The sequence below is a fragment of the Ciconia boyciana genome, chromosome 4, assembly GCF_034638445.1.
Source record: "Ciconia boyciana chromosome 4, ASM3463844v1, whole genome shotgun sequence".
Lineage (NCBI taxonomy): Eukaryota > Metazoa > Chordata > Aves > Ciconiiformes > Ciconiidae > Ciconia > Ciconia boyciana.
In genome coordinates this window covers 60,932,405-61,053,755 of record NC_132937.1, presented here as the reverse complement: position 1 = coordinate 61,053,755, position 121,351 = coordinate 60,932,405, and the positions used below count along the sequence as shown (strand labels likewise).

The 121,351-nt window shown below is 40.6% G+C and overlaps 4 protein-coding genes and 1 long non-coding RNA gene across 30 annotated transcripts; 3 read left to right on the top strand and 2 right to left on the bottom strand.

The window, feature by feature from the left end:
- Positions 1 to 52,458: 52,458 nt before the first annotated feature.
- On the bottom strand, positions 52,459 to 60,004 carry RMI1 (RecQ mediated genome instability 1). Of its 11 annotated transcripts, XR_012042094.1 has the most exons (5): positions 59,013 to 59,653; positions 58,035 to 58,144; positions 54,143 to 57,395; positions 53,308 to 53,361; positions 52,459 to 52,914 (listed from the first exon to the last, which is right to left on the bottom strand). XR_012042094.1 is itself a non-coding variant. In XM_072859210.1 (3 exons), the coding sequence occupies exon 3, from the start codon at positions 57,365 to 57,367 to the stop codon at positions 55,484 to 55,486; it is 1,884 nt and encodes a 627-aa protein (XP_072715311.1). In that variant the 5' UTR covers positions 57,368 to 57,395; positions 58,035 to 58,144; positions 59,986 to 60,004; the 3' UTR covers positions 52,459 to 55,483. The 11 variants fall into 11 exon arrangements, 8 of the variants coding, with proteins under 8 accessions (XP_072715311.1, XP_072715305.1, XP_072715306.1 ...); XR_012042093.1 differs by having other exon boundaries at positions 53,308 to 57,395; XR_012042092.1 differs by having other exon boundaries at positions 52,459 to 53,361.
- On the top strand, positions 59,679 to 79,554 carry HNRNPK (heterogeneous nuclear ribonucleoprotein K). 9 transcript variants are annotated; one of them, XM_072859214.1, is made up of 16 exons: positions 59,679 to 59,828; positions 62,585 to 62,663; positions 62,768 to 62,847; positions 63,729 to 63,838; positions 65,234 to 65,290; positions 66,783 to 66,826; positions 67,738 to 67,810; positions 68,401 to 68,514; positions 69,545 to 69,673; positions 70,177 to 70,484; positions 70,835 to 70,889; positions 74,565 to 74,615; positions 77,427 to 77,448; positions 77,525 to 77,607; positions 78,070 to 78,239; positions 79,029 to 79,554. In XM_072859214.1, exons 3-16 carry the CDS (start codon positions 62,799 to 62,801, stop codon positions 79,060 to 79,062), a joined length of 1,299 nt encoding a protein of 432 aa, XP_072715315.1. In that variant the 5' UTR covers positions 59,679 to 59,828; positions 62,585 to 62,663; positions 62,768 to 62,798; the 3' UTR covers positions 79,063 to 79,554. The 9 variants fall into 9 exon arrangements, with proteins under 9 accessions (XP_072715315.1, XP_072715320.1, XP_072715316.1 ...); XM_072859222.1 differs by lacking the exon at positions 59,679 to 59,828 and adding an exon at positions 60,025 to 60,098 and having other exon boundaries at positions 63,741 to 63,838; positions 79,090 to 79,554; XM_072859217.1 differs by lacking the exon at positions 59,679 to 59,828 and adding an exon at positions 60,025 to 60,098 and having other exon boundaries at positions 79,090 to 79,554.
- Positions 75,780 to 81,251, bottom strand: LOC140650632 (uncharacterized). Its single transcript, XR_012042095.1, has 2 exons — positions 80,848 to 81,251; positions 75,780 to 77,644 (listed from the first exon to the last, which is right to left on the bottom strand). It is a non-coding gene; the product is annotated as an uncharacterized lncRNA (long non-coding RNA).
- A 51-nt stretch (positions 81,252 to 81,302) lies between these two features.
- Positions 81,303 to 89,332, top strand: QNG1 (Q-nucleotide N-glycosylase 1). 5 transcript variants are annotated; one of them, XM_072859225.1, is made up of 5 exons: positions 81,303 to 81,453; positions 81,587 to 81,877; positions 82,961 to 83,220; positions 87,523 to 87,718; positions 88,960 to 89,332. In XM_072859225.1, exons 2-5 carry the CDS (start codon positions 81,601 to 81,603, stop codon positions 89,190 to 89,192), a joined length of 966 nt encoding a protein of 321 aa, XP_072715326.1. In that variant the 5' UTR covers positions 81,303 to 81,453; positions 81,587 to 81,600; the 3' UTR covers positions 89,193 to 89,332. The 5 variants fall into 5 exon arrangements, with proteins under 5 accessions (XP_072715326.1, XP_072715324.1, XP_072715327.1 ...); XM_072859223.1 differs by having other exon boundaries at positions 81,587 to 81,937; XM_072859226.1 differs by having other exon boundaries at positions 81,332 to 81,453; positions 81,847 to 81,937.
- A 593-nt stretch (positions 89,333 to 89,925) lies between these two features.
- Positions 89,926 to 120,891, top strand: KIF27 (kinesin family member 27). 4 transcript variants are annotated; one of them, XM_072859202.1, is made up of 19 exons: positions 89,926 to 90,059; positions 91,610 to 92,004; positions 94,081 to 94,281; positions 95,617 to 96,575; positions 104,415 to 104,555; positions 106,902 to 107,108; positions 107,662 to 107,837; positions 108,218 to 108,351; positions 108,899 to 109,054; positions 110,113 to 110,318; positions 111,187 to 111,384; positions 112,241 to 112,354; positions 113,406 to 113,582; positions 114,211 to 114,426; positions 115,444 to 115,650; positions 116,475 to 116,673; positions 117,098 to 117,262; positions 118,922 to 119,316; positions 119,962 to 120,891. In XM_072859202.1, exons 2-19 carry the CDS (start codon positions 91,695 to 91,697, stop codon positions 120,049 to 120,051), a joined length of 4,251 nt encoding a protein of 1,416 aa, XP_072715303.1. In that variant the 5' UTR covers positions 89,926 to 90,059; positions 91,610 to 91,694; the 3' UTR covers positions 120,052 to 120,891. The 4 variants fall into 4 exon arrangements, with proteins under 4 accessions (XP_072715303.1, XP_072715301.1, XP_072715304.1 ...); XM_072859200.1 differs by having other exon boundaries at positions 104,412 to 104,555; XM_072859203.1 differs by adding an exon at positions 109,347 to 109,484 and having other exon boundaries at positions 104,412 to 104,555; positions 118,922 to 120,891.
- Positions 120,892 to 121,351: the final 460 nt, after the last annotated feature.

Genomic DNA, 121,351 nt, shown 5'->3' with positions numbered 1-121,351 from the left:
TGGGTGCTGGAGTAATGAATAATAATAGTAATAATAGTTACAGCTCTAGAACTTTTGACTACATACATGTTAAGCAATAGTTTGATTTATGTGTCTGTGTGAGTTAACAGGACATAGATCTGTAAGAGGGTGGCATAATTTTCTATTCAAATTATTGTATTTGTGTACATATGTTGTGTTGAAAGAGGCAGAAGTTAACAAAGGAAAAAAAATATGGCCCAGCTTAAATATTGCTTTCAGATTCAAATAACTCCTGGGCTTCCATTATTTTATCTGACTGCCAGGCAGGTGCTTGGAGGGACTTTTGGGTTTGGTTTCTCTTCTTAATTAGTGAACAAACATGTTAAAGGCAGAAGGGAGAGGATAATTTCAATGTTTCTGTGGATTTAAAAAGTTAGCAGTGGATGACAGGGGGAAAAGGGGAAGTCTGATTTGTTGAGTACATCTAAAAGAACACAAGTCACTTAAAATCAGGCCATCAAATGCCATATAAAGTGCTCATACTTTATACTGATGAACATCATTGGTCATTAGTATGATACAAGTCATGTTTTCTAAGAGCAAGTATTAGGGTAATAAGGGTGTTCAATTTTGCAAAACAAACTGCTAACATTAACCATGCCAAATGTACAAATGGTTTCAGGTGTTGGAAATTACAATGGGATTCGGGGCTTCAAAATGGCAGAGGGATTTAGCCACATAACTTCCATTAATTTCAAAAATAGCCAAATGGCTAGGTGCTTTGATTAACTTTGTAAAACTTTTTGTCTTTTTAAATCAAAGCTTAATACTAACTAGTATTTGATCTCGGCTTAGTTTTTCTTGCAGATGTTCAAGGAATCATCTGCAAGATGAGGGTTCAAGATGTTGCAAATCATCAAGGAAAGACATTAGTGCCTAACCTTCTGTTCAATTACTTTGCTTCTCCCCAGTTGCCTTTTCCTATTTATGCTAATAAGCAAAATACTAATAATAGCTTTTTAAGCATTATTATGTTCCTAAGAACCAAAGCGAGGCCTGTTTGAGTTTACTTACCAAGACTCTTTTTATTTGGGAACACATGTACATGCTGCTTAATTGTGAAACACAGCTACTGAAAGAAAGATCCAGCAACCAAACAAGGAAGGGGCTGAAATGGTCTATAAACTCTGCTTAGTCCAAATTAGCAATGTGGGCAACAATAGTGTGTTGTGTTTTCGTCTTCAATTGCATATATTAACAACTACACATGCAAAACAAATTCCCCTTTGTGGAGAATGAATTATGTAAATGTAATTTATAGCACTAATTTGGACTTGTAAATTTAATCCACTCAAACATAAAAAGGTTTTCGTGTACTGAATATTCCTGAGGTAGTTTAATATGCTTAAAATAAATATTGAGCAGCTGACAGAAAAACATGCCCTCCATATCAAAAAAGCTGTTTTAAAACAATAATTTAAGTGCCTAATTAATATTTACTACCCAGGGATTAAGCTCCTAAGTAAATTTTCTTTCTAAAATATTGATTGTGCAATCTATACAGGCAGCAGGTATTGATGGGAATAGATCGCAAATGGGAAAGGCAAAGGCACATTATAGATGCTGCTATATTCAAAAATACTTGCCATGAAGTAAGAGCAGTTGATACAAAAGACAGTTCAAGTTTCAAGTCTTTGGCATATGAAGTGCATTTTGTACCATCTCCCAAGTTTCCTGAAAGTAAAGATAGTTCCAAAAACCACTTTTGTTTGAAAGGATTTATGTTAGTAATACACCATCAAATGCTTGTTCACCGAAAGAGAAACACAGTGAGGCTCAGCCCCAAACACAACAGTGAGGTTGCCACATTGTAGTTGTTGGGCTGCCCTGTACTTGTGTCTTCAACCATTAGCTACTTCAGCTTTTGAGCTGATCCATACCTCAGAACTTGTTAAACTCTACCAGATAAAACTAGCTTGTCTTTCCTTTTGGTTCTAAAATTTAAAAATGAAATTTGACTGGGTGAAATAAGGTAAATCTCCCAAATGAAAATGGTACCAATTTGTTTCCTTTACTTTTTAGAGCAGAGAGAAGAAAGAAAAACATGTCTGTAAGTGTGAGTTCTCTATGATTTCTCTCTCTGAAGTGCATCAGGGACTATAACATGCTCTTTTACAATCAGTTGTCTTGCCTTGCTTCAGCCAAATCCTCCTTATCCTCAGTAATGGATTAGTTTGCATTTAGACTACAAACAAAAACATTGTGTTATTTTTCTGAGCACTATCTTTATTTAAAAACTGTGTTTTGCAACTTCATCTTCATGCAAAGCTAGTAACTGAATAATATTAAACCTTGCTTTGTGTCCAGCCAACTGGAAGCAAGTCCGAGGAAATCAAACCTCCCACCAGACACATGAGATCCAGGCTTGATGGAATTAAACAAAGCTGCTGGTGGGAGGACTTTTGTAATCTGATGAGGGTTTTTTTAAGGTTGAAGGTGGTGGGTCTGCTCATAAAGGAAATTAATTTATATGAAATCAGGCTTCTATCATGACCACTGAAAACAGAAAAATATAAAGAGCCAGGGTGTTGTAGAGGTAGAAGGTCTGTTAGGTGTTTGATCACTGGGCATTAGTGTATATGGACGGCAGGGCTTGAAGAGGGTGAAGTGATGTTTTGGAAACCCCTTCTGACCAGAAGGAGCGGTGCCCAGGGACAGCGGTGTAGCTGCATTGGTTTGTTTGTATTTACTTACATGTTTGGCATTTCAAGCCAGGCTGTGTGAAAGGAGTGTGGCCTACACTGCCAAAAGACAAGAGCGTTCCCACACTCTCAGGGTATTGATTAGCAGCCTGCCAGTCAATCACTATTAAGTGGAGAAATCTGATTAAGGCAATCAGTGATTTTTATATAAATATCTAAGTAGTTACCTATATACAATAGATTCACCCAAATGTGAATTAATTTAAATTTTATATTACACATTCAAATAAAGGCAGGTGCATGTGATAAGTTCATCTGAAGGTGCAATCATTCATAGGCTCTTAATTTCTCTTCTTTATAAAGAAAGACAAAAATTACGTGCAGATGATAATAGTACATTGGAGGCACCTTTGTGTCATCTGCATGCACTGATGCCAGGAGGCACAAAGTTGCTGTTTCCCTTTTCACTTTTTGACCAGTTTCACTCCATGTTTCACTTTTTTGTAGGCACTGAGGTTTAATAAGTAAACTGTAATGCCAAACTGCCTTATTGCTGTTTGGCTTCTAATACATAAAGATCCAATCCTGGATCTTCTGTGATCTGTGAAAACGAAGGCCACAAAAAAGATTAGTTTTAACTCAAGGCTATACCTCATGGTTCACTGAAATTATTTAAGGCTTACTAAATTACTCTTCTGCTAAAATTAAAGCAGAACTTCATGTTTTCCCAAATCATGTTAAGAATTTGGACAAGACCTATAACAGCTTTTGGAAGAGTCTGTAAGTGCTCCAGCAGCTAATTAATTCAAAAATAATTTTGGAATAGGGATCTGCACCATGATCCTGAATTTTTTTCTGAATCACTGTTGGCCATCTTTTAAGTGGGATCCATACAACCTTGTTGTATAGCTTACTTACTATTTAGGAAAGCTTTGAGAATTCTAGCAAAGAGCATTTTCAAATAATTCAAAGACTTTATAAGTTTAATATCTCTAAACATTTTTTTTTCAACTACTGTTACGTTATGATAGTTGTATACTTCCTCTGTACAATCTGTAGCAGGACTGTAGCATGGGGAAAACAAGGGAAATAATTAATTCTAGCAAAGTAGTTTTGTTTAGAGTATACAGCACATCTTATTACACTGATGCAAAAAGAAATGGTAATAATACAGTGGCAACCAAGTGTATTGAAGCACAACACAGCAAATGTTGCCAGCTGGCTCCTACAAGAGTTTCTAGAATATACATTTCCCCATGTCTTTCCCTGCTGTGACCTCTAAGCCATTTTTTTACAAATAAGGGCATACAGTGTAGCTCAGCAACGTTTGACAGCTCAGCCCCTTTCCTCTCCAAAGAGCCTGTGAAGGCTTTTGGCTGGCAATCAAGAAGACTCTGATATCTCCTTGTGGCTCTTTCAGTTAAACATGGGGATAACAGAGAGTGACCTTAAAGATGCCTGGGACCTATACTTTTAAGATAATTAATAGCTATGAAGAGATGCCATCCATGTGATTCTGCTATGAAAGTGATCCAGGGTGACTTAACAGCCACCACAGAAGGCATTACATGGTGAGAAAGCTGGAGTATTAGCTGTCCTCAGTGACTGACATCTGAACCTGCTGGACTGTTTCTTTTGGTGTGAGACACAGGAGGACGGAAATCACACAAGTCTGTGGCAAGCAGGGATCAGCAGCAGCAGGAGTGCCTGATGGCAGGAGAACAGGATGCAATGGTGGATACCAAATAGCAAGAGCTCATCTCCTAGCTGCAACCTGTCATGGGAGAAGGAGCAGCCGAGGGTCAGACTGAGGATGAAGACCAGCTCAGGCACAGCGACTAACTGGGGACTGGGAGACTTGTCAAGGCTGAGGGTCCACACTATGTGCCAGGGAGAGGGGCATGCTCACAGAAGGAGGTTATGAAGGGAGAAAGAAGGGTTTCTTGTTACATTTCCTTTAGCTGTTGTAAAACTTACAATTTTACTTGTGCAAGAAAGAAACATTCTTCACAGAATGTGACTCCTAAGAATTAAAAGGTGTAATCAAGAAAATATTTGACGCAGCGTTTCTGCCACAGACCTCATATTTCTTGCCAAAAGCCTGGCAGGAAATCTCGTATTATCCCAGTGAACTATCCTAATCCACTCCTCTGTGGCATGAGTGACCTACTGAATTTGCTGTGCCCAGCAGTGAGTGGCATAATGGCACTTTAATGTGTATGCTCCTGTGAAGTTGCTGAAAAATGAGGCCATGCAGTATCTTGCTAGACCAACTCTGCATAACTCACATTTTTCTTCTCCTCCCTACTCTCCACAAGGATCCTTGAGTCTCTTTGGCTATAGAGAGCAACCGGCCTTCTCCATCTCTACCTCCACTTGCAGGACATGCCTACGACGTCCTTGCAAATCATCCTATGCATAGGGACTGTTGGGCCTGGCCATACAATGCAGCAGGGATACAGCTCATCCTCTAAAAAAGAAAAAAAACCAAAACCTTCAGAAGCCCAAAGCTGCAGCACTGTATTGCAGCACTGTATTGAAGCAGACGATTTTGACATTGACTATTCCAAATTACTTTTCTATATAACAGATTGCTTTGGAAGGTGAATAATACAACCACCTCTTTCCTTAAGTAAGGCCTTTAAATGCAGGATTTGTAATTTAATTACAACATTCTCACTTTATTACCACTAGTGTGTCCGCCGGAATTAAAAAGTCTGATATGTCTTTGACCTAATATGTAAGTTGTTCCTGGAACATAATAAGAATTCCATATTACTCTTACAAATTCAAGCACAATATACCCAAGCAGCTTGGTTTTCATTTCTTTTAGTTAACAAAAATATACGTTGACTCTAAGAGAGATGGAAATTTCAAAGTTAACACAGTGGTCTTCCAGCATGAGCCATAATTAGAAATGAATTAGAGTTTTATCTAAAATAAAAAAGCCTCATGTTTATTGCTGACAGTGTTTAGCAGCTTCATTTTTGTTAATTGGAACAGCAACAGAACCCTTTTTTTCTGCTTCAGGATGTGTCTTTGTGTTTCAGAGTGTCTAACAGTGTTGTGGTATAGCTTTGCAATAAAAAATTAAGAATGGTTCTGTCATATCAATAATCATTTACATATCAGGCAAGGCTTGATAACAGCAGGAAAGACAGGATCCACAATGCACTTAAGTAATTTTATTATTATTCCCATAACTTTGAAGTTATAACACTGAAATACAGAAACCACTAACTCTGGTAATTATCTAAACCTGTTTCCAGATAAGTTATATGGATAAATTACCTACTAAAATAAGTGTGCCTTAAAGATCTTATCTAAAAAACACTTAGAGTTGAAGGCAAATCATCTAAATCCCCCTCCACCCCCAAATCTAAACAGCTATTTTTAGGTTTGTTTAAAGCTGAGCTCCTAGGGAGAAGATTTGCCTGGAGAAACAGAAAATGCATTGCTTTTCTGTATCATTATCAGAAGACCTTTCACAGAATAAACTATTTTATTTGTCGTAGACATAGTGCTATGGAAACATGCCAGACTGCCAGATTTCAGGGCCACAAAGGAGGCAGAAAAGGAGCGTGTAACATGCACATCATGAAGCCAGTGCGTCTTTGCAGGGGAGAGTCTATGCTTGTGCTGCTAGCTCTTTTGGCTCTTGCACTGATCCCGACCAGGAGCCTGTTGCACGGGAGCCAGTGCCCCACAGCACATCGAACCCGAGCAAGTGCCGCATGCCCAGCATGTCCCTCAGGCCACGCTGCGCTGCTGCCTTGGCCGCAGGACGGATGCAGCCCACGCCTGGCACTGGAGGAGCCTGCGGGCAGCTCCTGCTCGGCACCGCAATTACACCTCCTGTGTGGCCTTGCGCTTATCTGACAGTAAGGCAAGGAGTTCTCATGGGAACATCTTTTACAAACAGAGTTGTTTTCTTGCAAGGAAATGATACATTACTTCAGATGACCAAAAGGGAGAGTTTCTCCATACAGACTGAATCTGCTCTGCGCACCATGCCATGGGAAAATCCACTAGGGCTCCATCCTGTGCTGCACGAACGTGGGGTGCCCAGCATCTGAGGGGACGTAAAATGCTACTCACTACCTATATTTCTCTTCTTATTCTGTCTTATTAAAGCAGTTACCTTATTAAGTCATTTGTTGTTGGGCCTTTCTCACTGAGATTCAGAAAAATCCCTGCACCAGCTCACTCTCACCTCACCCCACCTCCCACCCTGGTGCAGAACAACTCTTAGCTTAGCCAGAGCCAGCTCTGGAGACTGTGGCTTGTTACTTCTAAAAGGGGTATTGGTCATTAGAAATTGAAATAAAACTGCCTCAGCCTTTCCCATTAGACAGCCACCTACAGCTTCAGCTCCAGACAGCCTGGACCGAATTCAGCGCACTGACACGGAGGTGAATGGTTCTGCATCCCATCACCAAGTGCCTAATCTATCCACTTCTTCCACATGTAAACATTTGTGAGTGTAACAAATTACCTTGTTAACAAAGTTCCCAGATGTGTCGTATCCTCACTCTATTGGATGCTAGCGAAAGGGGGAAAAAATGGCCCAGACAGGAATGTTTGATTTTACTGCAGACAGTTGTATTTGGGGGCAGTCTTTGACTCAGTAAATCAGTACCCTTTCAAATATATGCAGTAATATACCTGCATGTTTAGTAGCATGTTTAAATGTTGAGTATTGTTAATATTGAAAAGAGCACAGCCTCAGAAAAAGGGACCTGAAAGGAATTTTGTCTTCTGCGTTTTCATGGGTTCTCTTACTTTCCTAGCTTTCATTTAGGTAATTTTTGTTTTGGAAGATGCCAGGGGAAGGGGGAAACCAGCTCAGCAGTCATTGCTAGTTCAGGCAGTTCAGACGATTAAGTATCAACTTTTCTTTTCTGAACTGAGCTCTGTTGGTCTGGAATCCCTGAGTGGCAACATTAACAATGTGCTTTTTTTAGAAGATTTTTATTTACATATGCAAGGAATAATGACAAAATTCCTCCCAAAACAGTGGTGAGAAATGCTGTCCTGGCATAGCACCTGATGAGGTGCTATTTTGAAGCTACAAGCCAGAAAGCAGAGTTCAGAGCTATCGTTGTTTTCAGATTCCTCTCCAGCTGGCACCATTTGCGCATGATAGGATGGGAGAAAGCAGTCCAAGACCAAGCTAAATATGGATGTGTTGGATCCTGTCTTCCAAGAAGAGGAGGTTTCCTGTAAGGTAACTACTGCTATCTTTATATCAGATCCTTGGGCCTACAGCAAACTAGTACACTAAGAGCACACCAGTGTTGCAGATGCAACTTCAAAGATTGATGAACGAGTCAGGAAATCTGCTTTCGTTTTAAACTTGAGGGCACAATAGCTGCCTTAGAGAATGCGATTTGCTAATTTTACAGGAACCGAAATCTGCTCATAGAATAGAATAGATTAGAATAGAATAGAATAGAATAGAATAGAATAGAATAGAATAGAATAGAATAGGATATTTCAGTTGGAAGGGACCTACAATTATCATCTAGTCCAACTGCCTGACCACTTCAGGGCTGACCAAAAGTTAAAGCAAGGTATTAAGGGCATTGTCCAAATGCCTCTTAAATACTGACAGGCTTGGGGCATCCACCACCTCTCTAGGAAGCCTGTTCCAGTGTCTGACCACCCTCTCAGTAAAGAAATGCTTCCTAACGTCCAGTCTAAACCTCCCCTGGCGCAGCTTTGAACCATTCCCACGTGTCCTGTCGCTGGATCCCAGGGACAAGAGATCAGCACCTCCCTCTCCACCTCCCCTCCTCAGGAACCTGTACAGAGCAATGAGGTCGCCCCTCAGCCTCCTTCTCTCCAAACTAGACAAAGCCAGGGTCCTCAGCCGCTCCTCACAGGACATGCCTTCCAGCCCTCCCACCAGCTTTGTTGCCCTCCTCTGGATGCATTCAAGGACCTTCACATCCTGCTTAAATGGTGGGGCCTAGAACTGCATACAATATTCAAGGTGAGACCGCACCAAGGCTAAACACAGCGGGATAATCACCTCTTTTGACCAGCTGGTAACGCTGTGTTTCATGCACCCCAGGCTGCGGTTTGCCCTCCTGGCTGCCAGGGCACACTGCTGGCTCACATGGAGCCTGCTGTCAACCACCACCCCCACATCCCTTCCTGCAGGGATGCCTTCCAGCCACTCCTCTCCCAGTTTGTACTTGTGCCCAGCATTACTCCCTCCCAGGTGCTGAATCTGGCATTTGTCCTTGTTAAATTTCATCCCATTAATCATTGCCCAATGCTCCGATCTATCTAGATCCCTCTGCAAGGCCTCTTGTCCCTCGAGAGAGTCAACAGCACCTCCCAGTTTGGTATCATCAGCAGGCTTGCTAATGGTGCATTCCACTTCTGCATCCAGATCATTGATGCATATATTGAACAGAACTGGCCCTAGAATTGAGCCCTGAGGACACCACTGGTGACCGGTCGCCAGCCAGATGTAGCCCCATTCACTACAACCCCTTGAGCCCTGCCACTCAGCCAGTTCTTCACCCAGCGTACCATAAACCCACTCATCCCAGAGTTGAAAAACTTGTCCAGAAGGATGCTGTGAGGGACAGTATCAAAAGCCTTACTAAAATCCAGAAAAACTACATCTACCGCCTTCCCTTCATCCACTAGGTGGGTGACCTTATGGTAGAAGGATATCAAATTTGTTAAACAGGACTTTCCCTTGTGAACCCATGTTGACTGTGTCTCATGATTGCCTTATTCTTTAAATGCCTTTCAATAGTACCCAGTATAACCTTCTCCATAATTTTTTCAGGAACTGAGGTTAGACTAACAGGTTTGTAATTCCCTGGGTCTTCCCTCACGCCCTTTTTGTAGATTGGAACAACATTGGCTAGCTTCCAGTCAGCAGGGACCTCCCCAGGCTCCCAAGACCTCTGGTAGATGATCGAGAGAGGTCCTGCCATAACATTCGCTAGCTCCTTCAGAACTCTGGGATGAATCCCATCAGGCCCCATGGACTTGTGAACATTCAGCTGATGCAGCTGGTCCCTTACAGTTTCAGTGTTCACAAATGGAAAGCCACTGTTCCCACACTCGTGGTCCTCTGACTCAGGGGACCAGGCAGCCCAAAGTCTATCAGTATTGTTAAAGACCGAAGCAAAAAAAGCATTGAATGCCTCCGATTTTTCTTCATCCCTATTAATAAGATGACCATCTTCAACAAGTACCGATCAAATGTTTTCTTTAGACATCCTCTTGCTATTAACAGATTTTTAAAATCCACTTTAGTGGATTCTAAACATCAGATTGGAATATATGCGTTGAAAGAGAAAAAGGAAAATCTTGTTGTATTGAACTGAAACAATCCAGAAGGAATGTATAGTACTGTTAAAACCATAATGATGACCCATAATCCTAACTGGGGAGATGTACAGGCTCTCCTAGAATATTTGTTTACCACTGAGGAGAGGAGAGTGATTTTAGAGAAGGCTAGAGAAGGACCAACTCAACAACAGGGGGTGTGCCTAATTCCAATATGTACCTCCCAAAAGAGGATCTGGAGTGGGATCCAAACACAAGTGAGGGATTGCAGAGAGTAAAAGAATATCAAAAGTTAATTTTGTATGGGATTCAAACATGGAATGCAAAAGCCTAAGAATTTATCTAAACTATATGAAGTAAGGCAGGGAGATAAGGAAACCCCGTCAGCCTTCTATGAGAGATTGGGTGAAATAGCTTGAAAATGGACAGATCTGGATCTGGAAGATGGTAGCAATTCAAAGTTATTTAACATGCTGTTTACCAGTCAAGTAGCAGCAGATATAAGAAAAAAGTCACAAAAGGTAGATGGTGCAGATGGAATGACAATCTCACAGTTACTGTCAATTGCATATAAGGTGTATAGTTTCCCCAGCTGATCCTCTGGTTCCAGTCAAGCTGGGGAATGAAATAATAGATTTTTTAATTGATAATGGAGCCACACATAGTAGTAGCTAGTTGTAGGGAACCCTTAAGTAGAACTAAAATAAGCGTTGTTGGTGCAACATGGAAAAAGACTTCCTTTTTTACAACCTATGGAATGTTCAATTGGAAATATTAAATCAACTCCTGAATTCCTTTAGATTCCAGAATGCCCCTTATGATTGCTTGGACGGGATTTACTTTGTAAACTGAATGCACAACTAACTTTTTTGAAGACTCTGTTCAGTTGCATATTCCTCCAGAGACTGCCTGGAAAGCCCAGATATTTTTGTCAACTGAGAAAGATCCTAATGAAGAAATGAATATTCCAAAGGAAGTACTGAATGTGGTCACACCTCTGGTATGGGCATCAAAGATACCTGGACGAGCGAAGAATGCAACCCCAGTAAAGACTGAACTGAAACCAGGAGCTCAACCGATAAGAAAGAAACAATGCCCCATTAAGCTGGAGGCCCAAAAAGAATTAGAACCTATAATAAGTTCCTTTTTAGAACATGGATTGTTACGGGAGTGTCAGTCAGAATTTAATACTCCCATCCTACCTGTAAAGAAGCCCCATTCTTCTGAATATAGACTGGTACAGGACTTAAGAGAAATTAATGCAAGGACAGTAGATGTCCACCCTGTGGTTCCAAATCTATATACCCTCCTTACTACAATCCCTAGCAGTAATACTTATTTCACAGTATTAGATTTAAGGGATGCCTTCTTCTGTATACCTGTGGATGAGCAGAGCCAGACCATCTTCGCCTTTGAATGGGAGAATCCAACTACAGGATGAAAGACACAACTCTGCTGGACTGCTCTTCCTCAGGGATTCAAGAACAGCCCTACCTTGTTTGGTAAGGTACTAGCCAAAGCATTGGAACTATGGCAAAATGATCATGATGCTGTAACATTGTTGCAATATGTTGATGATTTGCTAATTGGTTCTGACAGTTATGAGGCACATCTGGAAGCCACCATCAGTTTGCTTAACTTTTCTGAGCTTGGCAGAGTATCAGGTTTCTAAGAAAAAGGCTCAGATGTGGGGAAAAAAGGTCCAATATATGGGGTTTGAAATCACCAAAGGACTAAGTACTGAGAGAAAAGAGGCAATTTGTAGAATTGCTGTGCCTACATCAAAGAAGCAATTAAGAGGATTTCTGGGAATCGCTGGATGGTGTTGCTTGTGGATTCCCAATTTTGGACTAATTGCCAAACCAATGTATGCTGCTGTGAAAGGACCTGAGGGATTCTTGAATAGACACCTGAATGTAGAAGGAGTTTTGATGAAATTAAAAGGAAACTCATGGAGGCTCCTGCTTTGGGACTCCCAAATTTGAGGAAACCCTTCCAATTATATGCACATGAACAACAGCAAGTGGCATTAGGAGTTTTGACACAAAAATTGGGGAGCTGGAAAAGACCAGTGGAATATTTTTTAAAGCAATTAGATGAGGTCAGTAAAGGCTGGCATGCTTGTTTGAGGGCAGCAGCAGCTACTGCAACTTTGATTGAAGAATCTTGGAAATTTACGTTAGGCCAACTGATTACTGTATTTGTACCTCATGCTGTGTCTTCTCTCCTTGAAAATAAAGGGCATCATTGGATCTCCCCCAGCAGGTTAGCTAAATATCAAGCGGTACTGATGGAACAAGATGATGCTGTAATCTCCCTGACCTCTGCTCTAAATCCTGCAACTCTGCTCCCGATTTCTGAATCCAGTGAATTGCATCATGACTGCTTAACCACCATCGAACAAGTGTATTCTAATAGGCCTGACCTGCGAGACGAATCCCTACCAAATGCAGAACTGGAGGTATTTCCTGATGGAAGCAGCTTTACATCGGAAAGAAGATGAAAAGCTGAATACGCAGTGGTAACATATACTCAGGCCTTAGAAGCTAAATCTTTGCCTAGTAATACATCTGCTCAAAAGGCAGAATTGGTTGCACTAACATGAGCTTTGGAGCTTAGTCAGGGAAAAAGAGTCAGAGAAAAATATTTACACAGATTCTAAGTATGCATTAAGAGTAGTGCATGCACATGGGGCAATTTGGAAAGAAAGAGGACGGAATTGCCAAGATGTAATCCGTATAAATATTTATTGGTAATGGTAGACACCTTTTCTGGTTGGCCCGAATCTTTCCCTTGTCACACTAACAAGGCTAGGGAAGTGATTAAAATTTTATTGAAAGGAATTATCGCCAGCTTCAGTGTTCCAGAAGGTATATCCTCCGATAACGGACCCCACTTTATTGCAGAAATAGTGCAGGGAGTTTCTGATTTCTAGACATTAAATGGGATTTGCATACCCCTGGGAGACCACAGTCTAGTGGCAAAGTAGAAAGAAAGAATCAAACTCTAAAAAGACAGATTTCTAAAGTGTGTCAGGAAACTCAAATGAAATGGGTAGATATTCTACCCACAGCATTAATGAGAGTACGAATTACACCCAGAGTTAGGGAAGGTGTGAGTCCATTTGAGATCCTGTATGGGAAACCATGTCCAATCAATCATTTAACCACGAAGGGAGACCAAATGCATAACTAGAGCTGTAACTAGGCTGTAACTGAAGAGTATTTGATCTCTTTTTCTCACAGAATTTATCCTCCCTGCGTAGGTACCTAAACCAGAAAACTCCCATTCCCTTGGACACTCCAGTACACCCATTCCAACCAGGAGACACGGTCTATATATGAACTTGGAAAGATGAGCCCTTGAAAGAAAAGTGGAAAGGACCTCATACAGTGCTATTAAAAATTATACAGCGCTAAAGGTGAAGGGGATCAACTCCTGGAGTCATTATACTAGAGTAAAGAAGGCACCAGACCAGGACAAGTGGACCTCTATGCCAACTGGAGAACTGAAACTCTGACTAACCAGGGACTGTCAATGAATTGTATCAAGGTTTTTATTTTAGAAAACTACTATTGAAATTACTCCTAGGACACTCTCAGAAAGTGTTATTAATTTAGCATGGTTACAATGAAAATTGTCTCTCTGACACTGGTTAACCTGGCATTTACTTTTTGCAACAGAAATCTAGTCTTAAAACTTTTGCGATCCTTTGGAAGGATCCATAATGTCAGCAGTATAATGGCCTGTTCACAATTACCTAGATCTGCAGTCAATTCCCTCAAGTGGGAAATTTTAACTTTAGATTTAAACTGAAGCTTTCTTCAGTCTCAAAATTACCTCCTTTCAGATTCAAATGTGGTTGTACAATCTAGCTGGATTACAAGACTCAAAATAATCAGTTACAGGAAACTTCAAAGATGACGTTGCAGAACAGGCTAACCTTAGAGTTAATGTTATTACATAAACACGGGGTATGTAGGTACCTAAAACTGAAAAACAAAGGTTGTTGCATCCATATCCCCAACATAACTGAACATTTAGACCAACAAATAGATGAAATAAAACAAGTGGCAAAATCAAGTAGAAATATTCAGGCCTCTAAACAAAATATTACAAAGTTTTGGATTCTCCCTAACTGGATGGTTGGCAAGTTTAATTCAAATGATAATTGTAATTGTACTCATCATTATAATCATCTGTATTGTTGTTAGTTGTGCCTTAAAATGTATTATATGACTAATTGTACAAGTTATTAATGAGAACTAATAATGAGACATATGAGGACTATGAAGAAAAGTCTCATAATCTCAAAGTGGGGAATTGTAGTCTAACGGTGTAGTCTAACAGGAGCCAGTGGAAGGCCAGGGCTTACGTAAACCTGATAAGGGGGATTCAGATGGGAAAGCGGAACGTCTAAACAAGAATTACTGTCCTTGGAAGTAAAGCACATCCTGGAGAAATATGTAAGCTAATTAATATGTTTAGGGAACCATCTGAAACAACTAGTAGAAGTGTGATAAGAAGCATCCTCACATGAACTAACCTCATTATAATACTAAAAGTCAAGCCCCTCGAGCTGGAGACCCCGGCCCAAGCAGAGACCCCTCACCTTTGAGCATGCACAGAATATTAAAGTAGCACTGTAGCTTTAAGTTGAAATAAGATAAATGTAGACCAATAGAAAACTGCTTTGTGTAATTACTTATGCATATGCATAACTAGACTGTATAAATAGCGTACCTGTATGACCGAACTGTGTGCTAGCTTTGTGGAGCTACCACCTAGCACCCATCTCTGTACAGACATGAAATAAAAATACCTCTGCCCTGTGTGTATATTGGCATCTCGCACACTGGGTAAACGACCTCACACTCGTGAGATAACACTTGGACACAACAACACTGGCCAGTTTCAACTCTAACTGAGCTTTGGCCTTTCGTGTCTTCTCCCTGCGTATATGAACCACAGCTCTGTAATCTTCCTGCAAAGCCTGACCTCACTTCCAGAGATCATACAATCTCCTCTTGAGCTCCATGAGGAGTTCCCTGCTCAGCCAAGCTGGTTTTCTGCCCCGCTTGCTTCACTTACAACACAGTGCAATTGCCTGCTCCTGTGCTTCTAAAAGGTGATTCTTAAAGACTGACCAGCACTCATGGACTCCTAAGCCCTCAAAAGCAGATTCCCAGGGTACTCTGCTAAATAGCTCCCTGAATAGCTTGAAGTTTGCTCTCCTGAAGTCCAGGGTAGTAACTCTGTGTTCCTTTTTCCTCATTACACTGAAAATTTTAAACTGAACCATTTCATCATCACTGTGGCCAAAACAGCCACCTACCATCACATCTCCCACAGGTCCTTCTCTATTCACAAGTAGCAAGTCTAGGAGGGCATCTTTCCTAGTTGGCTCACTGAGTACTTGTGACAAGAAGTTATCTCCTACAAACTTAAAGAATTTCCAAGACCTGCTTGTCACAGCAGGATGATATTCTCAGCTGATGTCTGGGAAGTTGAAGTCTCCCATAAGGACAAGAGCTATTGATCCAGAAATTTTTCCTAATTGCCTATAGAATAACTCACCAGCACTTACATCCTGGCTGGGCGATCAGTAGTAGACACCCACTACAACATCTCCTTTGTTTTCCATCCCCCTAATCTTCACCCAGAAGCTCTCGACCACATCATCACTAATTGTAAGGGCTGTGCAATCAAACCTCTCCCTTACGTATAGTGTGACACCTCCACCTCGCCTGCCCTGCCTATCCCTCCTGAACAGCCTGTAGCCCTCCATCCCAGCACTCCAATTGCGGGACTCATTCCACCAAGTCTCACTAATACCAATGATATTGTAGCTCTGGGAGCTGACCAATGCTTCCAGTTCATCCTGTTTGTTTCTTATACTGTGTGCATTGGTGTACAAGCATTTCAGATATGCTCCTGAGCCCTCTGTGCTCCCAGAAGCAGTGCAAATGTTCCCACTCGCATTGCCACCGTCAGGCAATGCCATGCCAAACCTTGGCTTATCTGCTGCAATGCTGTTGGTATCCTCTTCCCCCATTGATTCTATTTTAAAGCTCTCTCAATCAGTCCCGCCAGCTTAGGCCCAAAGACATGTTTTCCCCATCGAGACAGGTGGATCCCGTCAGGCCCCAGTATACCTTCTCTCTCGAGGGCTCTTCCATGGTTTAAAAACCCAAAGTTTTGGTGGAGGCACCAGTCCTGCAGCCAGATATTGATATCCTGGGCTCTCCTGTTTCTTCTAAAGTCTCCCCCCATCATTGGGAGGATTGAGGAAAACACTACCTGTGCTCCTGAATTTTTTAGCATTCTTCCCAGTGCTCTGAAACCTCTTTTGATTGAGCTCAGACTTTTTGTCGCAACATCATTAGTACCCACATGAGAGAGCAGGAATGGATAGTAGTCTGAAGGTTGTACTAGGCTCTTCAGTCTTGTGGTGATGTCCCTAATTTGGGCCCCACGGAGGCAGCAAAATTCCCTGAAATGAGGGTCCAGTCTGCAAATGGGCGCTTCCGTTCCACACAGGAGGAAATCACCAATGACTACAACTCACTGTTGTTTCTTCTTGGTGCTGGTCTTAATGCAGGTTTTGTTGCAAGTGGTATATAGCTTTAATGGTCACAGAATCACAGCGTAGTTGAGGCTGGCAGGCACCTCTGGAGACTGTCCAGTCCAACCCCCTGCTCAAAGCGTCACCTAGAGCAGGTTGCCCAGGACTTCCGTCCAGTTGGGCTTTGAATGTTGTCAGGAATGCAAATGCTACAACCTTTCTTAGCAACCTGTTCCCGTGTTGACCACCCGTACAGTAAAAAAATGCATTTTCTTTTGTTTAAATGGAACTTTCTACATTTAAATTTGTGCCTATTGTCCTCTTGCTGGAGACTGCGTCTTCACCTTCTTTGCTCCCCCCCTTACCCACTGAGCTAGTAATTTTGGTTTAGAAGGCTATCAGCTTGGTCAGGCATGATTTCCCCTTCACAAATCCATGCTGACTACTCCCAATCACCTTCTTGTCCTTCATACACATAGAAATTATTTCCAGGATTAGTTCCTCCATCACCTTTCCAGGGACTGAGGTGAGGCTGACTGTCCTGTGGTGCCCTGGGTCCTCCTTTCCCAGGGCATTTGGTCTCTTCCAGTCCTCAGGAACCTCTCCCACTTGCTGCCACCTTTCCAAGGTAATCCAGAGTGGCCTCACAATGACATCTGCCAGCTCCTGCAGCACTCGCGGGTGCAACCCATCAGGCCTCATGGGCTTGCATGTGACCGGCTTGTTTAAATACTCCCTAACCTGATCCTCCTCCACCAAGGGTAAGTCTTCCTTGTTCCAGACTTCCTCACAGGTCTCAGGATCCTGGGACTCCTGAAGATGGGTCCTACCAGTAAATACTGAGACAGAGCAGCAGCAGGCCCACATTTTCCCTAGTCTTACTTGTGCTGGTGATATACCCATAGAAATCCTTCTTGTTGCCCTTCGCATCCCACTCCAGATTCAACCCCAAGTGGATTTTGGCTTTCCTAACCCCATTCCTGCACGTTCAGGCAGTGTCTCTCTGTTCATCCTGAGTTACCCGATGCTGCTTTCACCTCTTGAATGCTTCCTTTATGTGTCTGAGTTTTGTTAGGAGCTCTTTGTTCATCTGTGTAGGCCTCCTGCCACCTGTGCTTTAATTCCTGCATGTTCTTGAGCTTGGAGGAGGTGATCCTTGGAAATCAACCATCATCAGTTTTAGTTATACCTCGCAGACTGTTAGTCTTCAGTATGAACCTTAGTGTATTTTTTTTAAAATAAAGAAAACAAGAGAAAATGGTCATGGTATTTGAACACCAGCACAATTACTATCCATATCTCTATTAAAATAATAATGGCTTCAGATTGTAGTTGGAAAATGTATTACAAAGGGAGCATCCTTCATTTTTCTAAAAGCATTAGGAGAACAACTTTGCAGTGAAGGAAAACGGTGACTAGGGTATTTTGTGCACAAAATTGATTACACAGGGATGAGAGGAAAGCTGGATGTCACCCTAAGACAGCGGAAGGAAAGTAACTTGTCTGTGGGCTGAGTTATTTAAGAATCAAGCAAGATTTTTAGAAGTATTAAAGACACTGAGGACCTCCTTCATTTGTTGCTCCCTTTGTACATTGGGAAACTATAACTGTAGCTCTCGTTTTCTAAATCTTTGTATCATCTAGCCCCTAGATTTGTGCTGGCAAGGAATCCTATTTGGTACACAGGGAAAAGTGTCTACAAGCAGTCATTTGCAGAACTGGGGCCTGAAACTATTAGATGCTTAGAAAGACGATCTGTCTCTCTCTTTGTTTAAAAAGTGCCTAACAAAGTAACTCCATGACTCTCTAAATGCTACTAAAATTCAAACATTAAATTCTAATAATGTTATGGTAATTTCAGTGTATAGTCTGTCTGTGTTTCTTTTATTTTTTTTACATGCTGCAGTCCTGATAGTTCTTAGCTTAACATTTTTACACTTTTTAAAATTTAAAGATTGGGAGATTAAACTTTTTAAGTTTGTGCAATATTTTGATATTTGTAAAGTCACCATTTACCAGTAGAATACAGCCATAACTAAATAAATAACTAACTAACGTGTTTCCTTCATAATGCAGTACCAAATAAAAGGACAAGAAATGGAAAGGTACGTCAAGTCTTATGTCACTCTTAAGATAATTGATTTTAAATGCTAGCCGGAGCACTGTGACATTGAAAAATGAGAATCAAGGGAAAATAATATGCAGAGGTTTCAATTTAAATCAATATTTACTGATGTAACTCCATTTTTGGATATGGCTTTAAGTATCAATTTACATTTTAATATGCAGGCCTTAAGTACAAGCTGTCACATTGAATTGATTTTATTGCCTTTGGAAGTGTTATTCTCTGACTATCTGAAGAACAATAACTTCTTTAAGAGGAGCCTATATTTTACATTAAAAAGCTCATTATTTAGCAGTTAAATAACATCAGACCTCACTAACCTCTGTGCTTCCATGAGCTCAGAAATACCATTGCAAAATCTGCTGTTGCATAAGGTTATTACTCATTCTGACCATCTGCTTTTAAGATCCTTTGCCAAACCTCTTCATGATCAGTTTTCATCCCTGAAATGAGCAAGAGTTAGGAAGCCTTACTTCTTCAAAGGGTTTTCATTACAAAGGTGGGGAAAAGAGTGTTTGCTGCCCCATGTCTTGATTTTCTCTGTTTAATAGTGCATAGTACTTGCAGTTCCCTTTCACTTCACTGATACAACACCTGTGCATCCTTGGGACTTCTTAAACCCAGGCGATCTTTACTTAGTTTCTTTAAAAAAACAAAAAGGGATTTAAGCACTCTCCAGACACTCAGGTTTGAAGTCATTGACCACACTAAGTCACTGATTTTAATAGCAGGATTGAAAACCTACCAGTTTAGAAACTTGCAGCACTTATTGTTAAAATTATGTAAAACTGTTTCATGTCATAATGGCAATACCTAGCCTAAATAATTTATTTGCAGTATTTCATCTTCTTGCCAGACAAGAACATAGCTGTGTTTCCTTACACAGGTGGTTATAGATCCAAAAAACTTTGGAAAAGAAAAAAAATGTTTATTTACTCATTTGTGACTAACCCCTGTGTATATGACAGCAAGATAGATCCATTTACAGTGCTTGCATATCACCTTCAGTAAACAGCTTTCTACAGGGTTCTTGCTCTTATGATGAGGACAGAAAGATGATGACAGAGCTACAATCTACTGTTCTGCTCAGCAAAAGAAACTTTAGCGCTACAAGTTTCTCTTTTCATTGAAGTCAATATAATTTTGTCATGAACTGCATTGACAGCAGTATTTTGCCCCTAGCAAATAAAAATGCTGCAAAGCAAGGAAGAAATCTAACCATGGAAGAGAACCAAAGAGGCAATGCATAATGATCAAATCTTCAATTACTTAATCAGCTATACAACATAACCATATAGGGCTTTCCCGGCCCTTTCCAGTAAGGTACATTAATAAACAGCCTCCCTTAAACAAATACAGCTAAGAGGTACTCCAAGACTAACTGGATCTAGTTAATGAAAGAGAATGTAGTATAACATATGCATGAGGAAGTGCTCTTTGCATCTTAACAGTGATTTGAAATTGTCTGGTTCACCTGGACGTGTGTATTTTTAAATGTCATTGGCAAAAGAAAATTGATTAAATGTAATGCTATAGTAAACAGAAGGCTGCTGTGCATGGGTCTGTAGTATAACAACAGATGGCACAGGTTAAATCTATTTATTAGCAATCACTTGGCAGGGAGACTGAAAAAGAGAAAGAAAAGAGACAAACAGATGCCAGGTGTAACATAGCACTTGATATAATAGTGCCACAGCTTAAAACTAAAATACATTTTGTTTTCCTGTCTCTCTCACTCAAATTTCCCTTAGCCTTCCACAAGAAATTTTTAAAATTTACCATTTCCAATTAGGAATTTTTAAAAATCTGCACAACATTTACTCTAGGATATTGCCAGACAGCTGGTTTTCCACTGCTGAAAAACAGGAACTTTAATATTATTCCAGTGGAAAATCAAGGACCAGAAGTAAGGCAAAATCATCAAACAGTGATGGAGAGCTAGTTTGCTATGGCAAAGATGGGTAGCTTAACTGCCCGTCAAGCGCTTTCACACTAAACTCCTTCCTCTCTTTGTTTATTGTACTGCTGCACGGTAGTTCTTTAAGTTAAGGATTAAAAAAAATATTGTTGATGTTTTAACTTTGTTTTTAGCCTCAAAAACCTAGTGGGCAATACAGTGGTCTGTGTGTTCAGAAGATAATTATCCTATTATTGTTCCCTTAGAGCTCATTAAAATGGCAATGCATTTTTTTTTGAGGGGACAAGGCTGTTAACTCTGGTGCTAATAATATGGTGATCATCTCTCTGTTTTTTTCCCCCCTCTGCTTTCAAAGGTTTGGAGTTCATGGGAAAAAGGGTAGCTTGGTCACCATTAAATCAATCTCACCTCATATCCTTTCATAAGTGTGAAATTAATTCTGAGTGATACTGATTATAGCAACTGTATCCTGGCCATGGTCAAACCTAATTACGATTTCATGTGGTGTCGCACTCCATTATTGTTTCCAGGTAATGTGGCCTCCTTTTTGCTCAGCAGCCTTTACAGGCATCTCCTTGTTAGTGAATATTAAGAGCTGAAAAAACCTACAAAAAGTCTCAAATGACCTCTTTTGCATTGTAAAAAGATATGTGGATTGATAAATACACTAGGATGTGTTATTATCCATTATTCAGTTTTATAATTAGTGAACACCTGGCATGGGGAAGGTGAGATGGCTGTTTGCTTCCCATCAGTATTAATGTTGATTTTCAACAGGCACCAGAGAACACACCAATTTCACCCTTTTAGAAGAGATTAAAATGTGAAACAAAAATAATTTTACCTAATATAAAGAGATATAGATTTAAATGTTGACTTTAAAGGTTATGGATTGCATGCCTTTTCTTAAAGTATCATTTGTATGAGGCTTCCTCATGGAGTTGAAATAAGACTAACAAGGATTGTGAAAGGTCAGTCTATTTCAAGTCCACAAAATAACAAGGAGATAGGTCAAGAAGGTGTGACAATGCAGTTGGGTATAGCCAGACAAAGAACATTTTGTTTTGTCTAGCTGATATTATCCAGCAGAGTTGGATCAAGTTGATTTTCAAATATAATTTTAAAAAAACTCTTCTGTAAATTGCAGATATGAAAGCTTGATAATGTTTGTTTGGCCCCTGTTGGCTGTTGATTGGTTCTGTGTCTTTGGTCTCCAGATTTAACATTTTCCATTTTAATGTGTAAGCTACTAACTTTGAAGAAACATATGGATACATCAGGCTTTCCAATCAATGGTATCTTACAAAAAAGAAATGTTGAATGAAATTATGGGGAATAGAATATTTGTTTAAAACAGCCTTTTGAACCTCCAGAAATTCACAGCTAAGACTGCAAGTAAAACAAATGGCAAAGGTGAAAATATTAATTTTAACTTTGACTAGTCTTCATGGAATAAAGGAAGATTTATGCACAAAGGTGTGGATTATTTTTCTTTAATTTGTGCAGGGGTGTGTTTTTCTCAGCACTGAATTAATTTCTTGGTGGTTTATACTAAAAGCAACGTGGCCTTTAGATATCAAGTAGTATATTTATCAAGAGCATAGATCTTTTGATAAATATGTATGTCAGAGTAACCCACAATGCTTTTCCAGAGGCAATGGGCAGAGAAAGAAGAAAAAAGAAAGGCTTATTAAAGACTTACAAGGAAGAAAAAAGAAAGATGTGTTAAGGAATAAAATGTTATAACACAATGTTATAAATACAAAAAAAGACTCACTCATTTATAGTGCCAGACCACATAAAGCCCAAACTGTCCGATGCATTACTAAACACAGAATAGTCAACCACAAAACACTAAGGCACAAAATATTTTGCATAATAACCATCTCTTAAAATGACAGTGTGAGAAGATAGGCTGGAGTTTTTCACTGCAAGACTTTTTCACATCTGAGGATATTTCAGCTGACTTCAGTGGGCTGCTGAGATTTGTTGTTCTGAGTTTGTGATTAAAGCACGCTGGCTGTTAGAAGTGGGACAGAGCGACAGAGGCATTGATGCTGTTCCAGCTCATAAAATATACTGACTAAAGCCCAACAACACAGCACTGCATTTATACCACGATCTCATAGCAGACAGCATGGTTTTTTTCCTTTCCTGTTCCTGCCTCCCACTCTATCCTGTCTATAGGATCTATAGGATACACAGAGCCTGGCAGCCAGACAAAACAATGCCGTAAGGAAGGGCAGGAATCAATGTCAGTGCCTCCGGCTGGCCAGACTGCAGGAGCCCATAACTCAACATAAGCAGGTCTTCCTTTTTTCACCGGGTAAAATGTTTTTTGGACCAGGCTTTGAAAAACCCTATGCTGTCTTTTAAAGAACAAGTAGCCATAGCTGCTGTCTTCAGACATACAGTTGTATTTGACATGTACAGATTATTTTGTCTGCTGTTTTAATGCTAGGATAAAATAACTAATACAAATATGTGAAGTTTTATTAGCCATGAAAGTCACATCTCCCACTGACACCTCAAATGCATATGTATTGTCATCTTTATGGCTTCAGTATCAATGCAAATTCACGAGTCATTAAGTTTTTAATAAACTATTTTTATTAACATCTGTTCTACAGATCAGCTGGAGCTAATATATGTTTAGCAATGCTTCAGTATTTAAATGGTACCAAAAGTCTTACAGACTGATATTCCATGACTGAAATTAGTTCTTTGGCAAGTACTTTCCCAGCTTTTCTTTGCAGATGCTTGTGTCAATGGAAGAAGTGCATTGCTGCATCTCAAACCAGCATTAGAACTGGGGAAAATGCTGCCCCTTTTACAGTGAAAGCATATCTCTAGAGGTGAAAAAAATTACAGGGCACACAAATGAACAGAGTGAGAGGCTGTTCCTATGGCCCAAGGAGGCAAAAGAAGACTAGTGAAGATTCATTCTGTGAAATACCTCTTCAGGATCCAGACACTAAAAATAAATGTAGTCTCCAGACACTTGAAAACTTAATATAGTAATAAATTTGCTATAGATTGAGATGCAAGGTTGCAGGCACTGTTCTCTTAACCCTAAACATGCTTGCTGGGTGCTCAGCCTCAAATTCATCTGAGGAAAGGCATATGAAGACATTTGCTTTGGATTGGCCAATTAATAAGCATAATGCTTTAGATATGGCTAAGCATACCAAATGCTGCCCTTGGATAAATGGGTGTTATTGCCCTGAAAGTCCTCCTGAGCCACAGTCCTGTGCAAGTCAATAGACATCCATTCACTGTGAGTTCTGATGATGCTACAAGTGCCACGAGGCAAAGAGAAACACTTCTTTTCCAGCCTCTGCAACGTTAAATAATGCTGCCTTTTACCTGCTCTTTAAACTCATCACATCTGTTTGTGGTCATCTGTCATTTGTATTACATTAGACTGAACATTTCCTAAACCTGAACGCAGGGCTTTCCAGAGTCCTTGAAAATATCTCACCAGAGCTGCTGTGAAGGTTTACAGTAACATAGTACGTTGAAGTACGTTCCAAAATAAGTTTTCTGTTTTGGGGCAATAAGAAAAATAGTACTCCATCTTTTTAAAGCAGTTACAGAATTCACTTTGACATACTAGTCACTATTTAAAACTTGTCAACCTTATCTTGACTATTACTGCATTAATATGTATATGCATTCTTTGCTTGCTAAACACCATGTCAATGTTTTACAAAGAGCTCTTAATCTTCTAGTGTTATCTAATTGGGTAGAAGTTCTGTGTTAAGATAACATCACATTCCATAACTTTAAAAAAATGGTAAGGCTAGTAAGGCTTTAGATGTTCTCTGGTTAATTATATTTGTCATTAATTCTAGAGCAGATGTCTCCTTCCCTGTTAGTACTGAATATAGGGAACCTCAAGGGATAGGGACTGAGAGAAAAATGTAGTGGCTTCTTTTCTCTTAGTCTTAGTGAAAAGCCATCAGTGTTGGAGGCTAAACATCAGCATCTAAATCAGCGTAGGTGCACATAGAGTCAGCTGGGAGTTTACTGGGGTATACAGATTGCTTAAGCAGAGAAGAAAAGGACTAAAACAGCCTAGAATAGAAGAGAACAGACTATTTCAGTTCGAAGGGACCTACAACGATCACCTAGTCCAACTGCCTAACAGGGTTGAAACTGCCAACAGGAAGGGAACAGCAGGCTACTCAGCACTGGTTTTTACTAAAAGATGGGGAGAATGGTCTGAGCAGACTTGTACGAGTAGGTAACCAGAAATCATATATAACTTGACTTCTGCCAAATAAAATTTCCAAATTTTACTGAATATTTTTATGTGGGAGATTCAGGCCAGGCAAATAGGAGTTTCATTCTTACCGGTTCTACTGATTACAGTCTGGGCAATGGTGAGTTTAAGGGGTCCTAGGAAAAGATGGCTCTTAGCAATAATGTTTACAGGTTGCCTGGCTATTCTTCTAAGGGGAGGGAGGGAGATCCAACACAGTAACTGGCACCATATGGTCCCAAAGTTCTCCATCAGCAACTACAGCAATTCAGTCACCAACTAGGGTGATTTCACAATGTTGTGAGAATACTGTAAAGCCAAAGTATTAACCAGGAAAGTAGATTTTGAAGGTGCTGCTGGTGAAGCTGCACAAGAACAAAATACACCCAGCAGAAAAAACCCAGAGTGGGCTTCTGCTACCTACCAAAGCAAAGAGGAGACCAGCTTCTTCTGCCATGCTGCTAATCACCTATAGATGACTCCTCCACTTTATTGCATACTTATTTTACAAACGGCTTGTCAAAGCAGGTGTTCCCATTTACAGAATTCCTTCCCCTGAGAGGTCTTTACTTTTCCGCTTACGATTAGCATTGCTAACATTGTTTTGCTAGGCTCTTTCATTCTCATTTTCTTTTGGTCCTTATATTATATTGTGACATTTTTCTTTTCTTCTGAGTCTCAGTGCTTTTCACCTTTTCATCTATGATTGAGAACTTCTTTATGATTTGTTGATAACCCTGTCTTGCTTTTTTTCCATCTGAGGTGTGTCCTCTGGGTGCATCCTGTTCTAAGAGAAATCTTACGTTCCCAACATTTTACACAAATGTACTTCCTATTCCATTCTTTTTTTCCAATTCTCCTTCTAATGAGGCTTGAAAGATTGTAATTCTGTTTACTACCAGGCCTGCTGTGTAGTAACCATTGCCTACTTCCATTGAAGCAAGTTAAAGATACTCCACTCATTTAGAACTCTAAATTATATGTGCTCCATAAGACTAGTAATCTGTATTCAAGCAGACAGACTAGATTAATAAAACAAGTATAACGACATGGTAGCACACCTGTCTGTCAGAGTCCAGGGCATTTATACAAAGTACAATTTTAGTTGTACAAATGTTACAGTGCCACAAATAAGGCATGTTTGATTTTCAGTGATTTCTTTTCAATCTGATACTAACATTGACAGAAGAATACAATTTTATAACTGTGTTAGAAAAAGGCTCAAAACTTACAGGAGGAAACTGAAAAGTAGAGTATCACCAAATTAGTGACAAAACTGGGAACAGAACAGAGGTCTTTCTGTTCCCAGTCTCAACCCTTATGCACTTACTCAGGCTATAAGACTGTGAAATAAAAAGTGGGTTTTGGCTATAATAGCATCCCTGGCTTGCCTATATTAGTTGGCAAAAAACAGAGATAAATGGAGCTTATCCACCTCTACATTGAGCAATAAAAATTGTCAAATGTTACTTACAACTTAAAGATGAAGTTGTGTTTTTACCACTAACATAGTGACTTGGCATGATCTGATATGTGACACCTTCAGCAGTGGAAAATCCATACATACAGTTTGGAAAGGCCCTGATATTTACAAACCATTGTCATGAGTCCCACTGGTACCTCTTTGTACTTAAGAAATATTTTAGTCATGGTAAGAAATTTTAGCCACCGATATAGGAAGAGATTAGACTACATAGGCCAACTGCTCTGGAAGATAACACAGACTCTTCATTCTAGTAAGAAGGGTGGGTGGGGGTGTGTTGGGATGGGGTAGTTTGATGCAATTATCCTTAAAATGCATTTTGCTGAAACACTGTTTAGGAAGCATAATTCCTTCTTCTTGCCTATCATACTGTATGAAACAATTAAGAAATGCCTCATTAAAATGTTTGCTATAATTTAAAGCTAGCCCAATTTGGAAAAGATTTGACTCCGTCTTGCATATAATGTTGTGATTCATCTGTTTGCAATTCCTTCTTGTTTGTTTCAGTGTTGCCATAGCAATTCTTCCCTTTCAAGTACCAAGTAAATTGTTGAAAAGTACATCTTTTCTTGATTATGTAAACAGCATGCTCCTATAGAAGGAAATACTTTACTATTATGTGCACTAACATTTCATCTATTGTAGCTACAGTCCCCCTTTTCAATAGAAGTATATCCATTAAGGTCTTATTTTTAAATTCCTTTTTATTGTGACTTCAAAAGACTGTCTCCTCACAATGACATTCAAAAGATTTGCTCCTCAAAATGTGCATGGTAATCAAATTATAAATGTTAATATATTTCCTTTTTCATAACTGTTTTGTAGTATCCTTGTGCAAGCCAAGCACTTAACAACAAAAGCCTGTGACACATATGCCAGAATTCCAGTCTAGTATCTCTCTGTAAATGGAAGTCCTTTCAGGCATCTGAGCAACCACCAAAACAAAAAGAAATGCATTAGAAGATACAAAGCTCACAAATGGTTTGGCATTTTCCTGCATATAAAAGCAATGTCTTGTCAGAACTGCAAATAAATGTAAAGGGAAAATGAGAATGGATATTGCACAGAGTGATGTCATTGGTTCTTTGGGAATGGGGGTTGGCAAGTTTTTGGTTTTTCAAGATCATAGGATAATCTAGGTTGGAAGGCACCAAGGTCTCTAGTCGGACCTCCTGCCCAAAGTGGGGTCAGCTTTGACTTCATACAAGACTGCTCAGGGCTTTAACCAGGAAAACCTTCAAAGCTAGAGAAAGCACGATCTCTTCAGGCTGCTGCTCCACTGCTTGGCGCTCCTCATGTGGAAAATATTTCTCCTGGTATTGAGTCTGAACCTCTCTTGTTCCAATTTATGCTTTTTGAGTTTGTCCCTCAACTTTCTGCCATGGACCACTGTGAGGAACCTGGCTCCATTTTCTCAGTGACCTCCCCATAGGTACTGGAGAGCTGCTGTTAGGTGCCCCCCAAGCCATTCCTCTTTCAGGCTGAACTAACAACAGTCCTGTAGCCTCTCGTCACAGGGTCTGTGCTCCAGCCTCCAACTGTCTTGGTGGCCCTCTACTGAACTCCCTCCAGTTTATCAACATCTTTTCTGTATGGGGGGCCCCAAACTCACTGCAGCATCTAGATATGGCCTAACAAATGCTGAGTAGTGAGGGATAATCACCCACCTCAAACTCCTGGCTGTGCCCCTGTTCACACAGCCCAGAAAGCTGCTGGCCCTTACTAGTGCCCAGGCACATGTCTTGTGACTGCTCAGCTCCCTGCTCATGAGATGCCCCCAGGCCATCTACACAGTGCTTCTCCCCAGCTGGTCCATTCCCAGCCTGTGCTATTGCCAGGGTCTGTGTCATTTCCAGGCTCTTAGCATTGCCTGGACTCAGCACTTGTCCCTGTTGAATTTCATCAAGTTCCTGTCGATGGTTTCCTGCAGCCTACGTAGGTCCCTCTGGATGGCAGCTCTTTCCTCGAGTGTATCAACTGTTTCCCCCCAGTTTGGTGTCATACACCAAATGGACAAAAGTGATGATGGACAAAAGTGTCCCTCATCCCCTCCCCCACGTCACTGATAAAGATGTTAAACAGGAAGGTCCCAGGACAGACCCCTGCTGTACCCCACTTGCTACCAGCCTCCGGGCAGAGTAAGATTCGTTAACTACTACCAATCATTCAACCATTTTTTATCCATCTGATTGTCCACCGTAATGTCCTAATTTGGATACAAGAATATTGTGGGAGACAGTGTTAAGAGGTTTGTTAAAGGTAAGTGACATCCACTGTTGTTCCCCTGCCCACAAATCCAATCATTTTATTATCAAAGGCAGTCAGGTTGGTCAGGCATGACATATCCTTGGAAAACCCATGCTGACTGTTCACGGCTTCCTTCTTCACCTTCATCTGCTCAGAAATGGGCTGTAAGAAGAATCTGTGACTTTTCCAGGGACCAAACTGAGGGTAATAACCTTGTAGTTTCCTGGATTGACTTTTGGCCTTTTTTTAATATGGGCACATGTTTTGCACCATTTACATTTCTTCGTTTGTCAGAAACCTTTCCAAATCTCTGTGACCTTTCAAGGAATTTGGACATGTCCCTCAGCACGCTTGGGTGCAGTCCATTGGGTCTCAGGGACTTGTGTGGGTTGATGTCTCACAAGCACTTCCTTACTCAACCCTCATTCCCAGCTGGTAGCCCCTCTCTTCCTTGAGCCCTGTCACTAAGCACAGGGGTCTGGCAGACCTTGCTGGTGAGACAAAGAAGGCCACAAGTACTTCAGCCTTACCTGTGTACATTGTCAATAAATCACCCCCACCCTATCTGTCAGCAGCAGTCTCACATTTTCCTTGTTCAGTCTTTTACTGCCAATGTCGTGGTAGGAGCTCTTCCTGGTGCCCTTGGCTCCCTTCCAAGTCTCAACTTTAGCTGAGCTTTGGCTTTTCTGACAACATCCCTCCTGCACAGGCAACATTTCTTAATTTCTTCCTTTGTAGCCTTGCCCTCCTCCCCTCTCCTGAATGCTGCCTTTCTGAAACAAGCTGTGCCATGAGCTCCCCACTTATCCAGGCTGATCTCCCAATAGATTTACTTGACATCCTGAGTTTAGGGGTGGTCTGCTCTTGCGTTTCTGAATAAGCCAAGATCGGTTCTCCTTAAGTCCAGGATCTGTGCTCTGCTGCATTCCTTCCTCACTCCTCTCGGGACTGGAAAACCGCTATTTCATGGTCACTGTAGCTGGGGCTGCCACTGATTATCATACGCCCAACCAGCACCTCCTTGTTAGGGAAGGGCAGATCCAGCTGTGCGTCACCCCTGCTTGGTCCAACCCACACCTGTATCAGGAAGTTACCCCTGACACTCTCCAGAAATTTTGATTGCTTGTGTCCTGCCAAACTGTCCTTTTGGAAGATGTCAGGGAGGTTAAAGCCCCCCAGAGGAGCTGGGCTGTGTGACGCAAAGACCTCCTCAATTTGTTTAAAGAAGGCTTCGCCCACTTCCTCAGCCGGACTGGCTGGTCTGTAACTCACTCCCAGTATACTGTCAGCTTTACCGGTCTTTCCTCCGACCCTGGCCCACAAGCTCTCCCTGACCCGCCACCTGTCCCACACATCTGACTGCTCCTTCACACAGAGAGCACCCCCCTCCTCTCTTCCCTGTGTGTGCCTCCTGAAGGGCTTGTGCCTGTCCACCACAGCACTCCAGTCGCGTGAGCCGTCCCACCTCCTCTGAGCGATCCCAGAGATGTCCCAGATGTGTGACTGCACATGGTGCACTGGTCCCTCCTACTTGTCTCTCAGGCTGCGTGCGTGTGTACTTACACACTTCAGATGCCTGTCCCTTCACTCCATTTTACCATTTCTGAGGTTTCTCTTCTTCTTGATCCAACATGTCCTCACTTAACTGTAGGTCACCACCTCCTTTTTCCATCATTCCTAGTTTAAAACTCTCCCTGACAGTTTGGCCAGCCTGTTGACAAAGATGCTCTTGCCCTGTTTTGCTGGGTGGATCCCATCTCTTCATAGCAGTCCTCAATCCACAAACTGGGTCCTGTGAGGATAAAAGCCAAATTCCTGTCCATGGCACCTGCTGTGCGATGATGCGTTGATTGGTGCCGATCTGCAGAATCCATCAGCTCCCCTCCAAGCCCTTCCCCTGAACCAGCAGGGCAGATGAGACCCAACCTGGTCTATCATGCCCTTGACCCTCACCTCCAGAGCCATGCCATCACTCTTGATATGCCTTGGCTATATCACTGGAGCCCACAGCGCTGAGCAGCAAGGAGGAAAAGCCCAAGGGCTGGGTAAGCCACAGATTCCCAAATCTGATCTCCCCACAAGGAGCAAACCTCCCTAGACAGCAAGTCAGGTTAGCAGATGTGGGCCTCTGGAGTCACCCACTATTACTCACTGATTCCTCCCAGTGCTCCTACAGAATTTGGGCCCTTATGCTTCTCCAGACAGGGCTTTCTGCCCCTCGCCAACTATCAGGGCCCTATGCCTACTCTGCAGCTGCAGCTCTGCAGGCGGAGCAGCAGCTGTCCTCCTGCTTCCAGAAGTCACAAGCTTCCAGCATTCCCCCTCGTGAGAGTCTCTACACACCCCATGGTCAGCCACAGTCTCTGCCCATCTCCTTGTGGGCAGTTGGCCATTCAGCTCTGCTCTCTGCAGAGTCTCTGTGAAGATCTTGTCAGCACAACGCCTCCAACCGCCCCAGCCCTGGGACTGCCCACAGCCCCGGGCACAGGGACCTGCCTCCTCCCTCTGGAGCTCTGTCTGCGACCAGACCTCTGACATGTCTTACCCTCTATAGCTCAAGTAAACTGTCAGAACATCAAAGCAGGGGACAGTCACTTCCAAACCCCAAAATATTTCACAAAAATTCAGCTGCATTGCTGTGAGCGAAACGTGTTGAAGGTAACGGCCATTCTGCATCTGGTCTTCCTAGTCATGGTATTACAGACATTCCCATGAGTCCAGTAACCAATACTTCCAACGCTATCTGCCACCAGGTGGCTTGGGCAGAATTTTCCTTTAAGGAAAATTTTCCTGGAAGGCATCATGCTACCAACCATTAAGGCGTCTTCTCACAGCAGCCATTCAGTCTGGCGTTACCTCTGGTACATGTGTCCTGCACCTGCAACCTACATACCTAGCCCCACGTTGAGGATCGCACCATAGAGGAAGATCCTGATGCCATATTAGGCCTTATTTATTCTAACAATTTGCATGGACAAATCACGTGGTCACATTCTGACCACCATATTTTCACTCCTGTTAGCTAAACCTCTAGTGTTTACAAGCAGTCTCAACACCCAGTCTGAAGCCCAACGCTTGGTGCCATGTTGTCCCCCCTCGGTTCGCATCCCTCCCACAAGGCAACAGCAGCTGTGATTAGTTAGTGAATTTCTACTGGGCTCATACTGGTAAAGAAAAGCATAGCGAGACCTTGAAGGACTAACAAATGTAATCAGAATCTGAATTCTTTGTCACAGACCAGCCAGAAGCTTCGGCTGCCTGACCACCAGCAGAATTATTTAAATTCTCTTGGGTATAAGAGTAGCTCACAGGAAATTCCAGACCTTTTGTCAGAAAAGTCTGTTGACCAAATTATTTGGAGAATTAGTTTCCTAAGCATAGATTCACCAATGTGCTCCTCTTCTTCTCTGCATGAGAGAAAGAGAGACTGGAAAATACGATCCTTTCAGACTCCTACTTTTTCAGGGACTCCTTAGGAAGCCATAGATCTGACAAGCTCTCCTACACTTCTGCCTGTGAGACCAGTGCAGGGGACTGGAAGAGCATGGCTGCTGTTCAACTGCCAGCCCCTGTAAGCTTGAGTCTCCAGACAAGCCCTAATTAGTTTTAGGTTTTGGGAAGCAGAGAAAGAATCACAGACACAGAACCACATCTGCAGCCACTTCTGAGTGGAAGCTACGGGGGACGTAGCTTGGTTTCAGGCACAGTATATTGAAGTGCATGGAAAAAAGCTGTTGATTTTCTTTATGAGGTGATATCAACCTAGGGATGTGGCCGAGGTCTCTAAGAAACAAAACGTGTCACCCTTCCCAGAGATTGATAGTCACAAATCAACAAACAAGTAAATAATACAATTCCATAACTCTCCTGTTTTTCTGGAACAAACAGAAAAACGTACACATATGCATTTATATAGAAGATGTACACACCTATACACCTTCATGTTTTTATGTACAGAAATGCACACTTTCATGCTGATAAATGTGGTGTTAGCCAAACTAAGCCTACTCCCCTATTTAACATGAGTTTCAAAAGATGTAGTAATATTCTTCAAAGCTCCCATAATACCGATACTAAGTCCTATTTTCTTCTACCTGCCTACTTGCTTTTCTTGAGCTAGCTTATGATAAGCAGGTCCAATATAATGTAGACCTGCAGTCTTCCACCCTGGTGCAAGTAATGCTAATACCACCATATACTTTACATTCCAAATTCTGTTTCAGCTCCATCCAGCCCCTTATCTGCACTCATAAACACCAACCTTTTCCAAATATTTCTGAAAAATCCCTTCCCACACTCATAAGCAATATAGTATCCTACCTGGAGCTGCAGGTGCACTCATTAAAGGACAACAAATAGCATTTCTCATCTGATGTTTGGGACCCAAATTTGGAGGCTGTGTGATACAACAAGCAAGCACCATGAGAATTTTTTTGTAACACGATTGACTGCTCAGCCCATATTCCCTCTCCCAGCATTCTGGAGAACCAGACAGACACATTCTCTGACCACAGCCAATCTCTGGGAATCCTGCAGAGCACTAATGGCAACTGTTATCAGTATTAGATATGAGGTCTCCACAGACTGGAATCTGCTTTTTTTCCCAAGACAGCTTTCACTCGCTGTGAAGATAAGTTTGGAAGCATATAGAAATCCCTGCTGTGTTCCAGGACACCTTCACCTAAAAAGACTAACTCACCATAAAGTCCCATTCTAATCCTAAATTTGCCCTATAAAAATTCCAGCACAAACTTTCTTTTTGACTGGGTCCAAGAGACTTCCAGTCTATATCTTTTAGCCTTAAAACTTCAACCTGGAGGTTATGAATTTGGATTTTTTCCCCTTTACTTGCATGCTGTTCGCCAAGCAAACCCTGCAACTGAAATGTGAATTTTGGTTGCCCATATCCATCAATGAGTCAGAATGGAACCTGTTCACTTGCTCACTGCTTAGTTTGCCAATGCCAGGAGCAATAATCTACTGCAGGCATTAAAGTCCACACAAGCAATTTTCACACAAGCTGTGCAGAATGATTGCACTAATTTACTTCTTAAACAATTACAGAAGACATCTACCTATCTTAATGGACTTTCAACTTTCAAATATTATTATTATTGCATACCAATAGGAACATTATGACATTCTGAATATGATTTATTGGCATTGCCACTGCTTTCAGCAAAATTAAAAATAGATACGGAAGCCACATTTGAATAACCTTAGATCATAACTTCTTTGGGAATGTGTGCAGGTACATCATAAGTAGCATATAACTGATCAGCAAATATTTAAATCAGTAAATCTGGTTGCAGTTTTTGAAACACATTTTTGTGAAAATATCCTGATTGTCTAAGCTGAAACATATCAAAGACACTAACTTAGCTCTACGGAGTTTTTGTTGGGAAGGTTTTATAGCAACCCAGGTCAGACAGTTATTTCAGATGAGAGACGATGAAATTGAAAATCTGACTATTTTATCCAGAAATTGGTATTTCAATGCTATTTTACTTGTGAAAATGCTTTAAAAGTTTTGGTTTTATTTCAGTGCAGAACAGAAACAAACTTAAAAAGCTTGACTGTTCTAAAGAAATTGAATTCTCATCTTTCACCAATTTTATTATTTTCCAGAGGATTACAAAACTGGACTCAAAATATTCATTCAGACAACAGTACTTTTTAAAGCATCTTTCATCAGAGGACCTCAAGTGTAATTAATTAAGCCTTGCAACTCTCCAGCCATGAACATCATGCCTACTACAGAAAATACAGCACAGAGGTTAAATAATTTCCTGCTGTCAAACTAGTAGCCTGCCATGGAAATCATATCTCCTGACTCCCAGTCCTTTTACCTGAACAGAATGATTCCACCAAGTTGTGGGAACTAATGAGTATCATTAAACCAATCCAAAATATTAGTGTCCACAAAAGCAGAAGTCACACTGTAGGTCTCAGAGGAGACAAAAGCTAAAAAGAAGCTGTATTTAGTAAGTGACTTGCTATCTGTCAACAAGGAAAGTTCAAAATAATTTATTTTCTTTTTTAAAGAATGAGCTATTTCAGTATTATTGTCATCAAGCGATGCATCATTTATTTATTAAATAAGAGACCACTATTACATCTGAAATGTGGACTAATTAGTCTAAAAGCATTAATCAGTTTGTTAAGAACTCTTCGGTAATAATGTAGTCTCTTTGTTGCTACCATGGTAAGATTTACCTCACATAACCATAATCTGCTTACTGATACAAATACCACTTCCTTTTAGTTAATTTCAGGAAAACATTTTAGAAGTGCTCTAGGCTGAAAGGGATGCTAAATAATTTTTAGACTGAAAGTTGAAGTGGATTGATTAGGAGCAATTTTTTATGTTTTACACAATAAAAAGATGAACTACATGGTTCACGGAGCCAATTTGCAGAGCAACCTCTTCTCTCTAATTGCTGCTAGACTAATGTAGAAGCACACTCCTAGGAAGTAGAGAAATCCATTTGCCCAATCATGTCATTTAAGTAGTGAACACAAGTAGTGGATTTTTCCATTACCTTTCATATTAGCCTTGCTACATTCCACCTGTGACCCTCATTTTAAGAGCGCAATGCTCTTTTATACAATTTTGTAACCACAATAAAGGTCCACTTCAAAATTTTTCAAAGTAGACTAAGGACATTTTAAAAAAAACATAATTAGGGACATAACCAATCTCACTAATTCCTGGTAATGTATTGTAAAACCAAATTATTTGCAAAAAAAGGTCTAATAAATTCCCATCTTCAGGAGCAGAAGAGAACATTTCCTCTATTTCCTCTGGCACAAGAATCTAGTGACTATTTTCTTCTGACTACTTGCTCTGTGGTTGTCCCAGCTACTGCAAAATTTATTTTAAAAATTGTTTGGGGTTTTTTTTAACAGGAAATGAACAGAATTCTATTTAAATCAAGATAGGAATTTTTTTTAGCATTATTCACATGAAAATAGGTAATATATTGCTGTTGGAGAGAAAAAAGGTGTATCCTTTGCTCCACCCATTAAGCAAGTCAGAGTACACAGAGTAATTAGCTTTATGTTCCAGGTGTCTCCTCTAAGGACCATTTCTATTAATTGTTGGAACTGCATTAAAAAGAATATCATAAGAAAAAACTGCCCTGGGAGCAGAAGTTGGTTCTGTGCAATGCTTCTAATTTTCTTTATTGAAATAAGAACATGTTTTAAAAGTTATTTTCATAAAAACCTGAAAAGAAAATGCAAATTTGTTTGAAGAAAGTATTCTTCATTATTTCAGAATAAAAGCAAACATCATTGACAGTGTCAGGTTATAGAGAGTTTCCTAATAGACTGAAATGCTTTCATACAGTGTTTTCTGATCTTCAGATGAAATGTATTAAATAAGTGCGAGGTGTTGTGACACTGTTACCGCAAAATACTTTCTATGTTATAGCAAGACTAAATTAAAGGAATGATTCAGGAATAACTGCTCTAATTCTGCATCACACACAGAGAGGCCCCCAAAATCTGAAAAACTGTTACAGCTTTTGCTGCAGGATACAAAAGATCTGTACAGAGAAAATAGAAGAACTGGAAATGCCAGTTTATTTTTTTTAATGACAGCAGCGCTACTTGTAACACTTTAATACAGCTAACAACATTCTCATTGCTTAATGCTCTGCTTTAAAACATAATCAGAGAAACCTGCCCCTTCCTGAAATTTGTATTAACAACATTAACTCCAGTAATTCAAAACAAATGTTAAATATCTGCTACTTGTCTAAATACTGATTTGAATGTATTATTTAGATACCATAACAGCAAGGCTAGCATGGATACATTTGTGCTGTAGTATTTACTGGTTTTCAGCAGTACCTGGGGTTTTAAACCAGACCTCACAATGACCTGGTTGGGAGGTCTGGGAAAAAGAAAGGCATTACTAAATATATTTTTTACAAAGGCACATTTTAATGAACATATTGCACATACTGATAAAGAAAGACAGGGCATAATGCTTTTAAAATAATTACCATCTTGAAAAAGGGTCAGTAGTCACGGTCCACCTGCTGCGTGCGCTGGTAATCCCACTACAGATATGGGATTTACTGAAGATTTAGATAAAATGAGCTAAGTAACTCAATCTTCAAAAGAATATGACTTCTCCAAACCGTACAGAGCTCATGACCTATTCCAGGTAAACCAAGGAACAAGTGAAAAATGGGCTGTGATGTCCTATTTGAACATCAGGAACTGAATTAGCAAAGGCTGCTACAGCCGACATCTACAAGTTACCTGGAAGCCCAGCTGCAGGTTCAGCTCCACCATGTAATAGCAAAGTGGGATCTGGACAAGATAGGTATAATTTTCTGCCTGTGAATTCCTTCTAAAGGCCCCTTGCTTTTGCTCTTTTCTGAGACCCTTCCTAGCAAATGTTTGATATTGAGTAGGGAAAGTTGTGTCCTAAAATATTTACTGATTTTTTTTCAAACTCTGTTGTAGCAGCATAATTTCACTGTCTTTGTTAGATTTAAAACTGATTTATATCAGTAAAACTGAGAAGGGAAGCAGGCAAGCATATTTGCTTAGCTTTAATGTAATGATCTTAATCAAGAACTAACTTTGTTTTTAAGGTGCAAAAGGAATGCTGATAAACAGGTTTCAGGCTTGCAAAGTGTGGATAATATAAGCATTTTGCCTACTGATTTTTTAAAACAATTTACTAAAAAAACCAGCTTTTGAAAAATAAGATATAGTGTTTAAAGATCAGATTGTGATTTTGAAAACTGAAAAACCTCCAGTTTTCTAGTACTGGAGGCAATCATCAGCAGTTACCTTCTTTGTGGATTCAGTTCTGGATATCACAAAAGTTTCTCTTTCTGCTACAGTGACCATATCTTCTTTATAATTTCTTGCTAATGTATTGCACAGGTTGCAATCCTAAAGTTAAAACTACCCAAATAAACCTGGTTTATATCAGAGATGCCTGCTATATGTGAAGTGGTATGATTGCTGAGTGACAGGAGTTGTGCCAGCAGAAGTCCCTAGCATGAATAGGACTCCACTGGCAAAATTGCACTGATGATTCTAAGTGGTAGATGCAGAAAGGATACAGCTGTGGATAAGCAAAGATGGCACATTTGTAGATCACAGTCCACTTTTGTTAGGATATAAACAAGCCTTTTAGGTAAGCCCACTTTTTCTAGGTATAACTGCATCCACCCCGGGACAGCTTTAGGAATCTCTCAAGCATTGGTAGTCTTCAACAGAAAAGCACTCTGTATTTTAATCCTAAAAAACTTTACAGCTGCTTATAATTTTACAGTCATAGGAAAATACATTTGAAGGGATCTAACTCTATTCTGTAGCTCCAAACCCCACAGTCATGTTCAAGTCTTTCCCAACTGATCTGGTCTAACCTGTTCCTAAAGGCCTCCCAGCTGTGGAGCCCACCACCTCCCCAGGTTCATAATAGATTTATTTGAGGTCTCTGAAGATAGTACCTTTAAGTACTCATACTTAGTACTAAGAAACTTAGTACTTAAAACTAAGACAGTTTTCCTCCTGTCTAATCGGAATCTTTTCTGCAGTAATTTAAGCCTATTACTTCTTGTCCTATTGCAGACACAGAGAACAGACTAATTTATTTTGGTGTGTAATAATCTTATGTAAAAATCTTACGCATATTTGAAGACTATCATGCTTCCCCATTCCTCCCTGCAATCTTATTTCAGCTAAACAACCTGATTTCTTTCAACCTGTCCTCATCACACGTTTTCTCTACCAATGATCATTCTTGCTGCTTCTCCGGATTTTTCCTGTTCAGTTCACATCTTCCCTGAAGCGTAGTTCCTCAATCTGCATGGGGTAAACCTGCGCAGACTTAGCAGTGCTGACCAGAGAATTACTTCATGCATTGTACTGGTTTTGGCTGGGACGCAGTTAATTTTCTTCATAGCCCCTCATATGGTGCTATGTTTTGGATCTGTGACCAAACTAGTGTAGACAAGACAGGCATGTTTTAGCTATTGCAGAGCAGTTGCTGAGCAGCGTCAGGGTCTTCTCTGTTTCTCACGCTGCCCCACCAGCGAGGAGGCTGGGGGTGCACAAGAGGCTGGGAGGGGACACAGCCAGGACAGCTGACCCCAACTGACCAGGGAGATACCCCATACCACACAGCATAGTGGTATGGCTCAGCAATAAAAGTTGGGGGAAAGAAGGAGGAAGGAGGGACATTGGTGTTATGACATCTGTCTTCCCAAGTAACCGTTACTCATGGTGGAGCCCTGCTTTCCTGGACATGGCTGAACACCTGCCTGCCCATGGACAGTAGTGAATGGATCCCTTATTTTGCTTTGCTTGCATGCGTGGCTTTTGCTTTACCTACTAAGATGCTATCTCAACCGCGCGTTTTCTCTTTTACCCTTCGATTCTCTCCCCCATCCCACTGGTGGGGAGGGAGCGAGCAGCTGCATGGGGCTCAGCTGCCCAGCGGGGTTAGCCTACCACATGCATCTTTCAGGTTTTAACCCTTTTCATATTTCCCTGTCCAACACCTGTTGTTTTCACAGTCACAAGAGGCTGAGGCTCACCTGCTCTGTGGTCCACTGCACCCCATAACTCCCATCCTGAAGAGCTGCTGCCTAACCAGTTACTGCCCATACTCAATTTGAGCAGTCTGTTGCTCTTCCTCAAGTGTAATACCTTGTACTTGTTCTGACTGAATTGCATTATTGGTTGTTTTTAAACTATATATCCAATTTGCCAAGGTCGTTTTGAATCACACTTAAAACATTCAAGTGTCATCCTAGATTCCTGCCCCAAACTAAACTCAGAGGAATTTTAGCAGAAATGGTTAAGTAATTTCTGAGAAGAGGATGACAGAAAAAACATAGTATTTGGGCAGTGTCTTGAAGGATGTTTTAGAAATACTAGTGCGTATGTAGAAATACTACTGCGTATTTAGAAATACTAGTACTCTCTTATCTCTATGCTCATAGGCACTACATCCACAACCTGGCTGCCTGTCCCTTTCTGCCATACCATCAAGCTTCTTTTTTTTCCAGCTCTGCAAGTTTCTAGTGTCCCAACTTTCAGCTTCTGCACATGTACCATCATCTTACAGTTCATGTTCAGACTCTTTCCCACATCTATTCAAGTTTCTCAATTTAGCTGTCCTGCCCTTTTACCTCTGCATGCCTTCACATACCCAAATTTCCTTTTTCTCTATCTACCTGACCCTTGCCTTCCTCTTACATGTACCTCCAGTTTTTTCTTCCTGTTCTTCTGTCCAGGCACTCAGAAACTCAGGACTGTCCTCTGACCCTGGACAACCCTTTACAAAAACATGCATCTTTCATGCTTTCGCTTCCTCTAGCCTCTGCCTTTTCCTTACTTTCTGTCTTCCGAAAACTCAGTCCTCTCCGCTGCATTTGCCCCTTTCTCTCTCACAGACATTGAGGTCTGCAGGGCAGGAAAAACTCCTCTCCTTTTAGCTGGTGTGCTAAGTGCCAGGGTGCCACTGGCAGCCAGTGACTGCAATTATAGGGAAAGTCCTCGTCAGTCATTTCAGATTTGAGAGGCAGCACACAGTGTGCAGTACAGTTAAAACAGAAAGCCTCTAAAGGGAGGCATTGTGTGTGTAAAGTGGTTACCATCAGAGACCCTACTTTTAATAGAGTATCTACAAATATAGGGGGTATACTAGAGTGAGACAACAGCACTGCCTCCGTTCCAGCTGTTATGTGGTTAACTGAAATCATATAAAAACTAGAACCCTTGCTTTTGGAGGAAAGTGAGTGTGGAGGAAAGTTTGAGAGTATACAGGCTCAAATATCAGGAAGTAAGCAAAAAATTCTTAGTATTTTTGAGATGTAAAATAAAAGAATAGTTATACTAGTCTCATGCTTCTTGGTGCAGAAATCCCTACTCTACTCCCACTATTGTTTTCCCATTGTCTTCTTATTCACCACTCAAAAGCCTGGAACAAGGCGGGAACATGATGGAGAAGTGCCGCATTCTGATAATCTCCATCTTGGGAAACTGGCAGCCTCAATTGTCTTCAGAATTGTAAACCAAACGGCAGAAAACCAGCTTTTTCTGACCAAACAATTTATTCTACTTGATTTCCTGTATCTGAAAGGGCAGACTTTGGAAGCAACAATAAGTTGCCTGGGGTACCCAGCCCGCTGAGCTGGAAGACAGGGAGGGGGAGCAGAATGAAGCCCCCATAATACAAGGGGAAAGGGTTATCAACCTGCTACACCACTTAGACACACACAGGTCTATGGGGCTGGATGGGATCCACTCAAGGGTACTAAGGGAGCTGGCACAAATGTTCACCAAGCCACTTTCCATCCTTTATCAGCAGTCCTGGCTAGTCGGGGAGGTCCCAGTTGTCTGGAAGAGAGCGGATGTGACGCCTATCTACAAGAAGGGCCGGAAGGAGGATCCAGGAAACTACAGGCCTGTCAGCCTGACCTCGGTACCAGGGAAGGTTATGGAGCAGATCATCTTCAGTGCCACCATGCGACATGTACAGGACAAACAGGTGATCAGGCCCAGTCACCATGGGTCCTGCTTGACCAACCTGATCTCCTTCTACGACAAAGTGACCTGCTTAGTGGATGAGGAAAAGGCTGTGGATGTTGCCTACCTGGACTTCAGTAAAGCCTTTGGCACGGTTTCTCACAGCATCCTCCTGGAGAAACTGGCTGCTCATGGCTTGCACGGGTGTACTTTCCACTGGGTAAAGAACTGGCTGGATGGCCAGGCCCAAAGAGTGGTGGTGAATGGAGTTTACTCCACTTGGCAGCTGGTCACAAGCGGTGTCCCCCAGGGCTCTGTGTTGGGGCCAGTCCTGTTTAATATCTTTATCAATGATCTGGACGAAGGGATCAAGTGCACCCTCAGTCAGTTTGCAGACAACACCATGTTGGGCAGGAGCGTTGATCTGCTTGAGGGGAGGAAGGCTCTGCAGGGGGACCTGGACAGGCTGGATCAATGGGCTGGGGCCAATTGTATGAGGTTCAACAAAGCCAAGTGCAAGGTCCTGCACTTGGGCCACAACAACCCCATGCAACGCTACAGGCTTGGGGAAGAGTGGCTGGAAAGCTGCCTGGCAGAGAAGGACCTGGGAGTGTTGGTTGACAGCCGCCTGAATACGAGCCAGCAGTGTGCCCAGGTGGCCAAGAAAGGCAATGGCATCCTGGCTTGTATCAAAAATAGTGTGGCCAGCAGGACTAGGGAAGTGATTGTCCCCCTGTACTCGGCACTGGTGAGGCCGCACCTCGAATACTGTGTTCAGTTTTGGGCCCCTCACTACAAGAGAGACATTGAGGTGCTGGAGCGTGTCCAGAGAAGGGCAATGAAGCTGGTGAAGGGTCTGGAGCACAAGTCTGATGAGGAGCGGCTGAGGGAACTGGGGTTGTTTAGCCTGGAGAAAAGGAGGCTCAGGGGAGACCTTATCGCTCTCTACAACTACCTGAAAGGAGGTTGTAGAGAGGTGGTGGTCGGTCTCTTCTCCCAGGTAACAAGTGATAGGATGAGAGAAAATGGCCTCAGGTTGAGCCGGGGGAGGTTTAGATTGGATATTAGGAAAACTTTGTTCACTGAAAGGGTTGTCAAGCATTGGAACAGGCTGCCCAGGGAAGTGGTTGAGTCACCATCCCTGGAGGTATTTAAAAGACCTGTAGATGTGGTGCTTATGGACATGGTTTAGTGGTGGACTTGGCAGTGTTAGGTTAACAGTTGGACTCGATGATCTTAAAGGTCTTTTCCAACCTAAATGATTCTATGATTCTAAGTAAAATGTTGGTTTATGTTTTATACTATGATATACTTAGAAGGTCCAAATGAGATCAGGACCAACTATATTAGACACTTTATTTAATAAATACATAATTTAAAAAATAATACAAATCCTAATGAACTTATAGTTCAAGTAAACAAAATTTAAAGAATAGGAGAAAAAAGTATGAGCAGTATACATAGCAGGAAAGTGAGAAACTGGAAGACAGGATTAAATTATTGGTAAGGCTTCTGTGTGATTGAGATACTTGTTCTTAGCAATGTAACTAGTTCTGTGTATTTATTCCTCTAACCTAATGAAGATTTTCCTTAGAATGGCTCTACCTACCCTCACTGAAGTTAACAGTTCTCAAAAAGATCTTTTGAAAGAATACTATCATTACCATTTCACATAGCATTGCTATGAATTCCAAACAATTATTAATTCATATTATGATAATTAATCTAATGCTACTTATAAATGTTCAGTTAGTGTTTTAAATTAGTTAGTTTTCATGCTTAGACAGATTAACTTGTGTAGAGGTTTTTGGTTGTTGTTGGGTTTTTTGGGGTTTGTTTCTAAGGTTTCAGAAATACTACTCATATAGGGATTATGGCATTAACTGTACTTCTGTTAGTGACTGTGAGCACATCAGATTTTTTAAAACAGATTATCCTGAATAAGGCCTGTGTTGTAACAGAAAGGGATTGCAATGCCAGCAAACTAGGAATACATCTTATATTGATGTCGTGGTTTAAACCCAGTCGGCAACTAAGCCCCACACAGCTGCTCGCTTACTCCCCCCCGGTGGGGTGGGGGAGAGAATTGGAAGGGTAAAAGTGAGAAAACTCATGGGTTGAAATAAAGACAGTTTAATAGCACAGCAGAGGAAGAGAAAATAATAATAATGATAAAAGAATGTACAAAACAAGTGATGCACAATGCAATTGCTCATCACCCGCTGACTGATGCCCAGCCCATCACTGAAGAGCAATCCCTGCTCCCCAGCCACCTCCCCCCAGTTTCTATACTGAGCATGCCGTCATATGGTGTGGAATAGCCCTTTGGCCAGTTGGGGTCAGCTGTCCTGGCTGTGTCCCCTCCCAGCTTCTTGGGCACCCGGCAGAGCATGGGGAGCTGAAAAGTCCTTGACCAGTGTAAGCACCACTTAGCAACAACTAAAACATCAGTGTGTTATTAACATTATTCTCATACTAAATCCAAAACACAGCACCATACCAGCTACTAGGAAGAAAATTAACTCTATCCCAGCCAAAACCAGCAAAATATTTCTTCTTGGAATATAAGTTTTGCAGTCCCTGAATCAGAGACGGTATACAAGAATCATATTTTTAGCCAACATTTTATATTCACCAAACCTTCTGCTGTAGGTGTAGTCCAAATATTGCATTTTCTTAATTTCCACCAGGGCCTATTAAGTGCAAAGGTACAGCCTCTGGCTGAGGGGGTCCACAAGCCCGAGACTGCTGAAAGAATCAGGGAGGCAGCACTATATGCTTGCCATGCTACCCTTGGCAAGCAGCACTAGACATTTTCAGGGACTAGATACTGAATTACATGGGTTGTTGCTGACAGCCTTTACAGGCTTCCTGTATTTTTGTTTATAGAAAAAAGACTTATTAAAAATTTCATGTAGTTGCCCTAGTATTCCAACATAAGTTAATAATTGAATTCTTGTGTATGAGTTTATTTTGTTTACAAATGGTTTTCTACACACTGGAGGTGTGGAAAATCACATTTTTTGTTCACCATATCATTTATATATTTTTAGTAATGTATTCTGAGAACTCATTAGAACACATGGGTGGAAAATTCTCATTTAAAGTAGAATAGTTGTTAAGCAACTTTTAAATTTAATTAGAACTCTTTGCTGCATTTCATTATGAGGTTATTTCATAATTATTCAGCAGGTCCTAGGTATTTACTAATGCAGAAGTGACAGTACATGATACTGCTGAATTATAACTGCACAGCTGGAGAAGATACTTAGAGAAATAAAGAACAGATAAATGCATCATTTGAAAAGCATCAGGGGAAAACTCAGCATTGAGCATCCTTCTCCCCCCCCGCTGCGCTTTGCAGTTGAAAATAATGCTACAAAATTCAGCATAGCTGTCTGTCTTCTAATGACTTAAGGAGCTGACCAAATAGAACCAGTTGGTTCTTTACTTATGCAACTTAGAGGAATTGGGATATTAGTACCTAGAAGAAAGCTATTCTCCTAACCGATGGAGAGATGGGCAAACTGCTACAATTGGCCCTGTACTCACTGCATTCAATTTAGTGCAGTGAGTCAACAGAAGGGGGTAGAATTGGGTTCAAAATACGCTGAGACATACTACTTTTTTTTTCTTGGGAAACAAACCCTAAACTTACAATTCCTTTTGCTTTTGAGTAATACCCGCATTGCGCACCCTCCCAAATTCTGCTGTGAAAAATGAAGTTACTACCATCATTCAAAACCATTTAAAGAATACAGTATTATGTTACTACCTCTCAGAGAGATAAAGACATTATTATTATGCAGACATTATTTGTGCTCTCATTCACAGAAGTACAGTTTATATTTTAACACTTCCAGACATAAGAAATTAAAGTTCAGTGGAATACTTATGAGAAAATAATGATTCGCTGTGCCTTCCTTTCTCTTTTGACTAGGAAAATTCCAACAGGAAGCACAGTGTAGATACTAAAGCCCCACAAATTAAGCAATTTCTTCCAATTATTTTGCGTATCTTCACTGATATCTTTAATCAGTATAAATATGTACATTTTTCATTTCAACTTCTCCTGCAGTTGAATTGGGCTTTCTGCAATCACTTACTCTTTTTCAACATCCCGGACAGCTTTGAATTTCCCCTTTTTTCCTCCTCCTTTGTTTATTATTCTTTACTGCTCCTAACAAAGCCATTGTTTGATTCATGGAAGAAAACAGAGGATACAGTAAGGTTTTTCTCATTGTGATATTCAGAGCTCAACTTCTTAGCTTCCTTCCTTTCTGTTCTTTACTTGGCCTCTTCCTGTATTTTCACCCTATTTTCCTCCTGCTGGTTCCAAAGGACGCCTGTTGCTATCCATCAGCAGAACTGCGGCTGTGGCTGGGGTTTCACACGGATTAAACCAGCATATGCAGCTCTCCGTGACTCTCCCCCTGCTTCTTTCTACCGCTGCACGATTTCCTCCTTTGTACCTCAGGGAACTGATTCAAGCTAAAATCCAACCCAGCAACTAAAGCAAATTTTTAACTCAGCAGCATTATGGTGATGTTTTTGATAGTTTTTAACCCAGAACAAAGAAGATGGTGTGCAAGCATGAAAACAGGGGCAGGAAAGGTCTAATAGCTTCTTTTAATGGCCAGGCTGGTTCATATAGATCTAAAGCAAATGCAGAACTACCATATGAAATGATGATGTCCTTAATTTTTTTCAGTCAGCCAAATTCCACCTAAATCTTAACACACAATACGGACACTATTTTATTAACTGCGGTTATTACACAGCTTCTGCAAACTGGCACAAATTATACCAGTTTAAGCATTTTTATACCAATAGCACAATGTCCAACGATTGTCAGTCTGTGTCAATTGTATCACAAGTAATGTAGTTGCACTGAGCCTGTCCCCCATTAAAAACCCACAAATTCACTTTCTGTGCCTGAAAGGCATCAGGTTACCCCAGACATCTGAATGGTTTGCAGGCTGCTTGGGCAGAACAAACATACAAGTTTTTGCTTCCAACAATATGCTGGATGAGGCAGTACTGTCAAAAAAAACCACAGCAGCCTTAAGTTTTGACACACAAAGTTTGTCAGTACTATGGGAAATATTAAGGAGTACTTCTTGTAGATGAGTTCTGCTATGAGAGGGTCCAATAAAAATTTTGCTACTGATTGCTCTGTGCACACCACTAGTGCAATGTCAAATATACCATATGTGTAAAGAACATTGCTTCCTTGCCTAGAACAACAACCTCAGTTTAAATATTTTTTCTACAGAAACAAAATTAAATTAAAACCAGCAAATGATGCTTGGTTTTTTAATGTTTACTTTTTAATAATGTTTTAATAATGTTTAATAATGTTTATTTAATAGTTTGCTTTTTTCCTCTACTTAAGGAAACATCTTCCTAAAATACACTTCCTTTAAGATACCTTTCTCATCAACCATCCCTTTCTTTTCCACTAACAAGTTCTCCTCCTTTAACAATCTTTTACACTCCCAAAATGAAATCAGAAATGCAGACACACCATTTCCCACTATCAGACCAACATGAAATCTTAGCTAACAAAATGTTAGAACATGCCTCCTTCAGGATAAAAATTTGGTTTGCTTACTCCCATCACAGAACATCTTTCTTAAACTTTCAAATCCTTGGTATAATACAATATGAACAAACTGAATTTATTTCTTAGGAAGATCTACAGCGGTAAATTACAATGAAGCCATAATATTGGATTTTTAGATTCAAAACTATTCATTTCACAAAATAATGAGTCTTCATAGATAATGTTGAACTGTGCATTTAAATCAGTTAGTTAAGATTATAAAAACATTAATATTTTTTCTTATCACACATTTTTATGTATCTGCAGCTGAAAAAAACTTTTTTAAAGAAAGCTTCCCTTTACAAAGAAGTGGCAACAGAGGCTGTAATATTTAATTCCTATCTACAAGACAGTGGTTTTGTAAGAGCTCCATCAATATATCATATACTGTTGAAGCATATCACATTATGTGTCACAAGAATAAATTACTATTAGAAAAATATATTAAAAATTGATAAATACATAGTCATGCTGCATTTTGTAAATTTGCTTCTGTTTATGCAGACTGATTAACTCTACTTACATATGGATAAATAGTGCTTAGCTGTGAGTATTCACAATTATTTCACTTTTTAATTTTTGCACATGTACCCAGGGCCTAATTTACTGGTTATTATAAAGGCTGCTACAAAGGTATCATTAGATCAAACTGATTCCCAGTTCCGTTTTTCAAATAGCAGAAATGGAAGAATGATCACTGAATCAGGAGTTTTAAATACAATTGGGAAAAGAATAGTCACCTAACTGGTATTACCTGACAGAAGAAAACCAAACTTTTTCTTTTTTTTGTCTCATGATTAGTCACCTACCATCACCGATACTAGAGACAGTAGATGCAGTATTTTGATGGATAGAGGATTATTTCACACCATTGTCTCTTATTTTACATTAAAAAAGATTATAACCTATGTTCTACAACACTAGTATTAGAAAGTAAGAAGGTCATAAATAAAAGCTAATGTAGTTATTAAAAACATCATGTAGCATCAACCTCATGTCCTTTCATGAATAACAACAGACCCTATAGGTAAGACACCTGCTTTTTCTCCTATTTTGGCTTTGCCTGCACTATCAAATGTGATCACATTATAGTGTTTAACACTGATGCCTGTCAGCTTTGTATCTGATCACTTGTGAAACAAAAAGTAAAACTTATTTCAGTGTTCTTGCATACCTTAACATATATTTTAAAGTGGTATAACATTTATTTTATATAGGCCCTTGCTGCACATATGCTTGGCAGCATAGTCTTGACAGCTCAAGGGTATTTTTCATCAATATTTGCATTCGACTAACCAATCTGTAAGTAAAAATTTCCAGGCAATACACATGTGTTTTCACAAAAATGTATCTATTGAATTATTATTAGAATGTTTTAAATTACAAGTAGATCCTTATTTACACTTTCTATTTAATGGCATTTTCTAGTTTGGAGAAACTGTATGAGGGCAATTACACTAATAGCTGGTACCAGGTGAATTACCTAAGCATGTGCTTAGGTAGCCAGCAACACTGGGGCTGCCAAATCTGTTTTTCTTTACAATAATGCCAGATTTGTGGTTTAATAGCAATAATGCTTGCCCATATTTTATATATAGTACACATCTGTTAAATGATGATTGTATGGTAATTGTAAATATTAAAAGAAATTGTCCTAAACGCAGAAAAGTCAGTTGTGAATATTTAGCTTGTAATTACATTTATTTCCTAAATGCTGTTAGTGGAATAAAACATTTCCTCTTAACTATTGTAAATCACACTCTTTTCCATCACAGATTCTTTGAACATATGCATATTTTAACTTTAGCATTTTAAGATTTTTTTTTTTAATCCAGAAGAATGCTTTGTGAAGGTTGTGATTCTGCCAGTACTTTAAGTGAGATCAGACCATCATCTGCTGCAGTTAATGCTACCGTTGCCTCATACTTGTCCTGTATTTATCAACATCATTAAAGAAAGCCCTTGACTCTCTATGCAGAAATAATAATCTGCCTTTTTTTTTCCCCTGTAGCAAAGGCTGTTCTCATCCAAGGACAAAATTCAAAACTACCAAGGATGCAAACACAAACAAATTGCTTAACATATCAGGGTGGTCTATACCAGCCACGTTAACTGTACAGGCTCTCCATGCAGTCCGTGCAAGGAGTTAAGTGCTTCTAAAAAGACTAAATTGCTGGGCAGGGAAATGCTGATTTAGCTAGTAAGAAGCATTAAGTACTGAATGTCTCTCAGCTCCCACCGCCGCCTACAGATAAGGTGCTTAACAGAGCTGAAAATTAGATGCTTTCAGCCACGTGCATTGAAATTCCTACTGCTCTTTGAGTAGCCTCAGAATTGAGGCAAATTTCTTTTTCTTTGCTGCAATGACCTTGTGAGAGCTCCCTCAGGAAAGACCCTTGTCCTGAAAGGCCTCTCTCTGTAAGTCCTTCTATTAATGTCTCTCTCAGTTCATCCAACTCAGTTCAGTTCTGTGGTTCATGCTGTATTACCAGGCTGTATTACTGATACAGATGATTTTTGGGAAGCCTGCATTTTGCCCTTTTTCACATCAATGGAACTTTGGTGAAATCAATGACAGTTTTGTCCTTGAAAATAGTGTAAAAGTTAGGTTTTTTGGTATTCATCTGCCACAAAACAGTAGGCTGTATACTGCTGTTGCTTTTTTAGTATTGTCTAGTCAAACAAGTTATGTTCTTCCACCATCCACACTACCAATACAGTAAGAGGTATTAAACTATTTTAAAGCCAGCATTAACTGTGACTTGTATTACAATATGAAACCTATGATACAGCCCTTCTCCTAAAAACCTTACAGCTTACACAGGCAATATGGATACCAAAAGATGCAGGTGATCCATGAGCGGATGACAGGAAAAGCTCTGCGGGACCTGCCACTCGTGAACAAGACCGACCTAAAGACTCCTGGCTGCAGTGATCTTGACATTGTGTTGTTCTAAATGCTCAGAGAAGTGAGCAAGTTAAATAACACATCTCTGAGCTGCAGGAGATCTGACTGCAGCTTAATTAGGGATCTACTTGGATCCCACGGGAGACTGCCCAGGTAGGCAGAAAGGCCCACAGCAGTGCATAGCTTTTCAGGATAACCTCTTCGAAGCACACAAACACTGGACAGTGCAGAAAACCAAACTGGTGCAGCCAGTTTGGATGCCAGAATGGATGGGTAGGCAACCCCTGACTGAGATGAGATGTGAAAAAGGAAGTACACGGAGCGAATTTCAGGAAGAATATAGGGACACAGGGCCACAAATGCAGCTTCTGTAAGTGCGCCAGGAGCAGAAGGAAGACTGAGGAAAATGGGGCTCACTGTTCAGTGAGAAAGGGGATCTGCTGACAAAGGACATGGGAAAGACTTTTTTTCACCTTGGTTTTCACTGGTTAAGGCCTGCTTTCTGGCCTCCCATTTCCCCAAGCCTACTAACAGGATCAGCAGAAAGGTAGTACAAGCCACGTCAGGGGACGGGACAGGGAGTGCAAGACCCTTACACATCGAGGGATCAGTGATCCACATCACGGTTAACCTGGGCAGGCTCAGCGTGGCCTTCAGCCTGCACTGGGCTGCGCAAGTCCCCTGGCCGCGGGACAAGCTCAGGACGCGCAGGCTGTCAGAGGAGCCGGCGGGCAGCTCCTGCTTGGTACCAGAGGTTATGCCACCTGCGTGGCCTTGCCCCAAAAGCGTACGCTCTAATAACTAGCGTTTTGAACAGTACTTTATAGAGTCCGAGTGTCTTTCTTACTGAGATCACACATACCAGCACCTCCTGGCAAAACTGGAGTACTTTACCCTGCAGACACAACTCTCCATGGGACCCGACGGGGCGCTGCTGAGGGTGCTGGCTCACGTCACCAGAAGGCCACTCTCTATGATATTGCAAAGGTCACGGCAGTCAGGAGATTCCTGATGACTGGAAAAAGGCAAGTGCCACACCCATCTTCAGGGAGGAGGATCCAGGGAACTACTGACTGGGCAGCCTGGCCTCAGTCACAGAGGCTGGAGCAGATCCTCCCTGAATCCATACCTACGCACAAGAAGGAGATGGTGATGGGGAACAGCCAGCATGGGTCTACCAACGGCAAGTCACGTCTGCCCAGCCTGATACCCTCTAGGAAGAGGTCTCCGATTGCAGCGATAAGGGGCAAGCGGGGGAGAAGCTAGCAGACATGGCAGGGAGGGGCAGGGGGAAGAAAAGGAAAGAAAGCAGTCAGTGCTAGAGAACCAGTACCATGTGGGCTGGACACACGGACTGACAGAAACCTCCTTAAGTTCAATGAAGGCTAATGCAAAGCCCTTCATCTTAGCAGAAATAACCCCATGCAACAGTACGGGTTGGGGGCCAACTAGTTAGAAAGCCTTACAGAGTAAGACCTGTGTGCCCTGGTGGACAGGCTGAACGTAAGTCAGCAGTGTGACCGCAGTGGCGACGACCAGCTGCATACCAGGCTCTATCAGAGCAGCAAGCAGATCCAAGAAAGCAAGCTGCCTTCTGCTGTCAGCACTTGTGAGACTGCACGTGGAGTACCGTGTCCTCCTCAGAGTTCCCTACCACAAGAAAGCCACTGACATAGTGAAGCAGGTGACCAGCAGATGGCTGTCAAGGTGGTCAGGGAGCTGGAGCACATGCCACTCCCTGGAGAGGATGAGAGAACGGGGTTTGTTCAGCCTTAAGAGAAGGCTAAGAATCAGAAGCAGGAGAAATTCTGACAGCAACACACTGCAATTTTGCCCTGTTAGAAACCCAGTGGAAATAAGGAAAAAAATCCTTCAGGAAAAAAAATTAAAAAGTGACATACTGATACAGAAGTATGCTTAAAAAGTACATAACATTTCGATGAGAAGCTGATTTGTAGGAAACTTCTACCTCTTCTGTTGAATTAAAAAGGGTTGCAAAGTCAGGCTGCCCTTAACCTCTCATTTGCTGTCATAACTGTTGGCATTCTGTTCCTTCTAGGTCCACAATGCAGATAATGGGATCTGAAATGAGCAGTACTATTTACATTTTATAGTCCTTTTTGCCCTTTCCTCCCAGGTAAATACATTTAAGTTTGCTTGCCACCAGAGCGCTCAGAAGTACTGTACTATAAATCTTCCCTCCCTATAACAAAAAGCTTAGTTATTACCTTTTTATTCTAAACAGAAATGATTGACATTATCATAGCAAGACATTAAGAAATAGGGCTTTATACTTAGAACCAAATGTTATGTTTACTGTTATATCTAATTATGTTCCATACTCAGCTAGTGTGAAAATTTCTCCTACTGATATGACCTGAAATATATAATTATTTTAGTGTGAAGTCACAGTACTGGAACAGTACATCACACCCTTTAAGAAATCCTTTAACATTCCTAACTGATACTTTAAAATGACATTAACTCAACTAGCTGTTGCTTCCTCAGGACACTGCCTTCATTCATCAAGAAGGAAGTTGCTGGGTTATAATGACATGCATCGTTGTGGCAAAACTAGTATCCAGTAGGATTAGGCTAGTCCTCAAGCTGTTCTTGTCAGCCTAGTTTATTTGGAAACCTGCCACATTCTTCAGTCCAGCCACTGCCTTGTTCTACAGTTTGAGAGTGAATACTTCTTTTAGGAAGTAGGGTGCAGCAAAGTTTCTGAGAACTTTATTTTTTCTGCTACCTTGCCTTAGTGACAGCTTTTGAATGGGAGATTCTGATGCAGGCACCTGGCACCACCACAACCAATTTATTGTTTTCATTTCCTTTAATAACTAAGAAAGGCAGGAAAAGCAAATGTTCATCATTAATATAACAACATTCAAGCCACTGTGTGAGAACATTGTAGGTTTTGTACTTTAAAACTGAATTAGTTGGAAGTTTCCATTGCAATGAAAAAATGCAGTTTATTTTCCCATTAATATGAAAACATTCCTGAAGAATACAGTTTCTGAAACTGCACACAGTCAGATACACTGCAGGTGCAGAAGTCTACTTAGCAGCTGAAAGAATGTTAGCAAGAAAAAGTGAGTTTGTAAAATACCATGGAGAAGAGAAGACAGAAAGTGCAGGAACTGCTTTCTGCTAGAACGCTACATGAAACTCGTGAGAGCAGCTGCCACGACAATTGCCTTCAGCAACTTGTACAAGAATTCTGTTGCACTCCCCAGCAGGAGTGTGGCCATGCTTCTGCTCCAGATCGCTGCCACAGTCAGTTGGGGTTCCAGCCTGTTCTCTGAATTCAGCCTGTAAGAACTCCGATTACCTGAAGGACTGCGACATGCACCACTTCTCGGCACACTGAGGCAATATACACATACAATACATACACACAGCACAAAAGTGTAAGACTAGTAATAAAAAAGTTGGTTTTGAGAGTCAATAAAGTGGATAAGGCACAAACCAACAACTAGTACACACAGCAACACGTGCCATTTTCTGTTTCACATACTGCTCTTAACTAAGCATGCTTTCTCAGAATCACTTTATTTCATTCCTTTTCTTGTCTGAAAAACTATGCAACACTTTTCATTAATTCTGAAAGCTTAAACAGATCTGGAATCACTATACACCAGAAAATTGCACTGAAATATCTACAGAGCAGTCAAGCTCTGAACAGCTAGCAGTACTGAGATTTACCTTGTTGCTTGCACTGGAGAACAGGCACAGGAGTAGCCTTCCAGGAAGAACATCCTGAAAATGAAGACATGGATAATGGGGGGCGGGGGGGGCAGGGGGGGAAGGAAAAGTCAGACAAATAACAGTGCCTTTAAGGCAGGGGGGGGCAGAAGAGGACAGAAGATGCATGAACTTTTTGGCAGAGATGACTAAACCTTAACACAAATGCAGAAAAAGGGCAGGTGTGACTTCATCAGCTGAAACAAAGACAACACTTAATTTGATTCCACACTTTGAATGACATTACTCTTGCTTTGCACAAGTAGAATAAAATCTGTGGATTATTGGTTTAGCTTGAACTTTAAGGACTCCTATCCTTTTACATGGTAAGGCCAAAACTTCAATGGAAATTTCCATAACTCATCATAAAAAAAATGTTTCCATAAAACCACTCTAAAGGTCTACAGTCCGCTGTATTACCTTTTACAGGAATTACATGAGATGAAGCTTGGTCAGTTTCCTACTAACAAGCAATTTTTTCTGAAACTGTAACTAAAGATCCAGCAATATAGGTTCCACACAGGCAAAAGCTTTTGCTGTTACAGTTCTAAATGACACACAATTCCCAACAGCCTCAGAAAATAAACCCAAAGATGACTCACAGGGTTATGGTTTGCTCAGGTTCTCTTCAGAGTGGGGAGGGCAAGGGGAGGAGAGGAAGGAAAGGGACACAGGAATTTATACATTTCTAAACTGTATAAAATAAACCCTAAAAAACCTCATGCCTTTAGCCTGAAAAAGCTCAAGATTCCCCCTCCTCCACCTTCCTCCATTTTTACCCTACTTAGCAAATTACCTCTAGTTTTCCTTAGGTCGCTTGGAGTCTCAAAGGATGCTTCTCAACTGGGGATGGGGCAGTAAGGCAATACTGACAGTCTCTCACAGCAATTCCCAACAGTCTAACAGACAGTGTTCAGCGAAAGAAAAGGCTCTGAAAAAACAGATACTGACAATCCAGTTGAAAAATCCCTCTCCTGGCTACCAATTTTACATTCTTTGCAAACACTATCAACACTGCGTGGACTTCTCCTGTCGTTGGTCCTCTACCCCAGCAGAATTTTAATTCTTCTAATTTCAAAGGAAAAAAAAATCAAGAAGGGAAAAGGATGGGAAGAAGGAAAAGGAAGAACAAAAAAACCTATCAAACCATTTCTGATACTCTATACACTCAACAAGGTGTGTATTTTTCTTTTAAAGTGACTAAACAGCTTTCACCAAAATTTAAATGAAAACTTTAATATATTTATATTCTAAAAGCAGAAATTAAAAAAAAACCAATCAAAATTAAGACGAACATTAAATATACATATACAACAGGTTTGTAGCACAAGTATTTGACTATGCTGTAAAAAGGTTAGACAAGTAATCAGAAGAATTAATGAATAAGGTTGCCTGTGGGTTCAAAACTATTAGCAATGATTAACATTAATGACAAAAAATAGATTCTCCATAAGTTATAATCATTCTTCTCTGTTAATAAAAGATTTTAAAATATTTGGCTTTTTTTTTGTTGTTTGATTTTTTAAGATATACAGCTTTTTATCTCATTTATTTATAGGGTTGGGGTTTTTTTTGCCCCTCATACCTAAACATTTAGAAGAAAACCTTTCATTTCTCTACACTTCAGGTTCTTGCACACTGAATATGTATTTGAGTTTTCAGGTTGGCATAGTCAGAAGTGACTGCATTTAAACAATAATTCTTTGTTTAAATTTACTCAACTGCTTTCCTCCAAGAAAAGACTGATAGTCTCCTATAGCTACCTTATAAGAAACAGGTAAGTAATCATCCTTGAAAAAGTATAGTAACAAGATGGTTTGTTTGTTGTTATCCATTTCCTGACAAATTCTGCTACTCCAGAATCATGAGTCAAGGACACAGAGGATTTTGCAGAATGAAAATGATACCTCAGTATTTTAAATCAAGACAGAAATATCTGAAAGCTTATTTCAATACTACCACCATAAAAAACAAACTGCTAAGTTTCGCTCCAACAAGTCATCTCCTCCTCTCACTTTTGCATTATTTTTCCTGATAAAAGACATACCACTTAACTTTAAAATTTAACTTTCAACAGTCCTTCAGGGGAAATATGGCTTAAATGTTTCCTAATATACAGTCTGCAAGTTGGCACACGCTATTTATTCAAACGTTTCTTCAATTGTTCTAGGTGCTTTGCATCAGCATCCTGGAGAATTAATACAGTGGCTTTAGACTGAAATGGATTAAACTCTATAGTCATCAAACAACAGAGATCTATCAGTTGTTTTTGACATTTCTCTAAACCATCCTTAAGCTTCAGATGTAAAGCTGGATCCTTTTTCAGCCTATTCATTTCAGGCACTGAAAAGCCAATCAAACTTGTTAGAATATCATCAGCAAAATCTACTTCAAGATAAGCTGAACCATCAGAAATTTTTGCCTTTATACCCCAGGACCCACTGCTACTTGTGAGGTTTCCAGTGAGAGTAACAAGAAAACACTTAACTTTCAGAATTGTAACAATTTCTGGTTTTTTTGCAAGGAGAAGGGAAATATATGTGAAAGGTGGAGAATCTAAATCTAAATGTGCCTCTGCTGCTCTGCAAGGAAAGCTCTGTGAATCATGCTTCTGCCTATCTGCTTCTGGATACATTTTTGAGAAAAATACAGGATCATCACGTAACAGCCTGCTGTCAGAAGTGTGCTGGGTTTTACATCTGCTCTCATCCAGGCCTGTATCAGTCTGCTTTTCTTCAGGAGGATTTTCCATAGAAAAATCTGCAGAACTGCACGTCTGATATACACTCTTGTGCTGTGAAAAGCTACTCATACTATTTCCATCTCCATCAAATACTGTTCTTCCAAAAGTCTTTTGCTTGCTGGTAGCTTCTACAGGCTTATCGCTTTCATTCACATCATCTTTTTCACAAGTGCCATTTAAAGATGAATTGCAGGAGCTTATAGATGTACGCGGAAGTCTCTCAGTAATTAAACCTATGTTTCTGTTCATGACCATGGGCGGCACTTCTTCCAGCTCTCTTTGCATCTCTTCTTCCAGAAGAAAGTCATCTTCTAAAGGCAAGTCATTTAAAAAGCCATCAACATATTCTATGGGAGGTGACACTTGTTCATCTGAGTGAGGCAAAGGACTTCCAGATTCCCATAGCAAAACATTTCCATTGTGTGCAGTCAGTGAACCCGAGGCTGTACTCAAATTGTTGCTTCTACTGCAGTATCCGCTTTCTAAAGATGTTCCGTTGTTTAAAGTAAATTCATTATCTTCATCAAGACTGGCTAAAAGCTCTTCATCCGAAGGGCCTAGAGTTTGTACTAATTCATCCACAGGACTTGAAACAATTTGGTCGTGACTAGCTTGTCCAACAGAATTAGGGTTTTCAGTTTCTCCAATTAATCTAGCAAGGACTCTTTCCTGAGAATACTCCTCCAGAAGAGCATCCACTTCACCCCCCAACAGTTTCACATTTTCTGGTTTAAGCAGAAGGACTCCAAGACGATATGCAATATTACCCTGTACAGTGATTTTTGTTCCAGGAGGAAGATTACTGTGGAGGACAGGCACTGGCTGATACTCCATGCCCTGAATTTGATGTATCCCATCAGTTAGTTGCAGCATCAGCATTCGAGTAGACTTTGCTTCCCAGGGCTTCTGGAATGCCTGAGTACTGGCTGTTACTTCCTCATTTACAGTATTTTTCCCTCTTAGCTTCTGCAACTGGGAATATGCTGGCTGGCTAACATCAACCAGTGAATCAATCTGTATGGAGTAGAAGCCTGATAACTCTCCTTTGGGAGCATCTAAGATGCAGTCAGGCAAAATAGGATATTCCAAATCTCTTAGATCAGTAAGAAGCCATTGCTCAAAGACCTGCCTGTTAATCTGAGCTTGACTTAAGTTACTACCACTATTTTCTTCCTGGATCCAACTAATACATGCTTCCAGCCACGTCAAAGGAACTTTAACATGCCACGTCGATGAAAGCCAGGTTTCCACTCTTGCTGCAATGTTAGATGTAGACATTTTCTTTTAAGTTAAGAGAGTGAATTCCCTAGAACAAAAACGAAAAAGACATATTTACTCTTCTGACAACAGCTAAAGTTATGACTCTTGCTCATATTATATAGAAATTTGCTCTCAATTCAAAGTTCTGCTATTCTAAGTGTGACAATATAGAGGCAATTTAAATTAAAAACACTTATAGAGATATTAAAAATAAACAACGGATTTCCAATATTTAAAGTTTCAATCAGCATAAAAAGTATGTGCAGTTTACTCATCATAGAGTATCAGGGAAGTATGGAGACTTCTACAAGCAACCCTGCTTGGTGACTTCTCCTTTTCCTTTGATTTAATTAGAAACATACAACTGAAATCCTTTTATTATGGATGGGAAGCAAATGGATGAACAAAAAACAGAAGCAGGTTGTTATATATGTGTCCTCTATTTTGGGGGGGGTTTATTTCTGTGGGTACTGCTGTTAACAACCAGTTTATTTTAGAAATTGACCTGAGAAGTTATTCTCCCATTTCATCAGCACTGTTATAAACAGAGGTAGGAGACCCCCATTTACAACAGAAGCAAGCTGGGATCTGTCAGCACTTGTCTCACAGGGGTGACTTTTACACTGTAACTGGATGAAAGTTTTGTACCTGACAACAGAAAGCTAGCTTGAAACATCATTGTTACCTAGAGACCCAGTCCAGGGTTTGGCTGCAGAAGCACCAAGTCTTGGCAGTCATCATCTCTGGAACATCAGTGGCTAATAAGCTCTAGCTTCTTGTTAGTTTAGGAAGTAGCTATGCACATATAGAATAGAAAAGAGTAGTTCAGTTGGAAGGGACCTACAACGATCATCTAGTCCAACTGCCTGACCAATTCAGGGATGACCAAAAGTTAAAGCATGGTATTAAGGGCATTGTCCAAAAACTGACAGGCTTGGGGCATCGACCACCTCTCTAGGAAGCCTGTTCCAGTGTCTGACCACCCTCTCGGTAAAGAAATGCTTCCTAACCTCCTCCTTCCTAAACCTCTCCTGATGCACCTTTGAACCATTCCCATACATCCTGTCACTGGATCCCAGGGACAAGAGATCAACACCTCCCTCTCCACCTCCCCTCCTCAGGAAGCTGTACAGAGCAATGAGGTCGCCCCTCAGCCTCCTTCTCTCCAAACTAGACAAAGCCAGGGTCCTTAGCCGCTCCTCACAGGACATGCCTTCCAGCCCTCCCACCAGCTTTGTTGCCCTCCTCTGGATGCATTCAAGGACCTTCACATCCTTCTTCAATGGTGGGGCCCAGAACTGCACACAGTACTCAAGGTGAGGCCAAACCATTGGTAAATACAGCGGGGTAATCACCTCTTCTGACCGGCTGGTAACGCTGTGTTTCATGCACCCCAGGCTGCGGTTTGCCCTCCTGGCTGCCAGGGCACACTGCTGGCTCACATGGAGCCTGCTGTCAACCACCACCCCCACATCCCTTCCTGCAGGGATGCCTTCCAGCCACTCCTCTCCCAGTTTGTACTTGTGCCCAGCATTACTCCCTCCCAGGTGCTGAATCCGGCATTTGTTCTTGTTAAATTTCATCCCATTAATCATTGCTCAATGCTCCGATCTATCTAGATCCCTCTGCAAGGCCTCTTGTCCCTCAAGAGAGTCAACAGCACCTCCCAGTTTGGTATCATCAGCAGGCTTGCTAATGGTGCATTCAACTCCTGCATCCGCATCGCTTACACAAATATTGAAGAGATACTAGGCTGCCTAACTGTGTCTGGATGATGTTTAACCCCTTAGAAAGGATGACCAAGGAGCTCAACGTCCCTACAGAGAGCAAGGAAAACAAAAAATGACTGTCAGAACAGTTAAGAAACACCGTGTTCGGGGTTTTTTGTCACTATAACTTGTAGCGAAGACAAACCACCCTGCCTCCAAGGCCTCCCCAAAGCTACACCATGCAGAAGACACCGCGCAGTTACCTAACCAAAGCAAAGCGCCAGCCTGCCGCTCGCGCGACACTGCCTCCGCGGGCCGCGGTCTTGACGGGCGCTGAGGGAAGGCGAAGCGGGGCGAGGCAGGGGGGGCTGCGGGTCGCACCCCGCAGCCCCTCGGAGGGGCCGAGCTGCCTCCCCGCGCCCCGCCCCGCCCGCAGCGCAACCGGCCGCACTTACCGGGGCGCGCAGGCGGTGCTGGCGGGGCGGCCCCGGCTCCCACCACCGGGGGCTGGGGAAAGAGGGCGCGGCCGCTCTTCTCGCGCAGCCCCCCAAAAACCCCGCGCGCCCCAGCAGCCAATAGGAGGCGCGCGTCGCGCGCGCTTTTAAGCCTCGCGAGAGCCCCCCCCCCCCCGCCCCCCCGACGCCGGACAGCGAGCGCAAGGCGGGGTTTTCGCAGACGCCATTTTCTCTTCCCACGGCCGAGGTCGATCTCGCTTTCCTTTGCCGCCCCCCGCTGCCTGCACCGCTTCCGTCGCGGCTCCCACCGGGCAGGTAAGGAGACGAGCCGGCCGCGGCGCGGCGCGGAGCGGCGGCGCGGGGCGGGCGGCGCTGCCCTCCTCCCGGCGGCCGGGCCTGTTTCGCCCTGGCCCTCACGGAGGGCGGGGCGCAGCGGGCGGCCGCCCCCCGCCCTGACGGGCAGCGGCCTTACCCAATGGGGAGGCGGCGGGGCCGATCGCCTGGTGGCGCTGGTGGCCGCGCGCGTTGGCGGTGGGGGCTGCTCCCCTTTCTCTTCTTACGCGGTGGGGCCGGCGGCGGGCGCAGGTACGCGCAGCCCGCGGCGAGACGCAGCCGGGGCCGGCGAGGAGGGGGCGCTGCGCGCTGGGGGAGCGGGGGGGACCCGACCCGACCCGGGCCGGGCCGGGCCTTGCTGGGGCCAGCAGAGCTGCCGTCGTGCCCCGCTCGGCGCTGTTGTGTGACACAGCGATGCGGGAGGCCCGCGCCTCCCCTGTCGCGGGCCCCAGCCCCCGGGAGCCGCCGCGCCCCGGGACTGCCGTGGGCTCCCGCAGGGACGGTGGGGGAAAGGGATGAGCGCTGCGTGGTGAAGGAGGAGACGGGGGTGTCGCCGGCTCGGCTGATGCTGGGGGTAGCCCCTCAGGCGCCTGGGGGTGGCCCCTCAGCTGATGCTGGGGGTAGCCCCTCAGGCGCCTGGGGCCCGGGGGGCCCCGCCCGCCCCGAGGGGAAGGCGAGAAGGGTGGCCACTGTCCCTGCGGGCGGCCCTGCCCTGGTGGCCCAGCCAGCGTGGCTCCCGGAGGGGCGGTGCGGTGAAGGCCGGCAGCGTTAGCGGCTGCTCTCTGAGGGCGGGGTAGCGGCCGCCGCCGCCGCCGCTTTCCTGTGCCTGCCCTTGCTAACTCTGTGCCCGGGGCGAGTTCTCGGGAATTATGGCGGGCGGAGGGGAGGGCGCTCTCGGCCGCGGCCTGTGCGGAGGCGGCCGCAGGAGGCCGACTGGGGAGCGCCCCGCGTCGCGGCCCGCCGCTTTCGGGGGCGGTCGCGGCGGCGGCGGCGGAGCCCCCTTGGCGGCGAGGCTGTCCCGCTCCGCCGGCTGCGCGGGGGCTCGGGCCGCCGGGCGCCTCCTTTGTGTCTCCCCGGGCAGAGGGGGGTAAATCTCCCTGCGACCGCGTGGTGGTGGTGGCTTTTCCGCTCCCGGCTCCGCCTAGCAGCGGGCAGGCGCCATTACAGCGGCCGCCATTTCTGCTGGTCCCCGCCGCCGGGGAGGTGAGGCCGGGGCGGCGGAGTTATGTAACGCCGCCGCTCCCCCGCCCGGGAGCCAGAGAGGGGCGGGCGGGAGCGCAGAGCCGCTGCGCCCCGCAGGGAGCGGGGCTGAGGCGCCGGCGTTCCCAGCTCTTGTTTTATGTGTCTGGTAGCTGGTGCTGTCTCCCGCCTTTCGTGGCCCCTTTATCCTTTCGGTGTGTACAGAAACATGGCATTAGTCAATTTAATCCCGCGAACTCGATTTACCCGGCAGAGCGCGGTAACTGAGAGCACCTTACGTACGCGCGGCTATAGGAGGTTTGGCTGGGCGGGTAAATATACGGGAGCAGGGGAAACTAACCCCTGGACAGTATATGACAGTTCATTCCCCGCAGCCCTGAAGTTCTTGGGGTGATTGGAAATAGCATAACCGGGGTCCAAAAGGGCTATTTAAACCGTGTAAAAATCTGCCCGGCCTTTCCCTACTCTCTCCTGCATAACAGCCTTTTGGCAACGTCTGGCTGAGATTTTGCCATTACTAAATCTGTGTGTGTCCGTTAGCTCACTTTAAGTGCTGGAAAGACCAGCATGTGCTGGGACGGCAGTGCCTGCTGTTAGCCTGTACAAGCAGGGCAACAATTACAAATTAAGAGCTGGCTGAGAGTATGTTTAAAAAGTTAAATGCACCTCTTTTTTTTTTTTTTCCTTCGTGGATACCAGAATGAGTGGCCACCATTTGTTTAGGCAATGGAAATTAATAAAATATAAGGGGAAAATGTGTGATTGTTTTGCTGTGCTATTTGTAGAAACACATTTTTGAAGAGAGTAAGTTGCAAAATTATTTCTTTTGTCTAGACTTCTCTCTAATGTGACTAGTATTCCGAGATCAACTTAACAAAAGTAGGTCACAAATAAGATACCTATTTCAGAAAATCATAGTGAAGTTCAGTTGCTTTTGAGGTTCTTGGTTGTGTGTGTGCAGAGGATTATGTGTAACTACAGAGGGTAGTATTTGTAAAAGATTTTTTTTTCCAGTGTGGCTAGAAGTTGTAATTTGTCTTTTGTTCATCTATTATACTTGAGTGGAAGGCCTGCTAAAATGCCTGCTAGTACATTGGTAGAGAATTTATAAAACTAATGCTGATAATTACCATAATAGGACATTTTTTAGTTTAAATTGTTTAGAACTAAACAGCAGGAGCAGATTGTTACGCAGTGTCCTTTAAAAAGTAAATCCAAGGCATGTATCATATAACATGTTGAAAATAGGAGCTGGGTGTATGTTCACTTTAAGTAGCTGAAAATAATTTTTAGTAAATGTCGTTACTTAAAACTAGCATGTGCCCAAGAACTATAATTCAGGCAGTAACTGTTTATCTATAAGCTTACAGACTTATCTTTTATCTCCTCTTAGTGATGTGTTTGGCCTGGGTACGCTTTCTCTTTTATAAAGAAAAACTTTGCAGCAAAAACTCAGGTCAAACCTCTGGTTTTTGGCCGTAGTGAGAATCGGAGCCGTAAGTGAGCAGAGTCACAACTGATATATGCTGTTTTCATAGGCTCCTGAAGCAATAGGCTGTTGGATTTTGATCCCGCCCAGAATACTTGAGTTTTTTTCTGCAAGGATATATAATAGCGGTAAGTTCTAGAAGCAGGCATTTCTTTTTGCTTTTTCCCTTTAGCACGATGTACAGTTTGCCTTTTCACAAAATAGATGTGCCAGCTTTTTTATTCTTCAACAGGTTTTGCCTGCCCACCTAAGAAAAAAAAGCAATGGAGACTGAACAACAGGAAGAGACCTTTACCAACACAGAGACAAATGGTAAATTTTTTAAAGGACTGTTTCTCTTTAGAAAGAACCTCTTTAAATTTCAATGCTTCTAAATATTTTGTAATGCTTTAACTGTATCAAGTGTTTGTATCACCAGTAGTTTTGCATTCTGCATTAAATCTTTTCATTTTTAGTTAGACTGTATCATTACACATGCTTTTGGAGCATAAATGCGTAATCTTTCTGTTGGCATGTTTTAGACATGGGATAAGTAGCTGAAAGTTATGACTAAGGATTTGAAAATATTTCATAGTTAAATATTCAGTACCTGTGTGGAGAGTGTGAATATGTAAGAATACTATCGGGCATATTCATTAATTGCATTTTATTTATTGCAGTTTTTACATGTAATAAACTTATGTGAAATACCTCTGAAGAGCTTAATGAAAAACTTCTTGGGCGTAATTAGTGAGGAGGTTAGGGCATTAGTGTTGTTGATTGATGCCATTTTTTTCCAAACAGTATTCGAAGTGCTACTATACTATTATTCCACCAGTATTTCAGTGTTAGAAAAACTACATTTTAGCTTTTTGCCGGAAAGGTTTTTCCCAATTGTAAATTATAAATAAATACTAAGTGGGTGGTGCTGTACTGCTTTGAACAACATGTCATTAATTTCTCACTGGCTGTGTGCAACATTCTCATTTAAACCATAGTTCACAAATTTTAAGTGGATTTTCAGTAGTTAATTGATACATAAGCTGTTGAAGTAAAGACCCGTTTCCGTGCTATGGATGCTCAGAATAGCCATCAGCAATTAGTGTTGGGCTAATATGAAATAATGTGTTAAAAATACAGAGCATAAATTTGGTATGTGTTCATTTTATTACAACTTAGAAAGTTAAATAAATGTTTGTGTTTCCCCCCTATGGACCTCTCTACAGGCAAACGTCCTGCTGAAGATATGGAGGAAGAGCAGGCCTTCAAAAGATCTCGGAACACAGATGAGATGGTTGAATTACGCATCCTGCTTCAGAGCAAAGTATGCTTTTTCATTTTTAACTAGTTTCGCTTATAGCATTGCCCAAGACAGTGGTGACCAAGTGTGTGTTGGGATATATGTTTAGAAAGAATATGTGCTTCATTTAATACGAGATACCGTATTAGGAATAATTTTAAGCATGTGTGAATGGTAGTAAAAGCGTATTGCGATGGAATTATCTTCAGTCGTTCTTTTAAAGGGTAAGTCCCTAAGGATCAATACAGTTATTTTTAAAAGATGTACTTGCTGAAAAAATAGAGCAATAGAAATTATAAGGCATTTTTACATTTGAGTTGTTATTTTGAGGGGAATGACTGTGTATTAGTCTTTGGAAAGGAAGCAGTTTAGAAAATGACAGTTAGTGGTTGTAAATTAAATATGAGAGGTAAGACAAGAGCTTCCTTAGGATTTTAGTAACTCTCCTAAACATCTACTAAACTTGTTCAAATATATCAACAGGAAGAAATGTGGAAGTAATGCTTCAGGGATTGCAATGGTTTAGTTGACAAGTGTAAATAGTTACAGTAAAGTTGCTATATATGAATTTCCTCTGGTGTTTCCAGAGGTTGTTACAGTTGTTCCAGTTGTTACAGATGATTTGTACTTTCTAAAGTATCTCAGTCTTTTGTGTTGCCATGGGGGAATGTTACCCTAACTCTGCGTGGCATTTCTGACCGATAGTCAAGTTACATGGGGTGCCGCAAAATGTTCTGCATGCTGCTAGCATAATGTATGATCTGTGTAATAAAAGCAATACTTCTGCATGTAATCCTTGAAATAACCGGGTAAAAATACAGTTTTGCAATTACTCTTCTTGAGTGTCTGCGAGTTTATTCCTGTTGATGCTAGAAACTTGAAGTTAGTGGCTGTTAACATTGGCTTTAACTTTTTTCAGAATATACTGCTCTGAGAAGTCAGTTAAGTTACAGAGGTATAAACCAAAATTAGCACTTGAAATTTGCACTCCAAACATTTCTTGCTAAAGTGGAATTTGCAAACATATTCCTTAAAAAAAAAAAAAGAGAGAGAGAGAAAAAGTTGATAAATTAGGGAAATCATTGACCTACATTACATTCATGCTATAGTCTCTGAGATTGCTTTTACACAGGCAGAATTGCCTAGAAACTTCATTTGGAATGGAAATACTAGTTGCAAAACTGAATATCCTTCTCTTTCCTAAGTTCAATGGTAAGAGCTGTTAGTCAGTTTTTCCATAGAGAAACTGTATCAGTTTGTTTCAATTTGATTTGAACCTTTCAAAAGCAGCCCCCACTTGTCCCCATCCCCCGGGCCAACAGGGTAATGCAAAAACAGATTTACCATTCTTAGTCTTGAGTTCAGAAATGTAGTCTGTGCTGTGTTGGCATAATGTAACTTCTGAAAACTATTTTCCAGAATGCTGGAGCAGTGATTGGAAAAGGTGGCAAAAATATTAAAGCACTTCGTACAGACGTGAGTATATATGAGTTTGAACTAATTTAACACCAATTCTTTCAGAGCACTACATCGAAAGCTTGATTGCGTGCATTTCTAGAAATGGGAGCAATTCAACTCTAGACATCGATAGTCTAGTTACAAGCCATTTTTAATGATTCTTAAGAGTAGATAACTTAGTTCTTCAATTTCAATTGTGATTAAAACCCAGCTTGACTTCTGCGGGAGGAGAGGTTTATATTAAACCTCTTCGTTTCTGAATAGGATTCCACTAAATTACACACTTCAAGTGAGTTAACATCCTAATTAGAAATACTGAAAAAGCTTAAAACCCTTAATTGTACTATTTCCCATATGTGTGAATCAATTATAGTACTACTGAAACCATTGCAGGTGGCTGGCTTAACCCAGTGATAGAGGAGTTCTTTAACTTCCTTTAAAAAAGCAAACAAACAAAATGGTCCATCTGTTCTTTAACAGCTTGCACATGAAGCACAAAAGCATTAATGTTAAGGTTGCTTGATTTAAAATATGGATATAGAACAGTAAAGGAACCTTCTATTCTCTTACCTGGAAGCATTTTTAAATGGTCATGACTTACTTGCCTATTAACATTTTACAGTGGGTTGACTCTTGTGATTAGACACATGCTCAGTGTTAATGTTGTGTATTTATAAAACTTGGCAACGCTTCTTAAATTCCATTTGTTTACACTCCTGTACTTAACATCAGCTACAATTTCAACAGTTTTTCCGATCAAGACTCTGTTCAACACAAGATTTGGCGATGTATCATTACAAATCAGTTCCAACTAAGTTCATAAACTACCGCAACTAGAATTGAGGTTTAAGTTGAAATGGTCAGGAATCATACATATGCTCACTAACTTTGGCAGCTAGTTTTTTTTTTTAGGGTGTTTTTTTGTGGTTTTTTTTGTTTTATTTTTTTAAGCAAATCAATACGTCACCTAAGTCCAGATATTTAGATTGGTCTGGAAAACTAACTTTCCCAATTTGCCCACGGTTCTAGTAATATCGATCTTGACAGGTTTTGTGTCTACCCTCATGAGCCAGCCTGCTACTGAAACATCGTATGTTAAAAGTAAAAAGTAGTTTAGTCAGATCAAGTGACTCATTTTTAAAGTCCATACTGTTAAGCCACAGTCGGTGTAGCAATCCGTTATTGTGTTAGTCTTCAGAACAACTTAAGCTTGTTTCATTAATTGAGAGTAATGAGTATAGTTTGTATTAAATTAAAATTTATTGCTTTTCCCCCTTTTCCCTCTCCTTGTTTTTTTGGCCATATATCTCCGTTGCCCATGTACTGGATCGACTTGCCCCTGCGTTGCCCACCATGACGTTGGCCCATCCGCCCCTGAACGCCCATGTGAAAACCCTGGTTGGCTATGCCCAAAAATGTGCTCGTTGCCAAACGGGTACCATACTTGACAACTTCCGATTGAATACCCATGCCCAATGCCAACATCCACGAACGCCAATGACCAATGCAGTACAATGCCAGTGTTTCAGTCCCAGACAGCAGTGGCCCCGAGCGGTATGTCCCAACAGTTTATGCCTCACTGCCTGATTAGAAAGAGAGAAATGTATTTTATTACCTGCCTTTGATATAATTAAATAGTATCCCCTTATAGACGGTGTATTGTTTTTTTTCAAGTTTTCTGTCTTATTTTCCCCATTAAGTCTTTTTGTCACTGAACTTTTACGTGAGTTGCCCACCCAAACAATCCACTAATTTTATTTCAATGGAAGGAGCACAGCTTCAAGTGTTGCATATTTGCTGCATTGTAAATCAAATTGTTTCGAAATAGTCTCTCGCTCTGTCTTTGTGGCCCACCTTGCTCCCCTCAACATTGCCTGTTCATAATTATTTCTGATGAAATGCTAACTCTGGTTCACTTTCCTTCACTTCTCATTTGTTTTGTCTTTTTTTTGTCTTGCATTTGTATTTGTTTTCTTGGAGAGCCCATTAGTAATCTGATTTCTAACTGGTCTCATAACCTTACTCCAGATACAGTGTTCACCACTTGCATATCCCCACTTTTTCTATGAGAAGGTGTGCCAGTTTTACGAATGTAATAGCGAGGGTATCCTAAATTAGTGGTGGCGGGGAACATGAATATTCACTTCTACTTTCAGTTCTGCATCAATTTCTTGCCCACTTAATCTGAGCCCTTCCAAAAGCCCATTCTGTCTGTCTTTCTCTCTCTCTCTCTCTCTCTGCAAGACCTACTTAATCTTAAACTTATCATGCATATATATTGGGCATAAACAAAGATGCATGTGTTGTAAATTGAGCAAAGAGGTTTACTTTAAATGGGGAATATTAATTGTAAGCTCTTCTGTAGTAAATCTTGTTAGCATTTTGTGTATGATGATGAAAAAAATTTACTTCTACTTCTTCTTTTCTGCCTTCTCCATATTGTCTGGCATTATGGCCTCCAACAGCATCTTGAGTATAAGTGCAGATATAGAGACAATTGGAGAAATCTTGAAGAAGATTATCCCTACTTTAGAAGAGGTATGTCTCTTAATGTTTGTTTCTTTTTAGAGCTAAAAGATTAGCTTTTGAAACTAGATGGTTCTAGATGATTTGCCACTTTCTAAATACAGCAAATTAGAAAATATAAAAAAAACCAAAATCCTTTTAAAGAAGGGTTATGGCTCTCAGACTACATGTTGGCATTTTTTTTGTGGAGGACAGAGTCAGTCACTATTTATTAAATTAACTTTTCAAACAGCCTCCCTCCTTTCAAAATACTTGCCCCGTGACTTATTTCATCCCCATTTTGAAGTAGTTGTATTGTAACTTGTATCCTGCGTTGGCATTGTAAGTAAGAGTGTTGCACTGTTTGATATCTCTCGAATCTTTGTAGAAGGTTTTGCAATGTAATGTAATAAATAAGGAAAACTGATTTGACATCAGTTTATGTTGAGGTGAGGTGCCTAAATAGTTGTGATCCTATCAAAGGAAATACAGGATTACAATCCAGCAGTAAATCAAGTCATACCATTGTGGTTGGAGAAGAACCGTAACAAAAACCCCAAATATTTTCAGTTTTTATGTGACAAATATTTTATTCTTTTCCTTGTATGGATCTTTCTCTACAGTATCAACACTACAAAGGCAGCGACTTTGACTGCGAATTAAGACTTCTCATTCACCAGAGTTTGGCAGGAGGAATTATTGGTGTCAAGGGTGCTAAAATTAAAGAACTCAGAGAGGTACTTGTCTCCTGTTCTTCTGAGATTTGTTTTTTGTTCAATAAACAACTTAGTGTTTTGTGTTCCTAAGGGGCAAGTGAAAGTATCTTCTGTGCAGTAATTCCTTCAGAACATACTGCGTACATGACTTCGATGTTCTGAGATGGATCTGTGAGTTGCAACTTTCTTGCAAACCCTCAGAAGTACAGTCATTGTTGGTGATACAGCCTAGGACTTCTTGGCAAGCTTCTAAGCAATATTTGTGATAATGTTTTTAAAGAAAATATTATTATTATTAAAATGGCATTCATCACTCCTTCTAGAATGAACTGCTGCGTAGACTAGATTTATTCATGTGGTTGGACATGCAAAATGGTTTAGGGTGAATGCATCTCCACAAACTCTTACGATGATAATTCAATAAATGTCTGAATATGACTGTAAAAGGGCTTTATTTTTATAATTTTATTTTAATTCTGCCTCTTAGAAGACCATTGTTTTCCTTCAGTGAAGGAATGAGATTTTAAAAAGCTGATGGTCTCTGTGAACTTAAAACACGTCTGTTTTCTGTCCTTTCTTGGCATTGTGTCAGCGGCACTTTCAGGTCGATTCAGGTGTAAGCTGATACCTGTTTGCATGGGGTGAGAAAGGCAATATCACTACACATAATCCTAGCAACTTCGCTGTCTTGCATTCAAAGCGTGTTTTCTTGACATGTGAAGGTTAATACAACCTGTAAGCTCGCAATGGATATGTGGTCCTTTTGCTAGTATTTAATTAAATTATGGTGTAGACAAGACATAATTGAAAGAGGAGAAAATTGAACTTTTTTTCCTCTTCATACAAAACTATGTCAGCAAAGATCTTTAAAAAAAAAAATGTGATCTTAAAATTAGATTTGTTGTGAGAACTCAGAAGCAAGCATGCACTTAAAATGGCTGGGAATTTAATTGTCTTTTGGCTTGTTTCTTTAAAAATGTTTTAATGGGTTTATAAAGTTGTTTAAAATACTTATATTAGACAATCTTGGATTTTTTTTTTTTTTTAACAGAACACTCAGACCACCATTAAGCTCTTCCAAGAGTGTTGTCCTCATTCTACTGACAGAGTGGTTCTTATTGGTGGAAAACCTGATAGAGTCGTTGAATGTATCAAGATTATCTTGGATCTGATCTCTGAGGTAATGTTTATTAAATTTATTTTATTCTTTCATTAGCATTCATGAATGGTAGGGATCACTTGGATGAAAAACGGTATCTTTAAGTTCCTATTTTGAATGCAGTACCTCCTACTTTCCCAGTAATAAAGTGATTGACTGCTACCACCTTTTGAAACTATTTGCATTTTCTAGAATTGGGGTGCACCTTATGGGGGAGGGAAGCAGTTTTTGGTACTAGTGGGCCATTATTTATGCTTTATATATCATTAAGATGCAAAAATTGAAGAGGAAGGGAGACAAAACTTATTTGCCAGTGATAAGGAACAGCAGTTTCTCTATCACAGTTAAGTTCACAAGGAAACATATCACCATCTCCTCCTTCCTTACCAGCATTGTGAAATCAAGAACGTGTTCCAAATGCATAAATTCATTTATACATTTAATATATTACTTTAATTAAATATGCCAATTGTAATAGTCCTAATTGGGTTGGGGGGGATTGTTTTTTTGTTTGTTTGTTTTAGTCTCCGATTAAAGGACGGGCCCAGCCTTATGATCCCAATTTCTATGATGAAACATATGACTATGGTGGCTTCACAATGATGTTTGATGATAGAAGAGGTCGTCCAGTAGGCTTTCCGATGCGTGGAAGAGGAGGTTTTGATCGAATGCCCCCTGGTCGTGGCGGACGACCTATGCCTCCATCAAGAAGAGATTATGATGATATGAGCCCTCGCAGAGGACCTCCACCACCTCCACCAGGTCGTGGTGGTAGAGGTGGCAGCAGAGCTCGTAATCTTCCTCTTCCTCCTCCACCACCCCCTCGTGGCGGGTGAGTTGTTGCATAAATGCATTATACAAAACTCACATTGTGTACAATCTCCTGAATCATGTTCATCTTCCCAGTGTTTTTTCCACGTGTCCATGTTGGTAGTGATTATGCAGGATTGAGTGTGTATTAGACCAGAGTCTAAGTACTGAAAGTACTGGAATTTAATTACTTACTGCACTGTCGTAATCTACCAGGACTATAGTCAGTAGTTCTGAAACTTCTAAATCATTCAGTACTTGACTAGAGTAGTTTGAAATTAAGTTGTGTGAACCATGAAAGTGAAAATTTAAGTTGGAATAGATAAACTAGTTTATAACACAATTCACATGCTTTTGCTTTTTTCATTTTAGAGATCTTATGTCCTATGACCGAAGGGGCAGACCGGGAGACCGTTACGATGGCATGGTATGAGTTTTAAAATTTGCCTTGTTCTGTTTTGTAAGCACAGTTAGCATGCTGACTGTCTGAAGATGCTGTTGCTGAGCACATGCACTTAAGTGTGGGACGTGCATGGTTCTGATGATACAACCAAAATGGTTTGTTGAGACAAATGGTCCCTCCTGTGGAGGAATGTTTGGGGTGTAAGTGGTATCTGAGACATCATCTGTTTTCCTTCTTTCATCCCTGCCAAATGATTTGTATCAAAAATTATACAGAAAGTTTGACTGTGCTCTGCCCTACAGGTTTTCTTGCACTGACTGTCTTTTAGATTTTTTTTGATCAGGATGATAGAAATAGGAATTGTTAGGCTTTTCAGATAAAGAAAACACATCAGAACAACATTCTCTGAAATTCTTTGATTCATACAAGCATTCTTAACACTCATGTTGGAAAACATGAGTATAGATAGAATAATATGGATTATAGAATAGTATCTATGAAGAGCTCTAGTTGATCTGGAAGGTTGTTGCTCTTTTGAATCAATTCTTGTCTCTTTGGTTTCTTTGTCTGCAAAAAATCCACTGTAATTCCAAATGTTTTGGAGCTAGGGCCACTGCTAAGTTGAATCCTAAATTAAATTAGGTACATTCAACCATATTAATGCTAATACTTGCTGAGGAAAAAAATATCTTATAGTATATAGAAGCTTAAAAAAAGGCTTAAAGATATTCTTCCATGTTGTATTCTGAAATGCAACTTCCCAGCAGTCATCTGCTATTGTGCTAGATTCCTCTTTCCTGGGAAGAGAAATCATGTGTGTCTGGGAGGTACATCTCTATAGTAACAATCTTATTTTCTCCTCTGGCTTTGTTTGGCACCTTCTTTAAGATGATAGGTGAGACGAGATTTTTTTTTTTTCTTTTAAATGAATGGAAGAGAAAGGAGTGGAGAAGAGCTATGAAACGGGCTACCTAAATGGGCTTTACACATTTCCTTCTTGGGAGTAAGAGTTACTGGAAGTATGTATTGCAAGAATGTCACATGCTTACTGGAAATATTAAAAGGAAAGATTTGCACACGGTTACAAAAAAAAGTGTTACCCATGCTACTCTACATGTTAAGAAACGGGAAGAATTGAGAAGTAGACCTCTGAGATACCTTATTTGTATTTACATGTTTTGAAAGCTCAGTTTTTGTGTTCTTATATTTCCAGCTAGTCAAGCCAGTGCTAGAGCATATAAACTGAGCAGCCTGCCCTTCTTTGGGTATCTGGTTGAGCACAGTCTTCCTTAGCTTGACTCTTGGGCAGTAGTGTGTTCTATTTTTATTCCATTCCAGCTAGAATAGAAAATCCATTTTGACTTCTGTTTAGTCTGACTTTTGTCAGGTTGACCTTTGCTTTCTTGACATGAGTTTCTGCAAGTAAGTGGAGTAGTCTCTGTTCATTTTTTCGTTCCAAAAAGCAATTTTATTTCCTCTTCACAGTGAAGCTGCTCATGGCTTTGGCTTGTTAATGACCAAGTATCATAGCCTGGTTAAAGTGAGGACTGTTTTCCGACAAAGACTGTATTTAATTTCTAGTTTCAGTTAACCATGAGCCTGCTATCCTAAATTGTGTAAGCAGGTAGGAAGTCTTCATGTGGATTGTGAGGCTGGAGCTGGAAATGTCATGCCAGAAATGTAAGGTCTTCCTATGCTACCGTTCGTTCCGTATAGAAACCATTCTCTAGCAAAACATTTAAACTGGAGTAAACCAACGTCACTGTGGTTTGTGAACTAAGTAATGCATGGGAAAGGCCATTCTCAGAGAGCAGAAGTGCTCTTTCACATAGATGCAATAAAAGGCAAGAGTAGATGCTTTTCTCAGATGAACATCTCAAAAGTCATGGAAATGTTGAATGTACAAAAAATTTTTTTTTCTTGGGAGTTCTCTTTTCCACTAAAGGCAGAAAGATTGAGTAGTTCAGGACCTTTAAAACTGGATGCTGAACTGTGAATTTCTGTAATTCCAGAGATATAACAGTATTGACAGCCTTGTAAATGCTGAGATGAGAAAAACCCATTTTGATTTTAAAAGATAGGTTACTTCCCCGTGCCCATGCAGAGTCACCCACTTAAGATACCTGTGTGTTAGCCTGGCTTACAGTTGTAGTTTAATTATGCACTGCTGTTGAAAGAGATCATTTGGTTTATAATCTCTGTTCTGAAGCTATTGTATTGTTTCTGTGTTAACAGAGCTATCTATTTCAGTGTGTAACTATTCCAAATCAAATGCCTGTGGACCATAAGGGCTATTCTGACAGCTGAAAAAAACTGAATGTATTTCCAGTATTTCTTTTTTAACACCCTTATCCTCAGAGGTCTTTCAGATACATAAATGCACACAGATACCAGTGGGAGGGGTGGAAAATAAAGTGGACAAGCATATGAAGTAATTTTATCCCCTCACTTCTTTTTAATTAACTGATCAGGTACTAAAATTTTCAAAGTACTAAAAATTTTAAAATCTGAGTTAATAGACACTTAAATCAGAATGTCTCCTGTTACGTGGACTGTCTCTTCAGACTTCTGTGAGTGTCTTAAGATTTCTAATATGCTTTTGCTCCTTCAAATGCATCCTAGTTCTTGATCTTTTTTTTAACTTCTATATGTATGTGTACATACATGTGTCTTGACATATAAACACTTGAATAAAGGCACATACACTTAAAAAAATACAAAATGTTCTTCATGTTTAAGAGATGTGACATGAACAAGCATGTAAAAAACCAGTAAAGGAAGAATATATGACAACGCTTCTATTTATCCACGCAGATGCTGGAAGAAAGTAACAAAATTTCACTCTCCTAGGTCACTCTATTAAAAAACAGAGAAAATTATGATAAAAGAATTTGACATCTGTTAGGAGTGCATGCATTTTCTTTCATTAAATGTAAAAGTTAAGCCTTTTGGCCTATCCAGCCAGTGTGTCATCTGGTTTCTATTCTAGCACCAGTAGTCACTAGCACAAATGAGTCTGTTACATACGTTAAGATACCCTGTTTGAGAAGCTGGTTTTAGAGTGCACAAATGAACATTAATTGCAGAAATTGTAGAATTCTGAAATAAATGCTATATATCACATGTTTTAAAAACATAATTAAATTTCTAATATAGTTAGGCAGCAGTAGATTGTTAGTCTAGCTATTGGCTATATGAGGGATATGGAAATGAATTGGCAGAACATGAGAAGCAGTGTCCTTCCTGCTTGACCTGCTGTTGGCATAGAGATAATCACTGACAGTTACTTGTTTCAATCTTATTAAACCTTCATCTTTTAATACATGGCAGAAATAAAAGATTTTGATATATAATAGCACTTGAAGGTGTTCTAAAAGGGGAGGGGAAAAAAAAGCTTGTTCAAGCTTTGCTCTGCCATTAGCTGTCTGACCTTCTTTGTTAGAGGAAAAATCTGTTTACACCACACAAAGAGGGGAAAAAGTGAGTGTGACCACTTACAGTTCCCTCAAAGTGAAATTAAAAGGGAGCAAGTCTTGAAAGTGGTCTAAATCACCTACTTGTAAGTCTTTGTTGTAGTATAAATGTTTCTCTGTACCAGTATGTATTGTATTTGCTTGCCAAGTTACCTATAAGTGTGCATGACATGGACTTAATTTAGATGTCTTTCCTTTTTTCCTCCTGTTATGTTATGTCTGGAAGATGATGCAGTGCCATGTGGATGCCTGTGATGACATGCAGCCACCAGAGTTGGTGAGTGTGCTCAACCTTTTTTTGAAAACTGCTATATTGAACAGGTTAAGTGATAACAGGAATTTCTTGATCTTGAGTGTAGTCAGTGGCAACTTGCACCTATTGAAAATCATAAAGCTGTCCAACTCAGAATTTATTGGCAGTTTGTTGTAGCAGTGTGTCCTGTGCAGGCAGGTAACGTTAATAGAAATGTGGAAGTATGCAGCAGCACAGCCAAAGGAGAGGAGCTTTTCTGTACCTCTTTTTTTCCTCTTTTACACCCCATTTTCATGTTGTCAATAGTAACTTTGTCTGTAAGTGATGCACTGTAGATGCACGCATTTAGGATATATATTTTGTATTAACTTCGTAATGTTGTGTTTTCCCATGAGTTTCAAACAGCAAATACTAAAAGTAGCTTCTTACACTTGTGGATAAACTATTACGCTTTACTTTTTGATGTATTTGAAAATACACCATTTGATCGGATAGGTTTTGGGAAGGGAAGTTACGGGGTTCATCAGGTGTTCATGCTGTCTAGAAGATGGCAAAGTGCTGCCAAATACTAAACGACAGTTCTTAGCTTACATAAACATGGCAAATGCAATTGCTTAACTCATCTGCTTTCAATTTCATTTGCTGTCCTGTAGTTTGGGGAGGCAGAAATGATCAAGGAAAGGATTATTCTTTAAAACAGATTAGCCCAAAAAGGGATCCTGTGGCAAATATCCACAGGAATATGTCTGTGTGTATGCAGTATGCTGCTCTGATCAGCCTCTGAATTAAGTCTTAAGCAGAGTCCTTCATTCTTTTGTATTTTGGACTCCACTACAAGCTCTATTATGTTGTATTACACTCTGTATTGCTAAGTAATGTGGTAACAAAATATGGGTTGCTTAGAGACAGAGGATAAGCTCAACTCTTTGGTCTGAGTAGCTTCCATTTTGATCTTCTAAAAGGTAGCAGGTAAATAGTATTTTCGGAAAAGTTGTTGTATTACAACTTTTGCAGACAAGTAGTTGTGGTTGGTTGAACTTGGCTGTCTGCCAGGTGCCAACCCAGCTGCTCGCTCACTCCCCTTCCTCAGCAGGATGAGGAGAGAAAGTAAGATGGAAAAGCTTGTGGCTCAAGATAAAGACAGGGAGATCACTCACTAATTACGATCATGGGCAAAACAGAGTCAACTTGGGGAAGATTAATTTATTGCTACTTAAAAAGAGAGTATCATGGTGAGAAACAAAGAGGAAAACTAAAAATACCTTTCCCCACCCATCACTTCTTCCCAGGCTCAACTTCACTCCTTCATTCCTTACTCTACTTCCTCTGCCATGAGTGGTGCAGGGGGAATGGGGAATGGCAGGTTGCGGTCAGTTCATCACACTTTGTCTCCATTCCTTCCTCCTCACACTGTTCCCCAGCTCCAGTGTGGGGTCCCTCCCATGGGATACAGTCATTCAGAAACTGCTCAAATGTGGGTGTGTCCGATGGACTGCAGTTCTTCAAGAATTGTTCCAACCTATGTCCTCTTCATGGGGTATAGTCCTTCAGGAACAGACTGCTCCAGTGTGGGTCCCCCACAGGTCCTGCCAGGTGCCTGCACCTGCGTGGGCTCTCCACAGGCTGCACATTCCTTCAGGGGTGCGTCTGCCTGCTCCCAGCATAGGATCCTCCACGAGCTGCAGTGTGGCTATCCGTTCCAGAGTGGTTCTCTCCATGGGCTGCAGGAGATTCTTTGTTCCAGCACCTGGAGCCCCTCTTCCCCCTCTTTCTTCACTGTGGTTTCTGCAGGGTTGTTTCTCTCACATTTTCCCCCCTTGCTCATCTCTCACAACCAGTGCACACTGGTGTTTTTTACCCTTTCTTAAATGTTATCACAGAGGTGCCACCAGCTTTGCTGATGGTCTCAGCTTTAGGCAGCAGTGGGTCCATTTTGGTGTTGGCTAGAACTGACTGGCTTTATCTGGTACAGGGGCAGCCCCCGCCTCTTCTCCCAGAGGCCACCCCAGCAGTCTCCCAAAAGTTGAATTCTGGAGAACAGTGCATATTTATTCTCTGCTTCTATAGGAAGGTATAAAAATGGGGTCTTGTGCACTTAGAAGGCATTAGATGAAATGAAGCACTTCATGTCAACTACTGGTCTACAAATCCTAAAAATAAAAAGAGACCAGGAGTGCTCGTTGCAGTGGTTTGGATTTAGTACATGGTGGTTTTAGCAGAACAGAAGTAACTCATGTCATGATTATGTGTTCTAAGATACAAAGGATTGTAGCATAGTCTGAATTGAGAGACAAGTTACAGAGCTATTCTTAAGAGCTTTGTATTTTTTCCTGAAGATGTAGATGAAGTAGGAGGATTGACCGTCACTGGGTAAACTTTTTGTCCCAAAACTGAAGACAGGAGTCTCTCCTGAGCTGTATTGGTAGCATTAATAAGGCTGTACTCCCATGTTTTCATTTGAATGTTAGTTTAGTCCAAGGGTCAAGAGTAGGTCAGCATCAAGAGCTGTCTACCAGCAGCTGAGTTAGTGAGACTGCTTGGTAAACTGGTACTGCTGGATCCTTTATGTCATTTTACGCCTTACTCCTAGAGGTTTTGACAGGGCAGGATAAGAGGTTGATGAAATTTCCCCCACCCACCCCTTTTGTTTCTGGTCTGCCCTCTGTGCCTCAGTATGCCTTTGATGGCTCAACACTGTTGTACTTATAGTAAGGTTGGGGGTTGAGATTTTTGTATAAAATAGGCTCAAAGTTAACAACATGATACTTAAGATGAAAATACATTAATGAAGCATGGCTCTTCACTATTTAAGGGTTTTTTCTCTTTCTCTTACAGTTTGAGGGTGGCTCGGGATATGGTAAGTGTTTATTAGAACCTTTACATGTACTTCATTATGTTATTATTAAAGAGCTTGATGCATACGTTTAAATCAGACTATTCTTACGCAGGGGGGCGTGGTTCATACGGAGATCTTGGTGGACCCATCATCACAACACAAGTAACGATTCCCAAAGACGTAAGTAAAGTTGACTTGATTTCAACTTGTGTTTTCTCTTAAAAAAAAAAAAAAAAAAAGAAAAAAATAAGTCACAGCCTTTTTTCATACTATATAAGTAAATCGGAAGTATTTAGGGTGCTTGATAGTACTTCTAATGTTTTTAGAACAAGTGTTCAGGTGTTTTGGTTTGTGTCTTCACTTTAAAGACACACTAAACAATTTTATTGTTAATATTCAGTAATAGAGATGGTCTGTGTAACTTGTTTTTTGCAAACGAGCAACTGGTTCTCCCAGTTTTATCCCGCCTGTGTTATACAATTAATATTGCAGGGAGATGTTTTGAGGCTGTAAAGAAGTAAGCTTCCATTGCAACTCTTTAAAACGAAACTTAGGGAAGCTACTGAAACACTGTTGTGATCTTTGTAACTGTTTTTAGAGAGAAAGTTGTATCAGGAAATGAATGTTTGCTTTCTCCCCTAGTTGGCAGGATCTATTATTGGAAAGGGAGGCCAGAGAATCAAACAAATACGTCATGAGTCAGGAGCTTCGATCAAAATTGATGAACCATTAGAAGGCTCAGAAGATCGGATAATAACTATTACGGGAACACAGGACCAGATACAAAATGCACAGTATTTACTGCAGAACAGGCAAGTTAAAGTTTAATGTTGTCCCTACTGTCAATTTTAAACTGATTTGTACATTCTAAAGCTGCTCTTCTCTGTGATAGAGTTTTAGAAGGCAGGTTTTAAGTTAACTATTTGAACCTAACTTCTTCAGTGGTAGTTCTGCCTTGATTCTCTTCTGTTCTCCATTCTAATTAAAATGAAGACACCCTCAAAACTAATCTTGCTGGAAGACGCCTTAACCAAGCAGTCCTCTCATTTCTCTGGTGAAAAGTGCTGCAAAAAACTACTTGTAATAAATTACATAGAGCCTGTAGAAAATATAGAAGATTTCAGTGGATGTTGGTCTAGTTCTGTGTGGAAGACTAGTGATTTTGTTGTTTTTAGATAACTAAATTGACAACAAATCACAGTCTGCCATATGGCACAGATCATGCCTCTACAGGACAAGTTGATATCGATTTGGTGCTGTTATGCAGCATTTCACACCTTGCTGACATTACTTTGTCTTTTCTGCCAAATATTAACAGCTTCAGATTTAATTTGCTTAGTTTTGCTTCATTAACATGTTGGCTGCCATAGCAGATTTTAATGTTTTCACTTGAATGTTTTGCCTTAAGTTACTAATACTTACATGTGCCTAAAATATATTAATACACCTATAGTTACTAGCCATTAGTCTTTTAAAATTATTTACTTTAAAATGTATTAGGAATTTGTAATTTAATCTGCTCTAAGAATGTCATTGTGAATGTTGATGCAAGATGTATGGTCCATCATTCTAATACATGCTTTTTTCTTTTTCTTTTATAGTGTGAAGCAGTATGCAGATGTTGAAGGATTCTAATGCAAGATTATTTTTTCTTTTTTATAGTGTGAAGCAGTATTCTGGAAAGTTTTTCTAAGACTAGTGAAGAACTGAAGGAGTCCTGCACCCTTTTTTTTTTTATCTGCTTCTGTTTAAAAAGCCAACATTCCTCTGCTTCATAGGTGTTCTGCATTTGAGGTGTAGTGGAATCTTTGCTGTCCACCAGATGTAATGTTTTAGTTCCTTACAAATACGTGGGGGGAGGGAAAGGGCGCACAAGACTAACATTGAAATTTTGAAGCAGCAGCAGAGAGAGTGAATTTTATTTTTGTTCACTGTTGGTGGTAAATTGTAATGTTTTTCTGTAATTGTTGTGAACACTCTGCTTTATGTACACTGTATTTTTTTTTTGTAAGGGGGGAGAATACTGGTAGTCCATATGTCCCTGGTATCCTTTGAGAGCAGTGTGCAGAATGTAATGCTCTTTTGTAAGAAACATTTTATGATTTTTAAATAAATTTAGTGAACCTATTCTTGGTTGTCATTTTTCTTCAGATATACATAAGGTAATACCTAAAATGGATACAGCCTTTTTTTCTTTTCCCCACAAGAAAATGCATAAATGAAAGTTGCCATTAAGCTTGCTCTTCTGCTTCTGTGATATAGATGGAGTTATATGGGGTTTTTTGACAAATTAAAGAAACCATGTGAAAAAAATGACTCTGCTTTGCTGTTTGGGAAAAAAGGCAAAAATATTCGTGCAAATGTTGTGTAAAACTTGACATTTTTGCAAGTGTTTGGCCCTCTCTGCAGTACATATATATATTGGTGACAGTATATAAATAAAATATTTAAAAACTTTGTGATGTCACTGAGTAAACAGTGGTAAAGTACACCTGGTTATAGACAGCTTGCTTAATGCAGATTACACTGTTAGAAATGACAGTTGCTCTACCATTACTGAATTATAGTTGTTTTCTGAGCTTTCATTTGTATGAGGTAGAAGTTCTTATAAATTGGCAAATTGACGGTATCTAACTCTGTAACTTGTTTTTTATTGTATGCAAAACTTAAACTTGTTTGGTTTCCCTGTTGTATGTTGAATTCCATAGGAATTATTTGTGAGAAATTAAAAAAATATAAAGCCTCTGGATATCTCATGTAATACCTTGGCATTTGTATTTATAGTTTACAGGTTTTAATTTCACTTCCTGAATAAAAACAGATTAAAAAATGCAAGTGCGTTGCACATACGGATATGATGGGTCCAGACTAAGTGTGGATTCTTTTACTGTTTGGGTTTTTTTTTTTCCCTTGGGTTGTGTAACATTTCACTTCGCTTTTTTAATGGTGTGGGGCAACTCCTGCCCTAGTAAGCAGCTACTCTTAACATGTAATGGGAAAGCCAAGGAGCTAAGAGGCTATGCGTAAGGCTGACCTCCTCGGCAGAGCCGTAATCGATCCTTTAAAGAGAAAAAACCGCCAGCGCCTCGCTTTTTGTCTGCGGGAAGGAGGGCGGCAGTTGGCTCGGTAGCTGTGACCGTAGCAGTAGAACCGGCACTGGCTTGGGAAAGGCTGAACCCGAGTTAGAGGGAGAAATCTGCAACCGAGACGCAGGTTTTGGGCAACGTGCAAGTCCACTAAAACACGGGTGCCGCATTCTTCTGTGTGCCCCCAACTTGTGTATGTGCCGAAGGGTGGGGTCGTGGGTGGTGGTTTGTTTTGCGTTTTTTAAATGTGGAGCAAAGTATCAACGTGCAAATGTTTTTTGTTTGCCTTTTTTTTTCTTTTCAATGACGCGCATCTTTTGGAAAACTTCCTTACCAAGAAGGTGAGCGTGTGCACTGCTGCAGCTCGGCAGGATGCGGTGGGATTTTCTTGGAGCGACCGTCCGTGACTTCGGCCAGGGACCTGCCGCGGGGCTGGGGTCGGCGGGCGTCCCCCCTGGGGCCTCCGCTCTGCCCTCCGCGCCCTGCTGCCCCCGAAAGCCGCCCGCCCCGAGGGGGGTGCGGGGGTACAGGTAGCGCGCCCGGCCTTACCGTACCCGCAGCTCAGGGCCAGCTCCGCCGTGGGGGCTGAACCGGTGTCTCCCGGGCGGGGCTCCTCTTTAAAGGCTGCCTCCCGCGCGGGAGCGGCTGGGTGGGAGGCCCGGGCCTTTCTCGACGCCGGAAGGCGGCGAGCGGCGGCGGCGGCGGCGGCACGGCCAAGGGCCGCCTGCCCAGTGAGCCCGTGCGGGCCGCGGAGGCCGGCCGCTCTGTGCGGCCCCGCCCGGCTGCCCGCAAGCCTGCGCACTGCGCGGCGGCGGCGCGGGGCGCGGTGTGAGGGGCGGCCCAAGGGGGGAGCTGCTGGGCGGTGGCGCTTCCTGCGGCTCCGCTCCCGGGCGGGGGCGGCTGCGGGAGCGAGGCCTGCGCCGGAGCCCGACGGCGTGAGGTGCGCTGGGGTGCGGCGGCGGGGAAGCCCCTTGCCGAGCCGCTTGCCGTGGGTGCTCGGCGGGCGGGGCACGGCACGGCACGGGCACGGCGGAGGGGCTGGGCTTGAAAGCGTGCGTGTTTCCTGCCCGCAGAGAGGCGGCCGAGCATGGAGGTGTTCCCGTCCCCGCTGGAGTCCGCCAGGTTTATAGCCGGCCGCAGCAGGGATGTCTCCGTGGACGAGGAGGGGGCGCGGCGGGTGGCGGAGAGTTTGTTTGACAGAGCCTCGGCGGCGGAGTTCGGGCTGGCGGGGTGGAAGAGCCTCCACGAGCTGAACCCCCGGGCCGCCAGCGCGGAGGCGGTGGACTGGGTGTTCCTGGTGGACACCCTCAACTTCTCTTTCTGGTCCGAGCAGGAGGAGCAGAAGTACCTGGTGAAGTACAAGGGTAAAACGTACAGCGGCTACTGGTCCCTCTGCGCCGCCGTCAACAGGGCCCTTGACGAGGGTTAGTGAGCGCCAGGGGAGCGGGGCTCCCGCCGGCCGGGCCGGGCCGGGCCTCGCCTCGCCTCGCAGGGCGGCGGCGGGGCGGGTGTTAGAAACGGAGCGGGGAGCACGAAGTGAAGGCGCTGCCTCAGAAACGGGAACGTTTCTGCAAACGATGGCCTGCTCTTTCGGTAAATCTGTATGTGCAGGCCGTCCCGCGGAGCTTGGGGGAGCTGCCTGGAAGCACTTTAGCAGTAGCTTGTACAGAAAATACGGAACTCGTGGCTCTGATTGGGTTCTCTCTTTTCCATTAAAAAGACTTTAAGGAATGTCTGTAGTCAGCTCTTCGTGGCTTCTGTTATTTCACGTGTGTGCTTAAGATAAATCACGTATTTCCATGACAAACGAGAAAACGGGGCTTACACTGAGAATCCTGACAAACAAGAAAACGAGGCTGCCACTGAGAATTCTCTGGACTGATCTAGTACCAAAGCGGCTCCAGTAACTCGGCAAACCCATATGCCTCCACAGCCAGTATTTTAGTGCTCATCCTTGTTGCTGTCATCAGAAAAAAAATCTATTTGTAGTTGTAGATGGAAGTTTTAATTGATTTCCTACATATTTGTTTGTAAATTACGGGAAGGTTTGCATTAAGATACTTTTTGTAAATGCACACTGGGATTAGGAGCTAAGGGGAAACCGGCCTGTGCTGACTATACTAACTATATTTGCCAGTGTGCTACATAAACACCACACTCAAAGATGAAGACTAAGCAGTTGGGAAAAATTACATACAAAAAGTAAGAAAGTTTCCATGGTTGCATGTTAGAAGTTCTTACCTGTAGAAGGAAGCACTGTGTGCAAACACAAGTTTAGTTTTAAGCAGCTATGTGAGTGTGATTATTGCTGAACACTCCGTTGATTTTAAGAGCTGATAGACTCTTCAGATCTTTCTGTATAAATGCTCTCATATGTAGTAGGCCACTGCATTAGGTCTTAGGATATGTTATGTTAGCCTTAACATCTTATTTTTACTTTTCTGAAGGAATACCTATTACCAGTGCATCGTATTTTGCCACCATGACGCTTGACCAAGTTAGGCATGTATTTCGCTCTGACACAGAAGTGCCCATACCTTTGATTGAAGAAAGACATCGGGTGCTGAATGAAAGCGGAACAGTTCTGTTAGAGAAGTTTGGAGGCTCTTTCCTCACCTGTGTTAAAATGAGTGAGAAAAGTGCTCAGAAACTGCTACGTCTAGTACTGGAAAATTTTCCTTCTTACAGAGATGAAGCTCTATTTGAGGTAAGCTAGTTCTAACATTGAATTTCTTGTGGTAAGAACTTACTCCTTACTCATTGTGACTTTAAAAAATAGCTCTTAGGTTGTCTATGTAAATTTTTCTGAGAGGATAGTCAGTTCAGAATTGATCTACTATTTGTGAATTGTTGGGGGTTTTAATCCAGGAAATGGAAGATGAACCAAAATGTTTCTGTGGAACTTGGTGTATTGAAAAGAAAAATTCAAGGGAAATAAGAAGGAAAGTTACTATTATTTTAATATTTTTGCCTCAAATCAGTAAAGATATTGGTCTGTATAATGAAAAGAAAATCAGACTTTGAAGCAGTTATCTTAATTATGTAAATTGCTATGAGTCGTACAGATAAATACTCTTGGACCACAGTGTACTTTTTTGTTAAGCTGGGGTAAAATTACTGAGATTTCATTTCTCTATCAGTCTAAACCTCTGAAAACAAAATCACACAATTTATTAACAGTAAAAGAATCTTCATTGTCTTAAGTCCTTAACTAGTCAGGAATGTATTTGTCATGGCAAGAGTCACCTTTTTCCCCAGAGGAGAGCCATTTTTTTCATATGCTCTGTCTTAATCACTTTGTTGTGATTTATTTTGATACTCTCCAAGTTCCCAGTTAGATCACGACTCCTTTGTACTCCTTACAAATGCATAATATTTGAGATAATTTCTGCCTGAAAAATCAGAATCTCTCTTCCTCCCCCCCCCCTCCATTTTTTTTTTTCCCTTTAATTGCTACCAACCCTCCTCTTCCCCATCTCTCTCTCATCTTTTACCTTGAGGATCTCTGTGGCTAATGAAGGAAATGAAACTCGTAGAATTGTGAAAGTGTACAACTACTGGGAATCCATACTATAGCTGTTGATTCAACAGGTGTTATACAAACAACTACAGGCCAGAATTAACCCATACTTTTGGCAGGGTTGACAGTATACTGAAGCTCTTTGGAGCCGCTTTCCTGAAAGAAATTGATGGGAAGTAGAGACTTTCTGGTATTTTCTGTGTCTCTGGTTTTGCCTATACAGGCATGATCTTTATTTAGCATCAGTTACATGTGTAGTTGCCCCTGTGCTCAGTTCCGTCTGCAGTAGTATGCAGCTGTTACATCATTATGTCCAAAAGGCTTTATTCTAGTGACAGTGCAGCCTATACTAATTGTCTGTGCAGTCTTTTCAAGGTAACTCCCTGGAACACCAATCACTAAAGTTTTGAATCTGTTGCGTTTATCACTTAAATCTGCCCTTCAGTAGATGGCGTGATTTTGTTCTCCTTTGTCTCCTGCTAGGAAGTAAGATGCGTTTACATGAAAAATCAGATGTTATTTCTAACTAATATCTGAAGCTACTAATTTCATTTATGGGGAGTTTTTACATACAAAGTAATTTTTTGATGATTTTTATGGTCGAAAAGGAAACATTTTCCAAGTAAAGTGATAAATAGAGTATTTTCTTATCTTTATAGTGACTGTATTCATTGACGTAATGTCTTTCATGAGATGATGCTGAGTGCTTTATAAAGCAAGCCTCCCTAAAAGCAGCAGCAGACTACAGAATGAAAAGATGTTCCAAAAATGATCCCAGACCGTAAGCACTGACATAGTAGTAAAGCATTTTGCATGAATATGGAAGCTGTTTTTCTGCTTTCACTAAGCAAGATGTGTATTTTGAAGGTGGGTGAAATAATATAGACCAAGTTTACACCCTACTTGTTTTTTAAAAAAAAAAAAAAAATCAGTGTTAGCACCTAATGTGAGGTGACCTGGATCACAATATCAACATAATTTCTTTTGCAGCGGGTTGAGCTCTCACAAGTAAAACTTTGCCTTCAATAAAGGGTTAGGAGGGAACTGCAAAGATGGTGAGATATCCAATAGTAAACCAGTGTTTTTCAGTAATTCTCCATAATAGAAATATATATGATTATAAAATAAATTCTACAGTAGAATCATACTATCACAGACTACTACAGCTCTCCTACGTTATAACCTTCTAGGGGAACTTCTAAAATTAACATAATTCTTCGTCTATATGTTTTTGCAAACACATACACAAAATATTTTTTCATAATTACACATTACTGAATGTAATTATAGAAGTTGCCAATGTTCTTTTGCCTCTGAAAAGTTAATTCCATACCAAAACCAAAATCCTCAAAACTTTTTTGTCCTTGGGTGGATAGCTCCTATCTAGATGCTGTGTTGAATTTCAATCGTGACGGAAGTGTAGATCTTAGACTGCGTTACACTCACGTATCAAGGTTTTCATGTTCTGACATAGACACAGTGGAGTCCTTTCTGAGCTTCCAGTCATTGGCATTGCATGTATGTATCTTTTATTTCCCATCATCTGGGACCGAGGTTGTAAAATTCTCATGATCCTCCTATTCTTTGCTTTTTTTACTAGCTGTGCTATCACATTTTGCTCTTTGCCAACACAATACACCTTTCTTTTAATATCAGTAGGTCATAATTACTTATGTCTCTTGATACTGGCTCATTGTAGTGGAGAGGAGACACAAGTGTCCCTATATGTGGTAGCTTTTCCTGGAAAGTGAGGGTGTTGCAGAAAAAAAAAGAAGTGTAGTTTTATTGCGATCTGGTAAGATGTTCCATTTTTGGACAAGTGATGCTATCTGAGACATAGTATCATCCACCTAATGCTTTCCTTGCTTTCTGTTGAAAAGAAGGGTGGGAAAATTTACTAGAAATGCTTAATAGTATTTTTTGTATTGAGAATTTTACATAAACTTCAGAAGCTCTGTGCAGCATAAAAATCAACAATAATTGAAACAATGAAATTATAAATGCATCTGCTCGATGACAAGTCCCAGACAGTATTTTTCTTCCAAATTCAATTGCAGCATGAGATGAAAAGTTCCTTTTGAATTCTCCTTTCCTCTGCTCTTGCAAAATGGTGTAGTGCTGGAGGCAATCAGTTCTTCACTATAGTGGAAAAATCTTAATGCTATAAAAGAGCGATGTCCTTGGTTTCCATTAACTTTGGGGCAGTAGGAGCTATGATGGGATTGGGTCTATTAATTATTTACTTCCTGTTGTGATGTTTCAAGTGGTGTTTTATTATTTAACATACAACATTGTGTGTGTTCTCCAGAAGGAAGTTTGTGCATCTATGTCAAATACAAAATGAAGCACAGGGAAAGAAGGTCTTTTCAGGATGTTTGCAGAAGTTGTTCTGTGAAATGTAGTTGGACATCTTGTTCTCTGTTTTTGGAGAATAGCATTTAATGACAAAAAAATATGCTTTGCTCTCAGGAATAGTAGCATCTTGGCAACAAAGTAAATTAGCTTAAATGCCATTTGTAAATTGTGGTGATATGAAGGGTGGCAGAATAAAACTGGAAATAAGTTGAATCCCCACCTACTTGTATTTCAGATTAACCATTCCAGTTACATATTGTTGTTTAGCACATGTTGTCAAAAGCCAAAAATCTAATCTCGCTATAAAGGGAGGAAAAAAACATAACCCACTAATACCTTTTTTTCTTAGAGATGCGGACTTACATTCACACATTGTGTTCATCATAGAGTGAAAACCTCAACAGCATAGAGATCATCGCATATCTTTAGTTTTTCGCCTTGTGAGTAGTCGCAAAAGCATGTAAATCTCTGCAGGATTAGCACCAGCAAAAAAGTTTATAACAAAAATAGATCCATGCATAGTATCTAAGAAAATCTCGTATTTGTGAATATACCTTCCACTGGAATTTTCCTCACTCCTCTTCAGTAAGACACACTACACAACACAGGAGCATTCATTAAAGTTTTCACTAGAATTTTATTTCTTTAACATCACGGATAAATTGATTAGTGAAATGTTTTAATTGTCTAATCCAATACATGCCTTTTACGCTTCTGTCCTCAAAATAAAAGGTTGGATGAACTCTAGGGTTTCTGAAAGAATTAACATTTGCTGGACTCCAGCTAGAGTGTTTGCCAAGTGGAAGTAAACCGACATTAATGTGTTCTGAGATCCAAGCGGAATCTAAACAATTTTTATTCCACTGCAGTGACTTCTACTATGTTTTTCTTTTATTTCAATTTATGTATGAGCATTCTGTATGATACTTGTTTGCAGTTCAATATTGTTGAGATTTTAAGGTGTTTAAGAGTTGCACTTCTATTTTGTTTTAGTTAACTAATATGTTTGCTTAACCAAGTGATAGTTTGTTTCATAGAACAATGTGACTCCTACCTGTCTGTCTCTGTACCTGTCATTTGCTGTATGTATTGATGTTTCAGGCACTTAAATAATTCGTAAATTTCTTTCATCAGAAAAAAAAGGTGTCTTTCTACAAACGGGCACAAATACTTGTGGCTGATACATGGAGTGTATTAGAAGGCAAAGGACATGGCTCATTTGATGACATTTCTAGTCTGACTATATTTGCTGACTACAGAATTCCTCAAGTTCTTGTTCATTTAAAAGCAATGAAGTATTCTGAAGAACTAATGAAGAAACTACGTGAAGGTTTGTTCCTCACTTACTAATATCAAGTAATCTTACCTCTTGACATTGTAGACTAAAGCTACTTGTAAAATGTAATGTTTTGTCCATGTAAGGGTTATGTGTTTGGTTTTTTTTTTTTTGCTCCAGGGAACAAGGACTTCTTATATAGTGATGAGGTAACAGGAAGGAACTTACTCTCTAACAATGATCTTGAGTGAGATCTTAAGATGACGTTTTTATAAAGATCTAACTGTTCCTTGGATTAAACATTGATAAGGGAAGGATTAAAGAGACTCTAAGCCAGTTTATCTCTGAATTTCTGAAGGGCTGCCGTTGCCAAAAACACTTTTCAGCATGAGTATAGTTGTGATTTTTGAGGTTTAGATAGAAGAAGCAACAATTTCTTCATTAGTTCAAAGATGATCTAAAAGCATGGGTATTCCTTTTTATCCATACTGAACTGCTAGTGGCAAGCAAGGTAATATTATAAGCATCCATTAAAAAAAAAAGATTGCTTTAAATGAAGTTAATTGCATAAGACTAGAGTCTCGTTTTTAAGCATGGTTCCATCTTCCAGTACTTATTAACTGTGTACTTCAGTGAATAAAAAACATAAACCAATCCCTTTTCCAGTGTAAAATGACTGTATTTAGAGGTAGGACTGCTATTATGCAATTTTAAAATTACACAGCAAGATAAACAGATGAATGCAGTCGTCTGTGGATCTTAACAGAATGGCCATATATATATACCTATATATTAAATAGATCATATAGACAATTTATCTTGTCCATGAATCCTAATAAGGACATTCCCATCCAAGTTATTGAAACAAATGGGACCCTCTATATTTTTATATATAGGGGGGTTTTGTTGTGGGTTTTTTAAATTTTATTTTTGAATCTTTGAGTTATCCTGGCAGAAGATACACCGTCTCGGAATTATGTTTGACTACATGACTGTTTCTTTGCTTGTGGAGACAAAAAGGATAATGTGCAGTACAGCCCAAACACCTGCTCTTTTCTTAAACCACTCTCTTAGAATACAGGATGTTGTTCTAATTGAATGGGAGGTAAACTTATATGGTAAAATTAAAGCAATCATTAGAAAATGTATAGCAACATTGTTAGCAGTTGTAGTCTAGTCATGAAAACTGCAGTCCTAGAATAGAATAAGTGTTGAGGGGGGGGAAGCAAATTCAGGCCATCCTGGGGCCTCTGTCTCTTGAACATAATTGAATTGCTGTCTCTTGTGTCCCGCAGGAACAATCTTCCAGTCTGGAGATAGAGAGGAGGTGGAGATCCGTGGCTGCTCGATTTGGTGTTGTGCATTGATTTGTAAGCACCTGCTGGAGCTCTACCAGAAGAAGGGTCAGGACATGCGTGAAAAGATCAATGCAGTTTTACTTGATTATCATCTTTGGGACTATGCCAGGGATCACAGGGAGGAGATGAAAGATATTCCATTTCACCGAGTACGCTGTATATATTACTAAGTCCAGTCTGATAGCTATTGTACTGATGCATTATGTTTTGAATTGCAATTATTCTTTTCATGTGGTGGTTTGTCATATACTAATTTGGAACTGGCTAAATCAAATGCTTATTTTCTGATGATGTATTAACCGCTCGCCTTTTTTTTTTTGTTTTCCTCTGAATCGTTCACTCGCCATGACTGGAATTAGTAGTGCAAACTTTGCTGGACAATCCATGTTAATTCAGGGTTTGTTACTCCTGCTTTGACTTCTCTATTTGCGTACACACGTGTGTTTGCACGCGTACCTGTGCGTGCGTTATCCCTGCAGGCCGCAGTGCCGTGCCTGCGGGTGCCCTGTCACACCTCCGTCCGGAGGGCCTGTCGCTTGCGTTCAGCAAACGCTCGCCCGGGCGAGAGCCGAGCTGTTGCAGCCCCAAACCCACGGCGCGGGGGGTGACTCGCAGGGCGCGCGTCTCTTCCCGCCGCACCGGGCGGGGCGGGAGCGAGCGCCGCCGGCGTGCACCTCCCGCCGCCGGGGGGCGCTGTGGGCGGCGGGGCGCGAGGCGGCGCCGCTCTGCCGCGGGGGCCGCCGGCGGACGTTGCCGCCGTTGCCTAGCGAGGCGCCGTAAACAACGGGGAGAGACCGGCCGCCGCCGCCCCGGCGGGCTCCGCCGCGGCCTGCCGCCCTCCCTGCCGAGCCCCTCCGCGCGGGCCCGCCGGCTGCGGCCGGCGGCGCGGTGCGGGAGCCGGGGAACGGCCCGGCGGGACGGCGGGCCGCGCCGGAGCCGTAGCGGGGCTCCGCGGCGCCCCAGCCCGGGCGCGTGGATTCCGCGGCCCCGGGCGGCTCCCGAGACCCAGGCGTGATCCCGTTCCCGGCTTCTCTCAGGTTTGGAGTAAAAGGTGCACTTGGAGGCACGGCAAACATGGCAAATGTACTGGCCCGCTCTGAAAATACCCCTGCCAGCAAACAGCCTTCCGGTGTATTTGCTCCTGCCTTCTGGCAGGCAAGGGCATGCGATACATCGACACCGCAGTATTTCTGTGGCTTTGGCGTACGCCTATTTCATATTCCCACATTCTCTTATGAAAGAGGGGATAGGATTTCCCTCCCCGCCCCCCTCCCCCCCACCTTGGCTTAATTTTTTTTTGTTTTAAATATAATTTTAAAAGGGAGGGGGCAATATCAGGACTTTAAAGCAGTGCTTGCTAAGGGGTAAAAATAATGTACCCAGATAAATAAAAACAGAAATCGATCAAAATGTGTTTTGAATCTGTAGTGAGTACGTTTATATAGTTGTTTCTGATCACCATGTCCGCTACGGTATGAGTCTGATTTCAGTCTCATGCTTTGCTTATTTGTTTTACTTCTGCTCACTTTATAAAATGGGGCTTTTCTTTTGTCAACTTCAGATAGTTTCTCAGCTCGGGATGGCCACATTCTCAAACTAAATGGAATAAAATGAAAGGCAAAAACTCTTCTCTTTGCAACCACAAGACAACTGTTTAAAGCTCTTTGTTTTCAACAAACCTGAATTTTGGGGGCTTAGCTGATGAGTTCTGCCAGTTTGGTAATACAGCTTTCATAAAGGCAATGTGTGGGAGTTCAGCAAGCAGGAAGTTCAGCAGGCTTTCCCTTGCACTGCAAATATTCTTAGAATTAGCACCAAAAAAAAAAGATATGTTTGGGATCCAGCAGCATCTGGTACCTGTGACGATTTTTGAATGTTTGTGAAAGACAGCTGTAAAGAAAGGCTATTCCTTGATATTTACAATTGTGCTACTGTACGGTATTTATGTTGTAAGAATGAATGTGCAGGGAGCAGTCAAAGGAATCATGGTTGCTAAAATATATAATTAATAAAAAATAATTACATACGTGCTTGAACATACAGATTAAAATCAGAAGAATGCTTTATTAGTAATTAGTAATTAGATACATTTAAAATCACACCTTTGTAGGCAACACAACTGCTTTCTCTGTGCTTGTCAAGTTGTAATGCTCGGTGCTTCTTAAGTGGAAGAGGGTTTTAAAACACGTGTGTGCGTATACATATAACTTCTGGAGAAAAAGCTTTTGTTTAACTGAGTGATGTTGCCTATGCAGCATGAATGCAGGAACAGGAAAATGAAAGGATTCATTGTAAGCATACGCTTTATCAACAGTGTTTATTAACAAGCTCTAATGATATTGTTGCTTCATATGACTGTGTTATGTTCAAATAGAAAATCAGGCAACTTTCAGACTTAAGTCTGCTAGCTTGGAAATTTATAGAGACAAAATTGATTTATGAATTGATTTAACAGTTATTAATACAGCTGCTTTTATATCAGGTACTTCTCAAGAGTATTCAAGAGTATGTATTCTTTAGGAAATGTCAACTTCCTACTTCAGCAGGAAATTATTTCTTCTATAACACGGAAAACGTTTTTTCTTAGTTGCAGACAACTGCGAATGAGGTGAACACAGGAGTGGTAACAGATTTCTTGTTGACTATGTGAATACTGAGTGGGGAGCACAGGGATGGAGTCTGGCATGGAGGAGATCCCAGTTAAAGTTGCAGTTCGAATCAGACCTCTGCTTTCTAAAGAAGTGCTTCATAACCACCAAGTGTGTGTGAGATTAGTCCCAAATACACAACAAATTATCATTGGGAAAGACCGTGTCTTCACTTTTGATTTCGTATTTGGCAAAAACTCAACCCAAGAAGAAGTTTATACTGTTTGCATTAAGCCTCTTCTAGTGTCTTTGACTGAGGGATACAATGCTACCGTGTTTGCATATGGACAGACAGGTTCTGGGAAGACTTACACCATTGGAAGTGGCCACATTGGTAGGTTGTAGAAAGTTTGGGGTTTTTTTAAACTGGTGAATAATGTATTTGTGCAAGGTAAATATTTAATACATAGCAGATGATGCTGCAGAATTTTAAGGGCTAATGCAAAGAGCTATAGTAAAAAAAATGCTTCCAAAGTTTATGTGATAATTAAACTGTTCTAAAACCAAATTCTCAATAATTTAGACTATACAAAAAATATATAAGAAAACAACAATTTATAAAGTGCTCTTTCTCATTCCCTATTTTAACATGCAACTTAACCTAGAATTTCTTCCTGAAATACAGTGGTTTGGAGATTCTTGCTACATTTATTTTACCTTGAAAATGTCTGTGTTAGGCAATTAATTGTTTGCTTGCTCACCCTTTGCTTTTTTTTTTTTGAGACATTTCTATGACATCATAGAAATTTATGATTTAAGTCTTCCAAATGGGTATAAAAGAGATTATTCTAAATCTCTTGGTAGGTATTGAAATCTTCCTTTTATTTAGAATCATAGAATGATAGAACCATTTAGGTTGGAAAAGACCCTTAAGATCATCGAGTCCAACCGTTGAGCTAACACTGCCAAGTCCACCACTACACCATGTCCCTAAGCACCACATCTACAGGTCTTTTAAGTACCTCTAGGGATGGTGACTCAACCACTTCGCTGGGCAGCCTGTTCCAATGCTTGACAACCCTTTCAGTGAACAAAGTTTTCCTAATATCCAATCTAAACCTCCCCCGGCTCAACCTGAGGCCATTTTCTCTCATCCTATCACTTGTTACCTGGGAGAAGAGACCGACCCCCACCTCTCTACAACCTCCTGTCAGGTAGTTGTAGAGAGCGATGAGGTCTCCCCTCAGCCTCCTTTTCTCCAGGCTAAACAACCCCAGTTCCCTCAGCCGCTCCTCATCAGACTTGTGCTCCAGACCTCTCACCAGCTTCATTGCCCTTCTCTGGACACGCTCCAGCACCTCAATGTCTCTCTTGTAGTGAGGGGCCCAAAACTGAACCCAGTCGAGGTGCGGCCTCACCAGTGCTGAGTACAGGGGCACAATCACTTCCCTAGTCCTGCTGGCCACACTATTTCTGATACAAGCCAGCGTGCTGTTGGCCTTCTTGGCCACCTGGGCACACTGCTGACTCATATTCAGGCGGCTGTCAACCAACACTCCCAGGTCCTTTTCAGCCCGGCAGCTTTCCAGCCACTTCCCCAAGCCTGTAGCGTTGCATGGGGTTGTTGCGACCCAAGTGCAGGACCCGGCACTTGGCTTTGTTAAATCTCATACAATTGGCCTCTTAATTCTGCTTATTGTTATGACTTCACTTGTCTTTCCTCTAGTAGTAATTTAATGTTTTTGTAAGTACCATTGCCAGCCAAATTCTTTAGGTAGTGGATGTCATAATCTAAGGCTGTTCATAGCTCAGCAATTTTGGTTTTATACGTATATTTACTAAATTTATAGTTACATTTGAGCAACTCTTTTTTTTTTGGTAAAAAATATTCTTGGTGTCCTCTCACAGAGAAACAGTTAGTTTTCATATTCTTGAATGAAGAACACAAATTATTTATGGAAGCATTGTCCTATGCTGAATATTAAAAAAAAATAAAAACAGAGTTTGGCATTAGTGTTCCATATCTACTTTGAAAAAGTAGGAAATTACTGTAAGTGTTGGTCATAAATTTTGTCTCCCCAAGTTACTAATGGTCTTTGCTGTATTTAAGTGGAATTTATAGTTTCTCAAACCCTTGCAATGTCATTGCCAACCATAATGAGTAGGAATAAAGAAGAAATCTATACTCTGAGGAGTATAGATTTAAAGTAGACTCCATATTTTTCATAATTTTTGTGACTACAACATTAGGTAATTTAGAACTTAACTTTGAATCCTATTAATGGATGTAAACAAATATTCTGAACCCCAGAAAAACAAATGTTTACAAAAATCCTTGGGAACACTGAGCTCTTCAGATTCCTTAGTATATTGAGTAGCAAATCTCACAGACTTCTCTCAATCTTCAGTCTTTGTACTTTATGCAGCAGAATGACTGCAAGCTTCTGTGACATCTTTGCTTGTATTTTAGCATCAGTTGCAGAGGATGAAAAGGGCATAATACCACGGGCTATTCAGGAATTATTTCAGCACATTTCTGAAAACCGTAACATTGACTTCCATGTGAAAGTATCTTATATAGAGGTTTACAAAGAAGAACTTCGAGATTTATTGGAGTTGGAGAACTCTGTGAAAGAATTACATATCCGAGAAGATGAAAAGGGAAATACAGGTAGGATTTCAGCTCTAAAGTTTGGTGTGTTTGCTTTCCATTGTGTGCCCAAGTTATTCTTGCCTTCTCTTGAAAGAGCTTATTCATTACTAATACTAGAAAAAAGTTACATTTTCAGCAGATAAACACAGTTTATCTGATTTGAAGCAGTTTTGGGTTTAGATGCTTGTGAACGATATAGATGTTCCATCAGAAATGGCAACAAATGATAAAGTAGAAATACAGTTATTGCTTCTGCAAATTCTGTCTAGAAACACAATAGTGTGTGATTATTCACTTGAATAAATATTTCAAGGTTAGACCTTTGCTTCTCCCTTCAAAATTATAATTGTTAAGCCACTTATACTGTAAATATCTGCCCCCCTTTCACTATGAAATGAGTGGAAGAGAACATTTAATGAAGAGTAGCATCTGATATTTTTTGGAAGCTTTGAAATTAACACTTATCCTATAGTTCTCCTGTCCACTACATGAAAATGCTAGAAGAATCCACTGCAGAGATATTTTATTCTGAAACTGTAATCTGTTTTGGTTTTTTTTTTCCTTTATTCTTTATATTCTAATTGTTGTGTTTGGTCTCATATTAATATACTGTTGCTGGGATACAATATTTCTTGTCTGTAGCTGGAAGAAGGCACTAATTCAGCACAAATCTTGCAGACAATATAATTGCTTCATAAGGACCCTGCAATATATTTTAAACTATTTCTCTTCTTCGGTACAGTTCGAGTCAGCTTCAGTTGATTGTGCTAGGACATTTTCCATCCTTCATTAAAAAAAGGATAAAAAATATGCTTGATAGGAGTACTTGGTAGAAGTACACTTCACCCTTATTAGATTACTAATAGATACCTGTCCAAAAGGCTCAATTACCTGAGCTATATAGAACAGACATTCTATTCTTACCATAGGCTAGAAATTGTTTCTACTACAAACTTTTTTATTTTTAGTCTTTTTTTTTTTTTAAACTGGCAAAATATCCTTTGAGCTGACTTTGCCCATACTTTTTCTAGATAGCACTAGACTGCAAATTGCATATGGCAATGTGTAAATGAGTAAAGCTGTGTGTTGTGTTTAAGATATTGTTTCAAGTGCTATGACACAATACATCCATATATTAAATATCTGCAGGTTTCAGATGTGTTATACCACATGCTTTTCACATATCGATATCTTGTTTTCTATATCTATATGCTATGACCTCATAATAATGGAGGGTTGTATATTTCTTTAATTTGTGTTTATAGTTTGACTATTCCTAATTGCTGTAAACTTTTGCTGAAGAGTTTAGAATTAATTGAATTATTCTTACTTTCTTTGGTTTGGTGTTTGAAGTGATTGTCGGCGCTAAGGAATTCCAAGTAGAATGTGCAGATGAAGTGATAAGCTTGTTGGAAAGTGGCAATGCAGCTCGTCACACAGGCACAACACAAATGAATGAGCACTCTAGTAGATCTCATGCTATTTTTACCATCAGTATTTGTCAGAAACAGTCTGCAGAGTCTCAGAAAAATACTGATGCTGCACAGGATTCATCTTGGAAATCAGTCCAGATGATTGCTTCAAAGTTTCATTTTGTGGATTTGGCAGGATCAGAGAGGGTGACAAAGACTGGAAATACTGGTGAACGCTTCAAAGAATCAATTCAGATCAACAGTGGTCTATTGGCCTTGGGAAATGTCATCAGTGCCCTTGGAGACCCAAAAAGGAAAAGTATACATATTCCATACAGAGATGCTAAAATCACCCGTATTCTGAAAGACTCCCTTGGAGGAAATGCTAAGACTGTCATGATAACGTGTATAAGTCCATCCTCATCAGACTTTGATGAATCTTTAAATTCCCTCAAATATGCCAACAGAGCCAAAAACATTAAAAATAAACCGGTTGTAAATTACAACCCCGATCAAGATCGGATTGATGAAATGGAACTTGAAATCAGATTGCTTCGAGAAGCTTTGCAGAACCAGCAAGTCAGTAATCAGTGTTCACACGACTTAAATCAAGAAAAAACTCGTATCAGTTCACTTGAGGAGCAGCTCACCCGGCTTCAGGTTCAATGTTTCAGTTATAGAAATTGTGTGGATGAAGCCTTCCCATTTCTGGTTGATTTGAATGATGATGCTAACTTAAAAAGAAGTCAGCGGGACAGGTTGCAGAACTGGATTGCTATGGTACGGGAAGTAAGGAAGGAAGCTCTCACCATGCAGGAAACTGACAGAGGGATGGGGACTAGCCAAGAGCCACATCACATCACAATTCTTCAGCTAAAGAGGGAGCTAAAGAAATGCCAGGTATTTAATTATAAGTGGATTATTTAAATAACTATGAAAGAGCAGTCTGCTAAAACTTGAATTCAATTTCAAAAGATGTAAAACTGTTACACTTACCTGTACTCAATTTGACAATTTAAATTTAATTCACAATCTTGTATAATTTTTTCTAATCCCTGGGACATAGCTTTATTTTAATGGATGATTGAATAGACAATCTTAATCATGATAGAGATAGGTAAAGTAATGTTGTATTTTAGCTAGCCAGTTTCAAGGTGATTCTATGAGGCTGAGCTGTTTTTTTCAGTTAGATTTTTGTTTTTAGCTGTGCTAGTGTGCTAGGTCTGGCTGGGATGGAGTTAATTTTCTTCATAGCAGTTCATAGGGTACTGTGTTTTGGATTCGTGACCAATACAACGCTGATAACACACTAATGTTTTAGGTCTTGCTGAACAATGTTTGCACAGTGTCAGGCCTTCTCTCTTTCTGCCTTTGCCTCCCAATGAATAGATTGGGGGGTGCACAAAAGGTTGGGGACACACACACACAACCAAGCAGATGACCCAAACTAACCAAAAGAGATATTTCATGCCATATAACATCACACTCAGCAATTAAAAGGGAGACGAGGAGGTTTAGGGAGGTTAGCCATATTTTGCCTGGGAACTGGCTGGCCATCAGTCAGCCTTGGGAGGCAGTGAGTGATTGCTTTTGCATAATTTGTTTTGTTTTATTTTCTTTCTCTCTTCTTCCGCTTCACCTTTACATACTGAACAATTTCTGTCTCGACCCACAAGTTTTTCTTGCTTTTACTCTTCCTTTGCTCTTCCCCTGTCCCACTGAGGGTGGTGATGGGGAAGTGAGCGAGCGGCTATGTTTGCTTTAGCTGCCTACTGGGGTTAACCCGCAAAAGTCCTTTTTGGCACCCAACATGGAGCTCAAGGCCTTCGAGATAATAACAGATTTGATTAGAGTGTGCTAGTTTAAACTTCTAGCTGTTATACCTGTTTAGGTAAGTTGTTATTTGAGTGGCTGTTGCAGATCACAATGCCAGCGTACTTACTTTGGATGCTGACTTATGCGTTTCCTTAAATATTCCAATGCTTGATTCCTTTCTTGCTGTACAACAGACTCCAAGAATCATTAATGACTGTTTTAAGATTTTGCTGTTTAGTGTGTTGTTTATCACTTTGTTTTCCTTTGCTTGGGAGAGCTATGATAAAACCACTGGCCTTCAGCCTAATCTGGTATTTGGGTCCTACATCGCTGGTGTCCCAGTACTCCAAGAACCATCTCATGGACAAAACCAGCAACTACACCTTTCCCTTTTTCTCCTCTGAGAGACATTTTGTGGAGAGAGGAAAGAATGGCACCTATCCCTTCCTCTCCTTCAGGACAGGTTTTTAGAGCCTTGATGTAACGGCTTCTCAGGTCCTTCAATATCCTTGTGTAATCAGACTGTTCATACTGGTGTGTGTTGTGATCCTGATTTTGATTATTGTTCATAAGGTTAATTGGGGATGCCACACAGGAACATGATCTAAGGCAACTGATCCCTGAGGTGGCAGGGTGTATGGGAGGACTTGAGCAGGTGTGTAGGGCCATTATTGCCTCCAATAGCTTGGGATTTTATGCCTGAACAGGCTTGTAAACCCATCAAACTAATACACCATTTGAAGGAGGGGAGGTGAAACTCAGTGACTTCTGAAGCTGTGTTGGGACCTGGCCCATGCCTATCAAGTCACTGTCCAGTGCCCTCAGAGATGCAAGAGGGTGTCTTGATCTAAGAACCCACAAATGGGCACTGAGAAGGCTTCTTGCTCTGAGGTCACACAAAGGGACACTAAACCAGAGACCAAACCCTCAACTGTAATAGTTGCTCCTGTAGTCAAGAAGAAACAGGGGAAGCAGAGGTCAACTTAGTAAGAGAAGAAGCAGCTCCTCCTGAGAGGGGGAGAGAGGAAGAATCAGAAGAGGCAGCATATTCTGCAGCAGGACTGGGAGGAAAGAGATAGAAATTATAAGAGGCAGAAACTACTCAGTCCCTATCCATGACCAAGCTGCAAGATAGGTGTAAAGGTTTTATCTGTCAGCAAGATGAGTGAATTGCTACCTGGTTGCTCCAGTGCTGGGATAGTGGGGCTAACAGTCTGGAACTAGAAGGTAGGGAAGCACAGCAGCTGAGATCCATTGCTAGGGACTGTGTGATTGACAGAGGGATCGGAAGAGGGGCAGCCACCTGCAGCCTCCAGAGGTGGCTCTTACTGAGCATGAAGACAAGGTACCCTCTTAAGGAAGATACTGTAACCCAGTGAGGCAAGTGGACTACCACAGAGGAAGGTATCTAGTGTCTGAGGGAATTAGCAGTCGTGGAGGTGGTCTACAGTGACATGGACAATAATCAGGCCCCCAAAGATCCAAATGACATAGAGCGCACATGGTCTGTGTGGCAGAAGTCTGTACAGAGCACACCGACATCATGTGCCAGCAACCTAGCAATGATGGACTGGGCTGACATCGAGGCACCAACTTCATATAGACTGGTCTGGCAGCTCTGGCAATTTGAAGAGAATCTCTGTTCACCCTCCCTGCTGTGGGCATGCATCTCAGCTGTGGCAAGACTGTTCCACAAGGTCTGGCAACTTGAAGAGAATGTGGATAATCTCTCTCCCTCCTTGCCCCTGCAGGCCAGCATCTCAGCTACCACAAGTCAGCCTTTCTCTGCTCAAAGGAAAGGGAACCATGGGCACACACCGCATGCCACCTGTGGTTCTATCTGTGTGACTGTGGGAAGGATATGAGGAAGTGGGACGGTGCACCTACCATGGTCCTGGAAGTCTGTGTACGTGAATTGTGGGGAAAAAGCAGTGGTTAAAAAGGGTCCTTCCGGGAAGATTACTGCTCTGGTTGCTGTTGAGCAATTCCTGAGATGCAGTAGATGGGCTGGACCTGCCCAAACAAAAACCCTACGTATTGTAGAAAGAGATAAGGTCCCTGTAGTGTGTGTAGAGAACTGGCTGGGAAAGACAGCATGACTTGTTCCTCCCTTGGGAACAGGCAAACCTGTTTGTGGGACTGCTTTTGCTCAAGGACACAGGTACATTCAGTGGGTAATGCGGGATGATGGGGAAATCTGATGTGTACCTCAAGAGATTTAAACTTGTGGGAAAATAACCCATGATTTGAGTTATATATTTTAGGAAGTACTACAGCAGGAATCACCTAAACCAACAGAGAACAAGCCTCGCAAAAAGCCAGGCAAGTGCAGCAGTGACCCAGCCTGAGCTGGTTTTGATGTCCAGTAACTCAACACAACATGCCTCTCCTGTCCTGAGTGACCACCATAACAGACAGAACCCAAGTCATGGACTAAATGAACTCAGTGGACATTTTAGGAACATTTTATGGATATTTTACAGGAATGGCCCATAGACTAAGGGAATTACATCTGTGTATAAACCAAAGGAGGAGAAGGGGGGGATGGTTACTGAGTTGTGTTGGATACTGTGGGACTTGAGCATGACATAAATGGTATAGAATACGGAGTGGAGGTTGTACTGGGTCTGGCTGGGATGGAGTTAATTTTCTTCATAGCAGCTCATAGGGTGCTGTGTTTTAGAGTTGTGACCAGTACAATGCTGATAACACACCAATGTTTTAGGTCTTGCTGAACAGTGTTTGCACAGCGTCAAGGCTGTCTCTGTTTCTCCTCCTGCCACTCCAGTGAACAGACTGGGGGATGCAACCGGGGGCAGGGAGGGAACAACCAGGCAGATGACCCAAGCCAGCGAAAGAGATATTTCAGGCCATATGACATTGCTTATGACATGCAATAAAAAGGGAGAGGAGGAGGTCTTAGGTATGTTAGCCGTCTTTTGCTCAGGAGCTGGCTGGGCATCAGTCTGCCTGTGGGAGGCGGTGAGTGATTGGTTTTGCATTAATTGCCTTTGCATTACTTGTCTTGTTTTCTTTCTCTCTTCTTCCACTTCACCTTCACTTACTGAACGATTTCTGTCTGGACCCAGAGGTTTTCTTGCTTTTACTTCCCTGTCCCACTAGGGTTGGGAGGGGAGGTGAGTGAGTCGCTTTGTGTGCTTAGCTGCCTACTGGGGTTAACCCACTACAGTGACTTTCGGTTGTCCTGTAAACTCAGAAATTGTTTTGAATCCTGCAAATAAATTAGTCTATCAGAAGCATTACAGATATAACTATGATGCAGATATTTTCACAGATATCAGTGTACTTACAGATAACCCATGGGCTAAGTTTTGCAACTTATATCTAATATTATCTAACACTATGTATGTAGTATACTAGTCTATCTAATACTGTGAAGTTGCAAGTACCTCATCTATGATCATTAAGTAATTTCCTAACCTTTATTTCTTCAGCAATGTCCTCACCAAGAACTCCTGCATTTCTTTTTCATTATCATGCCTTCAGCTAACTGAGTTTCTAAACTATTTACAGATTTCTCTGTCTCATCACTTTTCTAACACTTGCTTTTGTGTTATATATCAGCTTTATGCTTTTTGGTGGCATCATACTTCTTTACAGTTTTCTAGCTGAGATGGGAATTTAAAACAAGATATGGGATTCTTAGCATGCAGGTATCCCATGAGGATCCTGTCATGCCGGTAGCTCTCATTAGCTCTTTCTCAAGCAGCAGATAATAGTGTTAGACAATGACCTATGGGGAGAAGAGCTCTCAGCCTTCTCAAGCATGATAATGTCTCCTCACAAAACTGACACATGATCAAATAAATAATTCTTTTTGGGAACATCCCCATATACATTTAGGAAGTGAGTATTTTGGATGTACTGAGTTAAAATGTTGACTATGAATAACAAAACATCCAAAATAATATAATTAGTGTACAATAAACAGAGCCTCAAATGAAAATTAATTTTGTAACTTAAAATACCTGTACACTGAAACTGAGTGAAGTTCTGACATAAGATGAACAGCTCAGAAAAACTAACCTGAGTCTGTCTTGCAGTAGAAGGAGACTGCTCCAACAAGTTAGAATTTTATAACATCCACCCATTTTCAATTTGCACACCAAACTGTGATAAACCTGTAGATTGTTGTCAGGCAATTGCATATACAAATTCTGTCTTTTCTTTGTTCTCAGTCAATCTAAATCACAGCTTTTTTCTTACTTCTTGATTTTCTTCTGCAGCTTATTTTAAACCTCTGTTTCCCAGGTTCAAAATGGTATAAGAGCTGAGTCTAAACTTAAATTTTCCCAGGTGAGTATGCCATCCACAGCTGGGAGGAGATGGTTAGGGAGAGGCTAAAATGAATGAGACAGTACAGACTCTACAGCAGGGCTTGCACTTGGACAGATTTAATAGCTAATAGTGGACCTGTTCTTGTGTGTACATATGTACTTCTTTGCTAACAGCTATGATTGCCTGGATAATGCTGTCTTACACAAAATAAAAATACTGGCGTAGTGGGTTAGCCATAGCTAACAGCCAAACTCCCACCCAGCCACTCATTCACCCCTCCATCAGCAGGTCTCGGAGAGAGAAAATAGGAGGAACAGGAATGAGAAGGCTTGTGGGTTGAGATGAAGACAGGAAGATTGCTTACCGATTAAAAGACAGTCTCGAATTGGGGAAAAATTATTTAATTTATTGCCAATTTAAAAAAAAATTAATTACTCTTTTGGGTAGTGGGGAACAAAAAGACAAACACTAAAACAACAGCACCTTTCCTCCCCCCCTTTTCCAGGCTTATCTTCACTCCTTCACTCCATACTCCTGTCCCTCACTGCTGAGTGGTGCAGGGACATAGGAGAGTGGTTTATGGTCAGTATATAGTAGTTTCTCTCTGCTGCTCTTTCATCCTCACAGCTTTCCTCTGATTCGGCATGGGCTCTGCATGGGCAGCAGTTCTTTCAGGAATATCCATCTGCTCCAGCGTGGGTCCTCCCTAGGCTGCAGTGTGGGTATCTGTTCCACCATGGAGCACCTCCTCCTTCTCCTCCTGGTGTTCCCTCTGCTCTTTCTCACTCTTTTGGTTCCCTTCTTTTCTGCCTGTCTGGCATTTTGTGCCCTTCCTTAAATATATTATCACAGAGGTGCCACCATCTTGGCTTGAGGGGCTCAATTGTTCCCTGCAGTGGGTCCACTGGAGTTGCTTGGAACCGGCTGTGTCCAGCATGGGGCAACCCTGGTCTCTTCTCACAGATGCCACCGCTGCAGTTACCCCCACCAAACCCTTGACACCTACACCCAATACAACTGAGCAAATATATTCTGATTTTAGTTATGTAAGTTTAATATAATATGGACAATACGCCACTCAGTTTTCTATCACTTCATCCTGCCCCACTCTGCCACCATGCTACCACCTGTGCAAGCTTCTTTTTTTCTGTAGTTGGCTCAACTCTGCATAATGATACAGCACCAGTGGGGGACAGGATACACTTGTCAACTACGTTTAGTAGAAACATTTGCATTGGTACATAGACTTCGGAAAAAATTCTGTTCTCTAAAGAGACATCAGGTTCTTGACTGCATTCTTAAAAGCTATTAAGAGTTGTCTTTTCTTGGAAGAAAGGTGTAGGTAAGCTAGTTGTGCATAAGTATCCCATTTTAGACCAATAAGACATGATGTTTCCCTACTTCGTATTTGGCTTCTACAAGCTTTCTGGAAGAGTAACAACATTTGGAAGTCTCCTGCAATCAGTATTGGATTATATATCCACAAGAACACCTGAAGAAGCATTCTTATGGTTTCTTTAATCTTTAGGCTGTTATCTGAGTTGCAGAATGAGGACAGCTGTCCTTATTTTTTCATTTGAGAAGTGTATTAATCTTACGGTTGATGCTGAGATCTTGTGGCTACATCTCACAGCACCCTAAAGAGAATAATTTGATTTAGATATCTACTTCAATAAAGTAGCTTTGGTTATGCATACATTATTCCCTTTGGAAGAAAGAAACTTGTCAGAATAAAATCAACAGATGAAACAGAAGTGAAGAAATAACTGGTAGAAACCACAGATAGCCACTTGGACAATTTGCCATACATACCTTAAAGTTTTGCAGTTCTGATCACATCTTTTAACAACTGTCCTGGTTTCAGCTGGGATAGAGTTAATTTTCTTCCTAGTAGCTGGTATAGTGCTGTGTTTTGGATTTTAGTATGAGAATAATATTGATAACATGCTGATGTTTTGGCTGTTGCTAAGCGGTGTTTACACTGGTCAAGGACTTTTCAGCTTCCCATGCTCTGCCAGGTGCACAAGCAGCTGGGAGGGGGCACAGCCAGGACAGTTGATCCACACTGGCCAAAGGGCTATTCCATACCGTATGACGTCATGCTCAGGGTATAAACTGGGGGGAGTTGGCTGGGGGGCAGCAGTCACTGCTCTGGGACTGGCTGGGCATCGATTGGCAGGTGGTGAGCAGTTGTATCACTGGGGTTTTTTTTCCCTTGGGTTTTGCTCCTCTCTCGCTCTCTTGTTGTTCTCCTTCTCATTACTACTACTACTACTACTATTATTATTATTATTATTATTATTATTATTATTATTATTATTATTATTATTACTACTACTACTACTACTACTACTACTATTATTATTTTGTTCCAATTATTAAACTGTTCTTATCTCAACCCACGAGTTTTCTTACTTCTGGTCTTCCGATTCTCTCCCTCATCCCACCGGGGGGGGGGGTGGGGGGGTGGTGAGTGAGCGGCTGGGTGGTACTGAATTGCTGACTGGGGCTAAACCACAACAACAGCAAGTGAGGTTTTGAGGTTGGTTTTTTTTTCATTTTCCAACTATAAGAACAATAATGTCCCCTTTTCCCCAGCTGAACTTTTCTTTTATTATCTAGCAGGCTTTAGTTATGGATGAAGAAGTATTTAGCCAGAAGGATCATGAACTGCAGATACTGCAGAATCAGATAAAGACATTACTACAGGAAAATCAAGAACAACTGGAATCTTTAAAGGAGGCTCAAGAAACACATAGATTACAGGTATTTTTCCTCTGGTACACATTACATATATCTGTATTGAACCATTGTTCTACTGTATGAATGCATTCATTATTTCAAGATAGGTCCCTCGGGATTTTTTTGGACATAACTACCTGTCAATCTTACGGGCATTTTCTTTGAATTAGAGCTGCATCACTTAATGAGTTGAGTTCATCTAGTGGATGAAGCACAACAGTGTGACTCCTGAAGTTTGTGTATCAGCCTAGCTGTGCCCACAGCCTTCCTGTATAACATGAGGTGAAATCATTCACCCTCTCCATGCTTCCTAAAGCATTACACGCACCCCTATTCCCAAATGTGCCAAGTAGCTTCAGGATGATTAATGAATTAGGATTTGAAAGGCCTTTAAAGATTCTTTAGAATCTAAAACAAGACTATAAAGATCGTATAGAATGCTTTAATTGAGAGGTTGTATGGAAACGTATTTTGTTATCGCTTTATTAAGGATTAGAGTAATGTTCCCTTTTGACTTTATAAGACAGAATTTCATCCTAATTTTCTGAGCATTTACTATTAGAGAAAACTGAGTGACATAGAGGAAACACTGCTTGCCTCCTTCCGTCTCTAGATCTTGTGCTTGCTAATGAAATTATGATGGGTAGTAAGTGTATAACATTTCAAAATCCAGGAGACCATAAATAGAATAGTTAATATTCTCCTGGTGCTGCCTGTCATGTGGATGATAGATGAATTATCTGACTTTTTAAAAGATAAAAGCATAAGCATGGCTAGCTAGTACTCTTCTCCTTATTCTACTTTTTCTCCTTTTTCCTCTTCTTTGCTGATGGCTTGGGGAGAGTCAATGAATGAAAGGTAAGTATACTAGTCATCCTCTTTTTCTTCCCTCTGTCACTTTCTTTCTTTTCTGTCACCTCTGGCTAGATTGATTTTTTTTTTTTACCTGTACAGCATAGTGTCAACCTATTACACTGAGATAATGCTTACATAAATTCTGGAGGATACAAGGTAGAGGTAATGTACACAAGCATTCACAGTGTAGGTAAAAGATCATTATTGTTCCAGTATCACAGACAGGAGAGAAGATGGAGAACTCTCAGGCACCATTTTGCTACTTAATCCACTAAACTGCCACTTTTATTTAGAAACATATAAAACAGGTAGAATAAAGAAAAGCAAAAACTTCTGTCAAATATTTTAAGTTGTATTCACGGGAATATGTGATACATGATAGAATAAGGATTTTAAATGTAGTATGTACTAGATAGTACATCGCATGTTTATACACATGTATTTATGTAACAGGTGTTGCGCTGTGGGGTTGTATTTACAAGGGTATCAGGGACAAAGAGTCTTAAAAGGGTTAAATAATAGCTTCAAGGTGGATCAGTTGGCATTTACTGCTTCCAAAATCATAACAAATATGGTATTCATATATATATTCTATTTCCTATGACACAGGAATATTATGTATTGTATTCCAACAAAATGTCAATTTGCAAGGCATTGTGTATGGAAGAAACTTGCAGTCTAAGAAAACAAGATATAAAGAATGAATAAAAATGTATTACTCAAAGTAGGAGAATGCAAAATATCTTTCATTGAATACTTTCGGTTTACTATCACTAGCTATTCTTCAACTTTCCTGTTGTTACTAGGCCAGATTTTAAAGGTACTTTGAAAATAATTGAAAGGAATAGAGGGAGTTGAAAATGGGTATAATCTTGGCCTTATGGATGGATCAATTTAGGTAAGATCAGTAGTTTTGAACAATGTACAGAGACTGCTGTAGGAGAAGCAGATAAGTAAGTTCTCAAAACTGGCATTACCAGCAAAGTTGAGGCTGGGTAGAAGAAAAAGAAGTAGCCTGTACAAGGATCCTGGGATCATGTACATGTTTATGTTTATTAATACAAATAATCTTTAAAGTGGAACTGCTCAAAGAGGAGGAGGAAGCCTGTATACATGTTTAATTAATTAGACTCAGGCAGTGTGCTTCATTTGAATATTGTTGTTGAATCCCCATTTTATTTCTCCATAAACACACATATAAAGCAAGCACAGGCTGATAAGTACGTTATCTCCTTCTCACTAGATGCCTAGATAAGCTAACGTAACTTACCTGGGGTAGGTCTTTCTGGACAAAAATGTGTCTAAAATTTATTGGAGGTGGGGGGGGAGGGCGTTAGATTAATGATATGGCATAGAATTTTCATTTTGTTGCAGTATTTCTGCAACTGCAGAAGAATTTAGGGTCAGTGAGTGATTTACAACATTCATGACCTTTGTAAGGAATTTAGAAATGGTGAATATGATACAGAGCTCATGATCAGCAACAGTTTTGCTTTGGTTTTTTTTCCCCATGAGAATGAGAAGATGGTGGAACAGCAAATGCTTATTGATCACCTAAAAGAAAAATTAGAGAAGTTTACAGATGTGAAAACTTTGGACTTCTCAAGTTCTTGTGAAGATGGGCCAGCTGTTGTGGCATCTGCAAGGAGGCCATACAGTGTCCCACTCACAAAGAGTCTGCTACACTCCCTTCACCCACCTTCAGGGACAGAGACCCGAAAGGTAAGGTCTACCCAAACATTACTTTTTTTTCCCTTTACATTGTAATGGTTGTAGTTCAATAATTAGACTTGACATTGACAAATTATGGTGGCTTTCTCAGATGCTGTTTATATTCCCATTGAAGACTCTGAAAAATTACTTTTTGATGTCTTGCAACATATGCTATGCCACAATTGTCCAAAATGTTCAGGCTTAAAATTATCACTTACAAGTGCTAAAGCTGTAGTTTTTTCTGGTGTTTTCCTGGGGTTTTTGAAGGTTCAGATATGAAGCATTATCAAAAACGAATGATTATGCTTACTGACATATTGAATATGTTGGATAATGAGTTGCTAACAGTGCCTTCTTTCACATTTGGAACAAGTGCTCTAAGCTCTTGCAAAACCTTTTGTTACAAAAGTATTCAGAGTTATTATAGAAAACCTCTGTGATTTTGCTTACAAGCTCAGGTGATGACAGACTTCTAAATTGAAATATTTTTTAGGTATCAGTAAAGAATTGCTAAATTGTTAAGTGTTTTTACCCACCACTTTTTTTGTGTGTTTTTTGATAGGTGTATACCAGCCCCCCTGCCTTCTCCCTAGCCCGGGTAATGGCAGAATTCCGTGCTCGCAGCCAGATGATACTGAGCAACATAGAAGATCAGGATGAAGTCCTTCACTGCCACCTCTCTGATCAGAGCGATGAAGAGGAAGAAAATACAAGCAACAAAAACAAAACCTCATTTAAGTAATTTTTTTGTTATTCTTTAATTTTTGTTACAGCCAAATGTATGGCAAAGGTAGTATTACTGCCTATTCCTGCCATAATATGAGACCATTTGTGATGTTACTTATGGTAAATTTATGGGACCAACTGGGCATATTACAAAATAAGTTTAATAAACATAGGTTTTTGATTTAATAAAGATTGCATAATCCTTTTTTGGGGGCCAGAATCTACTATGAAGACTGGGGGGGTTGGGAGGTGGAGAGTAGATGGGAAAGAAGGTACAAATGCTTATGTGAGTTTGGGATTCTTCTCTGTTAAGGTCACGTACTTTGCATGAAGCTTAAAGAAGAAAAATCCTTGTGTGTTCAGAATGTAGCATGTTTTTCATTCTTCCTTAGGCATTCCATAAACCGAACATGGACACAAAAACAGGCTTGTCTGTGCTTTCTTCCTGATCTAAGTGACATGAAGTGTCAAGTAGACAAGTCGGGTTTATCCAACAAATCTGCGCTACAGACTGACACAACCACAGGTAAAATGGAAGTCATGAGAGCAAATCTTATTACAGTATCAGAATATGCAAGAATGTCTTTAGCACATGTAATTATTTTTCCCAGCAAAATAGGTGTATTTGATACAAATGTTTTTTGGTTATAGTTCAATGTAGGTGTTTGAGATTCTCTTCTTCCCCTTTCTGAAACTGATGTCAGTGACCTTAATGTTTAAGTAATACTTATTAGCCAGAAAGCACTTCACACATCAAAAAGCTGTTTAGATATAAATCTTTAGTACTGCTTCAATGAAAGAAAATAGATGGTATTATCTTATCAGAGATGCACTGAAATGCTTTCAGGACTATTTTTTCTCTCACTTAGGGTCTTGAAATGCTAGTGCATGCCATCCTTTCTTTTCCTGTTTAGACACATGGCAGGGAAAAGACTCTTTGCTCTATTCCCTCCTTTTGATTCTTTTACTTCATATGGAAGAACTCCACACATACAACGTTCCAGAGCACTATCTTTTGGATACAGGATGTATTCCAGATTTTTTATCTCCATATTGCTTTGTTTTCTTTCAAGGTGAAGAGATTGACAGCCTCCAGAAAAGTCATGTTTTTAACATGCAGAAGTTAAAGAATTCAGAGTTGAGACTCACTAAGGCCAAGCAAAAAATGAGAGAACTTGCACTTAATATCAAAATGAAAGAAGAACTTATTAAGGAATTAGTAAGAACAGGTAACTGGCTACTGTAGGGAAAATTGGAATGAAGAAGTTCAGAAACAAAAGAAAAGGCACAAAACTTCTGAAGTCCTGCATGTCTTAGTTTTTATGAAATTATCTTATGCAAGAATACTTTTAATAACTTAAAGATTCATAACTTTCATTAATTACTTGCTATGATTGCACTGAAGGGAGTAAATTTTGATTACATTTGCTATGATATGCAAATGTATTTGTTAAATATTTTTTGTGCTTTGCTGATTATTGCTTTTATCCACCAATAGTGTAATTTTTCATGTATGCTCAGTGCTACTGATCTCTTCGTGGACATGTATTTGTCACATGGTGTCTGGGATAGGAGAGAAGATACATCACTGTGCTGGGAATGTAAGCATTCCCAGCACTGCAGTAGAGAAGCAGGAGTCAGAAGAGGATGAGGGAAAAGGTCAGTGTCCCTGTTAGCCTACATCACTTACACATCTGTCCTGGTATATATATGCCTGCCAGAAACTAGCCTTATGATGACAGTAAGGATCTCTTTGCTCAACCCCTTCAATCACATTCTTCTCCTGTGCATACCTTCTCTTGAGGTTGTCTTTTGGCACTGAGAAAGATTCTGTGCCCCGCAAAATAGTACTTTGGGAAAGATCGCCCAAACAGGCAAGTCAGAGAGTAGAAACACAATCCAAAAAGTTATTTACTGATTATTAAGCTGAAAGTTGAGTAATAAATAAACAGCATATTCTTCTGGAAAAAGCAACATTTATGAAATACAGGAGAGCCATTTTGGCAAAAACTACAGTAGGCAGAAGAATTTCACTTTATTTGGCACTCACATGGCACTTTATTTGGTGACATCAGGTGACTCATGAAGAATTCAGATTTAAGACTCCTTCCTTTATCTCTATTTCAGAGTTAAAAAGGAACTGTATGTTCCTTTAGGGTTGGAAAATTTCTCAGAAATTATTGGTCTAGCCAAATGAAGTAAGTAATGATTCAACTACAGAATTCAGTATTACATTTCAACTGATTATCCTGCTGTTTTTAAGCTATTTTGATATCATGTCTTTAAGGTAAGGATGCGCAGTCTGTAAGCAGGCAATATTCTTTGAAGATAACTAAACTGGAGCAAGAATCTGAGCAGGCCAAAATGGAACTGGCTGAAACACAAAAGCAGCTTCAGGAGCTGGAGAGTAAGGAGCTGAGAGACGTTCCTGAGAAAGCCAAGTTACAAAAAGAGTTCCGGAAGAAGATGGATGCAGCTAAGTTGAAAGTACAGGTATTTCTGACCTGACCATTAAGATTTGCAAATCTCTGTCTCACCATCACCTTTGAACCTTAACACTCTGCTTGTAAAACTCTCACAAGTTTTACACATTGGAAGCGGGTTGGATTGAAGTAGCTAATGAGAAACTTAATACTATTATACTCAGAATGCTATTTAACATGTATGTAGTTAGATACATACAGTATTTTCTTGGCAGATAGGAAACCAAGAAAGGAGTGGGTGATAGGAGATGCTCATACACCATTGTATGTAGTATCATAAAAGAACCTACACAAGGAGACCATTACAAGTCTATTACCTGCCATAAATAAAATCAATGTTTTTATGAAAATACTATATAAATTCCAGCTCTAAGTAAATCACTGTGATGGTTTGCAAGACGAGGCCCAATACAGTCATATTTGTTTGGTACTGACCTACTTTTAAGTTCTGCTATACCTAAGTTTAAAATCTGTGTAGGGCCAGCTTAGGTACCCTGTGCCTCTTGGTCCTAGAATGCCAGGTCAGACAAGTGCTGTACAGAAAGAGGTAGCTGGCTTATTGACTTGAGCTCAGGACCAGCATTCTGGCACCATTATGTCTGTGGACATTTTCCAGAGCTGTGATTTCTGTTAGATTTTACTACTTTCATTGTATTGCCAGGCATGAACCATATCTTTACCTTTTCATGTTGCTTAATTCTGCCTGTGCCAACTTTACCAGATAGCTCAGAAAACACAGAAATAATGAGTGATCATTTGGGCAGAAGTTAGTAAGTCTTGCTAACTCTAAGAATTCAGTGAAATAAAGAATGAAGCTGAGTCATATTTTACTTTTAAGTTTTCCTGCTATTAAGCTGAAATTTGCTATTAACATTCAGGCTTTACAGAAGAAGCAGCAAGACACTAAGAATCTGGCTTCATTATCGAACCAAAGTGAGAGACAAGCAACAGAACTTGAGCAGAATGTGGCTCAGATGAAGCATCAGCAGACCCAGCTACAGAAGAGACTGTGTGAGGAGAGCGAAAAAAAGAAGCAACTAGAAGCAGAGATTCAGCGGGACCAGCAACAAATTAAAGTAGGATTCTTCCTATCTCTTTATGACAAAGAATGAGATGAGCCAATAGTGCCTCTGCTTCCCCAAAGACAATAAACTATACTGCCAGGCTTTCCATAGTTTTAAGTAATGGCTTTCTTGACAAATGCACTGAAGAAATTGTCTATAAACATTTTCACAGAAATCTTCAGTTTGCCTTTCTCTTCAGCTTTTTTTGTTTGTTTGTTTTATTATGTGATGTCTAACCCTGAATTGCAATTTTACATGTAAATTTAAGGGTCAGTATTTCACAGAATCACAGAATCATATAGGTTGGACAAGACCCTTAAGATCATCAAGTCCAACCGTAAACCTAACACTACCAAGACCACCACTACACCATGTCCCTAAGCACCTCGTCCAAACGTCTTTTAAATACCTCCAGGGATGGTGACTCAACCACTTCCCTGGGCAGCCTGTTCCAATGCTTGACAACCCTTTCAGTGAACAAAGTTTTCCTAATATCCAATCTAAACCTCCCCCGGCTCAACCTGAGGCCATTTTCTCTCATCCTATCACTTGTTAACTGGGAGAAGAGACCGACCCCCACCTCTCTACAACCTCCTTTCAGGTAGTTGTAGAGAGCGATAAGGTCTCCCCTGAGCCTCCTTTTCTCCAGGCTAAACAACCCCAGTTCCCTCAGCCGCTCCTCATAAGACTTGTGCTCCAGACCCTTCACCAGCTTTGTTACCCTTCTTTGGACATGCTCCAGCACCTCAATGTCAAGGTTATTGACACCTCAATTTCAGGTTATATACTTGTGTGGACTCTGACATTAAATGCATTTAAAAACAGACTGACTGAGGCTGGAAGAATGGGGGTTTTTGTTTGTTTATAGGAACTTCAGCTGAAGATGGAGCAACAACAGAAGATCCTTAAACGTAAGGATAAAGAGATTGCTGCGTTTAAAAAGAAGAAAAATAACTCAGTGGGAACTTCACAGAAGCTACAGGTAGCTAATCTATTCCGAATCTGTGTGGGCCCTTAAAAAAAAATTCTTTCTTCATCCGTAGCCATCTTTGTAAAGTGTTGAGAAGAAGAGTATTCCATCATAGTTTTGTCTTTTTTGCTGTAGGAAAAATTGGGAGTATAGTCTAGCAGCTCTCGTACTCTTTTTGAATGAAGGAAAAGAGAGGCTCTAATGTCTTTTCTTTCTATGATTTGTCAGAGATGCTGATTCAGAGACCTCAGAATTCAACCGGTTAGGTTGTCTGCTAGGTTTGAGGGTGATCCTCATGAGCTCTGTTATAAAAGTTCCAGGGTTTATTTGTTTTTTTGTTTTCCCCTCTGATATAAATGACAGAGATCTATGGTTTTGGTTGTTCCTAACAGGGTTAGAAAAGTAAGTGTCCTATGCAGCAGTGCCACATACATTATTTCAGATGTGGACATTGGAACATGGGCGTTTCATGAATTACCCAAAGTCTTTAGAGGTGAAAATAAATTTTGGAAGTTAAATAAAGGCAACTTTTTAGCCTTAGCACGAATATATCCACTGATAAACTGTGGCTTCAGAACAAATTTATAATAGACTGTGCTAGCAGGATCAGTGCTCTCATTTACTGTCTTTCTTTCTGTCAACATCATAATTCCTTGTCACTTAATGTTTTTCCACAAATAGTTGGTCTTGGGGCAAATATAATGCAATGACAATGGGCTAGATGAATTCTTGTGGTACCTTCCAAACCTAGGTGCTGTGATTATATAGAAGACATCTATTTATATAACTGGTCTTAGAAAAATAATACATTTCATTAAAGGCATCTGATGCAAATTCATTTATACAAGATGTAGCAGTGTAACATTGCTGAGCCTCTTTTTAAGTCAGTCCGATTTCTGTATTATTCTGAGTCAAGGTTTTTTTTCAGAATTAATGTTAACATTGGAAATGTCAATTTCTTCTACAGTTTTATCAGTTATTCTAAAAAAGGATAACGATAATCATAAAATTCTGCCCCAAAATGTCCTGGTTAATGCTCTCTGAATCTCTATTTAAACTTTAGAAATTAGAAGAGCAAAAGAAATGGCTGGATGAAGAAATGGAAAGAATTCTCCAACAGCACCAACAGTTAGCAGAACTAGAAGAAGATTTAAAGAAAAGAGAAGCCATTGTAGCCAAAAAAGAAGCACTATTGCAAGAGAAAAGCCACCTGGAAATCAAGAAACTGAGATCTAGCCAGGTGATTTAAGAAAAAACATGAAACTCACCACAGTTATAGTGCTGACTGAAAGGGGGTGGGGGGGGAGGCAGATAGCAGAAGAGGCTCAAGCCATGTAACCTCTGTCTCTACCACTGCCATGAAGTTATTGTTTGGCTTGAGCAAATCAACATTTAAAATGTGAATAACACAGAATAGTAATTTTTATTCACTTTTTCTCCCCAAAATTCCAACAACAAAACAAAACAAAAAAATCTGAACTGTGGAGTTGTGTTATTGCAGAGCACTAAATAATATGCTATCTAAAAATGACTCAGTCCTTTTGCAAACTAGAGAGCATGACAGGAAAGCATTTTGCATTATTTATTTTTCAGTAGCAAAAGTGAATAGAAATTGCAGTATCATTGTCACTTATAATGACTAGCCCCTTTAATTTTTAGTATGTAGAAAACTGCATGTTGAGCATTTTTGTTTTCTTTCATCTTTTGAGTAAATAGTAAATGTTATGGTAGCTCTCTACTCAAAATAAATGGGCTCCCATTGCAAGAAGCAATGCACTTTCACTGCAGAATGTGATGGTCTCACCTACATTTTTCTTACTGGAAGGAGTATCTCAGTTTTATATCTATGGTTGCTGTGTTTTTTTTAGGCTTTAAACAAAGATAGTATGAAATTGTCTACTCGCTTAAGTATGCTGGATCAGGAACTGTGTGATAAAGGTATGCAGCTTCAGGGCAGCACCACTGAAGACAAGACAGACATTTTGGAAAAAATTCAGGTTCTCCAGACAGAAAGGGATCAGCTGCTCAGAAGAAGAAATAGTGTGGATGAGAAACTGCAAGATGGTAAAGTGTTGTCAACTGAAGTAAGTAAGCGCCTCCAAGATAAATACAGGTTTTAGGTAGTGTTGTATAATGAAGTGTTCCAATCAGAACCTCAAATGTCTCCAAATATTAGATAAGCTAGAACCCAGGAACTGAGGTTGGGTACTTTTGTAAATAGCAATGTTAAAATACTGCTATGGTAGCACTACTGACGTACCAGTGAACAAAGTTTATGTTCAGAGAGACTTAATTCAGCTAGTGCCTTGACAAACTCCACTGGCCTAAGGATCATATAATCAGAAATAAGGGAATTAGAAGTTCATCCGTTTATCATAGGCAGATATTTTAATGTCAGGACATAGAACAAGGCAATGTACTCACATAGTGATGCCCCTTGATTTTCTTCATAGGATTTTGTGAAAAAGCAAACTTCACCTGAAGGCCTCCATATTTTTACAGCAAAAATAAGTCATATTACCTGGATGGTCCACCCTTGAGTTGATCAGTATAATTACGTTGAAGATATAATGAATTCCTATAAAACGCAGAGATTATTTTTAGGTCTTGATAAGCAGTATGGGCATGTGGCTGAGGTGGTAATGTGCCAGAAAGAACCCTACTTGTCTCACTCTTCTGCAGTGCTTCAGGCCATGCATTTCTGCGACTTCCCTACACAAGTTAAAGTCATCAAACTCCTTACTGACCTGATTAATTCATTAATCCAACAGAAAACTAGCACAACCAAAAAAATAATAGTAGAATTCAAACTGTGGGGAGGATGAGGGAAGGATAAAAAGGGAAACATGACTTCTGTTTTTGTGATGAACCATTTGATCAACCATTTATCATGGCAGGGGTACTATGGCAGAAAAAGACAAATGTTCTATATTTGTACTCTACCTCTTATTTTTCCCATTCCATTGTCTGTACGGCTACTAGTTTGTCTTGCCCTTAAGTTTAGTTTCACTCTTGAGAATGAAGTTAAAGAATGTCTTATGTATAGAAAGATTAGTTCTACACTTCCTTTTTAAAGATCTCAGTCATGTGTTTCGCTGTAGGAAGAACATGTCCTTTTCCAGCTGGAAGAAGGAATTGAAGCCCTGGAGGCTGCTATTGATTACAAGAATGAAAGTATTCAGAATCGCCAGCACTTGCTTAGGTCATCTTCTCAGATTCTTTCACAGAGCGAGAATAATGTAATAGGAAAACTAATTTCCCTATCTGCTGCAGAGCTCAGAGCTATCCTCTTCAAATATTTCAACAAGGTTTGTTTTGGCTAATGAATAATATTTGATCCTATTTTCTGTTACTATTCTAGATCATGAAATGAAATGGTGTCAAGAAATAAAAATAAATTTAACAAGCTTTTGGTGAAAATCTCTTCAGGTTACATACATCTGCTATTAATTCAGATATTTTTAATTTTTACATTAACCTAAATAGGATACCTGTGTGTTAACTTTGTATATCTTGTCTTGGGGTCATTAGCGTAAAAGGTGCTGCCAATGTGGAAATTTCCTTGCTCCTTTCCAGTGCTCTGTGTTGCTAACTTTTGGAGCAGCAACATATTTAAATAGTGGTGTCATATTGAAAATCTTCCCTACTGCAGGCTTCAGAAAGCTCAGGCTAGTATTCCTATTTTTTTCTAAATCCAGTATAAACTCTTTTTGCATACACTGCTTGCAGTGTGTACAGCCAAATACTGAAGAATCATACTTACATCTGGAAACATAAAAATGAAATGCATTAGGACATGGTGTGTCTTTGTGATTTTGGGTGAACCTTGGGTGATTTCATGAGCAAGTTCTCTGTGGGATGCAAGTTGGAAGTTTTCCACAATCAGGAAAACATTGTTGCTTCAGTTTAAATTCTGCACAGGTTATCAAAAAAATCCATTTGTCCATGTGATCAAAATGTACAGAGCTCATTTCTAAAGTGTGAACTTGTAGCAGCAGGCAAGTCTGTTTCCAATATAAGCTTATGGCTTATAGAGACCATTGCTTTTGTAGGCTTTAATCTATTAAGCAGAAAGGTAAAAGCTTTTATGAAAAAGGTTAGCTAAATCAAAACAAATGTATTTATTTCTTAGATTGTTGGCCTACGTGAGTCTGAACGTAAACTACAACTGCAGATTGAAGAACAGGAAATGAAGGTCATAGACCAGGAAAACATAATACGTGAATTAGAATCTGCACTTGAACACGTCAAGTTGCAGTGTGACAGGCAGCTAACCCGACAACACAAAGAACATGAGAAAAAAATACAGTTAATATTGCATCATTTCAAAGGTATTTGCTTCTTGGGGGGGATTGTACAGCAAGTATTATCTTCAGTCACTACTGAGAAATACTACATTCCAACTGAAAAACAAAGAATAAGGTTCAGAGATATATTTTGGCTGTCACTAATTTTGATGTTGTTTAGGATGCTGAGGAACAGACACATGGTGTCTGTATGAACAGAAAATTGAGTATTTTTTTAAAGCATAAGGTAAAGTAAAGATACCGGTCCTGCTGATCTTGATCTTCTAAATACTCCTATTAAAACTGACAAGCGGGGTTGGCATGGCCTTTTTGATCCTACGTCATAGTAGTTAAAATGTACACGCTGCAAGCAAAGTGTCAGCAAGATACAAGACATATTCTGTCTAGTTGGGCATGTCATTTTTGGCACAGAGATATTTGGTTCTTAAACTAGTTTTCCTTGTCCTAGAACAAGATGGTGAAGGTATAGCAGAAACCTTGAAAGGGTATGAAGTAAAAGTCCAGCAACTGGAAAAAGACTTATTTTTCTATAAGAAAACCAGCAGAGAGCTGAAGAAGAAATTGAAGTGCCTCTTTGGAGAGTCATCCCATCAATTATTGGCATCCACTAAATGTAAGTATATTATCTTCAGATATTTATGCAGTTGTCAATAGACCATTTGAAGGGTGGTGAACACACAAAAGTATATCAGATAGACATAAAAATCATATTTTTACTGAACTAACTGTTCTTCAGGAATATATTACACCTCTCCCCGAGTTTCAAAGGAGAAACAACATTGGTTTCTAGCTGTAGCAGTGGTATACCAGTGGTTTAAATTCTTGTTCTGTTTTCTCTGGATTCTAACATAATTTCAGCAACTACAACCTCAGACTGTTGTGGTTAAGAAAAAGGAATTTTACTATCTGAAAGGGTCTAAATGACATTGTAACTAACAGCTTTGTGATATGCCATGCTTTTAGGTAGGCTGCTCCCAGCACGTGATTTCATAAAAGTTACTTACTGGGAGATTGTCAGTGAAGAATTCCATACTTTCAGTTACTAACTTACTTTAGTTACTTACTTACTAAGGCTAAAAGAGAGGATTTATACACTTGTAGGAAAAAAAGAACTTTCTAATGTGATTCTGTGCTTTGACACAAAAAACCCAAAAACCAAACCAACAACCAACTGCTACGATAAGTTTTTAATTGTTACATGTCCTACTTGCCAGAATCCAAACCTGCAATAGAGCTATTCAGGTGGAGAAGAAAAGAAGATTCAATTTCTGTCACTATTGTGCTTGTCTCATGCCTCTCGATGCCACCACCAGTACTTCATATGCACAATACAGCCTTCTTGGCCCTGTGTTTCTTCTTAAGGCTCAGCATGACCGGTTCTTCCTCCAACGGATGCTTCTGTTTCCTTCCACTTGGGCAGTGCCATGCCTTCCTAACACATAGATGCTGATCACATACCTGCTGCTCCCCCAGTGAATTAGGGCTCAGCCCTTGCCCTCTAGACAGGATCATGAGCCAACACATTCATTACTATAAAGTACACTGTCAAACTGTGAACATGAATATTCTTGAGGTTGGATCATAAACAAGCATGAGAAAGACTATTCTGTGTCTAGTATACAAAGAAGCATATAGTTCAGGACATGTAGCCGTGTGGGGAAACACTCATCCTAGCCAAATAGTAGCAAGGAGAATAAGGGAGAAGATCCCTGTGAATTTCCAGCTTTTTCAAATACATATGTTCGTAAGTTTTATAAGAATTTAGTTCTGTATTTAGTTATTTTTCTTTTAAATACACGTTGAGGCATGCTGCACTACAATGTAGTAAAAACACTTTATAATTTGTTGCTGAGCTTTAAAAATAATAAAAGCCCTGTGTGTACATTACAGTCAAATTTGCGGAATGTGTTTTGTGTGTTGTGCTAGTGTAATTGCTGACTGTTTTTCAGTACATGAATAATTTCATATTTGACAGTCATGGTTCAGTTGTTTTAAGACCGCCTACCAGGATACATTACAAGTTAGAACGGTGAGGCTTGTATTACCAGCACCTAGTCAGAGGAAAGTAACAGCTAATACCTCTGATGTTTTTGTAATGACAAACTTTTTAACAGAAAGAGCAAAATGTGAGGTGCTGATAATTTTTTACCACGTTCACACTACAGGTTACTGATGCTGTAGAACCGTATTGACTAACTAATATTTCTTGATGGCAGGCACTCAGAAGAGTTGTAACTTTTAGCTACTTATCTCCTGATAAATTTCATTTTAGGTAACAGTTCTGGTGACAAGGCATCCAGTCAAGATGAAGCAGAAGTTGCTTCTGAAGAATTCAAGTCAACACTTAACCCTGAAACCAATAGTCGACCAGGGAAAATAAAAGAAACAGACAGAACAAGTATTTTAAGAGCACAGCAGAATTCATACAAGCTTGGAGAAGAGGTTTCAGAATTTGTGTGCAACAAAGAATGTTTGTCGAGCACTAGTGATGACAAAACAGGAACAGATGAAGTTCAGCCTTCAAAATCTCATCCTCAGCTACCTTCTGTCACCCAGAGCGGGGAAACCGTAACACAGTTTCAAGGAGTAACTCCAGTAAAACTGTCTCGCCGAGAGCTACGTCATATTCCTCCCTCCGAATTATCTTTGAGGCGCTCAAGCCTTGGAGTTGGTGTCAGTTTTATTGCTCCAGATTCCATCGAAATGGACAAAAAGCCTAGTGTCACTAAGACATAGTTACTCTTCATTGCATATTTAATAGCTGTTGCTACTGAAGCAACTGTATTAGATTTCTTTGTTCATGGTCTGGTTAAGTATCAACCATGGGTAAATGAATAAGCGTTCTTCAGTTTATTGCTCAGTATCAAGTCGTTAGGTGTTATGCTCACACAGTTTCAGTGAATCTGAGATGGATTTTAATTAACACAGTATCTAAGAATTTTAATTCAAAGGCCTTTTAACATCGAAAAAATTATTTGTATCAGTTTGGTTTTTTTGCAGTAACTTCAAAAAATATACATTTTTTTCAAAAATTGCACTGTGAAGTGCGCTGCACTTGTGTAACTTAGGTTTCCTAGAACAATATTGTACTTCACTTTCTTGGGTCAGAAACAATAACAAACTATTAATTTATTTGGATATATAGCTAGAAAATTTAGTTGCCAGACTGTCATCTAGTATTGGTAATGACTGGCTTCTGTACGCTTTTTATCTAAAAACATTTTATACGATCCATGTTTGAGATCAAAATCGGTACCTAAAGCCTGAAAAGAAACATAAAAGTACTTACTTTTCTTTTTTTCTTCTTTACAGCTTATTTATGAAATTAAGAGAGTTGCTTATTTCACTTTGGTTTTGTTTGTTGGACTTTTAAAGAATTGCACCTGGCAACTCAAAGTGTGATATTTATTTCTGTACTACTAAAATGGAAAAAAAACAGAGGACCAGATTCAGCATCCTCTAGGTAAGCCAGATGGACCAATAATATTATTTATACTAGTCATGTCCTTTCACAGGCAAATTATTCTTCTGGATTCCATGTCTGCTTCAGAGCAAGGACTACACATATCCTTTGGTTTACTCTATACTGTTGTTGGTAATGCATTCAGGATGAAAAGCAAATCTTTTTTGTAAGAGGACAGCGGTCACTAAGAAGCATACACTTAACAGCTGCACAAACTTGAAGGCAGAGACCAGATTGTCCGCATTTCCATGAGATTAACACTTCTAACCATAACGCTCTCCTACATAAAAAGTGGCAGTACTGAAAGTAAGGTTAGTTTTGTTTTAGTGGTGGACTTCAGCCAGTCATGTTTGAAAATGTTGTCTTAGATTATTAGGGGTACTTAGAAAAGGCATTTTTGCTTCTGCTGTTGTCTAGGCAAGGTCTTGTGTATAGCATGTGTGGCTATAGGTATAAAAGAACTGCATTTTTCCATGCTGCAAGCACAGTCCAAATCTGTCCACGTTATGAAGATGCTATTACAGCATGATAAATGGACTTACTGTCTTGTGGCACATTTTAAAATTTTCTGAGTAGACTGCAAAATATTTCACTCTAATCCGACAGATAAACCACTTAACATGTCAAATGATTGTATCTTTCAGAATTGTACCTAATTATTACCTATTGTTCAGCTGAATTGTGAGATAAGGATTGGGGTCTTTCTTGATTGTTTTTGGATTGGGCTCGATTGTTTTTACTGTCATGGAAGTACTGAGTCTTTACTGTTAAGTTGAATATTAGCGTATATATAATTTACTTAATGTTTCTAGTCAAAAAGCAATAAATAGAAACAAGTAAATAGTTTCAGATGTGTAGTTATTTACTACATCTCCGTATTAAGCAAAGGAATTGTTGAAGGCATTTCTTCTCAAGATAATACTGAGCATTATCATACACCTCATACTACCCTATAAATAAACATGAATTCCTCTTCTTTTGAAGTTTCCACAAATGAAAAACCTGTTCTTTATGTATGCAAAATACGCAAGGGAAAATGTAGGAAAGTACAACTCAGTCACTAGTAGATGTCAGCTGGTGCTCTGGAGGTTGCTGTAGCTGTGACACTCCAGATTAAGTAGTCATTCAACCATTAGATCCTGTATGCCATATGTACCCATTTCAAGACATAACTACAACGTCACCTAACGCTAAGGTAGGTAAATACATCAGATATGTTTGTGATCTTTGGAGAAGTGG

Bases quoted from the DNA above. Each gene is read 5' to 3' on its own strand.
- RMI1 (XM_072859210.1), bottom strand. From the start codon at position 57,367: ATGTCTACATCTAACATTGCAGCAAGAGTGGAAACCTGGCTTTCATCG.
- HNRNPK (XM_072859214.1), top strand. From the start codon at position 62,799: ATGGAGACTGAACAACAGGAAGAGACCTTTACCAACACAGAGACAAAT. The intron at 63,839-65,233 runs GTATGCTTTTTC...ACTATTTTCCAG, and splicing joins GCATCCTGCTTCAGAGCAAA to AATGCTGGAGCAGTGATTGG. The intron at 78,240-79,028 runs GCAAGTTAAAGT...TTTCTTTTATAG, and splicing joins CAGTATTTACTGCAGAACAG to TGTGAAGCAGTATGCAGATG.
- QNG1 (XM_072859223.1), top strand. From the start codon at position 81,601: ATGGAGGTGTTCCCGTCCCCGCTGGAGTCCGCCAGGTTTATAGCCGGC. The intron at 81,938-82,960 runs GTTAGTGAGCGC...ACTTTTCTGAAG, and splicing joins CAACAGGGCCCTTGACGAGG to GAATACCTATTACCAGTGCA. The intron at 87,719-88,959 runs GTTTGTTCCTCA...TGTGTCCCGCAG, and splicing joins AATGAAGAAACTACGTGAAG to GAACAATCTTCCAGTCTGGA.
- KIF27 (XM_072859203.1), top strand. From the start codon at position 91,695: ATGGAGTCTGGCATGGAGGAGATCCCAGTTAAAGTTGCAGTTCGAATC. The intron at 107,109-107,661 runs GTAAGGTCTACC...GTTTTTTGATAG, and splicing joins CAGGGACAGAGACCCGAAAG to GTGTATACCAGCCCCCCTGC. The intron at 111,385-112,240 runs GTAGGATTCTTC...GTTTGTTTATAG, and splicing joins GGGACCAGCAACAAATTAAA to GAACTTCAGCTGAAGATGGA.